The 144,179-nt window shown below is 39.3% G+C and overlaps 4 protein-coding genes across 10 annotated transcripts; 1 reads left to right on the top strand and 3 right to left on the bottom strand.

The window, feature by feature from the left end:
* Nucleotides 1-10,685: 10,685 nt before the first annotated feature.
* LTN1 (listerin E3 ubiquitin protein ligase 1) lies at nt 10,686-65,914 on the bottom strand. 2 transcript variants are annotated; one of them, XM_043448824.1, is made up of 30 exons: nt 65,771-65,914; nt 59,962-60,165; nt 59,258-59,356; nt 57,974-58,204; nt 55,607-55,659; nt 54,674-54,854; nt 50,783-50,956; nt 49,647-49,837; nt 48,509-48,644; nt 46,835-47,644; nt 46,083-46,124; nt 43,336-43,525; nt 42,446-42,685; nt 41,680-41,833; nt 40,716-40,860; nt 39,791-39,977; nt 38,005-38,164; nt 36,902-37,006; nt 33,885-34,027; nt 29,519-29,654; nt 29,170-29,314; nt 28,061-28,274; nt 27,315-27,552; nt 26,579-26,653; nt 22,329-22,515; nt 17,890-18,061; nt 16,591-16,811; nt 15,474-15,668; nt 13,966-14,133; nt 10,686-13,066 (listed from the first exon to the last, which is right to left on the bottom strand). In XM_043448824.1, the coding sequence occupies exons 1-30, from the start codon at nt 65,810-65,812 to the stop codon at nt 13,004-13,006; spliced, it is 5,301 nt and encodes a 1,766-aa protein (XP_043304759.1). In that variant the 5' UTR covers nt 65,813-65,914; the 3' UTR covers nt 10,686-13,003. The 2 variants fall into 2 exon arrangements, with proteins under 2 accessions (XP_043304759.1, XP_043304760.1); XM_043448825.1 differs by lacking the exons at nt 10,686-13,066; nt 13,966-14,133; nt 15,474-15,668; ... (1 more) ...; nt 17,890-18,061; nt 22,329-22,515 and adding an exon at nt 24,615-24,807.
* Nucleotides 65,915-75,646: 9,732 nt separating this feature from the next.
* RWDD2B (RWD domain containing 2B) lies at nt 75,647-88,430 on the bottom strand. Of its 2 annotated transcripts, none has more exons than XM_043448662.1 (6): nt 88,293-88,430; nt 83,824-83,994; nt 80,215-80,441; nt 80,053-80,120; nt 79,573-79,935; nt 75,647-76,886 (listed from the first exon to the last, which is right to left on the bottom strand). In XM_043448662.1, exons 3-6 carry the CDS (start codon nt 80,419-80,421, stop codon nt 76,652-76,654), a joined length of 873 nt encoding a protein of 290 aa, XP_043304597.1. In that variant the 5' UTR covers nt 80,422-80,441; nt 83,824-83,994; nt 88,293-88,430; the 3' UTR covers nt 75,647-76,651. The 2 variants fall into 2 exon arrangements, with proteins under 2 accessions (XP_043304597.1, XP_043304598.1); XM_043448663.1 differs by having other exon boundaries at nt 83,824-83,965.
* A 3,324-nt stretch (nt 88,431-91,754) lies between these two features.
* Nucleotides 91,755-117,328, top strand: USP16 (ubiquitin specific peptidase 16). 5 transcript variants are annotated; one of them, XM_043448657.1, is made up of 19 exons: nt 91,763-91,887; nt 92,675-92,867; nt 94,962-95,063; nt 97,163-97,341; nt 100,263-100,366; nt 101,565-101,668; nt 102,855-103,042; nt 103,601-103,696; nt 104,259-104,389; nt 104,670-104,757; nt 106,114-106,192; nt 107,612-107,703; nt 108,040-108,096; nt 109,044-109,220; nt 111,615-112,278; nt 113,322-113,416; nt 116,126-116,212; nt 116,641-116,797; nt 116,906-117,328. In XM_043448657.1, the coding sequence occupies exons 3-19, from the start codon at nt 95,003-95,005 to the stop codon at nt 117,028-117,030; spliced, it is 2,484 nt and encodes an 827-aa protein (XP_043304592.1). In that variant the 5' UTR covers nt 91,763-91,887; nt 92,675-92,867; nt 94,962-95,002; the 3' UTR covers nt 117,031-117,328. The 5 variants fall into 5 exon arrangements, with proteins under 5 accessions (XP_043304593.1, XP_043304591.1, XP_043304594.1 ...); XM_043448658.1 differs by lacking the exon at nt 92,675-92,867 and having other exon boundaries at nt 91,755-91,887; nt 102,858-103,042; XM_043448656.1 differs by lacking the exon at nt 92,675-92,867 and having other exon boundaries at nt 91,755-91,887.
* Nucleotides 117,329-118,190: 862 nt separating this feature from the next.
* CCT8 (chaperonin containing TCP1 subunit 8) lies at nt 118,191-132,195 on the bottom strand. The gene is given in 16 exon segments (XM_043448661.1): nt 118,191-118,420; nt 121,575-121,694; nt 121,981-122,145; nt 122,226-122,297; nt 123,032-123,147; nt 123,239-123,313; nt 123,316-123,325; nt 123,402-123,468; nt 124,183-124,361; nt 125,222-125,359; nt 126,271-126,332; nt 126,445-126,625; nt 127,095-127,244; nt 128,783-128,862; nt 129,556-129,646; nt 132,023-132,195. Coding segments are annotated over 16 exon segments (1,644 nt in total). The 5' UTR covers nt 132,083-132,195; the 3' UTR covers nt 118,191-118,342.
* Nucleotides 132,196-144,179: the final 11,984 nt, after the last annotated feature.

Below are 144,179 nucleotides of genomic sequence, written 5' to 3'. Positions count from 1 at the left end.
GAATACACAGAACTATACAAAAAAGATCTTAATTACCCAAATAACCATGACGGTGTGATCACTCACCTAGAGTCAGACATCCTGGAATGAGAAGTCAAGTGGGCCTTAGGAAGCATCACTACAAACAAAGCTAGTGGAGATGATGGAATTCCAGCTGAGCCATTTCAAATCCTAAAAGATGATGCTGTGAAAATGCTGCACTCGATACGCCCATAAACTTGGAAAACTCAGCAGTGGCCACAGGACTGGAAAAGGTCCGTTTTCATTTCAATCCCAAAGAAAGGCAATACCAAAGAATGTTCAAACGACAGCATGATTGCACTCATCTCACATGCTAGCAAAGTAATGCTCAAAATTCTCCAAGCCAGGCTTCAACAGTATGTGAACTGTGAACTTCCAGATGTTCAAGCTGAATTTAGAAAAGGCTGAGGAACCAGAGATCAAATTGCCAACATCTGCTGGATCACAGAAACAGTAAGAGAGTTCCAGAAAAACATCTACCTCTGCTTTTTTGGCTACGCTAAAGAGTCTTTGACTGTGTGGATCACAACAAACTGTGGAAAATTCTTAAAGAGATGGGAATACCAGACCACCTGACGTGCCTCCTGAGAAATCTGTATGCAAGTCAAGAAGCAACAGTTAGAACTGGACATGGAACAACAGACTGGTTCCAAATAGGAAAAGGAGTACGTCAAGGCTGGATATTGTCACCCTGTTTATTTAACTTATATGCAGAGTACATCATGAGAAACACTGGGCTGGAAGAAGCACAAGGTGGAATCAAGATTGCCGGGAGAAATATCAATTACCTCAGATACGTACATGACATCACCCTTATGGCAGAAAGTGAAGGAACTAAAGAGCCTTTTGATGAAAGTGAAAGAGGAAAATGACAAAGCTGGCTTAAAACTCATCACTCAAAAAACTAAGATCATTGGTATTGGGTCCCATCACTTTATGGCAAATAGATGGGGAAACAATGGAAACAGTAACAGACTTTATTTTGGGGGGCTCCAAAATCACTGCAGATGGTGACCGCAGCCATGAATTTAAAAGATGCTTGCTCCTTGAAAGAAAAGTTATGACCAACCTAGACAGCATATTAAAAAGCAGAGATATTACTTTGCTGACAAAGGTCCGTCTAGACAAAGCTATGGTTTTTCCAGTAGTCATGTGTGGATGTGAGAGTTGGAGTATAAAGAAAGCTGAGCACCAAAGAGTTGATGCTTTTGAACTGTGGTGTTGGAGAAGACTCTTGAGAGTCCCTTGGACTGCAAGGAGATCCAACCAGTGCATCCTAAAGGAGATCAGTCCTGGGTGTTCATTAGAAGGACTGATGCTGAAGCTGAAGCTCCAATACTTTGGCCACCTCATGCGAAAAACGGACTCATTGGAAAAGACCCTGATGCTGAGAGAGATTGAAGGCAGGAGGAGGGGATGACAGAGGATGAGACAGTTGGACGGTATCACTGACTCAATGGGCATGAGTTTGAGCAAGCTTTGGGAATTGGTGATGGACAGGGAAGCCTGGCATGATGCAGTCTATGAGGTCTCAAACAGTCCGACGTGACTGAGCGACTGAACTGAATGGAACTGAATACCGAAAAGCTAAAGGTGGGAAAAGCTGAGCAGAAAATGGTAGTCCAGAGGTTGATAAGGTAAAGAGAGCTGAACGCAGTCTTATAGGTATGGGGATAAACCAAAACTGGAGTTCAAAAATCAGCTGAAGTGAAAGAATGCTGGATGAAATGTAAATATACCAACCCTCAAAAGGACTGAAGATCAGTTGTGAACTAGTTAATTCTCCCAGTGATCTGTTTTTATGCAAACTGCCTGCTGCTAGGGTCAAAAAGTAAATCCTTTCTGGACTTCCCTGGTGGCACAGAGGATTAGAATCCTTCTGCCAAAGCAGGGGACACGGGTTCAATCCCTGGTCCAGGAAGACTCCACATGCCACAGAGCAACTAAGCCCATATGCCGCCACTGCTGAGCTGGTGCGCCAGAGCCCACGCTCCACAACAAGAGAAGCCACAGAGAAGTCTCTGCACTGCAGCGAAGAGCAGTCCCTGGCTCCAGCTGGAGGAAGCCCTCACAAAGCAGCGGGACTCGGTGCTGAGTGCAAAGTACCCCAAACGGCTGCAGCTTGAGCAGGCATCTTGGACCATGGAGTGGAGTCACACATTGAGGACAGTGGAGCAGCAACACAAGAAACCTGGGTCTATATACATACATAGGAAACCTAGGTCCATCTTCATACATAAGAAACCTGGGTTTATATACATATATAAGAAACCTGGGTCCATATTCATGCATAAGAAACCTAGGTCTATATACATACAAAGGGAACCTAGGTCCATATTCATGCATAAGAAACCTAGGTCTATATACATACATAGGAAACCTAGGTCCATCTTCATACACAAGAAACTTGGGTCTATATACATACATAGCAAACCTAGGTCCATCTTCATACATAAGAAACCTGGGTCTATATACATATATAAGAAACCTGGGTCCATATTAATTCATAAGAAACCTGGGTCCATATTCATGCATGAGATAACTAGGTCTATATACATACAAAGGGAACCTAGGTCCATCTTCATACATAAGAAACCTGGGTCCCCAAACTGCTCATATCTAGACTTCATTTACAAAAGAGAGAAGTTTCTTTCTTGTGGAAACCACATTTACTTTGGATTTTTTGTCACACAGAGCCAAACCTAATCAATACTGAATTCAGAAGAACTTCTAAAACTGAAGAATATTAATATCCTTCTAATACTAGACTAGATCTTGTCTAGTATCTCGAGAATAAGAAAAAAAAAAAAAACAACAGCAACAACAAAATGTTATCCCAATTTAAAAATGAGCAGGCCTTCCCTGGTGGTCCAGTGGTTAAGAATCTGCCTTGAAATGCAGGGGACACGGGTTCGATCCCTGGTCCGGGAAGATTCCACATGCCACAGGGCAACGAGGCCCGTGAGCCACACTACTGAGCCTGCACTCTGTAGAGTCCGCAAGCGGCGACCACCGAGCCCACGGGTCACAACTACTGAAGCCTGCGCCCTAGAGCCCTCGCACTGCAACAGGAGAGTAGTCCCTGCTCTCCACAGCTACAGGGCGCCCGTGTGCAGCACCGCACAGCCAACAACAGAGAGATATTTGAGAAAAGGCTAGACAAGGGTTTAAACAAAACAAAAATGAACAAGATATTTCCCCAAAGAAGATACACAATCAGTCAACAAGGATATGAAAAGATGCTCAACATCATTCGTCATGAGAGAAATTCTGTTCAAAACCACGAGATACTACTACCTACCCACTAGGATGGTTGTAATTTTTAAAAATGCAAAATAACAAGTATGGGAGAGACTGTGAAGAGAGTGGATCCCTCAATGACCTTGCTAAAGGGGAATGTAAAATCTGGCAACTGCTGTGGAAAACAGTTTGGTATTTCCTTAAAAAGTTAAATACAGAATTACCAGCAATTCTACTTCTATGTACGGACTTCCCTGGTAGCTCAGAGGTAAAGAATCTGCCCACAGTGCAGGAGACCTGGGTTTGATCCCTGGGTCAGGAAGATCCCCTGGAGAAGGAAATGACAACCCACTCCAGTATCCTTGCCTGGAAAATCCCATGGACTGAGGAGCCTGGTGGGCTATAGTTCACAGGGTCACTAAGAGTCAGACATGACTGAGCAACGAACACTTTACTTCACTTTACTACTCCTGTGTACATACCCAAAGAACTGAAAACAGGTAATCATAAAAATAATTGAACACGAATGTCCATAGAAGAACTATTCACAAAAATGAAAAAGTAGTAACAACCCAAGTGTCCATCAACAGAAGACTGATAATCAAGTTGTGGTATATACATGCTATGGAATGTTCTTCAGCCATAAAAAAATGAAGTACTGATACATGCTACAACCTCAAAAGCATGCTAAGTCAAAGAAGACAGACATAAAAGGTCACACGTTATATACAATGCCATTTATATGAAATGCCCAGAATAGGTAAATCCACAGAGACGGAAAGCAGGTTGGTAGTCTCCAGGGGCAGCGTGGGAGGTTGGGGAGTAATTGTTTAATGTACTAAATGTTACTAAGCTGTTCATTTAAAATACTTAATATTTTGTTACATGCATTTTGCTTTATTAAAAAAAGAAATAAATTCAGCAAAAGCTATATAACAAATCCATTAAGAATAAAAAAGCCCCTCTCTCCACAGTCCTGATAAAAGACTGACTGTTCTATAGCCAGTAAAAAGTGAATTAGAACCAACTCAGAATCTATTTAATCAACAATAACTTCATCAAGTAACCTTGCCTCTGGAAGCCAATCATTCAGTGAGTCTCACACTTCTGAAGGTCAACCAGTCGACAAACTTTTCACTAAATCTTCTGAAAGCCAGCTGGCCAATGTGTCTTGCCAGAATAACCATGTGTGTAAGGGTGACGTCAACCCACTCCACCTCTGTAACCAACATAACCCGAAAACAATACCCGGATCAAAAACCTTATGTAAAATTAGCAGTTGGATTTACTCAAAATGACAGGCCTAACCAGCATAACTTTCCCTTAAACAATACAGATTTTGTTTCAGATATCAAGTGATAATCTTGATCTCTTCCTTGGACAATCCTCAAGTCAAGGTTTTTTTAATAATACCTCACTGACAGTATTCCCGGGGACCCCTGGACCAAGCAAGACCAGTGGCCTCTTAAGTCCCAAACTCCAATAGTTCTCATGTCTGTTGCCAGATGAGTCTCTCAAAAACAATCTAAGCTTCGACTAGGTTCTTCAAGCTCCGATTGCTGAATTTATTTTATCTAAGAGTTCTAACAAATAACAAATCTTCATATAAGGTTACTGAGTACATTTAGATATGAATTTATGATGATCAGACCCACTGCTTGGTTTCGTTTCACTTTCTTGTTCATCTATTTATATGAATTCTTATCTTATATATTCTTATTTTGTCCCTTACTGTCTTGTGTCTGTTGAACATATAAGGAAGTGCTTCAGAGGGAACAGATGGAGGTGTAAGCTAGGTCTCCAAGTCAACACAAGTTGGCCCTAAAGACTTCATTAGATGGATGAAAACAGGCTGCTAAAATGACTGGGTCAAACTTTGCTTTGGGTCCCCAGTGAGATCCTCTTAAGAGTACTCTGCAAGGCCTGGCAGTTTGTGAAAGAAGTTCATTTTGTTTAGTCCGTATTTCAGGACCAATTGCTGGGGCCCCTGATCGCGTGGCTCCTTCCTATCCTCTGCCTCACTGAATTAACAAACAGTGCCGCTAATTAGCAGACACACCTCACTGTCATTAACAAACACACTTGACTTAAATTGTGCCTTTTCCTCCTTGTCTATGTCAAAGGCATGACTGACGTTCTCCTGGCAGAATTCTCACAATAATCCAAGCCCTTGTGCTTACCTTGATAAAGGGAGATTTTTGCTAAAACTGTCTTAGAATTACAATAACCATTATAGGGAACTTCTGATAAGTCAAAGTTTATACATTTCAAAGGAGTTCTAGAAAAATCAGGGGGAAAAAGGCTAAAGCATTCAACAGTCAACTGCTGAGGCCTCAAAATGAAACAAAGGCTCTTAGGAAGCCTCTTTGAAAGAAATACCAGTTCATTTCCATTATAACCTTCTGAAACCCACCCTGCTTCCACCTTCCTCTCTACCCAGCTGTATCTCTACCATCCACTAAAACCCCTTCTATCCTTCTGCACCTTCTTTTACCTCCAAAACAAGTAATCATTTCCTACAAGTTTTTCTTCACATAGATCATTTACATTATACATATCCCTTCAAAACTAATACACCAGAATACAGATCTAAAGAAACTGATCTTTGAACCTTGATCTAGAATCAAGTTGAGAGCTTTAATCAAGGATTTTCTTAGCCTTAGGAAGACAAGTTTATACAGAATTCAGATTTCGTAAGATTTTTATTGTCCTGGACTACTAAGTTTGTACCAACCAGTTCACTTAATTATCAGCCCCTAAGATGAGGGCAAAAGAGTCAAAACCAGCGAAAACACTGACAACAACAACAACAAAAACACAAAAAGCTAGGAGATGTTTTAAATATTCAGCTCTTCCTAATTCAAGGAATGACCTGGAAGGAGTAAGCAAACAGGAAATGTACGATTAAGGCATTTCAGATGCCTTTCCCTTAGGAAAAGTCTTAATGAAAATCAAAACTATAAACAAACAAACATAAAAAGATGAGTCGAGTAAGCAGCAGATCCCAAAACAAATCCAGAAAAAATTTCAAACAACATTCTAGAGAATCCTCAAAAGCAAACGTAAAGATGGGCTTGCCTATTTTTTTGAAAATGGACTCCAGAAGTACCAATTGAGATGATCTCCAACATGTCACTAAATACTTCAAAAATCTAGAAATCAAAACAAACCTCTGACCTTCAAGATAAAGCAGATGATATACAAAACAAAAATAAGACCAAAAGGTTCTCTGTTCTATTAGAAATGGGCAGCTGTGTACCATAAGCAGAAAGGCCAGGGGAAGAATGCATGTTCTGTAATGACTAAAAAACAGGACCACTAGCCAAAATCTCCCCAGTAACTTACTCCAGGAAACATTAGTTAGTGTTAATCACTCAGTCGTGTCCGACTCTTTGTGACCCCATGGACTGTAGCCCACCAGACTCCTCTGTCCATGGAATTCTTCAGGCAAGAATACTAGAGTGGGTTGCCATTCGCTTCTCCGGGGTCCTGATCTTTTAAATACAGATGAACAATGATATACAGATATGGTAATCTTTACATACCAATAATTCTAGAACCATAGAACATCAGATCCCTCAGAGTACTAAAACCAATCAAATAGTGGAAATGTCCAACAATCTTTAATGATTATTTTGGGACCATTATCAGAATTTAGTACTTTCCTCATGATACAACCATTTAATAGGTAAGGTTTTGCTTCATAAATGAAACTGCCACGTAAAATTTACTGCAGACTTATTTTTCAAAATTCTGAAAAACGCTACATATGACCAAAGTATAGCTGATTTTGACATACAACTACACTAGGCATGATTCAAAAATTAACCAAAGGATAAGCTATGATCCCAGAATTTTGTAGGCAAAAACTCTCAAGACATAGGTAGAGTATTTGGAGGTGAGTTTGAGAGTCTAGGCTGATTCGTCCTAGATTTTCATAAACCTTTCTTTTTCTATGGACATGTAAGGTTAGGCCTGTACTGTCCAATACAATAGCCACTAGCAACATGTGGTAATGATCTCTTGAAATGTGGCCAGTGTGACTGAAAAACAAAATTTCAAATTTTTATTTAATTTTAATTAGTGAAAATTTCAAAAGGGACACCAGATCCAGTTATTGGAAGACCTTCAAGTGCATTTGGGAAAGACTTGGGCACGTGAATTTATTTAACAGTAAATTTTCTGAAATCAAATAAAGTATTTCTGATGAAAATTTCCTATCTAAATTGGAAAGTGCTATAAATTTAAAATACACTGAATTTCAAAAACAATATGAGAAAAGAATATAAGGTACCTAATTATTATTGATTAAATACTGAAATAGTACTTTGGATACCAAGTTAAACAAAATGTGTTACTAAAATTTCACCTATTCTTAAATTTTAGGCTTCAAGAGAACTTAAAATAGCATATGTGGCTCACATTGTATTTTTATTGAATGGTGCCTGATTAGTCCATGTTATAAGACAATGACTGTCAGCGAGGGACAATCTTACCACCTGGAGAACAGTTAGCAATGCCTGGACATTTTTGGTTCTCACAAGGATGGTGCACTGGTATTGAGCAAATATACAGGCCAGGGATGGGGCTAAACATTCTACAATGCCCAGGACAGTCCCCAAAACAAAGAATTTTGCAGCCCAAAATGCTAACAGTAGTGAGGCTGAGAATTTCTGCTCTAGTGGTTTTTCAAGAGCATGACAAAAATAAAAAATTTGTTGCCTCCTATAGCCCTTTGAGCTACCAGCTTACTTTCTTTTCTCTTGCACCAAGAAACTGCAGCCTAGATTAATTAGTTGAAGTATCTTCCTAATTTGTACTTAGGTCACTTTTAAATTTGATTGTATCAACCACAGCTTAACATCATAATGCTGAAAGACTGAAAGCTTACCCTCTAAGATCAGGAACGAAAGAAAGATTATCTGTTCTCACCACTGCTATTCAATACTGGAATTTCTAGTCAGATGTCTAATAAAATGCATCCAGACTGGAAAAGAAATAAAACTATCACTATTGCCAATGGTAAGACGTTATATATAGAAAATTCTAAGTTGTACACACACCACACACACACACACAATTAGAACTAGTAAACAAGTTCAGCAAGGTTGCAGGGTACAAGATCAATGTGCAAAAGTAAATCTGATACTATATGATGTATATCTTCACTTTCTCCTTCTCATTTTACTATCAACTATACACTAGAAATGTATGCCCTCTCATATCAAGAAACTCTCTTAACTTTAGCTGATGAAATAAATTGCCATGGTTATAGGTACACAGTTAAAGAAATCCACGCTCAGAATAGACGTGTTGAACACGCCACTCCTAAGTTCGTATAGACTGTTAATGGGTCTTAAAGAATGAAAAGGAATAATACTCTCCGGCTATACAATAACCACATCAGAGTTTTTTTAGTATCCAATACTTAACTAGGTAGACTCCAGCGGTCAAACTTACGGTCTTCTATAGGGTACATAATATTCCTAAAGACAAAAGAGTAAGTTGATATACTGCAGCCAGTATTTTTGAGATAACACATCAATTTGGAATGTCATGGAAACTGAGGTTTCTTAACCTCCTCAGGTACCTCCATAAAATCTGGACAACAAATATACAAACTAGTTATGCCTTCATGCACCCAAATAAGTTGCTCTCCTTAAAAAGAAAATCACAGTTAAAAAAAAAAAGACATTGTCAAAACTATTGGAACTAGCTGACCGTCATGCTAAATCCTCTGCTTGGCCCAAGAGTCCTTTTGCAGAAACTTGTATAAAACAGGTATAAATCCACTCCAGTATTCTTGTCTGGGAAATCCCATGGACAGGAGAGCCTGACGGGCTACAGTCCATGGGGCTGCAAAGAGTCAGACACGATTAAGCGACTAAAACTTTCTTCTTTCTTCTTATAAAACAGAAAGAAAAATTCATGGAGAGGCTCAAGGATTTCATTCATAAACACACAAAATTTTTGCCTCTAATTTTAAAAACCATAGAAACAGAATAATTGGACTGTAAAACCTCACCAGTTAAAGCCGAGGGTGGACACCTACCAGATTCTTCCATAAGACGCCTCAGCATCCTAAGGGCAAACTGGCCACGAGAGAACGCAGCAGGGGAAGGGGAGTTAAGAGAGTTCTTGGACAGCAGAGGACATGTCTATCTCAGAAAAGTCTCAGAGAAGAACAAGACTAGAAGACTGCTTGCCTACTCTGCAAGATTAATTGTAAAGCTATTTTTTAAAGAAAAAAATATATATATACATAGAATTAACACAGATAAATAGACCACTGGAATAGAATACAGAGACGGGAAACCAATATACATACAAGATTTGGTAATAAAAGTGAGGAGGCACTGTGAAGTCAATGGGTGATGGACAATTTAGAAAATAATATTATGAAAACCAGCTACCCATATGGGGTAGGATTTCTACCTAACAGTCACAACATTCATTGCATTTCAGGTAAATTAGGTATATGGTGAAATTTGTAACTTTTAGAACAAAATATGTAATATATACATATATATTTTTAAACCTCAGGGAAGGAACAAGTTTTTAAAAACTAACACAGAAAAGCCTCAGTCATAAAGGAAAAGAATGATCAATTTGACTAAATTTAACTGAAAAATTCTGTATAATTACAGACAGCCAAAGACCGTGTTAATGTCAAGCCACCTGCCAGAAGAATCCCTGTAAAAGATAAAATATTAGGATCAATAACATGTGTGATCTGCAAGGAAAACAGGCATATAGATGATATATTCACCAAAAAAGGACCAATAAATATATGGAATAAAGCTAAGATTCATGGTAGCCAGGGAAATACAAATGAAAACAAAGAGGTGCTATCTCACAGCTCTGACTGGAACACTTCAAAAGTGAGAAGACTAAGTGTTTTGGTGATGACCTAGGAAAACCAGAATCCTCTTGCACTGCCATTGAGAGCACAAACTTACACACCACGGTGGAGAGCAATCTGTCAACATGTAGGAGTCAGACACAACTTAGACACTAAACAGCAAAGTCACAGAGCACACATCTAAAATCAGAATATCTATTACCTGAAATTCCATTTTGGGGGCGTGTGTTCAGAATACCTAGCATGTTTCATTTGCGTAAGAAAATATTATCAAGAACGTACACTGGCAGCGCTGTTCAAAATGGCAAAAAGTAACAACTGAAATGACCATTAGTGAGGGAAATGACAAGCAAACTGATACAATGATACAAAACAGCAGTAATGTTGAATGAAAAGGGAAACTACAAAGGAACACATATGATAGGATATCACAAAATTCTGAAAAACTATTGTATTATTTATGGACACAAACATGTGGTAAAATATGAAATCTTAAGCAGGAAGGAGTCATTCCAACTTCAGGAGGGTGGGTGAGCTTCAATGAGGGAAGGAGGAGATGGTCTCAGGGAAGAGTACAAAAGAGTAACATTTTATTTCTTTAAAAATCAGAAGCAAATATGGCAAAATAGTTTATGAAGAGTACAAGGGCATTTATATTATTATTACTGTTATGTATATTTGAAATATTTTGCAATTAAAAAGAATTTTAATGGGCACATATAGTATAACAATCAAATAATTATTCACACCACACAAACTCAAGTAATGACATTGCTTTAAGCCACAGAAACTTATATACATACATTACAGCATGTGATAAGAGTTAAAAATAAATTCTAAAATTTGCAATTTACATCAGGGCTTTAAATTAACAATTTTGCTAATGGGCTCTGAATCTCATGCAATTTTAAAACGTCCTTATGCTAGAATTTTAAGGGATGCTCTCGAGTTGTCAAAGCTATATAAACAAAATTTTAATATGTGATATTCTGAATTTCAGTTTTATTTTGGAAAGCTTCTTCTTTAGTGTATAAACAATAACAAGCTTTACATTTGTATTTACAAGTCTCAAAGAAATGTGCCAAGAGTCCTAAGTATGAGGAGTAGGTATCTCACTTAATTATAGTGTTTCACCCGAGAACCTGATGCCCTGAAGAATAATGTGGGAAAATGCTCCATCATTCCCCTTTTCTTTTCTCCTTGGGGTCTGGGTCAGAAGCCAAGACGTACCAATACTGGGAAAGTTATAAACAAAGCCTTACTATAAAACAATTTTAAGGAAAAGTGTGCAATTTTCACAGAGGAGTAACACAATCTTTTGGGTTTACTATGTCAGAGAGAGACATAGAAAAAGAGAGAATATTTTAAGAAAGGAGTTAAGAAGAGGTAGTAGAATTTTGCTATCTGTACTCCTTGAGCCTAAGGCTATAAGGTAATAAATACGACAGAGAAAATTTTAGGAGACAGATAAAACTGGGCAGGACACTGTATCTACAATACAACTCAAGATCTTTAACTCACACGTAATACTTCAGTCTCCACTACAATGCTCTGACCACATTCATACTACTTCAATAATAACCATTTTACCCAGTTGATAGTAAGCAGTAATTTTATTTAACACGAGTTGCTTTTTGCCAATTAAACATTTGCAACAGAGATGATTAGCTGAGTTTTCAAGTAACCCTGCTGTGAGATAGGCTAATTATTTCCCATGTGATGGAAGACTGCAATAAAATTATTCCAAGTTCCAAACTTTCACACTTTTATATTTTGGACACAGTTTTTAAGGGCAATAATGCTGTAGCAAAACACAGGTCTTCACCTACCCCATTTCAGCCTGTTACACTGAATTATACTTAGTATTAAAATGTCTAACTCGCACTTATGAAGGCTAGAAAAAATTAGCTCCCCTCAACTCTCTAATTTAGTGTAATTCTGACCAGTAAGAATAGCAAAATTTGCTTACAAAATTTAAAGCCTCCTACAGTATTTTTATATTTTTTGCTTTTTCCACCACTCTTAAGTTTCACAAATAATTCACTATTTCTTTGCTCTTGACAGAGGAACACCACTCTGCTTCATGAATAAAATAAGGTGACTTCTGTTTCTCTCAAATTCTCACCCTCCGGAGACTCACTGCAACTGAGTAATAAATTCACTGACACGTCTGCAATCCAAATTTCACTAGCACAAGGAAATTCTCTTACAGTAAAAAGGTCAGTGTTCTGAATTTAATTTTCTGAATTTTAAAACCCTTAATAAATGGAGGCACCTTAAAGTTGTTTATACTCTTTTACATAGGCTTTCAGAGCATGCTTTAAATAGCTTAAGATAAGCTATATTAATAGCTTAATGTCATTTTATCATTAAAATAATCTACAAATATCAGAATACTAATTAATTTTGTTGTTGTAACTAATAAATAAGTCTCAAAATATCTGTGGATGTAAATCAATCCTCTCAATTCATTTATCTCACTCGGACAGTTCTAAACATAGATCAACTAACTGAATGAGTTTATCAGTATAATACAGTTGTGCAATGCCTTCACCGATTCCGACTCTGTACGTTAGGGTTTTTCCATATTTATTTTTAAATGTACAAAGAGATTAAACTATTAATATAAATATTTTCCTCTCCAATATGTAATATTTTTATGTAAAAGAAAAGGTTTCCAAACATTTACAAAGCAATCTAAAGATAAGTAAACCTGATTTTAGGATCATTACATGAACCAAAATAATTTTCCAGAGAAGGCCCTATCTGAAAGTAATGCTCAGTGGCCTCCTCACATCAACACTTCAAGATGAATCCAAATCCACTGCCTTTGCTTGAATTACTTCAGGGATCAATTCCAATGAGGGGAAAACAAAAATCTCAGAAAAAGGTCTCGCGACAGAGTGGACAAGTGGATTTGTTGCTAGATGTAAACCATTTGTACTGAAAAAGAAAAGTCTAAGTGTTAAAAACTTTTCACATTGTCATTTTACATATACATCTAAAGTAACAATTTTTTTATATAAAAATTTACTTTATTAATTACACAAAATGGAAATTAAAGCAAACATCTCTTATCAAACTGGCCAAGTTGAAAAGACAATATTATCTTTTTTTAAAATAAAACAAGATGAATACAGCACTCCTTTATTGAACAGTGGTGCTCAGCTTTGCACATTCCATTTAAATAGTGCTAGGTTTTACGTAAATCATCTTCTTTTAATCCTTTCAACAACCTTTAGAAAGGTTTCATTACCTCCATTTTACAGATGAGAAAACTGAAACTCAGGTCAGCAAGCTGGTGCTCTGCTGACTAAAGTAACTAAAATGGCTGAAGTAAGAAAAGGGAGAACGCTGAAATGTCTGTTCTTTACATTCATCCCCGTATCCGCACAGCTCAGCGCTCCTTCCAAATGCGTGCGGCTCTCTGCACTCAGGCTCACGCTCACAAACATGGGGTGTATAAAGAAACCAGCTGTGATGAAACTGAACACGGTGAGACTTTCTTTACGATGCTTAAAAAGAGCAAAAAAGCTCTGATGCCAGATGGCTCTCAGTTCCAATTTGTTCCGTCTCCCTTACAGTATACATCTTACAAAACCATCCGTCTTTTAAGTGCCAGGAGCTATTTTAGAAACTTCCATTTGTTAAAGTGCTTTGATGCCACCAGTCTCAGTAAATTACTAATTTTCTTTTACAGATTTTCAAAAATCATTTTTAATATGTCTCCCATTAACCACAATTAAGAGTTTAACATCCACTGTTTTCCAAGGTTAGATATCATCCATATATAATATTAATGTATGTAAGATATAAATAAGCTAGTTTCTCTTTAGACTTACCAAACAGGCTGAATGGAACTTTTTTTTGCATGTTCTACAGGCTTTTTTGGGAAGAGAATAGTTGAAACCGTGAATGACTGAGAAACAAATCATGCAATCTTCAACACCCTCAAAACGTTTGTCTACATTATTTTTCCATAATGCTAAGCCTTCCATAATACTTCCATTCTGTTAACAAGGGAAAAAAAATAATAAAGTTAATACACACTTTAAATCACCAATATTATCTTTATCCAATTTCACAAATTTTAAAGTTGTATTATAATCTGGAGAGAAGAGTGTCTGCTTGGCTATATTCACAATTCTAAGTTTTATTATACTGGTTTTCAAAATAACCTCCCACGATTTAGGATCCAGGTAAGTTTCTCCATTAAATGTCGACCTGAAAGAAAGGCTTCTGCCCCAATTTTCAATTTTTATAGTCTTTGCTTGTTATTTGATGAAACTTTTTAAATAATTAAGTCGTTTGAATCAGTTCTCCTAACTTTTAACTAAATATGATGAAATTAACTATCTCACCTATTCAAATGTTGATTTGTTCCAGCTCTACATTAGTGAATAGACTCGTTTTAAAATACTTTTCCTCTACTGTAGAATGCCTGAGAAGCATCACCATGTGCAAACAAAACTAGAGAAGACTTAACAATCTGTTTAAAATGCAACAAGGTCTTTGAAAGTACTGGGATTTCTCTCACCACAGGAGAGGTGAAAGGTTAAAGTAAAAGCAGCACAGGAGACATTCAGCTATCCCGAGACTCACAAAAAGGTTCCCTCTCAAACTGCAATACCATGCACTGTTCTATAACATCTACAGCGTCAATGAAGAAGCGTCGATTCTTCTCAAACACCAGGGAAAAACGCTACAGAGCCTTAAAAATTAAAATAAGCTTGGCAGGGTCAAATCATTTAGACAAATTTCTGTTCAGTTGCTCAGTCGTGTCTGACTTTCTGATCCCATGGACTGCAGCACGCCAGGCTTCCCTGTCCATCACCAACTCCTGGAGCTTGCTCAAACTCATGTCCATCGAGTCGGTGATGCCATCCAACCCCCTCATCCTCTGTCATACCCTTTCACCTCCTGCCCTCAATCTTTCCCAGCATCAGGGTCTTTGCCAGTGAGTCAGTTCTTCGCATGAGGTGGCCAAAGTATTGGAGCATCAGCTTCAGCATCAGTCCTTTCAATGAATATTCAGGACTGATTTCCTTTAGGATGGACTGGCTGGATCTCCTTGCAGTCCAAGGGAGTCTCAAGAGTCTTCTCCAACACCACAGTTCAAAAGCATCACTTCTTCAGTGCTCAACCTTTCTTTTTGGTCCAACTCTCACATCCATAATGACTACTGGAAAAACCATAGCTTCGACTATACAGACCTTTGTCGGATTCAACAAAATATAGTATCCATTTCGACTTAAGCAGAAGAGAGAAAGTTTTACTGCCCTTTCACACGGTAAAGCAGCCATCTCTCTCTCATTCAGTAAGCCTAACGTGCAAGTACCCGCACACTTACTTGATGGGTGAGGTAAGTGCTTAGCTGAAGCATCCAGTTTCGCCACTGCTGCACGGCCACTCCAACTCTTTTCCCACTTTCCACCGTTATTGAGCCCAGTGGGTAATTTGAAGGCAGCTGAATTATAAGCTCAATCACTATGTCCTCGATACTGTAAGTGGCCATGACTTCTCGGGTAGTAGCTCGAGCTTTCACCTGCAACACGTGAAAGGTGATTTTTTTTTTGGCCAATTTTCTTTTCTTCCCGTTTATTCAAAAATCATCTTGACAGGCTGACAGATAGCAGCCAGTCCTCATTCAAACAAAACACGGGTAAACATATTCACTTATCTAATGTGAGATATTTAATAAATTGGTTCAAATACCTGACAAATTTCATAGTGATGTTATGACAAAGATGTTTGAAAAAGAAATAGACTATTAGTTGATCCCTTTTCCAGTATGGACTCAATTCATCACAGAAGTGGTCTGTTCTCTGTTTACCTTCATGAAAACTACTCTATACAAATACTGGGCTATTCATTATTTCTTAAGCAATCACAGAAATTATTAATACATTCTCATCTTCAAACTTTTTGCTTTTGCTGTACGGTTTTCTCTATATTAAATGCTTTAACCCACAGCAGCATCCTGCCTACCTCAAAATAAACTACCCCCATCAAGTCTTACCTAGTCCCCTAAGCTGGATGAACTTTTCCCACCCTGATTGCAGAACACTCTTCTTCTTATTGTGCCACTTTCCAGTTTCCAATGCAAAAAACATTATCAGTATCACCTTCATTCCTTTATCAGACTGCATGTTGTTACACGACAGGAATGCGACCCTTCTAAACTGTTTTGCAGGTAACTGGCACACAGCAACTGGGATCTACAGGTATACTGATATATATTTTGAATTAACTAATAAATATTCAAAAACTAGCATAGATAAATGAAATTATAACATCAATCGATGCATTAATTTGAGATCTGATGTCCAAGAATCAGAAAATAAAGTAGACGATTTCTGTAATTTCTGAACCAACAGCTACAATTGTGATCATACTCACTACAACAGATAGGCATAACCAATCCTGAGACAATCTTTTTTAGAAAAAAAATTCAAGATAATACTAACCGTCATGCCGTTAAATAGCTGTGTACTTGTTTGCACAGAAGATATTTCTTGAAAAGAAAGAACACTGCTAACGTACTTGCTGGTAAATCTATCTACGATGTTGAAAACACGCTTCTCACTGCTATTCCACCACAGCCTGACCATGGCTGGCAAGTCTTTTAATGTCATGTGATAGACTGAACAAGCCAAGTGTGGAATATGGTAGGGGAGAGCTGAGGTGTCTGAGGAAAAAACAAATTCTCAGTTAGTGACATGTATCTCTTACGCAGAGCAGACTAATATTAGCACTCCCCTTAGAAAATCATCTTCAACTCCTAAACACTAGTGCTAGAGCTCATAAAACAAACGTTCCAAGGTAACCAGACTCTATATTAGCTTTTTCTCCCACATTCGAAATCAACAATTAGAATAGTAGAGAGAAGACCCTGTTGGATACTGAAAAATCTGCCCCCAAATAGCACTATTTTGCAGGAAAGATCACAAATAAAGTGAAGCACACACACTTCAAAGAGGAGGAAAAATTGAAGATTCTTTTTCTTACGAAAGTGAAAGTGAAGTCACTCGGTCGTGTCCGACTCTTTGCAAGCCCATGGATAGTAGCCCACCAGGCTCTTCCGTCCATGGGATTCTCCAGGCAAGAATACTGGAGTGGGTTGCTATTTCCCTCTCTAGGGGATCGTCCCAACCCAAGGATCGAACCCAGGTCTCCTGGCATTGCAGGCAGACGCTTTACCATCTGAACTACCGGGAAAGCCCCAAATTATGAAAAAAATTTGGCCTCCTTTCCTTTCCCCACAGCTCACTGATGTGTTATGTAGAAGTTCTAGAGTCCCACCATAACACCCACAAGACAAAGTTCCAACTCAGATCTCCAAGACATTTAAAACAATTCCTATTCTCAGGAAATCCTTCTTAATACTGAGGCATAGCTAGATGCATGCATGTCTACCCCTTCAGCTAAAATGTGAGCTCCCGGAGTGAAAAAATAATAAATTTTATTCATCTTCGTTTCCCCAACAGAAGACCATCCACAGAACTACAAAACATTATTGTCTACAGAGTAAAAGGTGACAGTAATCAAGAAACTAAGCTTCAAAAATGAATTAAATTCCCAAGAACTCTAACCATAAGATCTAATTATTTATTCTACATAGAGAAATATGGAAAATCTGGCATTTCAACACTGTCACAGAGGGGACCCACGTTCAGGATTACCCTCCACGCCCTCAGGGTAAAGCGTCACACAACCTGACTTGAGCCTCGTCCCCAGGAAGAAACACACACACACACCATACTGACCTCTAATACCCAACTGGAGCTCTTCCGTAAAGAAAGTTCGAGGGTCCTTACTGGAGAGCTCAACAGCTGTCTCTGCAAAGGCTGGATTTTCTGGCATAAGCCTGAACAGGTGATAAAGCAATTTATTCAAACTTTTTGTTTTTCGAAGGTACATTGAATACAGAGCTCGAAGCTGGTGGAAATGAGAGAATTTTTGTTAGTAAACCCAATTAAATAGGCTATTCAGCAGACTTGAATGAATGAAAAGTATAAACGGATTGGCATTTCCCTGGGGGTGGTCCAGTGGCCGAGACTTTGTCCTCCCTATGCAGGGGGCCAGGTGCGATTCCTGGTCAGGGAAACTAGATCCCACACGCTGAAACTAAGATCCAGCACAGCCAAATAAATAAATAAATATTTTAAAAATATACATATATTACCTATATATATAGTACAATGTGTATGTGTGTGTGTGTGTGTGTCTGTGTGGGGGTGTGTGTGTAGTACAAGAACACAATGAAAAAATGCATTTATCTGAACACTGAGAATGACATGGTAGAGTCCTACAAAATACATCACACAGTGTTACTTTCCAATTGGGTCATCTGATGACACTGTTCCCCCTTCTCATACACTAGCAGAAGTCTTCACTAGCCCTTCGTTATCAGACATATGCCTCTAACATCTTTCTCAAACTGTCTCCTATTGATAAGTTCACCTCCACTTGGAGTCTGAGCTGAGAAAAATCTATTTGCCACTGCCCACAGATGCTTCACTCATTCTCCTCCCAAATCTTCACACCACAATCTCTAATCTTTCAAAATTTCTGCTCAAGACCAATCCCGTTGTTACCGCTGCCCTCACCCTATACCACACGTTCCAGCATCCCTTCATGACAGCACAGTCTGGTAGCTCAAAATGTCCTGGAGTCGTTTTATAAATCAAGAAATTTCACATAATAATATGGATTTTTTTTTCTGATTTCTTTCTTAAAAAGAGGAAAAATCTGGCACCACTGGGTATACTACAGGCATCTAAATGAGACACGTGCTTCAGAAACTTTTTCCTCAATCATGTGGTCTTCATTTTGTTCACATTTACCTTGCAGTTCTTTGGTGTTAGTACCTGTTTTAAAATTACTTGTTTCACTATGCCATATTGCTTCCTCAGAGTACACACACACCATTTTCTGGACACAATGAATGTTCAAATACAAAGATCAAGCCATAGGATTTGGCATTCGGGATTCTTAAAAAATCGACCAAAAGACCTTTACATGAGGAAATGCGGAGGACACTGCCGTTACCCAGTAACCCAACTCAACATCACCCACGCGAGGACACACGGTCCTCCGTGCTCCTGAGGCGGCAGTGAGCACGCAGCACCACTGTGCAGGGAGCCCTCGCTGAAAAATAACCAGAATGTGACACGAGGAGACTGCCAGACAAATCCCAACTGGAGGAGAGTTCACCAAGTAACTGGCTCGGTGAATGAGAAGAAAGAAAGGTAGCGGAATTATAAGCCAAAGAAATATGACAGACAAATACAAACATAATCCTTGCCTGAATCCTCAATAGAAAAGGAAATAAGACTATGATGGACATTACTGGGAAAACTGGGAAATTTTTATTTTTTTAGGGGGCAAATGTTAAATACAAATTAGATAATATTAGTGCATCAAAATTAAATTTGAGTGTAATATCTGTATTACATTTATGATGAAACATGTTCTTATCTTAGGAGTTTATGTGTGTGTACATGTGAGCACGGTTGTGTCTGACTCTTTGTGACCCCATGGACTGTAGCTGGCCAGGCTCCTCTGTCCATGGGGTTTCCCAGGTAAGAATACTGGAACGGGCTGCCATTTCCTACTCCAGTAGATCTTCCTGACCCAGGAATCAAAGCCCAGTCTCTTGTGTCAGCTGTGTTGGCAGGCAGGTACTTCACCACTGCACTATCTGGGAGGGCCAATTCTAGGACATGCATGTTTAAAAGCATCATGACATCCACTGTCTACCATCTCCATAAACCTGAATATTTCTCAAAAAGTTGGAAGGAAAGTAGAATTTTTTAAAAAATTTATTGCATCTATCAATGGGCTTTTGAAAAACACATGTCTACTACCCAGCAGTCTCACTCATAGGTATACAACCCAAGAGAAATGAAAATATATGTACACACAAAAACCGAGGCATAAACATTCACAGCACCTTTATTCACAATAGGCAAAAAGTGGGAACCACCTAAACACTGCATAAGCAAAATGCGTTATAGTCATACAATCAAGTATTTTTTGGACATAAAAAAGGATGCCATACTAACATACGCTAAATTATAAATGAACCTTGAAACCACTGTGCTATAAGAAATAAGCTATAAGAAATAAGCTAAATTATAAATGAACCTTGAAACCACTGTGCTATAAGAAAAAAGGCCATATATGTGAAAAGTCCACAGTAGACAAATCATAAGAGTCAGAAAATAGATCAGTGGTTGCCAGGGGTTTTGAAAGGAAAAGGGACGGCAGGTGGGTAAGGGTGTTTTTTTTGGGGGTGGGGAGGGAGGGGGGCTGGGTGTCGATGTGTGTGGATATTGAAAATGTTCTAAAATTACATGGTAGTGATGGTGTACAATTCTGTAAATACACTAGAAACACCAAACTGTACTCTGTATCTTTTTTTTTTTGGCCACACTGGGATCTGAAGTTCCCCAACCAGGGTTCAAACTGGTGCCCCCTGCAGTGGAGGCATGGAGCCTAAACAGTGGACTGCCAGGGTCCCCAAAGCTGCACACTTTAAATAAGCAAATCTGATGATACGTGAAATACACCTCAGCAAAACTATAACACAAACACACACACACTCTTGTTTCCAATTCAATTCACTAATTCTTTTGAGAAGAATATTAAAAACAACCCAGATTAAGGACCAAAACTTTATTTAAAAAACAGTCTGTTTTAGGATTCTTCTAATAACTGTTATTTACTGAGTTATGATGGTTTACTTGTTGACAGCTCAGTTCAACTTCTAGGCTCAATAAATGCTGATCTAATTCTTTGTGCCCCTCCCCCACCCTGGCTTAATGAAAAAGATGATGTATTCCTAATTTCTGAGTAAAAGAATTATATAATTATTCCTAATTTCTGAGTATAAGATAACAAGAACAAAATTCTTAGACATAAGGCCTCTGCTGCTGCTGCTAAGTCACTTCAGTCGTGTCCGACTCTGTGTGATCCCATAAGGCCTCAATATGCCGCAATTTTAGAGATCAACAGTATTCTAAAAAACAAATGCAGAAGCCCAACAAGTAGTTCTTAAAATACATAACCAGTGAATTAAGACAAGCTCAAATCACAAACCTAAGTGTTAAGACTGAAAAGAAATAAAACCATCTGAACATCTAGATCAGTGTTGCCTCTGTGATCTCATATTCTCCTTAGATAAACAAATGCAAAAATGTATATGTTGATATATTTGTACCAAGAAATAGATTACTGAGCTTCCCTGGTGGTTCCGGGGTAAAGAACCCGCCTGCCGTTGCAGGATACATGGGTTTGATCCCCAGTCTGGGAAGATCTAGAGAAGGAAAGCGTAACCCGCTCCAGTATTCTTGCCTGGAGAATCCCATGAGCTATAGTCCATGGGGTCGCAAAGACTCAGGACTAAGTGACTAAACAACAACATGGGTTATTAGCAGCAATGTAAGTTATAACTTAAGGATTCTGAAAAATCACATTGAAAATGAATGCCATGATTATTTAGTCACACTTTAAATATGTAGCGATTTAAGTCTTGTACTAACCTGACAAAGAAGTTACCTACTTTATTAAACTGACTCAATGTGTGAAACTTTTTTAAAAGCAGGCATCTGTCTAAAAGAATTTTTTTAACTGGAGCAGAGCTTTCCAGCTTCCTTCTTAAACGTGAGACAACAGAGACATCTAGTGGTTGCTAAAATAATTCGGGCAAAATAATTACTATAGGATATTTTCATTATTTAGTGATAACAGCTTGAATTACATATGGTAATATTTCATAGATCTTTCTCTAAACACTGATTTTCAAATAAGGTGCATTTCCAGTGATGTATTCACTGATATTCCCACAAGAGTCAGAAGTTGACCAAAGGGGGGAAAAAAAATAGCAAGATCTGGTTCTTTAGAAACTGTTACTATGAGAGCACAAAAGTAAATGACAGAAACCTGGTTTCCTGCAATAAACAGACTTGGTGGATACATTCAGTTAGGAAAAAACTGATCTAAGCATAAAACTGTGGGAGGGTGACAAAGTAGAGACAGAAATAAATTTAGCAGAATGTCTATAATGAGCCAGATAAGATTAGATTAAGATATGAGGCATTTCCTCATTTTTCTCCAAAAGGAGGGGAAGGAAAGGGCTTAGGATAGTAAGAGAGAAACACATATAGGACAGAACTGTCAAAAGTTGTCTCATTTTATTTACCTGAGATGAAGCAGCTTTGAAGAAAGTAAGTATTAATTTCCAAGTGAGGAGGTACCCCAGAACATAACAGAAGTCTTCACTCAGTGGCTTGATAGTAACTATCTGTCCAACAGGAATATATCCCAAAACATTTTCTAGTAAGTCCTCTTGAGTGCTAAGAAGAGACATCAGTGCAGCAGGTGGCGACCTAAGAATCAATGATTAAATACCACAATTTTCTTCATAATTTGTCTCTTAACAAACTGACAGCATGTATAAATTTGAAGCATTTTAGAAAAATCTTCCTTTTCCTCTATTTTCCAAAAACCATTTTAAAAGTTCCCCTTTATAGGTTCAGTTTTGACCCCTAATGTTGTATAAAGACAATTACAGAATCTGAAAAGCATAAAGTGATATGGAAATATATACATGTATTTTCATATTTATAAATATGTAAGATATGCTGTAAAATTTACTCTAGAAGTTAGTTCAGTTCAGTTGCTCAGTTGTGTCTGACTCTTTGTGACCTAAAGGACTGCAGCACGCCAGGCTTCCCTGCCAATTACCAACTCCTGGAGTTTACTCAAACTCATGTCCATTCAGTCGGTGATGCCATCCAATTATTTCATCCTCTGTCGTCCCCTTCTCCTCCTGCCTTCAATCTTTCCTAGCATCAGGGTCTTTTCAAATGAGTCAGTTCTTTGCATGAGGTGGCCAAAGTACTGGAGTTTCAGCTTCAACATCAGTCCTTCCAGTAAACATTCAGGACTGATTTTCTTTAGGATGGACTGGTTGGATCCCCTTGCAGTTCAAGGGACTTTCAAGAGTCTTCTCCAACACCACAGTTCAAAAGCATTAATTCTTTGGTGCTCAGCCTTCTTTATAGTCCAACTCTCACATCCATACATGACTACTGGAAAAACCATAGCCTTGACTAGATGAACCTTTGTTGGCAAGGTAATGTCTCTGCTTTTTAATATGCTGTCTAGGTTGGTCATAACTTTCCTTCCAAGGAGTGAGCATCTTTTAATTTCATGGCTGCAGTCACCATCTGCAGTGATTTTGGAGCCCAGAAAAATAAAAGCCAACTGTTTCCCCATCTATTTCCCATGAGGTGATGGGACCGGATGCCATGATCTTAGTTTTCTGAATGTTGAGCTTTAAGCCAACTTTTTCACTCTCCTCTTTCACTTTCATCAAGAGGCTTTTTAATTCATCTTCACTTTCTGCCATAAGGGTGGTGTCATCTGCATATCTGAGGTTATTGATATTTCTCCCAGCAATCTTGATTCCAGCTTGTGCTTCATCCAGCCCAGCGTTTCTCATGATGTACTCTGCATAAAAGTTAAATAAGCAGGGTGACAATATACAGCCTTGATGTACTCCTTTTCCTATTTGGAACCAGTCTGTTGTTCCATGTCCAGATCTGTTGCTTCCTGACCTGCATACAGATTTCTCAAGAGGTAGGTCAGGTGGTCTGGTATTCCCATGTCTTTCAGAATTTTCCAGTTTGTTGTGATCCACACAGTCAAAGGCTTTGGCATAGTCAATAAAGCAGAAGTAGATGTTCTTCTGGAACTCTCTTGCTTTTTTGATGATCCAGCAGAAAACATATATTTCAACCTTCTGTTTTATAGATGAAAAAAAATCATACATTCAGAGAGGCTAAATGATTAGTCTGAAGTCCCTTGCTAGCCAGGGGAACAATTAGGGCTAACAAATCCTATCAGGTCCTTTATCAACCAACAAAGGGTTAGAAGATCCTAAGACTGTACTGTCTTTTCAATACAGTTAAAGGAAAGTTAAAGGAAATTTAACATTCATATTAACTCATGGCAATGTAAGGTAATTTTCTTCTTTATGGAAGTAGTGTACTTATTAACACTTTCAGGCGAGCTTGTAAGAGTCTCAGCAAGTGAAATACTTGTGTGTGTTGTTGTTGTTCAGTTGCCAAGTCGTGTCTGACTCTGCGAGCCCATGGACTGCAGCACACCAGGCTTCCCTGTCCCTCGTCATCTCCTGGAGTTTGCCCAAGTTCATGTCCATTGAATCAGTGATGCTGTCTGACCATCTCATCCTGTCACCCTCTTCTCCTCCTGCCTTCAATCTTACCCAGCATCAGGGTCTTTTCCAAAGACTTGTGTGTATCTCCAGTCAAGTTCTCTATGACATTCTGGGTTCAGTCTCTTCTTTTACCTCTGTGATCTTTCTTTCCTTGCGGCTTCCTACTACCGGCCCATAAGTAAAAGTTCTCTTCAAGCTCTGCCCTTAAGTTTTTACCTTCAGCACCACCACCTCATGTAGCAACCCTTCTCCATTCCATACCAACCATCAGCAGATTTTACAAAGAACAACTCTCCACTTTACGCACTAACCTCCATGCACTTTGGAACTTCTGGAATGGCCTCCAGCTCTGCTTGCTACTTGTACAGTTTATGCTTCAGACTTCTGCAGAATCAGCTGATGGTATCCCATCTTCTACCAAACAATGCCCCGATCTCTAGAAAATGTCATTTTGAAGGCCCTCATTACCCTCCAGCTTTAGCTTTCACTGCACGCTCCCTGCCTACTCCACACATACTCATTTATTATCTGGCTGCATTGGGCCTCAGTTGCGGCACGTGGAGACGTCACTGCATCAGCTGGACCGTTCACTGCGGCACAGCGACTCTCTCTAGCCGTGGCACGTGGGCACTGTAGTTTCAACACGTAGGTTTAACTGCTCCCCAGAATGTGGGATCTTAGTTCCCAAACCAGGGATCAAACTCATGTCTCCTGCATTGCAAGGCAGATTCTTAACCACTGGACCACCAGGAGAATCCCTCATTTATTGTTTTTACTCAACAAATGAGGATTATTCATAACTATTTAAGGTCAACAACTGGGTGTTGGGGAAAAAAAGTGAGGAATAAGAGACTAAAAGCTTCACACAGCCTATATTCCAGTGGAAGAAGATTTAGAAAATTTAAAAAACATGTCACAAGGCAACAACTCGATATTCCCCAAGCACATCATGCGGTCACACCCCAGTGCCTCTGCACGTGGTGTCCCTGTAACTTTTCCCTGCCGGCCGAAACGCTCCCCAACCTGAAAGGTCAGTATCAGTGTCCTCCCTTCTTGGCACAGCAGTTGTGTCTCACGAACATCATCCTTTTTCTTAGCACTTGTCACACACTGCCTTCTGCTATAGGGTGGCTGTTTAGTCGCTCAATCATGTCTAACTCTTTTGTGTCCCCATGGACCACAGCCCACCAGGCTCCTCTGTCCATGAAATTTCCCAGACAAGAATACTGGAGCGGGCTGCCGTTTCCTTTTCCAAGGGATCTTCCCAATGTGGAGATCAAACCCACACCTCCTACATTGGCAGGTGGATTCTCTACCGCTGAGCCACCAGAGAAGCCCATTCAGTTTTAGGGTAATACATCTAAATTACTTTATAAGATCCTTAAGAAAACAGTTTACTTAACACTATATTCTCCCCTCACCATTTAATTAACACTTGCACAAAGGGGTGCTCAATACATTTTTGAATGTGTATACTCTTTCCCCAGTTACTATGTGGCCAAAGAAAGCTTTACTAAACAGCAACAAAGGGAAAATGACTTAGAAACAATTAGAAGAGAGAGTAACTATCTCTTCAAGTGAGCTCTAAAATTCATTTATATCTTACAGATAAATGTACAAGATTTGTGGAATGAATGTATACACTAAACTTAGAGCTTTTGCATTGCCTCAGTCTTCTAAAGTCATCATGACGGATTATGAGAATTTAACGAAGCAATCCAACTTATGGTTTGACTTCTCATTTTTCAACACTACAATAGTGTCAAAGCGATGTGTTCAGTAGAAACTATACTACAAATTGTGACCTTCTCCCAGACTGGCTATACGCAGAATGATACTCTCTTACAAAGCTGGGCAGTGGAGGTGAACTGCAGCTCCCAGTCAGCCACGAAATCACAAAGGTTTAACAATCAAACCACTCACAACCATTCTTACCCAGACAACCATTCTGCTTTTCACATTTGGTACAGTACTCAATAAATTACAGGAGATATCTAACATTTTATCATAAAACAGACTTTGTGTTGGATGACTCTGCCCAACCGTAGGCTGATGGAAATGTTCTGAACACACTTCAGTAGGCTAGTCTAAGCTGATGTTCAGCAGGTGACCTGTATCAAATGTATCTTTGACTCAACACTGTTTTCAACTTACAATAAGGACGTAACCCTGTAAACTGAGGAACACATGTATTAAAAGTCACTTACAAGGCTGGTTCTTCTTCTTCATCTCCATATGACTTTAGATTATCTTGATCATATTGTGGTAATTCAGGCATCAATCTGGAAGTCAGAATATTAAGTTACATGAAATGGTTCATTGTTAAAGTCATGCCAATACTTATTTTGTAATGAGTATATCCTTTTACTGAGTTTTCTCTGAAATAATCCACCACGGCCAGGACTATATAAATGTAAACTGTGCATGGAGAACAGTGACCATTCCTGTAAGCTTAGTCGAGCTTACCCTGTTCCAGTTTTTACTTTGACTTTTTTTTTTTTTGGTAGATTCTTTCTTTTTACTTTGACATTTTTTTAATGGCCAAAAATTAAAACTACATTGGAGAAGGAAATGGCAACCCACTCCAGTATTCTTGCCTGGAAAATCCCATGGACTGAGGATCCTGGTAGGCTACAGTCCATGGGGTCGCAAAGAGTCGGACACAACTGAGCGACTTCACTTTATGTAAAAGCGAAAGTCACTCAGTCTTGTACGACTCTTTGCGACCCCACGGACTACACAGTCCATGGAATTCTCCAGGCTAGAATACTGGAGTGCATAGTCTTTCCCTTCTCCAGGGGATCTTCCCAACCCAGGGACTGAACCCAGGTGTCCCGCACTGCAGGCAGATTCTTTACCAACCGAGTTATCAGGGAAGCCCAAAACTATATTTCATTTTTTAAAAAACCTCCACAATACTGATTCAACTGAAAGAATTCTTACTTGTATAGCATATGATAGACAGCAATTTGCACAGGCCGAGCTCTGTAAAGGAGTAATGGGGCTAATGTATTTAACAAAGTCTGGAGGTGTTCTGGCAAGTTTGTTTTCTGACCAGCAAACAATCTTGCAGGGAGTTTCTGACTCAATAGCTGATCCTTTGGGATATAAGTTAATGTTTCACACATGGGCTTCAGCATTGCATTCTGAAATGATGTTTCAGATGTATCTCTGTTTTCTCCTGATGACAAAAAGGAAAAAAAGAGTCATACCCCAAACAAAGTGAGTAATACAACTTGACCGATTCATAGACAACCAAACGTTATTTAAGAAAATGAAAGAAAAACTGGACAAACATTAAAGCAGTCCAAACTAGAAGCTGAATATATATTTATGAACTGAATATATATTTCAGATAATCTCAACTATTTAATGACTTCTATTATCTTATCCTTTAAAAAAAAGAAGAAGTTTGAGTTAAAATAATTTATTCATATTCCTTGAATTAGTATTATTCTAATTTTCCGTGGTCTTTAGGTATCCTGTGATGTTTCAATTCTTGTCTGTAGAGCAGAAGAATATACGATGACTCTGAGATGCTGAACTTTCTCTCTGGCTCTCTTACTATTTTGTGCTGTGTGACCTAAACATCCAAAGTTGATTTTGGGGTGTTTTCTGTTTCTGTTTTGTTTTTTTTTCAAAACAAGTTATTTTCAATGGCTCTCACTATTCCTCCCTTTCTCACTTGCCTGTAGCGGTCACCAAAAGAGGTAAAAGCAGACTGTGGATGCCAGGAGAAAAAAACTCTTTCCATTCACTGATCAGATTTACAGGAAGGCTGCCATTGGTGCCCAGAGTTGTGGAATCAAAAAAAGCGCTGAGTTCACAGGCCAGATCACAGCTGACGCAGGCAAACAGTTGTACCAGTGGAATGGAATACAGCGCCTGATTCTCATTTGTTGTCTGAGGAAACAAAAATTAAATAGGTAAGCAGACCTCCTGTAGAATATTACATGTCAAGGCAATAAAGAGAAGTCCCTTACATTTCTCTAAATTCGAAAATAAGAAACAGTTTGAATGTATAGTCTCAGGAGACATTTATATATTTTATATCAAAATAACTTATTTTCAGAATTAAATGTTAGGAATTAGAATTAACCCATTTATTGTGAACTGTTCTTTTTTATTTCTGCAACCATGAAGGAAAATAATATCAATTACCATATACCAAGTTAAATACATTAAGAGCACATTTATAATCTTCTCAGAAGCCCTACTAATTGGGCATTATTAAGTTATTTTAAAATGAGGAAACTGAGGCTCAACTAGATAAACTTTAATACCCTAAGCCACACAGTAAACAGCAGGCAGAGTAGAGATTAGACCAAGTCAACACTGCCTGACTGGCTGCATGACAGCCCATAGCTATTACACAGCCGGCTGCTTGGGGCCATACAAAGAACTCCAATTCCCTCTCAATTTGTTTAATCTTTACTGCCCTACTCTGGCAACAGTGAAACAGTACACTGTAAGAACAGAAGCAAAAGACCAAAAACCTCCTCATGAAAAGAAAACCTTAAAGGGCTATGCTGCAAGTATGACACTAAAATGAGCTAACGGAGAGACCATTCTAAAAGCAGTTAGCAGAATGGTTACGGAATGACACTGGCAAACATTAAACCTCAATCATCTCACTGACCTGTGAGGCAGCAGTCGGCAAGGGATACATCCATAAACTGTTTAAATGTTTGCAAAGGAGCTAACTACAGTCACTACTTAAAGAAGAGGAGAAAATACTTCTGGCACACAGACATGCATGAAAACCCAACAGCAGTGATGACGCAGAAGGTTGATTTACCTCCAGCCAAGCCAACATGGAACACATGATGAAGTCCCATTCGCTCTCTGCCAAAGGAGATGAGCAGTATTTCAGAAACAGGGAAAGGAAACGGATTATTTCTATATTTACAGCCAGTATCTCTGGACTCACTTCTGACAGATTACTGTGATAAAGACAAAAACAAGACACTGATGAATTATACAGACATTCAGTGAGAAAAATTTAAATCTTTTTAAAAAAATCTTATATATTTATAACAGACTGCCTTAAATGTCTACCATCCCATTACTCTACAAAATAGTGACTATAAGATACATAACCTGAGTCTACATCATACATAGAGGGAAAAATATAAAGTATTACCTACCAACTGAAAAGAAAAATATCTTCGTGATCTCTTTTCCAAGTTATCAGAATTTTTAATAGACCATGTAATAGCTCTCCATCATCTATACTTTTGGTCTGCAGACAAGAATTGAAAATGGCAAGATGTCCAAAACCTCCTATAGCAAAATTAAAACATTTTTTCATTGCAATGCTACTATAAAAAAAGAAAGCCTATGCTGAGATAGGTTAAAAACTTCCTTCAAAAGTGTTCAGGTTAATAACTCTAAAATTCGGACTTGAAAGAAAGAGTCAACAAATGACTTATAAGCTCCATAGGCAGGGACCTGCCACCATACCCAGCACCCAGGACCGAGAAGAAAGTGGGGAGGGGAAGGCAGGGGAAGCACGTGAATGACACTATGCATTAAACTAGCCTATGCTGTTTTTTTCTTTGTTTCCTTACGTATAGGACTTATTCGGCATACCCACCTCTCAAAAAAAACAAACAAATCTCTAGCTAGAGTACAAAGTTAGATAAAGTTGGAAAATAGAACATACTGCTTTATAAGTCATGCATTCACTCAGTAAGCATCTATGTCAAGAAAGCTCTTGTGGGGTTCCCTACTCTTTAGACTCCCTGATTGCTCCTTATTCTTCAATTCTTAAACACTGCCTCCACTCCGAAATTCCCAAGTACGTAGAGTATGCCCCTCCTCACTCCTCTAGGATCACTTGTTTGCTGCCTTTACAGCACTGATGTTTGCTATTATCTCATCAGGAAGTAAGCTCCATGAAAGCAGGAACCTTGCCTGTTTTACTCATCACCGTATATGGCCCCCAAACACAATGCCCAAGATACATTTATTTTGACTGACTAAATAAAGAACGAATAAATGAATGCATACGAGGTACACTGCTAGACAGATACCAGGGAGAAAGCTGAACAAAATCCAGTCCCTGGAGGGACTTACTCAGCAGTACTGGCAGACAAAAACAGATTAGAATAATATGTACAAAAACCAAGAACCCAGAGCAGCAAACTATACTGAGTCAGAAAAGGCTTCCCAAAGTTGGAGTGTGAATGGGGATTTATCAAAAGATCAAAGTCTGCAGGACTAGAAAAGGGACGTTTCAAGGAGTGCTAAGGCACAGAGTTGTAAGAAAGTACAAACCACTACAATATTGTAAAGTAATCAGCCTCCAACTAATAAAAATAAATGAAAAAAAAAGTACAGACTGATCAAAATTCATGACAATTTAGCATGGTCAGGGTCCAGAGTGGAAGCAAAAGAGTTTGAACTGGAGAAATTGGTTGCAATAAGATTATAAACATCTTACAGGCCAAACTAAGTTCTTAAGTTTTTATACTGTAGGCAAAAGAGAACCAACAAAGAAAGCAAAAATAAATTAATTAATAACAATGCAGTCTTCCTTTAAAGGCAGAGGAAGAATTTTTTTTAAATCTTCCTGACAAAATATCAATAGAAGAGGTTTCAAGTTTAATCAGAAACAACTCATATTCTAAGAACCGAAAAGTATTCGTTAGCTAATTCTGCTTCATTGCTTGGGTTAGAAGAGAAAAACCGACTGTCAAATCTTGAACAACACTCCTCTCCCTGTTGGCCTCTGCACAGCTGGGCGCCTTCTGACGTGTATGAACAGCACAGAGCTGTGTGAACACAGTCCTGTCTTCTGCCATCCTTCTGTTACAACCTGTGCTGGAGATGCCACCTGCACTCCCATGAGGTAATCCTCTCTTCCATGTACAATCCGTTCAACTGCATCCCTTTCCTGCCAATGCCATCCCAATCCCACAGTTTAACTATGCAACTGAACTCAACAGTAAAGCTTAATGCCACAAAAATTTATGTCTGATATCATGCTATCAAGGCAATTCTGTTTCACTGTGTTTGCTAATGGCATATTCTTCTTCCACTATCTCAAATTTTCAGTACCTTTCTTAAAAAATACAATCCCGTTGCCACTCATCAGACAACCTAGAGAGAGATGATGCTATGAAGTTCCCAAACCCTTCTATACTCTCTGTATCTACATCTGCATCCATCCAACAGCTCTCCTTACCTAACCTCCACTTATACATGGTTGGTATCTTCTTTTTTCCCTTTATTTTTTGTTTCACACTGGACTACAGTTGATTAACCACACGTGCTTTAGTTATACATGTTACATACGTCTATTCCTTTTCATACCTTTTCCCATTCAGGTTGCTATGTAATACAGAGCAGAGTTCCCTGTGTATACAGTGGGTCCTTGATGGTTACCCATTTTACATACAGTGGGGTGTTTATGTCGGCCCCAAACTCTCTTCCTCCCCACCCTTCCCCCTGGTAACCATAAGTTTGTTCTCTACATCTGTTTCTGTCATGGTGATTTTTTCTAACTGCTCTCGATCCACTCCTACACGCCCTCCTCTCTCGTCTTCTCAGTGGGAACTACCATTCATTATTCCGTCTTCTATTCCTCCTTCTCCCCCTTTGACCCTATATTCATCTCCAGCTTTCACTTCTTTCCACTTCCCCCCTTTTTTTCTCAAATTTTATTGTGGCTGTGCTGGGTCTTCATTGGACACAGGTTTTTCTCCAGTTGCAGCAACTGAAGGCTTCTCTCTAATTGCTCTGCGTGGGCTTCTCAATGGGTTGGCTTTTCTTGTTTCAGAGCATGGGCTCTAGGGCACGCACGCTTCAGGAGTTGCAGTCCCTGGGCTCTAGAGCACAGGCTCAATAGCTGTGGTGCACGCCTTAGTTGCTCCGCAGCCTGTGGGATCTTCCGGGACCAGGGACTGAACCCGTGTCTCCTGCATTGGCAGGTGGATCCTTTACCACTGAGCCACCAGGGAAGCCCTCCACGTCCCTTTCTACCAAACCCTTAAGAACAGACTATCTGGCCCTACTTTTTCACCACTATTCATTCCACATTTCAGTCTCTAATATCATCTGAGCTGCGGCATTTAACAGGTGATAAATATTGCCTAAACTCTTGCTTTTGCTTTTTTTAACCTCCAGTCCTTATTCTCAAGTGTCCCTTTACCCACATACCCCTTAAATCTATGTACTGGTGTTCCCTTGATATTCTTTTCACGCTTCACTCTCCCCAGCAAGCTCATCTTCATTTACAGATTATACTACCACCTACCTGACATGGACTCTGAAAGCAGTATTTCCATCTGGCCAACAGCCTATTTACTGCTTACTGACAATCCCCATTTGAATACTTATTCCATAGCCACCTCAATCGTAATCTCATGTGTCCAAAACTTAACATCAGCTCCCTGTATACTCCTTCACCACCCTCCGTCCAGCCCTCAAGGCTCCTGGCAGGGTTTCCTACAAAGCCTCATGGCACTTCCATCTGCCCAATCCAGAAATATAACCAACCTCTCTCAGTTCCATCTCCACTCTTCCATCTGATTCAAGAGTTCTTACCTCTCATTTTGATTATTCGAATGGCTCTCTATCTGTGGTCTTTTACTCCTAATTTCTCTCTTCTCCCATATCCACCCTTCACACAGTTGTCAAGATAATCTTTCTAATGTGAATATGACAGTCTGACTACTTTCCTACCTAATTTGGGCCAATAACTCCTTACTTCCTACCACTTAAAGTCCAAACTCCTTAACTGACAAAATGAGGCCTTTATGATCTGTGCCCTACCATTCTCAAGATCCATATTCTTGGGCACCCTAATACTCTTTGTCCCCAACTTTCTACCTTAAATCCAGCCAAAATGAAGCTATCTGCATACTTCTATGTTTCTGAATACCTGGAATGCCTCTCCCTAACTATAAAGAAAAGTATCTTTTACCACTGCTAAAATATCTCTTTTCGTGAAAGAGCCACTGACATCTCAAAGCAAAGTGGAAAATTCCTTTTCTGCACTTCCGCACATATGATATCTTTATGCCATATCAGTTATCATATAACTTTCTATCTATCTTCTCTACAAAAGAGACTGCCACATGGGCAGGGCTCAATAAGTGTTGTTAAATTAGCAAGCAAATGAACTAACAAGAGTACAGAATGTCCGAAAAGTTTAAAACATAATAAGGCTGCTTCCTCTTTTGCTTTTGTAAGTTCACTGGTTGGTTGACGAGGGAGAAATGATGCACAGCTAAGAAGAGCTACACGTGGTACAGAAAAGATTAGAGGGTACCTGTGGTTATACACCTTCCCCTAGGCTGCAGCATTTCTGCACTGCAAAATAACAGTCGCTCTCCAACGAATGACACTTATCCTATTGAGTCAACTTGTTATGTAGCAAGAACATTAACTAGGAAAAAAATTAGCTATAATTTATCTCTGTTAGATTTGGATTTAGATGTTAAAAAACACTTCTTTCATCTCAAGCAATAATTAAATTAATGAAATACTTATTACCAAGTAACTAACCATTGATACAGCAAACATCTTCCTTGGCCCAGGCCAAAAGGGCAGGTATACACTGAGCAATGAATTCTTTCTTGTCTTCTTTTGACAAAAATGGACAGAGACCTTGAATAGTATGCATATTACCTTCTGTTAGCGGAAAAAAGCTGTTTAAAGAGGAAAAAAAAAGGTATGAATTATATTTACCCTAAATATTTAGTTATTTCATAAAATTCCTCTTACTCATACAATTTAAAAAGACTAGAATTTCCACTATATAAAATAACTGAATAGAAAAAGAATAAAAGAAACTATGAAAGAGGTTGACATTTGCTGATTCTGTTTGATGAAACTGTGGACAATTATTTTTTTCTGCTTGTCCTTTTCACATGTTTCTGATTTTCAAAAAATAAGCATATATAACTTTCTCCATGGATGATTTTTTTTAATTATACAAAACAGTACATGATTATGATGTCTTTAAGAGACAACTGATTCAATTTAGAGAGGACCAGTTACATATTGCTCACATGAACTGATACTCATTATGTGCATATATACACTTGGGTTTTATGTATCTAAATCTTACATCACCTGCTACTTATATATACTTTCTAGGCTGCTTTACAGCAGGACATACAGGTACAAAGTATTCTATTTTAAAACTACATAGCTAGATAAAAAACAAAACCAAAATATTCCATACAATCATAATTTAAATATTTCTCTATTAGTGAACATATAGGTTTTTTCCATCAAATTTCTGCTCTTATAAATAACACTATAATAACTGTCCTTGAGCAGGTACTATTCTGCATATGTGCAAACACCTCTTTAGGCTAGATTCCTGGAAGTAGAACTGCAAAATCAAAGGATCTGAATGTATTATATTCTGATAATTTTAAGTTGTTCTTCAAAGAAGAATAATCAATTCACATTTTCAGCTCATGTAAGTGGGATCATACAGTACTTGTCTTTTTGTGACTGCTTTGTTTCACTTAGCACAATGTCCTCAAGGTTCATCTACATTTTAGCATGTCAAAATTTCCTTCCTTTTTAAGGCCTTATTTTAATAATACTGCATTACAATGTACGCCACGTTTTGCTTACCCACCCATCTGGTGATGGACACACAGGTTTCGCTCTTACACAGTCAGGCACCTACTGTTTCTCCTGTGGATTCTGGGTTTGGGCTCTGCTTAAGATCTTCCCTGTGCCAAGACTATGCAGTTTCTTATTTTCCCCAAATACTTTTATAGACCCATTCATTACATTTAATTTTCATCTGGACCTTACTTTCATGTATAATGCAAGGGAGTGGGTCTCACTTTTTTTTCCAAATGCAGGTTCAATTTTCCTATCTCACTGATCTGAAAGACCACCTGTATCAAAAACTAAATTTTAATTTATGTGCCCATTGGTTTTTGGACTCCATACTTTGATCCAAGGATACATCTATTCACCAATTTCATACTGCTTAATCACTGTGTTGGTAGGGCAAGTCCTTTTCACTTTTCTCTTTCATAAATTTCCTAGCTATTCCTGAGCACTTTTTCCTTTAAATGTATACCATGTTTAGAAAAGTTTGTGAAGTTTTCCAAAAAATGCTGCTGAAATCTTGACTAACATTACACTGAAATTAGATACAACAATCTTTACAATTTATCTTCCCACTTTCTTTTGTGATCTTTATTTAAGTTTTACAATTGTAATTTTTCATTAAATTTATTTCTAAGTATTTACAGTTTTGTTGTCAATGTGAAAAGAATCTCTTTCTTCCTATGCCATTTTAAAATTGATTATTACTGGTGAATAAGAAAGATACTGACTTTTGTATGTCAAGTATATATCCATCTCACTTGTAATTAGTTCCAGTAGTTCTTTAGCTAATTCCCTATGATGCATGTAAACAGAAGAAAATTTTAAATTATGCTGAATAAAACAAGCTCATATCAAAAGATCATATGCTGTATGACTCCATTTGTGTAACATTCCTAAACTGGTGAAAATTATAGAAAGAGCAGATCACTGGTTGGCAGAGCGGAAGAGAATGGCAGGAGGCAGGTGGCTGTGGCAGGAAAGGCCACCACAGGGATCCTTGGGAACAGCTATTCTGTGTCTTGGGACGTGGTGGTCACATGTGGTCTACAGAACACACACATGGGCACAAGCTTTCTCAAGTCACAAGTCAGCGGGCGGTGTCAACGTCATTTCCTGGTTGTGAAACTGCACGAAAGCTACCCAAAATGGTACCATTTGGAAGAAACTAAGTGAAAGGTACATAGAATTTCCTTGTGTTTCTTATAATTGCATGTAAACCTATAATCCACATTAACTAAACTCAAAACAATAAATTTTAAAAATTTAAGATTTAAAAAATCAAAATTTAGCTTACAATCTTACTGTGCCAGGACATATATACACAAACACACACATACGTATACACATATATATAATTTCCAAATTCTTCTTGATAAATCTGTAAATTCAAAATGCCTCTTGGTAAATTTCAGGTAAGTGTTTAATCTGAATGCTCAGCTTCTCTAATATAATCAACTCTAGCAAATCTCTAGTATGTCCAGCCTCACTATTTTCTTTGCCTTAGGAATATATTTACTGTCTTTTTAGAATTCACTTCAGTGGGATGATCCTTATTTTTAAGAGTAAGTAACTTTCCTTATCACTTCCATTTAGCAAATAAAGGGATAGAAGAAGGCTGTAAGAGAGAGGGGAAAAGATTCTACCCAAGAGATTTCTGGGAAAAAGAGAATAAGCTTATCAAATGCTAATTATTTTAAAGCACATATAAAATTCTTCAACAAAATGTTATAAGGTTAAAAACATCTATTAAAAAAAGATAGGTCCTCAACCTAAAATGACTGGAACTGTTTTATACTCTTTAAGTCTCATATTCTTTCATTTAATTTCCTCATGTCCTAAACCTGTTTTCCTGATTCCTTACACACTGGTTGTTAGTCAAGGGTTGCCAGAGTGACCAATCATAATACATTTCAAAGTAAAAGTATTTTAAATAAAAATACCCTTCTTTTCTCCTATAATGCTGTTTTACTTCATCAGATGAAACACTTCGGGAAAGGATCAACTTAGCAATAATAAGAGACCAAAGGGTGCCGTTTTTCCTGGATCTAAAAAAGAAAAAAAAAAATTCTCTTTTGAAAGTATACTTAATATTTTGAAACTCTTGCTTACCTGGATTCCCGTTACAGAACTAAATAAAACACCTTATCAGAGTATCACTTCACACAGTACTTTTGCACGTAAATAACTGCCGTTACCAAAAGGATTGGCAACTTAGGCTTCTGAAACTCCTTTACTGAGCTCTCATCAAGGCAATCTCAAAGCCCCTTCATCCCAATAGGGCAGAGGACCTTAGGGATTAAGCTGGAGGATCAGAGGCTGCCGCCGCAAAGAGGACAGAAAAGACCCAGAGGAGACCAGGATTGCTGAAGCTGAGGAACCAAGGAGGGTATTAACATTCACTGAGCAAAGTTCTGAGAGTCAATAAGTGGAGTAGGACTGGAGAGGAAGACCTGTTCAGTCTAAGGCCTCTCATACTGCAAAGCATATGAAAAATACTACAGGCAAATGAGAAACTCTTCAGGAGAAAGCAGTTCAACAGGGTAATTTCAACCAGCTAAACATCACACGGCTATAACCTCTACAATGACTGTTTTCATACCTACTTCCTCATCTAGGGGCAAGGGTTTTGTGGTTATGATATTAAGAGATAACTGCAATAAATAACATACAAGGTAAAAGGTTAAATTTTACCTTGGAAATTTAAGGTAAAATTTAAGTGGAAGGATGGGTCACATATGACAAATTAAAACAACTTCTACAGGACTCTCTTTCACTGTCACCTGCCCCTTTAATCATATTCATGGATTTAATAACACAGGCAAAGTACAAATATCTCCCCAGAAGAAGAAATCAAGTACTTAGTACCCACAAAGTATGTGTCATTAATGACAGATTAATTTAGAACAACCGTCTGATTCAAAGATTAGCATGAAGTGAGCTTACATTTTACAGACACAAAACCATAAACTAGCAAGATAGTCATGAAATAAAAACTGAAAAAGGATTCCCACCTGTCAAATAAAAACTGAAAAAGGATTCCCACCTGTCAAATAACAGCTGCAGAAGGCCAGAAGTATTACCAAGTCCACATAAGTTATCATATGTGATATTCATTTTCTGAAGCATTTCACAAAATCCAGTTAGAAAAACAGGTGGATTGTCTAATTCTTCATACCACTGCAATGAATAGAGCAGTTCTGCAACTAACAGAATGGACAGCACATTATCGAGTGCACTTTGTAAACAGCCCTTCCAGTTGTCCTCACTTGTCTCCTGTTCTCTAACACTGCTGTGCCCACTAATTCTAAAATATCTATGAACGATTTCCAGCTCTTTGATATACAATCATAATGAAAACTGAGCATATCTGACACAAAACACCACTCCTCTCCCAAACCTTACTTGGTCCCTTTTCTGGTGAGTTAAGACAGTGACAGGAACCGAAGTTATCAGAGATGCTAGAAGCAGCTTCCTACTATTTTTGCCACAAATGGTAAGATGCTGCATCCAGGATAAACAACTAGGGGACCCAAGACCTGAGAAGTTCAAGTCAACCTGTTAAGAAAAGAAGAGAGCGTGACCCAGTACACAGGGAAGGGCCTCGGGGACAGACCTGTCTGAATTCAAAAGAGCTGCATACACTGTTATCAACCCGGATACGACATTACCTCAGGGGACGGCTGCTAGAATTAAATGACTGAGTTTCACGAAATCTGGCCATATCACAGGTTCTTAATACATAATTAGTCACAACTCTCCAGGTATGGATTTTGGAGTTGAGAGACTTGAAACCTGGTTCAAAATCTAACCCCATCCCTTGAAAGCTCCAGATTAAGAAAAACAACAAAACTTATTACCCCAATTCCCAATGTTGTTTTTGGACAGATTCGCCCAGTGAGTAAAGTAAACAGTAGGCTAAGCTCCTTGATCTTAACTGCAGATGGAGCTGGCTCACCATAAGAGGTGTTCCTGCTTTCTTCCACAGGGCATATATTCTCTTCTGCAAGGAGCCATACTCCACTGAGGCCTTACAACCAAGCCCAACACAGGAATTATTCAAATCCTCCACTTTCATACTATTTTGTACAGGTCACATGGCTACCTGCAATGCTATACCATTTCCTAGAATGGGGGGCATTTTCCAAATCCTTTTGAAATTCAACATCTGAATGACCACTTGCCGGGGGAAAAATTATAGCCCTATACAAAGGGACTGATCTAAAAATTAACTGAAAAAAAATTAATTGAAAGTTCAGAATCCCTGATGAAACACAAGACTTGTTTAACCATTTTCCTTAGGGTTATGTGCTGCAGGGTCTGCTTTTATTGACGACATGGCAGCTAAAGCAACTGTGGTGGTGGTTTACTCCCTCAGTCGTGTGTCCCACTCTTTGCGACCCCATGGGCTGCAGCCTGCCAGGCTCCTCTGTCCATGGGACTTTCCAGGAAAGAGTACTGGAGTGGGCTGCCATTTCCTTCTCTAGGGGATCTTCCCCACCCACAGACTGAACCTGGGTCTCCTGTATTGCAGGCGGATTCTTTACCGACTGAGCCACTAAATTCTGCTCTACTGATAACAAGACTATAGTAAGATTTTTTGGTATGATTCCATCTGATTTGCAATTTAACATTCATCTCTTAAGAGGCCTCAATTTCTAATCACTAAAATAATTTAAAGGAGCTGAAGATTTTTCATTCTTTAAAAACTTAAAAGTATCATCAAAATTATTTCAAAATTTTAATTAACTTTAATTAAATTCAAGATTTTAAATAATTTAATTTTAATTAATTCAAGACATGTATTTATCTGAATGCTCATATATACTTACTTATTTTCTCAAGTTCATTATTTTCTAGGACTGTTTCCTTTTTCAGTGCAACTAATATCATTTTGCTCAATAATGCTGAAGTACACAAATGGCTGGGAAGTTTCTTTGTATCTTGCTCTTTAAAATCTGTTTTGAAACCCTCATAATTCAAACTTAATCTTCCTTCTAAAAGAGGCCTATGCAACCACTGTAAAAAAAAAACAAAAAAAACATTAAATTATATACAAAATCATTCAACAGTCTAAATTATTTACTACCTACACAATTAAGACAGGGAACATTAATGAAGTTAGTAGAATATCTTCAAAATGTTCTTAGAATAATTTCAAAAATGAAGCTATTGCTAGCTTACTAGTAAAAAGCACAGAAGCCTAGAAATTTGGTTTCTACTAGCAGAAATTCAGAGAAGGCAATGGCACCCCACTCCAGAACTCCTGCCTGGCGAGTTCCATGGACGGAGGAGCCTGATGGGCTACAGTCCATGGGGTCGCAAAGAGTTGGACATGACTAAGTGACTTCACTTTCACGCACTGGAGAAGGAAATGGCAACCCACTCCAGTATTCTTGTCTGGAGAATCCCAGGGACGGGAGGCTGTTGGGCTGCCATCTATGGGGTCACACAGAGTCGGACACGACTGACGTGACTTAGCAGCAGCAGCAGCAACAGAAATCATCAACACGTGTATTTGAGGGTAACTTCAGGACACAACTATGTCCTATTCACCGTGTACCATGTCAACTGCTGTGTCAACTGCTGTCTTGTAAATATCAAATATCCAATATATGAGCATTCAAAGGCAGAAAGGGAAAGTAAGATACACATTTCATTTACGTTTTTTATTTCCCAAAATAAAATTAAAATATTTAAGCCTGCATGAAATCCAAACTTTAGAATGATATGAGCACTCTCCAATATCAAACACACCTGTACGGGAAGAGACTGTCTCATTTTTTCCCATTCGCTGTTGTCTGGCATTACACTTCCAATATAAACTCCCAGGAGATTAGCATCTTTACTCTCCAGAAGAGCATTTAGCAAATCATCAACAGCAGACAACAGCACCTGAAGACTGAAAATAAAGCAAGGACCTTAACTGCTAAGTTATGCTACAACCAATCTGAACACCCGGGTATACATTAAATACCCTATGGCAGATAACAGTTTACCTGAGCAAAAAGACAGATGAAAATAAAGGTACGTGACACCTCCACCCTCCTCTTATGACTGACATACACAATTGAACAGGGGATTTCATCCAACATTCATAATTTGAAATTAAGTGCTGTTTCTATTTCGGAATGAAGGAGACCTATTTCAGATCAGGTATTTCTGAAAAACAGCTACTTCACTTCATGAGAAGAGCATGATACTCAGAGAAAGATTTAACCCAACCATGGCAGCTCTGGATGTGTTCTCTTAGTTTTCAATTTTTTATTTATAGATTTAAGTACGCGATGTGAAAAACACCTACAATTTCATGTGAAAAACACCTACAATTTCAATCACTTACAACAGTGGCTACCAGACCCCCCCAAAAAACCAACAATGAAGGACGATCACTGTCTGTGGTGGCCGTGCGAGGTTACAGAGTTACAGCTCACACCAGTGCAAGACCAGGACAGAAACACGTCACATCCGTGACCATAAGTCAGGAGTTCGGCAGGTAAGCAAAAACAAATCATTCTTCAATGACTTGAGTTCAAACGGGTGATCATTAAAACAAAATCCTTTTGGAAAAACCTATTTGGATCTTCTCTTAGAATCCTGTGGGTTTCTTATGTAACAAGTCATTTTTCACAGGCACTCACACTAATCACGAAATCTTATTTAAGGACAATGATCAGTTATTAAAGAGATACTCTGCAATGGAGCATCAAAAAAAGGTTACCTTGTGACATCCAAAGTCGAAGACTGAACTTGGTTCTTCAGCCACAGAGCAGATAAACGTAGGAAGGTGCTCTGTTTATATGTGTCGCCAGTTCGATGAACCAATAAATTCACACCAGAGAGCCAAGTGTTTTTCAGTTTACTGATGATAAAGTCTAAAATCAAGATGTCAACAGTAATCTGTAGTCCCTCTAAACTAACTATCAGCAATACAAATACTTTAAAGCACTCACTGCAGATCTGAGATTTTTAAGGTACCATTAAGAAAACATAAAACTATTATTTGCTTGCCAAAACAAAATAACTATGTCATAAATATGTGATGGTACAAGCTAGTTCATGCCATATAAATGTAAAAATGCTAAGAATCTCAATTTCATTTTAATATATACCAAGATTGAATGTTTCTAACTATTAAGAGAATGAGATATTAATATACCCCTTTATGAATATGGAAACTGAGGCATCAAGAAATTAGCAACTTGCCAGAGATACCAGTGAAGGGGTTAAGACTAACTCATCCATCACAGCAGCTTCTAAACAGTTCCCTCAACATCAAGTCAGAACTTGAGACAAAATGTCTACATTCATCTTGGTTTAGAAACTTGGTTTCTAAAGCTCAAACTGTTTTAAGATTTGTATCCCTTTACTCAAAATGCTTTCAACTGGCAAACACATTATGATTCAATTAATAAAGCCTGGGCACTTACACTATGAAGGTCAGAGCCGGAGAATCCCAACAAAACATTTGAGCAGTAGGCTATTACCTGGCAAATGTGTTTTTTCTTTGCTCTCAGCACATAACTGAAAGAGAGTTAATAATAAATCTTCAGATGATGGCATTAGCAAGCATCCTTTCGCTGAGCTGAAGTAGTTATAGGCCACATCACAGATAAAAGACACTGATGAGTCATTATTTTCAGCTTCTGACAATTTCTTTGCTTTGGATAAAGTTTCATGAAGTTTAACAATAATTCTTTCAACATAAACTTCTCCAATCAAGTAATCTAGAGAAAAAAATTCAGGCAGACAAAATATAAATAATATTAACAGTGAATTTTCTTTCAATCTTTTTCATTTTCAATTGGTATATTTTAATACTTTACTTTGGGTTAATATTCCACCTTGTCTCTCCATGTTTTTTAAAAAACAAGGTGTTTATGTATTAGATAGAAGAAAACTACATCAATAAATCAGTCTGTTCCCTCACACATAAAAGCCCTCATCTCACATAAAAAAAGTTTTAAATTAAGTAAAAAAGACAAAATAAGCATGAACAGTTAAATTCAAATCCCTTTAAAATATAAAACTAAAAGTAATAAATATCTCAAATCATGTTACAAAGGAAAGAGGGGATGACAGAGGACAAGATGGTTGGATGGCATCCCCGATTCAATGGACATGAGTTTGAGCAAACTCCTGGAGATGGTGAAGGACAGGGAAGCCTGGCGTGCTGCAGTCCATGGGGTTGCAAAGAGCCAGGCACAGCTGAGCAACTGAACAACAACAGGGTGTTTACAAAATTAAGATATCTGAATGAACTAAACCCTGCTATTTTCAACTAATACTATGCTAACTGAATAACATGGAATCCCCCCAAAAAGGTGAAAAAAATGACTCCCTTCCTTCTGAAAACACAAGCCATATGTTTACTTACCGTTTTTAACATGTTGGGATAACACCAAGCTTAAAAGAGTCCATCTTTCCGAGAAGTAAGGTTCAGAAGATACTGTGGATTCCAAGTCTTTGTTACAAAGGTGCTCTGCCAAGGTTACCAATTTCTCTCCAAGGATATCTCCTTTGAGCCACAGCGTTACTAAAGCATGATTATCTGAACTAGAGCATGCCTAAAAACCATAAAAATCATAGCAAAGATTAGGATCAACATTAATTAAAAAAAAGTGTACCTGCCCAAAATATTAACCTGCACCTGAGTACCTCCCTTCATCAGCATGGCCCCAACTTAAACCCCCACTTCTCCTCCTCAAATGCTAAGAAAGCTGGTATCTTCCCTACTCCCCACTAAGCCTCGCTTATGTACACTTCCATGTTTTGTTCATGCTATCTTCCCAACCATAAATATTCCCCCTCTCTTTTATTTATCAAAATTACATCCATTACTATATTCAGTATAAATCCCACCTGCTTTGTGAAGTCTCCCATAACAGCCCATACTCATCACTGCTTTTCTCTGAATTTCTAGAGCAAATAATGTTTCATCTGTGTATGTCTTGTTTCCAATGAAACTGTAAGTTCCTTGAGAGCAGAGACTGTCTTAAACTTCTTTGATACCTGCTATCAACACTGTAGATATGTTCAACAAATAATGAATGGATGAACTTCAAAGACAGATTTTAAAATGCTCTACAAATGTTAAATTGTTGTTCATTAATTTTGTTAAAATTAAAGAATAATTAACATATAATAGTGGCAAATTACTTCAATATGAACAATGGGACTTATTATTTGCCCAAATTTTATGAAATAGTTACTGAGGCCAGATATCTGACAGCAACTGGTTTATTTTCACGGGGTGGGGAAGTCAAGGAAAAAAACTGTAAATCCACCCCCAAAAGCATGGTGATCCATGTTCCCAGAGCTTCTTTTGGTTTAAGGGCTGAGAAGAAAGGAATTTGCAACCTGGTTCATTTCAAAGCAATCTGGAAAAAAAAAATCCAAATGCGGATTGGGTAGTGTCTGAATAACTATTTATCTCCTTATTTAAAATACTGTAGGTAACGAGAGCTTTTATTTTAGCCCAAGCTTTATCACTATTCTGGCTTTATGACCTCATACAAAGCTCTTAATCAACCCAGACCTATTTCCTAATTTAAAAAATGAACATTAACTTAGAAAATCTGTAAGGTCCTCTCTGGTTACAAAATTCAGGTTTGTTTTTAAAGAAGCTGGCTTTAGGACTCTGCTCATAAAGTAAGAAGTTGCATAAAAACATAAGAAAAACAAGAATTTAGATGGCTATTAATATTGGCTTTCCTAAGGCAACTTACCAAATAAAAACCAATCTATAGAATCCAGAAAGTAAACTCCTGAATAAAAAGTCTCTCAGGTTATCAAAACATGAAGTCCAACCTCTCAATGTTTTAACACTTTCACAGAAAGAATCTGACCAAAGGATAGGGAAGCTAGTTAGGCATGGAAGTACAGAGGCAAACACTGGCTGTGAAATCCCAAATGCTGCCCAAGTCTTCCAAACAGAGATATCTGAACTATGTGGTACCTTCCTAAGTTGGAAACAGATGTATCAATCTTCTCTTATCAAATTAGTAACTACTTTTGCTCTGATTTTAGACTTATCTAGCAGTTTTATCATAATTTGGCTTTTCATGTAGCCTTCCTATCTGGAGAGAGGTACTGGATAAAGTAATTCAAACGGTGTGCCTGATAAATTATACTTCTCATTGAAAAAGAGTAAATTAATACTCAGTGTTTGTTTTGTAAAAATAAACTGTTGGGGGAAATGGGGAGTTTTTGCTTAATGTGTATAGAGTTTCAATGTTGCAAGGTGAAAAAGTATTGGAGATTGGTTGCACAATAACGTAAATATTAATGCTTAACACTTCTAATATTCACTTAATATTAACACAACACTCCTGACACTGCTAAACTGTACTTAGAAATGGTTAAAGATGATAGAGTTTATGTGTTTTTTTACCATAATTTTAAAATACAGGAAAAAAGAAAAACTTTCGTAAACTAGAGTTATGTATGTAAAATTTTTAAATAATGGAAAAATGCTTTTAAAAAAGGATAACTTTTAGGTAGCTAGTCATAACATTTCTTTGGTTGGAAAAGTGTTACATTATATAATTTACAACTTCATTAGGAAAGAATACTTAAGTCATTTAGAAAATTTTCTAAATTGTTTATGTTCCTTGACTTCTTTATATTATCCTCATCACTAATTTTCTTCCTTAGTCAAATGGCAATTAAATAAAGGTGGGAAGACTTTAGTTTGCCTGTATGGTACTCCAGGGTAAAACAAACTTAATTTATTGATGCGTTCTACTTAAACCTAGAAACACTCAATCCATCTCTAGAGAAGAAAAAATAACTAGGGTAACAAGAGGAAATCTTAGCTTAAAATATAAACTAAGATAAAAGATAAAGCATTTAACTCTTCCTTTGTTACCCACTAGGGAAGAAACATTAGATTTTCAGAAATCTGTTCATTTTTCCCTGATATTCCTAACCAGAAAAATAATTCTAAAGAAAGGTGAACACCTTTCTTTAAGTTAAGTCTTCCCAAATTATGTGAAGAAAGTTACAGTAATAGGGAAGTTCTTTAACAGAGACACCTGATCACATACTAGTATATGAATATGGCTGTCGTTTTTTTTTTCCTTCACCTATAAATACAGAAAAAAGACAGTATCTCTAAGGTACCTTTTCAATGATCTGAAGAACAGAGTTCCATTTCAGCTCCACCTAAAAGAAGAAAGAGAGAAACAATCTGCTAGGACAAACAGTAACTGGTAAAACTTTTTACAAGCAAAAGTGAGCATGGCATCACTACAAAACTAAAATGCTTTTTAGCTAGTCCTAGTTTAAAGAGTCCAACTTTAAAGACTGCAAGAACTTACCGTTTCATTACCAAGTTTTTGTCATCTCAACATATTTACTCTTACTGGACAGCGACCCAGAAGTCTCACATACTTCTTAATCCCAATCAAGAATACACTGTCTGCAAACTGACATTCATGGTCAAGAAACAATCTCAAATAACCCCCATCCAGGTCTCATTCTACTCATCCATCATCAGCGCGCCAGTATATAAACCACTACAGCTGAAAGAGAGCAGGGGCTTCCCAGGTGACTCACGGTGAAGAATCCACCTGCCAACGCAGGAGACAGGGGGTGCAGCCCTGATCTGGGGGGACTCCACGTGCCGTGCGGCAACGGAGCCCGTGGCCCCAGCTACTGACCCTGCGCCTGGAGCCCGGGAGCCACAACCACTGAAGCCGAGGGCCTAGGGCCGGTGCTCCTCAACCAGAGAGCCGCTGGAGAGAAGCCCGCGCGCCGCAAGCAGCGAGCAGCCCCCACTCGCCGCAACTAGAGAAAAGCCCCGCAGCAATGAAGACCCAGCACAACCAAAAATAAATAAATTAATTTTTAAAAAAGGTACAGAACAATAATACCTCAGTAAGATCATCCAGAATCGCTTTTCTTTCCACATTATCATCACAGCAACAGAGCGCACTGTACAGAATGTCCACCAGGAAACCGGCATCCTTCCTTTGATCTTCGGTTAGCCAACCGGTTACTTTCTGGTACAGAAACTGCACTGCCGGATTTTTCTGTACAAGCTTGGCTATTTCAAGAGGCTTGTCTTTGACAGCGCCCTGCTTTTCATCACCGATCAGCACTTTAAACACTTGGCTTGAGGAGAACGAGCTGAGCAGGGTGGAAAGAAACCTGAGATGCTGCTCCGACTTTCGTTCGTTGACGTAATTAATGCTCATCTCTGCCAGTTTACAGACTAAGTCTTCCAAAGGTTTTTTCCTCAGCGGGGATATAAGGTCAGAGCAACTCGGAGAGACAGAAGGTTCAGCCATTAACTCAGAGCCTTCCCTGTTCTCTCCCTCTGAGGAGACACATTTTTCATTCTTCTTATTATTTTCTGGCATCTCATCAGCAAACCTGACCTTACCAACTTTTTTTTTATTTAACTTCAAGGAGCTCTTGGGCTTTTGAAGCACCTGCAATAGATTAGAAACACCCAAAACTGACTTAACATCGGCTTCTGGCTCATTGATTTTCTTAACACAGATCTCTGATAGTCTTTCCCAGAAATTCAGCAGCACTTTCTCCAAGTTGCGGGCTGTTTTATCATCTTTTTCCAAATCGGCTCTGGCTTCCCAGGAACTTAAAGTTTCTGCCAAATGGTTAAATAGCTGCCCATCTTGCAACTTTGGGTCTTTGAGAACTGCATCAATAAAAGGAATCAACTGAAAGAGAAGGCAGAAATATAAAAGTTCACTTTTCAGGAGAAATAAAATCTGAACCTTATTTGTAAAGTATTATCAATTTTCTTATTTAATAACTGAAAAACATGATTTTCACCCCAAACTCTGAAAAGAGTTAAGTTGAACTGGAAAATAATTTTCACATCATTCAAAGAGCCTAATGATTTCACTGCTTCTCCTGTGAATTACTTTTCATGGTATAACTGACCAAGATTATTGGTCATCAACAAGTAATACAGTTTTCTTTGTATCTTCTGAACTTATTCAAGTTTTTTGCTTTTTTCTAAACCAATATGAAAGAAATATAAGACCCAAAGAATTCAGAATGCTTTCTCTTAAATTACAAAGATAAGGAAAATTAAATATCTGAGATCAACTAGAATCTGGGCTTCTATAATCACAGTAATTAGTTTCCTGCCTTAAGGAACCTTATTCCAGAACCCGCTTTTATCACTAGTCCTAAAAGCTAAGCACAGTTATTCACAAAAGGATAGATGTACTACATATTTTAGAAGGAACAGGATGATTATTATATAATTTAAAATAAAACACAAAAGACTGAAAATCACATCTTCTAAATTGTTTTCCATTTCAACTCTCTAAAACAGGGTTTGCACAACCAGAGAATAACTAGCCCTTAGACATTATGGTATAATGATAGTAACTAATAATACAGAAATTTTATTTATCTGGTCAGTAATACACATTACTGTATAAAAAGTTACAAATCATAATGAAATCTTTACAAGGAAGGCTAATTAATAAAAATGACAGAAACACACACAATGAGCTTGATTCTTTACATGTAGTGTGCAAAGGCAGTGATGAGTTTTACAATATAAATACCTGATCATTGACGAGCATCTCTTCTATCTCTTTCTCCCCTAAGTTTTGTTGCATTATAAAACGTAAGCATTCAAAAAAAGCAGATATCACTGCTGAGCACTCTGAAAAGCTGGTTTTGGTTCTTTCTGTTGATAGCCTAAGAAATAATAAATATGTGTGGCTTATTCTTCCATGAAAAAGAAAATAAGCAATTCAAAAACACCAAAATAAAGACATGGAAAACGATTTCTAAAAAATAAAATTATTAAATGAAAAACTAACGCCAACCAACCAAAATACAGCCCTATTAGAATATGAATTTGAAGAACTGAAAAAAAGCATATTTTCAAAAATGGGTCCACAGAAGATAACATTTATTTTCTATTCATGAACCAATCCACCTGCAAATTTCAAAGAGAAGCTTTAAACAAATAAAGATGGTAGTGTTGTGAAAAAAAATTAATCATTAATAAAACTGGGTATCTTTTACTAAGTTCAACAAATACACTGAAATGACATTTTAAGTGTGAGTTTAAAGAGCTATTATATTTAAGTTAATGGAAGACGTCACCAGTTGATTTTCTGCATGTGGGCATTTGTATTTATCAATATACAAAAAAATGGGTCATTGAAAAGGAGCCTATTTCCACCTAAAGGGTCTTACAATACTTTACCTCACTTTCTGCTAGTCTATCACTGAAGACTTGAAAGTATCACAAAAAAGAATTCCAATTATAATTGTCTGAAAACTTTAGAAGTGTTTAATGAACAGCAAAACAATCTGAGGAAATTTAAGTATGACAATGTCATTCTGTCCAGTTATAAAAATAAGAAAAAAATACATTTGGCTTTAAAGGTCAAAAATTCAAATTCCTGGGGTTTCCCTGTTGGCTGAGTAGTAAAGAATCTGCCTGCTAATTCAGGAGACACAAGTCCGATCCCTGATCTGGGAAGATCCCACATGTCGCAGAACAACTAGCTTGCACGCCTCAGCTACTGAGTCTACGTGCTACGACCACTGCAGCAGGCGCTCCCCAGAGCCCACGCTCCGCAAGGAGAGAAGGCGCGGCAGTGAGGCAGCCGTGCGCCGCACCCAGAGAAAAGCCCGAGCAGCCGTGAAGGCCCAGCACGGCCAAACCAGATAAACAAACAACCTTACCCTGCAACTAGGGAGGTGAGGAAATTCTTGAAGAAATCCAGCTTTGGATCTGTAATGGACTGAGGGAGTTTGCTGATGAAGGGCAGAAGATAAGGATATATCACAGTAGCCAGACCCCGACCTCCTTCACGAACCACAGCTGACAGCTTGGGAAACACACTTTTTTTCGCATTTACATGAAGCCAACAGTCCTTATCAAGAAAAAAGAAAAAAAGATTATAATAGTAATTAGAGATCATAAACATACATTTCCCAATCAAGAGAAAAGACATAGAGACTCTCAAAAATAAAATTCAAGTATTTTACCTAAAGGGGGTAAAAAAATCTGTCAGTACAAACTAAAAATTTGAAATTATAAGAAATTTATTACATATGGTAACCAGGTATCCAACATGCTTCCAGGGCAATATGGATCAAAAATAATTATTTAACTTGAAAGATTCCTAAAAAAGCTGCTTTCTAAACAAGTTTAAAAAAAAAAAGCGGCTTTCTAAAAGTGACAGCAGTTATTGTTGTTGTTTAGTCTCTAAGTTGTGTCCAACTCTTGCGACCCCATGGACTGTAGCACAACAGGCTGCTCCGTCCTTCAATATCTCCTAGAGTCTTAAATGTAAGATTCAGATATGTTGACTTCGTTAAGCCATATAAGAATTGATATTGACTAAAGTGAAGGTAAAATAAAAACTCTATTTCATTTTATAGTCAGTTTAAGATTTTACCAAGTTTTGGATTAAAGTATTTGATGTCCAAGAAAGCATTTTTCTAGCAAGTTTTAAAAATTATAACCTGATAGGCTCTCTTGCATGGTATGTAAGGCTTCTAAAACACAATTAAAGGAACTTCCCTGGTGGTCCAGTGGCTAAGACTCCTTGCTCCCAACGCAGAGGCCCCAGGGTCCCATCCCTGGTCAGGGAACTAGATCCCACAAGAGGCAACCAAGAGTTCATGTGCCTCAACTCAAGGTCCCAACTAAAAGACCTCACATGCTGCAACTAAAAATCCTGTGTGCACAACAAAGATCAAAGATCCTGCATGCTGCAACTAAGACCCAGTGCAGCCAAATAACTATGGGAAAAAAAACCACAATTAAGAAGACAAGTATTCCCAGATATACTAAATGCACCTCTCTGACTTACCTCAACAGTTGTAAGTGTATAAAGTACAGCTTCCCAGAGGGCAGGGCATACAATGGGATCACTGTCATCAATGCTAAGAAGAACGGATGGGCTCACTTTGGATGCTTCATCCTTCATCAAGTGTGGAATACGCTGGCACAAAGCAGAAACTAACTCAAAATAGGCTGAGCGGATCTGAAAGAAAAAGTGGAAAGCTGACTTAAAGTCTAGTAAAGATATGATAAAATTTTTTTTATTTATGGCCATGGCAGGTAGGTTATACATACTAACCTTCCATAAATAAAACTAAAAGGGTTAGTAAAAACTTTTTAAGAATCTTAACATTAAAAAAAACCTTAAGGACACCACATGGCTGAAAAGACATTAGGATTTACCAAGCCAAAAGTGAAGGCACAAAGAATTCAACTTTCTACTTCTTTGGCTCAAGCAAATAGAAATCTCCAGTCTCAGAAGCCTTCATTTGGGGATTCAAATTATTCCTACGAATATACCAGTCAGTACAAAGCTGAACACAGTCAAACAAAAAATAAGATACTATGAGCTACTATGAGCAGAAACAAAAGATAAAGCACATTTATAACTCAAAAATAAAGACCAAAAACTCAACTTACAAATAGGCAAAAGAATATGGAATAGTGAGATTGATACGTCGATCTTCCTGCAAAGAACAACTACAGACTCTGTGAACCAGACCCAAAAAGCGATCTGAGTGCTCTGAAGACTGAAATATACACTTTGGAGGCAGTGAGAGCACTTGGAGGAAGCAGTCCACACATACCGAGTTCCCATTTTTTCAGCTCTGCCCTGAAGGCGGCTGCAGTCGCCACCAGAGGCACAGGGGCAGCTATAGCGGCCTGAACCCTTCTGGGGGGACTGAAGGAACTAGGAAAAGGAGCCAGGGTAGCCAAGACTGCAGCAGAGCGGCCGGGACCTGCACAGAGAAGACAGGCCCCATCCTGTGTTTAAACAGGAGTCTGCTGTTTGAGTCTGGCCAAGCTGATTGCCCACGAGCACAAACACATCAATACCCTCTGGAGCAACGTAAAATAATCCTGTCTCCAAAACATAATGTGCCAGGCTATAATCGAAATATTTATGTCCAAGATAAAACCTAACATCACTCAACATACAAAAGCCAAGAAAATGTGATCCCATCTCAAAGCATAAGATAATTAACTGAGGCCAATCCCAAGATGATCCAGATGTTACTATCAGACACGGACTTTAAAGCAGCTATTATAACTATACTCAGTAAGGTAAAGAAAACTATAACAACGGAGGGAAAAACACGAGATAAATGTCATTATACATCTGTCCAAGCCTACCGAACATACAGCATCAATATGAACCCTAATGTAAATTATAGACTCTGGATAATAATGATGTTTCAATGTAGGTTCATCAATTGTGGGGAAAAAAAAAAGGTATCACTCTGGTATAGGGATGTTGATAATGGGGGAAACTATGTATGTGAGGGGCAGGAGGTATATTTGAAATATCTGCACTTTTCCCTCAATTTTGCTGTAACCTAAAACTGCTCTTTAAAAAGTAGAAAATTTCATCAAAGAAACAGAAGATACAAAAATCAAGTAGAAACTCTAGGTATAAAAGATACAATGTATCAAATTTAAAATGAGCAAAAGGGTTAAAGAGACCCCTCAAAAAAAAAAAAAAAAAAGAGAGGGAATTCCCTGGCAGTCCAGTGGTAAGGACTCAGCACTATCACTGCAGGGGCCTGGGTTTGATCTCTGGTTACAGAACTAAGCTTCTGCTTTCCCACTGGCCACACTATACGGCCAAAAAAAAAAAGATATACAATGGTCAATAAGCACATTAAAAGATGTTCAATATCATCAGCCCCGAGGGAAATGCAAATTAAAACCACAATGAAAAGTCTCTACTCCAGAGGTCAGCAAACATTTTCTTTAAAGAGCCAGAAAAGAAACATTTTAAACTGCGCAAACCATATGGTCCCTGTCACTACTTCGCTCTGCCATGGTAGCATAAAGCAGACACAAACATTACAAAAATGATTCACAAGAACAGGTCAGCTGTACCAGATTTTGATTCATGAGCTGTAAGTTGCTGATCCCCGATCCCACATCTGAGACAATGACTTAAAACAACAGACAATATCAGAGTAAGGAAACAGAAATAAAAACCTCATATACTGCTGATCAGAGTGGAAACGGTACAACCACTTTGAAATACTGATACAAGCAACAACAAAGAATCTTCAAAACATTGTGCTGAGCAAAAGAAGCCAGGTACAGGGAAGTCCCTGGTGGTCTAGTGGTTAGGAGTCCAAGTGCTCACTGCCAAGGGCCCAGGTTCAATCCCTGGCCAGGGGAACTAAAATCCAACAAGCTGTGTGGTATGGCCAAAAAAAAAAAAACCAAGCCAAATACAAAGTAATAAATAAATAAGTAAAAAAAAAATTTTTTTCTTAAGTGAGAAAGGTCTTCATAAAGCAAAACCAGTGGTTTTGATTACATCGAAATTAAGATTTTTTTTTTTTAATAAAAGAGGACACATGAAAGGTAACAGAATGGGGGATAATTTCCAATGCCTGAAAGTGACAAAAGGACTAATACTGAAAATATACAAGGAACTCCTATAGAATAAGAAAAAGAATTCTAGTAGAAAAAAAAGAGAAGAAAGATATGAACAAGTAGTCTATAGAGGAAACACAAACATTTCAAAAGCTTATGAAGAGATGGTAAGTCGCCAGTTAACAGAGTAATTAAACTTAAAGACAGCTTCATTTGAGACTGATAAAAAAATAGGAAGTTGAATGATGCCTAGTCCTGGCTACAATATAAGATACATATCAATAGTATTCATCACGTATTGCTGGTTGAGCATAGAGCAATGCAGCCCATCAGGTGAGCACTCTGGTGCTACTTCAGAAAATTAAGTATGCATATACTGTTTGACTCAGCAATTCAAAAACTACGAGGATTTCAGAAAAAGAAATTCTCACAGATCCGGGGATACATGAATGAAGATGCTAACCGCTGCCTTATTTGTGGGAGCAGAGAGTCCGAGGCAACCAGGGTGTCTATCACTGGGGAAGTGAACAGGTATAAAATGGAATGAACGTAAACTTCTGAGTACTACCCATCAGTGAGAAGCCACGGACCAACTGTACACATACAGGAATGTGAAATAGTTCAGTACTTTAAAAAAAAAATTACCAAGTAAAAGGCAATAAACGAGATGAAATATAACACTGAATTGTTCATGTTGAATTAAAAACACATAGGTTGGGACATGCCTAACAAAGAAAATTAGATAAACTTCACTCAGGCATGAATGCTGTGTGGGAGTTCAAAGTTAGTGAACCAACAATATATATTAAATAAGGTGTCTTTAAACAGACAAACATAAAATAAGGTAATGTACTGACCAATTACCGAAATGTTGTGACCAGAGACTCACAGGAACCCTAAGAGCAATGCTTCAGTATGCAGGGTTTGTGCACTTCACAGAATATAATTATCATAAACAATGAGACAACTACACAGGCAAAAGCACACAGATTAATCACATTTAGAATGGTCAGCTGGTGGAGGTGGAGAAGGGAGAAAGACAAAAGGGAAAAAACAAATACATTAAATGAAAAAGCATTAAACACACACACATACAAGTTTTGAAGTGCCATGAACAGAGGAAGACGACGATTCAACTCTGCATCTGAGGTCCAAATAACTAAGTAAAAAAATGGAAATACTGTAACATTCTAGTAAGACAGGCGATTCAGTCCCAGCACAAAAATGTGTTTGCAGAGTTTAAACATAAACAATAAACATTAAGCATAAATAAAAACTAACAAGATCAGGGGAGAAAAAGGAATCAGAGAAATGTCTTAAAACCAAAAGTTTAAGATACCTGAGGTATACTGTGTTTTCCATACTTCCAAAACTTATTCTGTGATAAAAGAGACTTAAATTTCTCCTCCAGAGAGTCAAGCTCATTATCAGGTAACAGGCAAAGCAATTTCTTTAATGCCAATAAGGAACAAGTTACGACTCGATAGAATTTAGCATCTCTCTCTTCCTCTGGAACAGTTCTTGATGTAAAAAGAAAATAAATATACATAAGGATTGAGAATAAGACAAGCTACGTATGCAGAACTTCTTTTTTAAATGTTTTATCACTGAGTATCTACCCAAGTTACTTTATTTCTATACTCATTCTCCCTGTGTCAAGCCCCCACAAAATACGAATATACATACAGTTTTAATCACATATTTTTTTAATAATACCAGGTTAAAGTAGATGCAAAGGAGTGGCCTGAAATAAGTGTATACATATACATCACTCTCAGTAGCAGTTAACTGGATGATTCTGGAGAATAAATAATACTGCATCGAAGACTGCTTTCCCTTACAGACTCTTAATGGCTTCATTAGAACACAAGAGTAAAAGGCAAATGGAACATCTTACTATTCTTTTAATAGAACTATTCACAGTTCTTCAATTATTTTCATCCAGACCTTAAAATGTTTCCTGCTATGACTGTCAAAAAGCAAATGTGGAAAAAAAATCTAAAAACATCTTTTTGTAAAAGAACCAAATGTGTGAGCTCCCAGATAATTCAAATTAAATAGAGGGACAACTTGCAGGTAAAAGCACTTAAAACTGCACCTGGTAAATAACATTGCATTAAGTATCTTCATCTCTACATTCTGAATCCTTTTTCTCTTTTTTAAAGAATCCCTTTTTTCAACATCACATTGAAATTATCCTCTTGTTACCTATGACCAATGAGTGCAACAGAGTTTCACTTAACCTGAGTCACATAGACACAATACAACTTACTGTGGGTCACTGAGGGTATCAGGTGTTTCTTTGATAAGATGATCCTGTAGCACCTACAAGGGGGGATTGAGATCTTACTGAACTGTTTGGTGAAGAGACAAGAGTATAAACTACATCTTACCTAAAAGTTCTTAATCCTCTTCCTCGCAAAAGAAGCAAAACTAAAAGGTCTGAATTTCACCAATTACTAATTTCACCCTTACTAATTCCCAAGGTTGGCAGCTGTTAGGGTAAAGAAGGATAGGGTACTTCTTTCAAACATCTCTAGCTTCCGCCAGGAGGAACTTCTCCCTAAATACTCTTGTCCTCTTGCTTTTACATTCCTCTCTGCAGGCAGTAGTGAAGTGAAAGGACAGCTGATTAGTAGGTCTGGGACAGAATCAGGCTCTGCTTCCCTCGCCCGGCTCTTTGGAGCACCTCCCTGCTCACAGGGAAGAACACACATAGTGTTCTGCTCCATCACAGAGGAGGGTCTAAGGTTCCATTTGAAATGCAGAGTAAGACTGCTTACTTCGGGGTGGAGTACCAGCAAGTCCACAGCTCCAGTATTAATTTTATCAGCAATAACAATAGCCAGGGTTTACTGAGCTTTTCCACCCACCAGGAATCCCATGCATTACCTAAATTAATCCTCACTACAACTCAGTGAAGTACCAGGGAATTCCCACTTTAATAGATGAGGAAATGGAGGCCGAGAAACTTGCTCATGGTCAAACACCCCAGCTAATGGCAGAGAGGGACTGGAACCCAATGGTATGAGCCAGAACCCATGATCTGACAGACACTATGACATTTTAATCTCGTTTGTCTTACTCCTTGCTAATAAATTGATTTTGAACTCAGAAGAGTTCAAACCAGTATCTGTATGACTGTGACACAGCCAACTAAAGGTAAAACAACACAGGAACTAATCCTCGTATTCAATGATCAGTTATTCAATCATAACAAAACCAAGAACAACAACAACAAAAAACTAGGAAGAGCCAAATTAATTGTCTCAAAACCCATTTCCTAAAACTCTTTAAGCGTTCAAACTCATGACACTTCACTCTCATAACATTTACGCTTGATATTTTAAATAAACCAATGATTCCTAATTTACAGTTGGGTCAGAGAACTCCCTTTGAGAGTATGATTAAAGCTAGAAACCCTCACTCTAAAAAATGAACTTTGGTACCCCAGAAAAACAAAGAATGAAGACCAAGAATTTAAATGAGGAACTAGAATGCATATGTGTGCCTGTGTAGAGAGATGCTGGGCAAAGAGATCAGGTATGTAATAAGGGATCATGAAGAATCCTGTAGGCCAAGAGAAGCAATTTGAATTTGTAAGGGTAATGGGAACCACAGAAAGGCTGATGAATTTAAAGGAGGAAGGAAGGAAGGGAAGGAGGGAGGGAGGCAGAGAGAGAGGATGTTTAGGTAGGATTACACACAGGGTGCTATGGAAATATAAGAGTACGACACAGGGGAATGGATGAGGGCATGGTTTTTTTTAAACCTCATCTCTCCTCAATGGACTCACGGCTCACCTATTCTTACTTCTTGCTGTAATACTAACAAGTCTGGAATTTATTTTTTCTAGTTCATGTATTAGGAATGGCAAATGAGGGAAAAAATGAAAAAAGGACAGTATTACACACACAAACTGAGTCATAAGAGCTATGGCCAATATCAGTTTGGTAAAGGTGTTGGCCAAGTGTTGGAGAAATGTATACCTGTTAATGGGAGTATAAATTTGGATGGCCTTTTGAAGGGCAATTTATCCATAACTATAAAAATTTTAAATGTTCTTATCCTTTGACCCAACATATTCAATTACTAGAAGTTCTGGTAACTCCCATACCTACAGCTTATGAAGAGATCTATTCAAAAATGTTCACTGAAGCAGTGTTCATTACCATAAAAAAATGGGGAAAAACCCCAAATGTATACTAATGTGAAAGACGTTAAATAAACTGTAGTACATAAATACAAAGGATTATCAGGATGAAATATATCTATATACATGTATTGATTTGAAAATATGGGAGAAAAAAAGTTTAGATTTAATTTTTAGATGGATTCTTTTTTAGTTTATATATTACAAAGCACATACTTCAATCTTTTAGACATGGTAAGTTAGATAATAAATAAAGAAGGAAAAACCTAAATAATTTAAGAATGGTCCAATTTGAAAAATTAATTATGTTTAAAAAGCCAAAATGGTCAATTTTGTTATACACCATTTAAAAAAGGCAATCTTCCACTGAAACTATTTTCATTTCTCATTCCTTCACAATACTAGATGAAAGAGGTGTCTTTGTAATATGTCTCATATCCCTTAAACACTTTAAAAAATAGACATGGAAAGATCCTTAGGACTTACACTTGTGATTTCATCCTTACAAAATGCTATGGCTTCAGGTTGCTTGCTCGGAGGGAAAGCTGCTTCAAAGGCATCTTTTGCTGCAGAGGCAGCTGGTGTGTAAGTATCACACTGAGCCATCAGCCAATAACCCATTAAACTTTTTAAATAAGGAGCCAAGTGTTTCTTTACTTTAAGGATAAGTTTTTCAAAAGCTTGCTGTGTGGCTTCTCGAACCCGGCGGTCATGATCCTATTGAAAACACAGTAAGGTTTAAAACAGTTCTAACCCATAAAAACAAATAAAGACATTTCTGGGTATGCTATAAAGACCCATTAATAAGAATTCACCTGTGTGCAGAACTAAAGGAAAATCCATAATTATATAGAAAAACTGATTAATTTTTCCTTTTTCCCAATGAGATAAAAAGAACTATATTCAAGATGGAGTCAAGGCTACTCCTGGGATAATGAAGCATTTCATTCTCATTCTTTCAGAGCAAGTATACAAAGAAGTTACATTGTCAAAATTTGTTGCTGTTTAGTCACTAAGTCGCCTCCAACTCTTCTGCACCCTGTGGAGTGTAGCCTGCTACTCTCCTCTGTGCTTGGGATTTCCCAAGCATGAATACTGGAGAAGGTTGCCATTTCCTTCTCCAGGGGATCTTCCAGACCCAGGGATCGAACCTGAGTCTCCTTCATTAGCAGGCGGATTCTTTACTGCTGAGCCACCAGGGAAGCCCTGTCAAAATTTACTATGACTTAAAAGTGTCTAGGGGGGGCCTTCCCTGATAGCTCAGTTGGTAAAGAACCCACCTGCAATGCAGGAAACCCCAGTTCGATTCCGGGGTTGGGAATATCCGCTAGAGAAGGGTTAGGCCACCCACTCCAGTATTCTTGGGCTCCCCTTGTGGTTCAGTTGGTAAAGAATCCACCTGGAATGCAGCAGACCTGGGTTCAATCCCTAGGTTGGGAAGATCCCCTGGAGAAGGAAAAGGGTACCCACTCTAGTATTCTGGCCTGGAGAATTCCACGGACTGTGTAGTCCACAGGGTCTCAAAGAGTTGGACGTGACTTTCATTTTCACTTTTCACAAGTATCTAGGTAATTCTATAGTAACGACCTATTTTCCGAAAACACATACTCCTCTGCACAACCTACATAATCTAATCTGTATAACCACACTGACATAACAATCCATAACCCTCACCAAAAATGAATCATATAAATTTGATAGTCCTCATAACGTCAACAAAAACAAAACATCAACACAGCAGAAACAAACTAGGTAAGTCTGAATACTTACAAGCGAAATTTTGCAGAAAATTCTCGGCCAGTATGGAAGAACTCCTTTTACAACTTCTGTCTCTCTCTCTGTACACATAGTTCCAAATTCCTGCATGGCCTAAAAGTCAATTATTAAAATTGTTAGCAATGAATCAACAGCCATAATATTAACTATTGATTATATTTATGCTTTTTAAAATGGCAGAAATATTTTATGTAACATGAGAATACTTTGTTTCTGTTTGTCCCATATAATACTAATCTTAAGAGTTCCATCACAGATCACTATGGGAGAAACTTTTCCTTTTTTTTCCCCTCTTTTTAAAAAATACAAAACATATACAAGGAAAAAAACCCACTTACAATTATAAGGTCAAAATTACATTATCTAATAGGAAAAAATGTACAGTCAGAATTCCAAAGTGATTCTAAAAAGTGCAGAACAACAAACTAACTTATAATGCAAAAGACAAGTATAAAATGTGTCAGAAAAAAAGTACAATTGTAGAAGTATTTATTAGTGGTAAATTATTTCACTGTTCTTTATATAACATATGCTAATGATGGGAATTCCCTGGTGGTTCAGTGGTTAGGACTCCATGCTTCCAATACAGGGGTCACAGGTTAGATCTCTGGTTGTGCAATTTGGCCAGGAAAAAAAAAAAACCAATGACATTTTAACAAAAAGATTCCCTTGATCATTTTAATGAAAACAAAACTTGCTTTTAATTTTGTTGTGACATCTTTCTTAGAAAGTTTCCGCAGCACCATTCGGAAATCAGAATCCACAAGACTGTCTATTTCTTCAGCTCCTTGAATAGCAGGAACATAGCCTAGGTCACTGTGAAATGTTCCAAAACCAATAAATCCAGGCACCGTTCCCTGTTCTTTGGCAAGGAGTTCTGCAGCTCGGCCACTGTTTGAAGGCTGGTAAGAGAGCAGGGGGAAGAACAGTCAGAGTTCAGGAAGAGTTCAAAATTTAACTAAGTTCTTTAGAATAATTCCCTGACAATTCCCACTAGGAAGCAAACTCATTTGAGGACCTTTTCCCCATAGCCTATGCTTCTATTGTAATGTTCCCCAAAGATGAATACTCTGTCACAAGTACTTAATGATAATGATCCTAGGAGCTATTTCCCGGTTTCCTAAACATCAGAACAACGTTTTTTAAGTTATGACTATAAGCCATTAGGGGCTTCCCAGATGGCTCAGTGGGTAAAGAATCCGCCTGCAATGCAGGAGACATGGGCAGACATGAGTTCGATCCCTGGATTGGGAAGATCCCCTGGAGGAGGGCATAGCAACCCACTCCAGTATTCTTGTCTGGAGAATCCCATGGACAGAGAAGCCTGGTGGGGCTACAGTCCACGGGGTCGCGGAGAATCGGACACACTATACAGTGACTGAGCATGCACACGCACAAATAATTAGAGGCTCCTGACAGCAACTTAACAGCCTGTAGGTCATTTTAAATAAAAGGAACAAAATTTAAAAAATCAGAATACATCACATGTGGTGAGAATAAGTACTGTTTTGTGAAGTTTTTTATTTCAAGCTTTTTTATAAATAGTATGTATACACATATATGTGTGCTATGTAGTGACGCAAACTTAACTCATAAATGGATTATATCTTTTCATTCATTCACTCATTCAAGAAATTACTGAACAACTATCACAGGATAAGTCTAATGACAGCAACTTCTAGACCAAGAGTTCCCTGTGGGCAGACACACTCATTTCCACATACCAAAGCCTAGCCTAATGGGCTAAAATGGTTACAAACTACATTAGTTATGGACATAAAAATAAATACAGTGGTCAGGATATAAGATACATTCTTTAGTTTTGAATCAGTCAGTGGTTTGTTGGAAGCTACATAATACAGTAGCTTCCAGTAGAATTCTTTGTGACAGATAGAGAAAATACCTAAACTGTTGAAAGAAATTAATGTATTCACTGTCATCTAATACGAAAATGCCTCAGCTCAATGTCCAGGATGACATCACAACCTATCTAAACTCATCTGTTTCTTATTTCTCTGTAAGAATGTCGGAAAATACAAATGTGTGATTTAGTTTGCTGTTACCCAGCAAAACTGTGTTTGGGAAACTCATTTATCAAGAAATAATAACCTGGACTACTTTCTGAACTGAAATGAGTGACCAGAAATGAAAACGGACTCATTTTTTTCCCCCCAAAACAGAAGCATTTAAGACTAATTTCAAAAAAGGTTCTCTATTTGAAGACTTCATTAAAATGAATTAACATTATTCAGTTCACCTTTCTCAATACTGACACATGAATAAAGAGCTGCAAAGATGGACTTAAGAATCCACCTGCCAACGCAGGGGACATGCATTCAAGCCCGGGTCCAGGAAAACGCCATGTCCTGCAAGGCGACCAAGCCTGTGCACCACACTGACGCTGCAGGGAGAAGTCCACCCAGGAAAACTGGAAAAGGCCCGTGTATAGCCACGAAGACCCAGCACAGCCAAAGAGAAAATAAAATTAATTAATTTTTTAAAAGATCTACAAAGGAAGTCAGTGAAGTATAATTTTGAAAACCAACCATGATGCCACTAAGACATTGAAATTTTCTCTATAAACTCATGAGTAAAGTTTCATTGTGAAACAGAATAATGAAATAGTATAAAAAGCTAAAGGAGTCAAGGCTGAACTGACCATAAGATCAGAGCTGATAGTGCAGAAGAAAAGGTATCAGATTTTTACTTTCAAAAATAACAAACTATTTTTAACTAATTATATCTTTTTCAAGGTCTGATTTGAATTTAAAATGTAGTTACAGTTTCTCGTTACTTTCTCCATTGTGGATTAGCTACTGGTACCCACAGTTCAAAAATTAAGAACTTGGATTCTATTTCTGGAAGTTAATTTTCTTATACCACACCTACTTCATTCTTTTGTGCCCAGCTTCTAGAGGCATTTGAGGTGGCAACCCTGAGTCTACAGTTTAAAGACCAAATTCAGGACGACTTTCAAGATTTTCACCATCTGGACTCAACCTCTCCAGTCACCTTCCTGCCACTCGTTTCTCCCCTCATCCACTTCCCTCCTCTCCTCTCTTAATTTTGTTCCCACCATGTGTGTTCCAGTCCCAAATTCAAAACAAAGGTCTCTGCATATGTCATGCCTTTTCACAATTTGATCTTTTAACAGCAAACTTTAAAAAAAATTATTTTTTATTGGAATATAGTTGATTTACAATGTTTTGCTATTTTCAGGTATACGGCAAAGGGGATCAGTTATTCAGTTCAGTCGCTCAGTCGTGTCCAACTCTTTGCGACCCCAAGGACTGCAGCACACCAGGCTTTCCTGTCCATCACCAACTCCCAGAGCTTGCTCAAACTCATGTCCATCAAGTCGGTGATGCCATCCATCTCATGCTCTGTCGTCCCCTTCTCCTCCCGCCTTCAATCTTTCCCAGCATCAGGGTCTTTTCCAATGAGTCAGTTATTCGCATCAGGCGCCCAAAGTATTGACAGCTTCAGCATCAGTCCTTCCAATGAATATTCAGGACTGATTTCCTTGAGGATTGACTGGCTTGATCTCCTTGCAGTCTAAGGGTCTCTCAAGAGTCTTCTCCAACGCCACAGTTCAAAAGCATCAATTCTTTGGTGCTCAGCTTTCTTTATGGTCCAACTCTCACAGCCATACATGACTACTAGAAAAACCATAGCTCTGACTCAACTCTTTGCGACCCAATGGACTGTAGCCCTCCAGGCTCCTCCATCCATGGGATTTTCCAGGCAAGCATACCGGAGTGGGTTGCCATTTCCTTCTCCAGGGGATCTTCCCGACTTAGGGATCAAACCCAGGTCATCTGAATTGCAGGCAGACTCTTTAGCTTCTGAGCCACTAGGGAAGGTGGCTTAAAATGAGGTTGCTGCTGATGCTAAGTCGCATCAGTCGTGTCCGACTCTGTGTGACCCCCATAGATGGCAGCCCACCAGGCTCCCCCATCCCTGGAATTCTCCAGGCAAGAACACTGGAGTGGGTTGCCATTTCCTTCTCCAATGCATGAAAGTGAAAAGTGAAAGTGAAGTCGCTCAGTCATGTCTGACTCTTAGCCACCCCATGGACTGCAGCCTACAAAGCTCCTCCATCCATGGGATTTGCCAGGCAAGAGTACTGGAGTGGGTTGCCATTGCCTTCTCCATTAAAATGAGGTAACAGTAACTAAATCATTACTTAGGGTGAAGTCATGATTAAACATAAGTTTTCAAACTACCATAATTATAACTGATTTCAGCAAGAATCATCAAAGGATGCTCAAAACCATTAAGTGAAATTCTGCAAGAGGTTAGTCCTAACCTCAAACTACCATTCCACAGATTATGTGCTGTTAGTCAGTGGAAAGAGAAACCCATACAGTGAACATCAGCTTAATCAAGTGATTAAACATACACCACACATAATGGGACAGGCAGGCACCATGTGTCTCCCTGGTGTGAGAGGCGCTAAGAAAGACACATCACCCAGGAAGGATTTCTGTCAAAAACTGTTTAACCTGAATCCAATTATGAGGAACAATTAGACAAGTCTACGTTAAGCAAGTCAACTGCCAAATTGTTCATGCTATAAAAGAATGCTCCTCCAAAAAAACAAACAAAAAAGGCACTAAGAAACTGTCTAGATGTAGATGGAATGAATGATCCTTCAATGGCTCGCCAATGTTTTTAAAGTTGTTGTATCGAAAACAGAAGTTCTAGAGAACAATACTGAGATGACTACAGAAGTGTGAACATAATATTGTATATCATTAGATAATAGTATTATACTGAAGTTAAATTTTCTGCATGTGATAATTTCTCATGACTATGAAGAAGAAATTTGCTGTTTTTAGAATGTACACGCTGAAGTATTTTGGAATTAAGGGTCATGATTTCTGCCGCTAATTGTCATATGGTTTGGCAAAATACATATATTTACAAAGAGAAAGCAAACGTGACCGGATTACCAACTGGTTTGTGTGTGTGTCTTAAGCTGCTTCAGTCGTGTCTGACTCTTTGCAGCCCTATGGACTGCAGTCCGCCAGGCTCCTCTGTTCATGGGATTACAGGCCAGAAGACTGGAGTGGGTTGCCATGCCCTCCTCCAGAGGATCTTCCCTACCCAGATATTGAACCCAAATCTCTCGTGGCTCCTGCACTGGCAGGCTGGTTCTTTACCACTAGTGCCAACTGGGAAGCCCTACCAATTGTTATTTCTAGGTAAAGAATTTATAAGTTGTTGCTCCAATATTCTTGCAACTTATCCTCATATTTGGAACATTTCAAAACTAAACACTGAGAAAAACTTTTAAATAAAAAATTAAAATTAAATGAGGATGGAAGTAAACTATTTAAAAGAGTACTGACACAGGCTAGTTACTGTTACTATTGTTGACATTATTAACCACAAAAGAAGACTGACAGATCTAAGAAAACCACGGCACTGAAATCACTAAAACTGGATCAGAAAGAAGCATCTTCATGAAATTAGACTGCGCCATTAAAAACCTAAAGTACCATAAAAAATATCTTTATAAAAAATACACCATTATGACATTCTCAGTCTTGTATGTTTAGTCTACCCTGGGGTTTAAACAAGTATTTAGTGAACTTCTGCTATATGCTAATCCTTGGTCTAGGTTCCAAAGATAATAAATAGCAGCAGATAAAAACACCACCTACCTTCATAAAATACTTAGGTCCTATACTAATATTCTAACGAAGCAAGACAGTAAATGAAGCAGGACAACCAACAAATAGTATGTTAGAAGTCGGATATGCAATGGGATAAAATAAAGCAGGAAAAGAGAACAGGGAGCGGTGGCGGGGTGGGGGTGGAGGGGAAGGTTACAACTGAAAATAGGGTGATCATGAGAGACCTCACTGAGATGTCTCGAGCAAAATTTGGAGCCACCTACAAAAGAGCGTTGGGAGCCTGCCATGCAAGGTCAAGGTTCGGGAAGAGATCAGTGTGGCCTGATGGAGTGAGAGACAAGGAAGCTAAAGATGGGGTCGGAGATGTAAAGGGGCCCGAGCAGACCCCATATCGCGTATATATATCATCGTGAGAGCTTTGCCTATACCCTGACGGATGTGGGGAGCGACGTGATCCGAGACTCCGCGCACTCCAGGCTCACCTTAACTATCTCCCACTCCACTCCCTTGTTCACGATGCTACCCCCTGCTACCCTGGTCAGGCAGCCTTCCAGGTGAAGCTGACACTGAACCAATTCTTAACGAAAACGGGGGGGAGTGGGAGGGGGGTGGCTACGAAGTGTGCTCAACTGGGGACAGCTGGGCACGGTAACATCTTTCCCCTCTGCTTAACATCCCCATTCTGCTCAGATATATCCCACCCCGCCCGCAGGGACGCACACAGAACAGAGAGGTCACACTGGACACGCAAACACATGCCACCCCACAGTCGCGCTCCACACAACCTCCGGCCATGCGCCGGGCAGACAGGGCCAGCCGCAGCGATGAGAGGACTCCCGCGCCAGCTGGGTCACCCTGCACTCACCCTCAGGTTCCCCTTGGTCCTCTGCTTGTTCTTCCCGCCCATGGTCGAGGTCTCAGCCGCACCCCCAGCCCGCAGCCCCCGGGTTGACACAGCCGGGCCACAACTTCCGGCCCCTGGCACCGGAAAAGGGCTCACAGGAAAAGCTTCCCCCGACCCGCCCCTTCCGCCACCCACCCCGCCCATCTCCCGCCCTACTTCCGCCCCCACCTCCTGCCGCTTCCCTGACCAACCGCTGTGGGATACGTCACACTTGGAGCCACGCCCATGTGAGTGATGTAATTCCTGCCCAGTAGGAAGCCACGCCTTGGAGACCCAAGGCGCCAAATCCTGTTTTCCTCGCTTTGCTAAGGCAAGATTTGATCCCTCCTTAGCGGTAGGAGAATTTCTAAAATTCCTGCATGTCCCCACCTCCTTTGATTCTAGCCAGTTCTGCATTTAATTTTGCATTCTCTTATCCCCACCAGCTTCCTGCTTATTTAGAACTTGAAAACATGTTTCATACCAGTAGTCCTGTATGCATGTGAGAGTTGGACTGTGAAGATAGCTGAGCGCCGAAGAATTGATAGTTTTGAACTGTGGTTTTGGAGAAGACTCTTGAGAGTCCCTTGGACTGCAAGGAGATCCAACCAGCCAATCCTCAAGGAAATCAGTCCTGAATATTCACTGAAAGGACTAATGTTGAAGCTGAAACGCCAATCCTTTGGCCATCTGATGGGAAGAGCTGACTCATTTGAAAAGACCCTGATGCTGGGAAAGATTGAAGGCGGGAGGAGAAGGGGACGACAGAAGATGAGATGGTTGGATGGCATCACCCACTCAATAGACCTGAGTTTTAGTAAACTCGGGGAGTTGGTGATGGACAGGGAGGCCTGGCTTGCTGCAGTCCATGGGGTCGCAAAGAATCAGACACGACTGAGAGGCTGAACTGAACACTAAAGCTAGCATGTAATAGGTACCATTTATTGAAGGCCTGCTGAGTGCCGTGTGCGTAAGATTTAAGGACATTTGCAAACGTCTCATTTAATCTTTGCAGCGTCATTTGAGATAGGCACGATCCCATCCATGTTTATAAACAGAGCGAGGGTCGGCAGAGTAAGCCTCTTGCCCTGGCTCCTGCTGCCAATGCGCAGTGTAGACAGGAGTCGAACGCAGCTTTTTCTGACTCTGCTCCTAGATGTTAATTACCTGCGCCCTGTCCCAGGCAACGCACGGCTCAGAGCCGCTCGGCTTGCTTGTATTTCCAAGTGGCCTCACATCGTAGTTTCAGAGTTCACTCTGGTGATGTCCACTCTGTAAGGATGTGTTCCTTCCCTTTTTCCCTTATGCTTAAGTAAAGGAAGCTGCTAGAGGAGAGTCTGAGCCCTTGATCCTCCATAACTGCTCACTTATAAGTAAAATGAGGGCTTCTTCCCTCGTGGCCCAGCTGGTAAAGAATCTGCCTGTAATGCGGGAGACCTGGGTTCGATCCTTGGGTTGGGAAGGTCCCCTGGAGAAGGGAATGACTACCCATTCCAGTATTCTGACTTGGAGAATTCCATGGACTATATAGTCCCTGGGGTTGCACAGAGTTGGACACGACTAAGTAACTTTTCACCAGCAATAGGAGATTGGCCTGAGCTAAAAGGGAGGTATTTGCATACAAGGGTAGCCATAGAATGACCATGTTGTGGCTGAAGGAAGATGGGAAGATGTTCAGTTCAGTCGCTCAGTCGTGTCCGACTTTGAGACCCCATGGACTGCAGCACACCAGGCTTCCCTGTCCATCACCAACTCCCAGAGCTTGCTCAAACTCATGTCCATCAAGTCAGTGATGCCATCCAACCATCTCATCCTCTGTCATCCCCTTCTCCTGCCTTCGATCTTTCCCAGCATTGGGGTCTTTTCCAATGAAAATTTTCTATTTTGAAAATGTTAGACCTTTCAAAATGCAATTATCACCATCTCACCTGGATGTTTCTTAGAAATGCAGACTGCCAGGCCCACTTTGGGACTATTAAGTCAGATTTTACATTTTTAACTATGTTCCAGATCTTGTTAAAATTTGAAAAGGACCAGAGTGATTAGCTATGCCCATTTACTAAATTCTACTTATTCTTACTTCAAAATAACTAATGATTGTATTTCTATTTCCTTGGTACCATCCACATTTCATAACAAGGATTCATACCTCTTGATGTAGACCTTCAAACTATTCCAAACCACACAGGTCTCTGATTTTCCTAAAACACCATTTTATGATTGATTTGAGCGTTTGAAAATAGTCTCCATTATGTAACAGTTTCCAGTGCTCATCTTTTTCATCATTACTTAATCTTTTCAAGATAAGAGCCTTTTAAACCAGAGTAAACAGTGCCTACCAAAAGAGGTAATATTATGTCACGGTCAGTCATTTCAACCATATCTGACTCTTTGTGACCCCGTGGACTGTAGTTCCCCAGGCTCCTCAGTCCATGAGATTCTCCAAGCAAGAATACTGGAGTGGATTGCCATTGCCTTCTCCAAATATTATGTCAGTTTCCATCAAAATATCCATAACTAATTTAATCCAAAGAATTAATGAACTTTGGAAATATGATTTAAAATTTTATCTGGAAGAATAAAAGAATTAAAAGGATATTTTTTGTAAATAACAGAAATTTGTCATATCAGATTATAACATCTATTTTGACATTATCAAATAATAAACAAGTTTTAAAGTAAAAGACCTAATTAAAGATAATTGTCTAATCCAAAATACATAAAAATTAAAACAATGTAGATGCAATACCTAGAGGAAAAAGGCTACAAAAACTTAGGGTCATAACTAGAAAGAGGATGGGAAATTATAATAGCTGAAATGTCAATTCTCAAAAGCTAAGTTTGAAACCTGTATACTCCCAGCAGCATTCTCAGTGAGATTTTTGTTTTCAGATATCTTGAAACTATCTCAAAAGCTCATATGAAAGAATAGGGAAAGATACTTTGGAAAGCAGGCATAATAATGGTTTGTCCTAATAAACTTCAAAACTCAAGATAATGCCAATACAATCCTCACTGTGTTGTTAGGACTAAACTGAAATAGAATAGCAAATCTGGAACTCACACTCAGGCTCTGATGAAAGCGGCATGTCCTATGTCTGAAGAATATGGATTATTCAAAAATATCACTGAAACAACTGCTTACCTTTTGAAGAAATAATTTTAGTACATACTTCTTGAAAGTGTTAGTTGCTCAGTCCTGTCTGACTCTTTGCAACCCCATGGACTGTTATGTAGCCTGCCAGTCTCCTCTGTCCATGAGATTCTCCAGGCAAGAATACTGGAGTGGGTTGCTGTTCCCTTCTCCAGGGGATCTTCCCAACCCAGGAATCAAACCCAGGTCTCCTGCATTGTAGGCAGATTCTTCACTTACTTCATGCAGCACTGTAAAATGAACTACTGATGACTGAATGTTAAAACCATAGGGACTTCCCTGGTGACCCAGTGTTTAAGATTCTGAGCTCCCAATGCAGAGGGCCCAGGTTCAATCCCTGGTCAGGGAACTAGATTTCACGTGCTGCAACTAAGACCTGATGGAGCTAAATAAATAGTTTTTTTAAATAAAGCCATAAGATATGGCATAGGGATACATATATTATTAAACTACAAAGAAATATATGGGAATGACAAATTCTTTAGGGTGGAGTTATACTGCCAAAGAATAGGATTAGAATCAGCAAAAGTACACAAGAGGCTTTCAACCACATTTGTATAGTAGAAGGGTAAAGTTTTGCTTGTCAGTAAAGTTCTTTTAAAGTAGTTGGTAAGATTATGACTTCATTTTTTACTTCTTTTTACCTTTTTCTATAAGGTAAATGTTCATAGTAAAATAAATAGTATGGATGTTACATATCTACTTCACAATAAGATTTTTTAAAACAAACAAAAAATTATGAGTTCTATAGACACATTTCCAAATTATCTCGGCGTAGGGAAATATTCCCAGTCAATGTGCCAAAGACAGAATATCATAAAGAAAATGACTGATACATTTAAGTAACATTAATTGGAAAGTTTTTTTTTTTCTATGTCAGAAAAAAACAAATAGACAAACTTGGGGAATATCTGTAACATTAACTAGATGTTAATAGGCTTACCATTAAAAAAATTCTTACAGGGAGCCCCCTAGTGGTCCTGGGTTAAGACTTGGCCTCCCAACACAGAGGCTGTGGGTTCAATCCCTGGTTGGGGAGATGCAATCCCTCCTGCTTCTAGGCCAAAAAAACAAAACATAAAACTGAAGCAATACTGTAGTAAGTTCAATAAAGACTTGAAAAAACAAATGGTCCACATTAAAAAAATAAATCTTAGAAAGAAATAACTAAGGTTAAAATAGTTCTATTTAAAAAATTCTTACAAAAAATATTTTAAGGCTGCCCATTTACATAAAAATTAAGTAAGGCATAAACAGGCAATTCAGAGCAAAAGAAATATAACTGACCAGTACACATATAAAAAGTGATTAACTCACACTAGAAGTCAAATGAGGTGAAGTGCTAAGTCGCTTCTTTCATGTCTGACTCTGCAACCCTATGGGCTGCAGCCAGCCAGGCTCCTCTGTCCATGGGATTCTCCAGGCAAGAACATATATGTACATTGCCTGGGGACATATGTATACCGATGGCTGAATCATGTTGATGTTTGACAGAAAACAACAAAATTCTGTAAGGCAATTATCCTTACCCAGATCAAAAGTCAAATTAAGATAACATAAAACAATATAGATTTTTTTTCCATCTATTAAGTTGGCAATATGATAATAACCAGTGTTGGTAAAAATCTAGGGCAAAGGAAATTTTATAAGTCTTTGCAATTTTCATTTCTCAACCTTTCACAAGTACAATTGGCAAGACAAATCCAGAATTCCAGAGTGAAATTCCATTTCTTGAAATCTAACTTAAAGAGATAATAATGGATGCTCAGAGCAGCTTTGTTTTTGAAACTACACCAAACCAGGGAACTGCTGAAATCAATTACAGTGCACTCAGACAACCGAACATAAGACAGTCTTGAAAATAATTAATTTCATGGAAATGTTTACAACCTATTGTTTTATCAAAGAAGGCAGATAACAAAGCAGCACAGACACTATGACTTGTGTAAAAACAGCAAAGACCACATATACAAAAATAATATGCTAAAAAACGTAAAACAAGGTTATGGGTGAGTTTTATATCCAGTTATTTGTACATTTTATACAATGGTTACCTTTCCAATAAAAACGTACTGCACAGATTTACTTGCATATATTTTGGGGGGTGGGGAGAAAAGAAAACAAGTTTACAAAACTCAAAATGCCAAACACCCCAGGGGAAAAAAATTAAGTCTCTGTACTACATGAGCAAAACTTGTATATTTAATCATCCAAAGCAAATGATTCTTCAGGGACTATTTGAAAATAGATAGTCTGAAAATATTTTAAGAACAAAAGTGATGGTCTATCAAAATTTACTTTTTCCAAGAAACTATATATTTGTATAATTGTATCACTTTACTGTAATAGAGAAGTTAACACATTGTAAATCAATTATATTTTGATAAATTTTTAAAAAAGAACTCCGATAAAACGAACTTTAGGTCAATAAACAAGATTTTTTTTTCCTAAAAAAATTACTGTTTTCTATCATATTTTAGTTTCGGTTACATTTAGCGTTATTTAAAGAATCATTATGGCTGATTCATGTCAATGTATGGCAAAAACCACTACAATATATTAAATAAATAAATAAATTTTTAAAAAAGTATCATTAATTAGAACTTCAAAATATCTCAAGACCACAATATTGTTGAGAACTCGAGTCATTTAAATTTCTCTAAAACTACTTCAATTTGTTTAAAACAATAGAGTATCAGTTTAAAACGAAAGAAAAATATTTTTAATATTAAAAAAATAATTAAGCCTCCATTTCAGTAATTCCTTGGTTAGAATCCAGGGACACCCTGGTCCTCGAAGACACCATTCAGGTCCCTGAAACATCATGCCTCCAATTATTCCAGCTGTTAGCAACACCTGGGCAATCCCAAGAGAATGTGGATCGATGCCATTTTCCCCCCCGAAAGATAAATATTAAAAAGAAAAAAGGTGCATCTCAACACCAGAAGAAGAGTTGGAGGCTGCCCGCCTGAAGGACAGCCCACAGAGTCAGCACCGAGCCAGAAGATCAGACACCAGCGCCCCCTGCCGGGCAGCCCCAATACGCCTTTGCCCCTAGGAGCGAGCGTGCTTCCGGGGCGCATGCGTGAAGTCACCGCAGGGGCCTCCCCGCTGCTCAGGCGGAGGTCAGGTGACCTGGGAGCCTGAGAGCGAGGCGCGTGAATTCTGGCCAGGTGTACTTGGGAGCGTCTCGGAACCCTGGTGTCCGTAGGTAGCCAGTCACCTGCTTTACGCCGCTGAGCCGGAATCTTCCCTCCCCGGGTTCTGCTCCTCCAAGGAGCAGATGTCTGCCTTTGACATTTCATAGAGATGGCAGAGGCAGAGGACTTGAAGGCGAACATCCCTCCTACGACGCGGTGGGGTCAGATTGCCAGATGTTGCTAAAGGGGAAGGCTCCTGGTGCCCCTTGGCAGAATTTTTGTGGACTTAGATCTTCCCTGGTGGCTCAGGCGGTAAAGCATTTACCTGTAATGCCGGTAGAGCCGGGTTCAATCGCTGGGTCGAGAAGATCCCCTGAAGAAGGGGAATAACTCCAGTATTCTTGTCTGGAAAATCCCATGGACCGAGGAGCCTGAAGGGCTGCAGTCCATGGGGTCGCAAAGAGTCGGACACGACTGAGCGATTTCACTTTCTTTTTCAAGTTTGTACTAAGTAGTTGTAATCATTGTTTCAGGGGGACAGGGAACTTTCAAGTAATGTACCTGTCCTTCAGTTCAGTTCAGTCGCTCAGTTTACTCAAACTCATGTCCATTGAGTCGATGATGCCATCCAACCATCTCATCCTCTATCGTTCCCTTCTCCTCCTGCCTTCAATCTTTCTCAGCATCAGGGTGTTTTCCAATGAGTCAGTTCTTCGCATAAGGTGGCCAAAGTATTGGAGTTTCAGCTTCAGCATCAGTCCTTCCATTGAATATTCAGGACTAATTTCCTTTAAAAGGACTGGTTGGATCTCCTTGCAGTCCAACGGACTCTCAAGAGTCTTCTCCAACACCACAGTTCAAAAGCCTCAATTCTTCAACGCTCAGCTTTCTTTATAGTCCAACTCTCACATCCGTACATGACTAATAGAAAAAGCACAGCCTTGACTAGATGGACCTTTGTTGGCAAAGTGGTCTCTGCTTTTTAATATGCTGTCTAGGTTGGTCATAACCTTCCAAGGAGTAAGCATCTTTTAATTTCATGGCTGCAGTCACCATCTGCAGTGATTTTGGAGCCCCCCAAAATAAATTCTGACAGTGTTTCCATTGTTTCTCCATCTATTTGCCATGAAGTGATGGGACTGGATGCCATGATCTTAGTTTTCTGAATGTTGAGCTTTAAGCCAACATTTTCACTCTCCTCTTTCACTTGCATCAAGAGGCTCTTTAGTTCTTCACTTTCTGCCGTAAGGGTGGTGTCATCTGCAGATCCGAGGTTATTGCTATTTCTCCCAGCAATCTTGAGTCCAGCTTGTGCTTCATCCAGCCCAGAGTTTCTCATGATGTACTCTGCATGGAAGTTAAATAAGCAGGGTGACAATATACAGCCTTGATGTACTCCTTTTCCTGATTGGAACCAGTCTGTTGTTCCATGTCCAGTTCTAACTGTTGCTTCCTGACCTGCATACAGATTTCTCAAGAGGCAGGTCAGGTGGTCTGGTATTCCCATCGCTTTCAGAATTTTCCACAGTTTTGGTGATTCACACAGTCGAAGGTTTTGGCATAGTCAATAAAGCAGAAATAGATGTTTTTCTGGAACTCTCTTGCTTTTTCGATGATGCAGTGGATGTTGGCAATTTGATCTCTGGTTCCTCTGCCTTTTCTAAAGCCAGCTTGAACATCTGGAAGGTCATGGTTCCTGTAATCCTGAAGCCTGGTTTGGAGAATTTTGAGCATTACTTTACTAGTGTGTGAGATGAGTGCAATTGTGCAGTAGTTTGAGCATTCTTTGGCATTGCATCAATTCTTCTTATGTTCTATTAACTCTTGGCTGCCTGGTAGCTTTAATGGAATTTCATGAATGATATATTGTTGGGTTTCCCTGATATACAACTTTCTTTAAAAAAAAAACTGTGCTTGTTACTTTTATATAGGTGCCAAAAGTAATCATCAGTTATGCTAGATAGCAGATAAGTTTTTTTGTTTGTTTTTTTAATACACTCTGTCAAATTAATGTGCAGGGGGTAGGGCTGGCTTTGATTAAGTTAATCCAAACTTAATTTGGTTTTATGAGGTTAATTTTAGAATTTTTTTGATTTTGTTTTGATCGACTTGAGAAAACTATTGTTTGTACCAGAATTACTTTTACAAATAAAAATGGTTATGTAGCCAATGTTTCCTGCTAACACTCTTGCTTTCTATAGATTCAATCAATTATGTTAAACATAACTTGATTTGAGACTAAGACTTTCTTTTAAAGATTTATCATTTCTTTATAGATGATTTCAGTTCAAGATGTTTTTCAGATTAATACATTGACAAACTGTCATCATGGGATAGACATCATGCAATCATACTGAATAATTTTACATTTAAGGATGTTTATATATGTAGTACATTGGTTTGGTTGGTTAGTCACCAAGTCGTGTCTGACTCTTTTGTGACCTTATGGACTGTATGTAACCTGCCAGGCTTCTCTGTCCGTGAGACTTCCCGGGCAAGAACACTGGTGTGGGTTGCCATCTCCTTCTCCAGGGGATTCTCCCAACCCAGGGATTACACCTCTGTCTCGGCACTGGCAGGCAAGTTCTTTACCACTGAGCCACCAGGGAAGCCCATGATCATTGGTAAAAGTCTAAAAAATCTATATTTCCTATTACATTTTAGTTTCTTACAGCTTATATGGTGTCTTTTACATTATATAATATAGGCAGACTATCTAACTTGTTTTCTTTATTGATGACTAATACTTTGATTCATTTTCAGAGAAAATTTCTTAATTATGAGGTTGAAAACTCTGTACTTCTCTTGGTCACTGTGTTAATAGTTCAATGTCTAAATTTGACAGCTGTCTGGGAAGAAAGCTTATAAAGCTACATTATTATAGTCTATGTTTTTATATTACACTTGAGATCAATGTATTTATACATACAATGTGTTTTTCATTAAAATAGTGTCCAACTATTTTAGTTGTTTTAGTAGTTTATCCCTGCTGAAAGTAACATGGCATCACCTTGTCCCCTTGTTGGACTGTTGTTGCCATGTTGGTATCATGCTTGGTAGGGTACTGCATCCCAGTCTGGAAGTGGCTGGGGAAGTCAGAAAGTAAGGTACAGCTGGTCCGTCTGGCTGTGTGGTGGCCGCGGAGGAAGGACTGGCATTTCCAGGGCAGCTGACAGGGCACCCGGGAGGTGGGCATCAGGGAGGTGGGCAGCAGGGAGGGAACCTGAGAAGGCACCTAAGACTCGCATCGGTGAATACCATTTGGATTCTTCCCTGTGTGTGTATCTAAGATGTATCCACCTTTCCTTGTAGTTCTACTTTATCCCTTTTGTTTTCTCCCTAGCATTGGATAATATGTAGCATAATGTACTTATTCTCTTAGTGACGGCCGCATAAGTTGCCTCCAACTGTTTTACTAAGATAAACAATGCATGTGCCCCCCACCTCCACCCATTCCTCCATCCGAGTCTCACTCCTCAAGGAATACCCAACACACAGGATCAACCTGAGTAATAGCAGTTAGTAAATATTTAATCATCACTTTTGAAACTGGTTTATGCAGGATCTCAAAAACCAGGTTGTGTGTTTATTTGAGTGGGTCAATTTGCTGAAAGTAGATTTACAGAAAGCCACTTGCAGAATGAAAAAAATTTGTCAAAATCCAATTTGCCAAAAACAAATGCTCTAAATTACCAATTCCATGCACGCTTGAGACCTATTAAAAAATCTTCAAAGCCTTCTGTGAGGTAAGCCAAGAAGCAGGGGCAGAGTGTGAGTGTACAAAAATACAGATGAACTGCAAACTCTGTTTCAGAAAAATCTCACCTGTCTTTGTACCAAATGGCCAGGGTACCTGCAAAACTAATGCTCTGAAAAAAATCTAATTGGCAAATTCACTTCCAGCTGCTAGTAACAGGCACAGAAATACAAATAAAACTGGTTTTATTTCCTAATAAGCTATCTAGAGATAGGCAGGGGCTAGTGTTGGATCAGCAGTTCAACTGCTTGAGGACTGGCATCTCTGTGGCTCTCTTGACCCCTCCTTCCTTCGTGGCTATTGGACTATTGCAGCTCCAGTGATCATTTTGGTGTTTGTGACAGAAGAGACGGAAGAGGTGCCCTAGTTGCATCTATCACTTTAATCAGGGAAGCAAAAGTTTTTCCAGAGATTCCATGGTCAAAGCTGTGTCCCCCAGCCACCCTAGCTGCAAGAGAGTCTGTGACAGTGAGCCTTTAGCCTTTCGAGGTTCTTTAGTGGACACAGATACAGGGGGAAGGGATTGTGGATGGGTGGCAAGATGGACCACCCACGTTATAATATAATTAATTTCTCTTTCAAAACGGGTAGCTTGTAAGTCAAGAAATGTCTACCAATAATTTTAAGATTATAAATTAAAACTCAGTTCTAACCATGACATTTTTAACAGATGCATTTCTGCTACATTGCTTTTCCTCTTTTTCCTCCTTGACATTCTAGAGTGGGACTAAAGTCAAATTAATCTTTCAAGCAAAAGAGAGGAAAAAGTCAAAAGACCAACAGTGGCAAAACGCTTTCAGCCACTCCCCTGCTCACTGTCCTTCCACACCAAACAACATCTGGAAAACATTCCCACATCCATTGGCATTCAAAAACTGATACAGCTGACCAAAGTCCATGTGGTTTCCTCTGGCTCCATTAACACTGAATACTTTTTCTTCAAAAACTGAAAATTTTCTTTGTCTCTCCATGTCCTCACTTGTACCATCAAAAGGAATGTCTTCTCGATGGCGAATTAAAATTCTCTTCCAGTTTAATTTTCTGAGCCTGAAAAGAAATGTTCAGAGTAGAAATTTTGAAGATGTGTATTCTAAAGCCCTGAAAGTAGAAGCTATAAAATAGATTTATCAATGCCTTTTCCTAGAAGTAAAGAAATGTCCTTTTATCTCACATGGATTTTATTTTAATCAAATATGATTCCAGGAATACGTGATCAGTCATGTCTGTTTTGCAATGCTATGAACTGTAAGCCCACCAGGCTCCTTTGTCCAAGAGCTTTTCCAGGCAAGAATACTGGAGTGGGTTGCCATTTCCCCCATATCCCATCCGCAAACTCATTTACTGCCATTATCACTGCCTGGTATCAGCATTTAACAAATGTAGAAATTCCTGAATCTCAACCTCTTGAAGGGGCTTGTCATTTAGAGTATCGGTAGAGAAATAAGATTCCCTGGTGGCTCAGACGGTAAAGAATTTGCTGCAATGCAGGAGACCTGGATTCAGTTCCTGGGTCAGGAAGATCCCTGGGAGAAGGGAATGGCAACCCACTCTAGTATTCTTGCCTGGAGAATTCCAGGGACGCAGGAGCCTGGCAGGCTACAGTCCATGGGGTCGCTAAGAGTTGGACACGACTGAGCGACTGACACTTTTCATTTCTCACTTTCATAGAAATAAGATTAGAAATCTCCTTGTTCCATAGGGTACACACAACTTACGGCATCGCTAAGATGAGAGAAGAATCAGATCCATAGAAATGGAGGGGACAGTAGGCAGTGTTGTGGGCAGGGGCGGGACTTAACATCTATCTACAGAACATCTTCTCTGCGCCGAGGTGAGGGGAGTACGCTGACCAAATGTGAGTGCTGTTTTAGACTAAATCCTGATATGACTTCAGGGACACACAGATTTCCACATCTCTAGTATCACGTGATACATGACACAGTGACAGACTTTTTTTTCTTGGGCTCCAAAATCACTGCAGATGGTGACTGCAGCCATGAAATTAAGAGACGTCTGCTCCTTGGACAAATAGCTATGACAAACCTAGACAGCATATTAAAAAGCAGAGACATTACTTTGCCAACAAAGGTCTGTCAAAGCTATGGTTTTCCCAGGAGTCATGTATGGATGCGAGAGACTATAAAGAAAGCTGAGCACCAAAGAATTGCTGCTTTTGAACTGTGGTGTTCGAGAAGACTCTTGAGAGTCCCTTGGACTGCTAGGAGATCCAACCAGTCCATCCTAAAGGAAATCAGTCATGGATATTCATTGGAAGGACTGATGCTGAAGCTGAAGCTCCAATACTTTGGCCACCTGATGTAAAGCACTGACTCATTGGAAAGGACCCTGATGCTGGGAGAGATTGTGGGCAGGAGGAGACGGGGACGACAGAGGATGAGATGGCTGGCTGACTCATCACCGACATGAGTTTGAGCAAGCTCCGGGAGTTGGTGATGGACAGGGAAGCCTGGTGTGCTGCAGTCCATGGGGTCGCAAAGAGTCAGTCACGACTGAGGGACTGAACTGAACTGAGTATCATGTTGCAGAAGTAATAATTGACAAGGCAGACAGAAGTTGTGAAAGACTTGGACTTCTCTGGTGGTTCAGTGGATAAGAATACACCTGCCAGTGCAGGGTTCGATCGCTGGTCCAGCGAGATTCTACATACTGTGAAGCCACTAAGCCCATGAGCCACAATTCCTGAAGACTGCATGCTTTAGGGCCGTGAGCCACAACTCCTGAAGCCTGCATGCTTTAGGGCCTGCAAACCACAACTCCTGAATCCTGCACAGCTTAGGGCCCGCAAACCACAACTCCTGAAGCCTGCATGCTTTAGGGCCCGCAAACCACAACTCCTGAAGCCTGCATGGCTTAGGGCCCGCAAACCACAACTCCTGAAGCCTGCACAGCTTAGGGCCTGCAAACCACAACTCCTGAAGCCTGCATGCTTTAGGGCCTGCAAACCACAACTCCTGAAGCCTGCACAGCTTAGGGCCTGCAAACCACAACTCCTGAAGCCTGCATGCTTTAGGGCCCGCGAGCCACAACTCCTGAAGCCTGCATGCTTTAGGGCCTGCAAACCACAACTCCTGAAGCCTGCATGCTTTAGGGCCTGCAAACCACAACTCCTGAAGACTGCACAGCTTAGGGCCCGAAAACCACAACTCCTGAAGCCTGCCCAGCTTAGGGCCCACGAACCACAACTCCTGAAGCCTGCATTGCTTAGGGCCGCGAGCCACAACTCCTGAAGCCTGTCCAGCTTAGGGCCCGTGAACCACAACTCCTGAAGCCTGCATGGCTTAGGGCCCGTGAGCCACAACTCCTGAAGCCTGCATCCTTTAGGGCCTACAAACCACAACTCCTGAAGCCTGCACGGCTTAGGGCCCGTGAGCCACAACTCCTGAAGCCTGCATGGCTTAGGGCCCGTGAGCCACAACTCCTGAAGCCTGCATGGCTTAGGGCCCGTGAGCCACAACTCCTGAAGCCTGCATGCTTTAGGGCCCACGAGCCGCAACTCCTGAAGCCCACGCCTGGTGCCCCAGAGCCAGCAAGTCACAACTACTGAGCCCGTGTGTGTAGAACCTGTGCTCTGCGACAAGAGAAGCCACAATGAGAAGCCCACAGAGCACAACTAGAGAGAAGTGTCCACTCGCTGTAAGAGGAGAGAAAGCCCGCACATAGCAACGAAGACCCCAGCGCATCCACAAAACAAAAAAGGGTTGTGATGGCCAACCTTGACCAGAATTCTTCACAGGTGCTCTGTGGGCCTTCCACACAAACAACACCAGGTTTCCCAGGCATGCTAAACCCAGAGAGGGAAAGCTCCTTTGCCCACTCGAGAATATTTTTTCTTTTGTATTTGTTGTAGATGTGATGGCTGTAGATCCAGAGCCTTGTGAGAACGTGGTGGCCCGGCTGGACTGTACTTCCCGGAGCAGGGGACGGGGTGACGTCTTTGCTGATGTAGCCAGAAGCATGTTCTCGAACCCACTCTGTGGCATTCAGTATACAGACATCTCCGAGACAGTTCTTTTGTAGGTATGCGGTCAGATCCGTGTTCAGCTGAGCCTGCTCGGATCTACTTAATAATTCGGACCTGATGGAAAAGATATGGGATTAAATATTAAATGAATTTTCTCAGAACAAACTTGAGAACTGCTTTTGTTCTCAGATTAGTTTTGACCTCTAAAGTTGGCCAGGGTCTGTAACATACCTGACAGTAATTTCAGGCAGAACTGCAGGGTATTTAAAAGGAAGAATACAGGCCAGAGAAAACATCACCTGATTTAAAAAAAGAGAGAGAAAGAAAAACTGCCCTAAGTGCTGTTTTAAGTTGAGACATATTTCAATGCTTCCAGAAGTAAAACTGAATTACCATTGCTTCCTCAGATACGTCCAGGTTCATACTGATTGTAAAGTAAACTTTTGAAGATCGTCCTTCCATGGTCCTCTTTTCAATGCACTCTTTCAGTTCTGCTAAAGCCAGCTGGTCGTTCACGATGAGCTCGTTCTCACCGGGGAACATACTGGCCAGCAGGTCTAACTCAGAGAGTTGGGCCTCTGCCTGTTCAATCTCAGTCATTTCGGGGTACCTGTAAGTTTCTAAGAAGGTAAGGATAAGAGAGACATTTAAAAATACAATCCTGGGAGAACTCAACATGGGTACATATTGAATATGGGTACTTACTGAAAATTTGATTTCTTAATAAAATATGACATTTAATCAGAATACCTTCTGTGTTACTTTCAGATGTAATATACTAAGGATCCAAAGGGGTTTCCCTGGTGGCTCGGTTGGTAAAGAATCTGCCTGCAATGTGGGACACCCAGGTTTGATCCTTGGGTCAGGAAGATCCCCTGGAGAAAGGAATAGCAATCTACCCCAGAATTCTTGCCTGGGAAATCCCATAGATAGAGGAGCCTGGCGGGCTACAGTCCATGAGGTGGCAAAGAGTTGGACACGATTCAGCAACTAAACCACCACCACGGATCCAAACTACAGGACAACCCAATGACAGTGATAAAACTCTAAAAAAACCAGGCATCAAATTCCTTTGTATGCAGATAGTTGATGTGGCATCTCGAGATACCACAATGAGCAATTACATGGAAGTAAACTAACTGTGTAGTCCAAAAGGCATATCAATGATATAATCAGGAGCGAGGCTCTGATTGGTTACCTTGGAAACTCAGAATGAAAAGAATAAGGAAGAAAGTTAGATGTGTGGCCACTTTTTTCTCCTAATATTCATTAGTTTTTAAAAAATAGAAGAATGTGAAAAACAGAAAATAAAGGCTAATTATCCCATAGCTCAAGTAACTCATGTCAACAACAGAAAAAAAGCACAAGATTGTAAAATGCAAATGATGGACAAAGGTTAAAAAGTGAAGACACAGTTTGCTACTGGTGATTGCTTCCCCTAGCTAAGTCCCCCATCCAAGGCAGAGATTTTGGTGTTTCAGAAACATTTTAGGCATTACACATATACATATATGGAAAACACATGGAGATATAATGTGTAAATAAATGTAGACAATGAAATATATAATTAAAATATATTCTCAAGGGGTCATATTTATAAACCTTTTGTGCTTACTGCCTAACTCTCTCCCCACCAAATGTATTTTGGACATCTATTCACTGTCAGCACATAGATCGATCTATCTTATTCTTTCTGGTGGTTGACTATCATAGTGAATCAGATAGATATGTCATAATTCATTGCATTCCTTATCTACTGATGGGCACCTGGGTTTTTTCCACATTTTTGCTATTACGAACACTTCTATAATGGAACTTTATATATACGCATACACACACATAAAGACACACAGTTTGGTGAGCTGTGAATAATATATATACAAGAATAAGTTTGCAGAGGTGGCTGATTGGTATAGCATTAAAAAGTTTGGATACTGTCAAGTTGCCTCCAGAAAGCTGCTACATGGAAGTTTAAAATTTTCACACAGTCCCCTGCTTGAAAAAAATTCTTGGCACAGAGTCTTTATATGTTGTTCTGTGAGCCATTCATTAGTTTTTATTTTTAAGGAGGCAGGCTCACCAGCCTTTTCTTTTACAGCTTCTGGACTTTGAATCTTTGTTGGAAGATTCTTCCCCACTCCAAGGTCATAAAGATTACAAGATGCTAATCAAAATTGGATTTTAAAACATTTCTTAGAATTTGATAACTTGATTTTCATTTGCAAGAAAGTGCGGGGCCATCTAATAAAACATGGAGGCTGAGCACATGTGTTAATTTCTCTCTCTTTTCCCTCCATTAGAGTACAGGAATAGATTGTTAAATATGAAGGGACAGGAAATGACAGATAAAAGCTGTCAACAAAATACAGGAAGGTGGAGAGGGGTCAATGAGTCACAGCTAACTCAGATTTCAGCTTTCTTCCCTTTATTAACTGCTTGGTCAGGTGGGGAAGGGAACTGCAGCGCTGCAGAAGGGCTCAGAACTGTCAATACCAGCTACTTTGGAAAGCTGCTGTGTGTATGCTGTAGAAAACACGAATTTGTTGAAACTCTAGAGTCTAGACTTTAGACTCTCTTTCAGGGTTTCTTAATATTGGCACTACATATCTGATGGCGGAATCACAAGTTATAAGACTGTTGTTCTAAATGTATGTAGAAGAAAAATTTAAGATTATTATATCATTGAATTAAAAGTGACATAAGGTTTCTGTATTTTACTGACACCGGTAAAATATGACATCAGCAGACTATAATGGGTTGCTGCTTCTTCAGTGGCAAGTCTGGGATATTTGAGGCAAAAAAAAAATCCCCAAAGGAGTGATCATCATGTCCTTCCTTGGATCCCGAGGTCCTTCACTGATCTGTCACCCTCTCTCCACCTTTCAGAATATTTTTGTGTTTTATATATATATATATTCTTTTGGGGAAGTATAGGAAAAATATCCTGAAAAGTGGAAGTCCCTCTAACACAATGTTTTTATCAAGTTGGCATTAAAAAAAAAAGGGGGGGAAACTTGTTATAAGGAAAGCTGATCTAAAAATTCTAATCTTATGAAGCTGATCTAAAGAAAAACCAGCACATAAAAATGTGTTTCTAACGATGGTCACTGTCAATAATAAGAAAAAATTCAGAAATGGCTTAACTGTTCAGCAACAGAACAGTAGTTAAGTAAATACATAGGCATACCTTGGAGATACTGCAGGTTTAATTCTAGACCACCACAATAAAGTAAGTATCACATTAATGTGAGTGACACAAATATTTTGATTTCTCAGTGCATATAAAAGTTATGTTTATACTACACTGTAATCTGTTAAGTATGCAATAGAATTATGTAAAAAAAATACATACTTTAATGATAATCTTTTTGTAATAATGACATCAAAGATCACTGGTCACAGATCACTATAACAAATGTAATAATAATGAAAAGTTTGAAATATTGTGAGAATTGCCAAAATGTGACAGACACAAAGTGAGCAAATGCTGTTGGAAAAATACCAAGAGATGTGCTCAAGAGTTGCAACAAACCTTCAATTTGTAAAAAACAAAAAACACAGAATCTTCAAAATGCAATAAAATGAGATTTGCCTGTACATCCTGTACACCCAAACAGTAGAATATTATGAAATAACTTAAAAAATGGATATTGACATTGATGTTCATGATGTATGGTTACCTAAAATAGTAGATTGTAAAAATAAATGAAAATAGTAGATTGTAGAACAATATAAATAATCTTAATCAATAAATACTACTACTATTCCTTCTTATACCATCACATGTACATGAAAAAAAAATCACAAAGAGAATTCACAAAACTATTAATAGTTGGCTAATGTGGGTTGGCAGAAGGATTTTCACCTTTTAATTTGTATGTTTCTATATTGCTTGAAGTTCATGATTAGCATGTAGTACCTCTAAATTCACTAGAAAGGAATAAGAGTTATGCTTCTGAATGGAAAACTGAATCCCACTGATGCAGAGGAAACATGGCTTACCTTCTCAACGAGAATTCACTCTGGGGAATCAAACACCATTATTTCAGTCGGTGGTGTCTTCATGGACTTCCTTTTCATCTTTGGTAAAGGTTGACCGGGCAGCTATTATCTGTAGAGCTTCATCCTTCATTCTCTCCTGGAACTATTTAGTTTGAAGATCAGGACTTATATCTAATAAAATATAGAACAGTGAAGGTAAAAAGGCCAAGTGTTAAGTGACCAGTATTATCACAAGGATTAAAATGAGGGCATGATCAATATAATGGGTCTTCAAAGAAAGATTTGAGGAAGGTGGCAGGATTTGAATTGAGCCTTAAAGGAAGGGTAAGACTTAGACAAGGGAGGAGGAGGCCTAATGTGGCGAGGGAAGAAAGGTGTGCAGGGCAAGAAACCCCACAAAAAACAGCATGGACCTGAAGCTGTCCCTTCTTCACAAGTCCATCTGCCCAGCTGTAATTCAGGGACTCATCCTTTGGAATATTTCTCCTTATGCTACTTACTGTTTGTCCTCTAAACCCATTCTTGGTCCTTCTTTACCCTTCCCTGGAATCCAGACAGCGGACCTCCACAGCCTACAGCACCCAAGTCTTCTGCATTTCTTATGGTTGGCAAGTGCTCTGGCTGGAAGTGGGAGGACGGGAGGAGAAAGAGGCCAGGGTATTTCTTCATTATTCTTTCCCTGCTTTGGTGGGATTCTGACAATCACCTCTGACCAAGCTCCTGCAGGCAGCCCTTCACTTCTTTAGCGCCAGTAGAACTTTCAGCCTAGAGAAGGTCATGGTTCCTTTAAATCTGGCCACACCTTGGGACTCCCCTGTGGTCTAGTGGTTAAGACTCTGTGTTTCCACTGCAGGGGGTGTGCATTTGATCCCTGGTCAGGGAACTAAGATCCCCTCGTACCATGTGGTATGGCCAAAAGATATACATGTACATGTGTGTGGGCTTAGTCGCTCAGTCATGTCTGACTCTTTGTGACCCCATGGACTGTGGCCCACCAGGCTCCTCTGTCCATGGAATTTTCCATGCAAGGATAGTGGAGTGCGTTGCCATTCTCTTCTCCAGGGGATGTATGTATATACACATGCTGGGAGCCAACACACGAGACCCTACCCATGACAAGGTCATGAGGGAGAAAACCTGATGGGCAAGGCGGATCAGGTTTTCAGGGATTCCGAAAAGCTGCCCCCGGCACTCACCTTAAAGATGATATCTGTCTTTCTGATGCTTGCTTCAATAGACTACTCTCTAATTTCTGTGACACAGGCAGAAGGCCTTCCCCGATCTCTTTCCAAATAAGAATCAATTTAGAACTTTAATCAATAAGTTTCCCAGGTGGTGGTATTTTATGAGATTAACCAGAGTGAAAGGAGTGTTTTGATTTAAACTCCTTTGCTGGTATTTTAGTTTTAGTTTGTTTGGCAAATGCATTTATGCCCTTGGTACTAATATGCATGATTGCTTATAATACCCAAATCATAAAATAGCATAAAGAACCTGATCATATAAACGCCCTAGTAGACACAGAGCCCTTTGGGGAGTGAGGAAGTCCTATTAGAAAACATAAGAAAAATTATTCTAAAGGTGGTTATTGGGTTGACATTTGCTTGCTGTGTTTTGCTTGCTGTGTTTTTGCTTTTAATGTGCTAAGGTTATGTTATAGAAACCATTGTTAATATAGTTAAAGATCTAGAGAAATAAGAGCTTAGCCCTAGTATGGTAACAATGAGATGGTTGTTAATTGTCAGCCAGGAGTGCTAGGCAGAAGCTGCCTCACCGAAGCCACAGAGTCTGTGTTGGGTAACCTTCTCAGATAAATGCAATTGACAACTTCTGCAGAAGGATTAATTTTTGTGTTAACAAGGTTATACTTCTACTCTGTACTGTTGCCCTATGAGACTGCTACCTTTCAGTTAAGGTCACCATAGAAAGAGAAAATAGGTTTACATTCACCTGACGTGCATAAAATGTTAATAGGCCCCAAGGCCAGAAGATAATGTACAAGACCCTCAGAAACAAAAAAAGTATGCAGAAAACACCCTGGTTTCGTGAAGGACAAGCTGACGTAATGTTAAACTATCTTCCCCTTAGAAATGTACTAACTTAGGATATAAAAGCTATGGTAAAAAATAAAGGATTGCCAGACTCTGCCAGCTGCACACCCCCGTCTGGTCACTCTCTCTCTCTCTCTCTTTCTCTCTCTCTCCCTTGCAGACTTGGCCCTGTCAAGGCTGGTCTCATGTGTCTTCTCTCTCTCGCCGACGCCGTTCATCCTGAGGGTACCCCCTGGATCCTGCCGAGGCTGGACCCCGGCACACACACACACACACACACACACATATATCTTCAGCATATATATATATATCTTCAGAAATATTTAAAACTCCTGGACTATTAGAATTCCTTATTTTTTCCAGTCCTGTTGGAGTTGGGGAACTAGGAAACAACTCGTCAGACGGTTATGAGAGGAGGTGAGTTTACTTTGGTTTTTATCATAGTGGTTTAAGTATACTCTGTTGCCAGACTGCCAAGCTGCAACTCCCAGCTTCACCAACTCCCAGCTTCACCAACTGTGTGCTTCACTTCCCATCTCCAGAATGGGAATGACAGGGCTGCTGTAAGTTATTAAATGAGGATGTGTGGGAAGTGCTTAAAATGATGCCTGGCAACAGAGTAAATGACATAAGAGCTTGCTATTTTTATATTCAATCAACAAATATTTCTTGTGCACCTATTGTATGTCAAGCACTAAGACTGCAATGATGGACTAAAGTAACCAAAAAAAAAAAAAAAAAATCTGTGCTGTCAGAGATTTAACCTAGTGGGAGCAGACTATGATAACAGAACACATACACACACACACACACACACACACACACACACACCGCCATGCCCTCTTCCTGGGGATCTTCCCGACCCAGGGATTGAACACACGTCTCCAGCCGCTCCTCCCCCACCCCCCACATATATGTCCAGTGAGTAACTGTTATGAAGAAGATAAGATAAGGTGCAAGTTGTTAGGGGTGGTTCAATTATACACAGGCTGTTCAGGGACAGCCTTTTTGCTAAGGTGACTGGGGGGGAATGAGACTTGAAGGCACTGAAGAAGAAAGCCACGTGTTGAAATGGGCAAAAAGTCTTCCAGGCAAAAGGAACAGCATGTCCACAGTCCAGGAAGCAGGATGATACGACATCAGGTGGCTGGAGCAGAGTGAGCCAGGGGCAGGGTTTTAGGACAAAAGGTTGGCGAGGAAATCAGGGGCAGTCATGTTGGAACTCACAGGGAATGACCAGGATTTAGGATTTTTAAAAATATATATTTATTATGTATTCAGCTGTGCCAGTTCTTAGTTGCAGCCCTGGGGATCTTGCCACATCCGACCACCAAGGAAGTCCCAGGATTTGGGGTTTTATCCTGACTGATATGGAAGGCCACTGTAGGAGTCTGACTTATTAAAAGGCTCACACTCACTGCTGGGAAGAAGGATGGAAGCAGAGTTAGCAGGTAGGCACTACAATGATAGAAGGAGAGATGATGGTGGCTTGGATTAGGGTATGGTAGTGGAGATGGTGAGCAGCTGTTCATGTTCTAGACATGTATTAAGAGTAGACCCAACAGGATCATTGATGAATTACATGTGATATGTAAGAATAACTCCGAGGCTTCGAGAAAACTGGAAGAACGGACCTGCCATTTACTTGGATGGGGAAGATGGTGGAAATCTGAAGCTTGGTCTTAGACAGACTAGGTAATGAAATGCCTATCAAGCCACCCAGTAAGTAGAGACGTTCAGCAGGCAGCTAGATGAACAACTACGGCGTTTATAAGAGATCTGGCTGAAGATGTAATTTAGGGAGTATTGAGCATTTCTCCAAAAGCACGTTTGTCAGTCAGGGAGTGAGTTACTTCGGGTACAGGCCTCATTGAGTTTGGAGGTCTGGGTCTCAGCGACGCATGGGTGGACAGCTACCGGAGTGATGTCACAAATAAGTGATTTGTCCAGTTATTTTCGCAGACGAGGTTTCAGTCACAGAAACACCTTGAACAGGATTTTCTCACTCAAGGTTTTAGTGAATATCACCGTAAGAACGCAGAATGACACGAGCTTCCTTTCTTTTTCCCTTGCAGTTTTTTTTCTTTTTATTGACTATTATATTTTTTAAAGGACTTGACTGTTCAAGTCCTAACTTATTCAGAAAGTTTCCCCTGGCCCCTACCCTAACGCAAACCATGTTCAGGACGTGTGTGCTGTGTGTGTGTTTCGGTGGGGGGGCGGGGGGCGTGGGGCGCGGTGGAGAGGAGACGAGGGTGGGCGGGGCCAGGAAACGCGACGCTAGTTCTAACCAATGAGCGGTGAGAAGTTAGTGGGGAGGCGGGGCCACCAGGTCGCCGAGTTACCGAGCGGTGGACGGGGCCGCCGCAGCGTAGGAACTCCCGGTCCGCAGGCGCCACCGGTGGACAGAAGACTCACCTCGAGCCATGGGCCCACTCAGTGCTGTAATCCCGCGTTTCCTGGCTGCACAAACGGCTCGATTCGTATTCGGAGACACCCTCAAGGATCCCAGGGCCAGCAAACCGGAAGCCCACAAACAGCCTTGGTCCGGCCGCCTGAGGAGAGTGAGACTCCGCCCTCCCGGACGGACGCGTGCGCGTTCTCAAGCCCGCGCGCCCCGGAAGTCGGAGCTGAGAAAACCGAGATCCCTGGGCCCGGCTTCGTTTCTGTCAGCCGGATAGTTTTTGTTCTTCCCTATTCGCGTTTCCCAGCTGCTGGCACTGTCAGTGAGAAGCAGGGCCGGCAAGTTACCTGGGTCAGGATATCGTCCATTGAAGTAACGCTCCTCAAATCCGAACTTGGGGCGGAGTCCTTCGGGGATCTTGGTATAACGCAGATGAGATTCGGAAGGTAGCCTTGGAGTCCCACGTTTTGCATTCCTAAGATCTTCCCAGGTAGTAGCGGTCCTGCTGGCCCCTGAACGACGCTGAGTAGGCAGTAGGGACCGGTGAGCGTGGATAGTGGCCGTGGCGATCCTAGGAAGAACCCTGTGCCAACACAGGAATTTATCTGCGCTAATGAAGGACAGTTTTAAGCTGACTCCCCAACACGAGAGTAATTAAAAGATATTTTTCTTAACCAACTAAATATACTCAATGTACCTTTTCCTCTATTGTATATATTCATTATAGAAATCTCATAAGATTTATCGCCTAGATATTGGCTCTTCCCTGATAGCTCAAATGGCAAAGAATTTGCCTGAAATGCGGGAGACTTGAGTTTGATCCCTGGGTTGGGAAGATCCCCTGGAGGAGGGCTTGGCAACCAGCTTCAGTATTCTTGCCTGGAGAATCCACACAGACAGAGATGCTTGGCGGGCTACAGTCCATAAGGTCGCAGAGTCGGAGACGGCTGAGCGACCAAGACCAGTACAGCACAAGCTGGTATTGATATTAGGTACGATCATTGCTAATTTTTTTTTTCTTTTTACAAAAATAAGATGTGTTTAAAGGTCTTCATAGCTGCATCTTCTACATGGTGTTTTGTGAGCATTTTTCAGTGTCATTAAATAATCTTTCTCCAACTTTTATGGAACATTTCAAGCATTACAGCAAAGTTGAGAGAATTTCACAGTGACGCAATTCACAAAGAAAGGAAAAGGAGGAAGTTGATTTTGCTCCCCAAAGGAGTTTTGGAATGTCTGAAGACATTTTGAGTTGTCACAACTGGAAGGGTGTGTGCTTTGGGCATCTAATGGGTAGAATCCAGGGATACTGCTCAACTTACCAGGGTGCACCAGGGTATCGCCCCTACAAAAAATTTGCTGGTCTAAGATGCCGGCAGTGCTAAGGTTAAGAAACTGACCTCAACAATGCCTAACTAGCTTTGTCATAGATCTAATTCATCCATCCCATCTCTTTTAATGCATTTCAAAGTAAACTGCAGACGTTAGTCTACTTCTAAGTACTTAAGCATGCATAACATTAGGATTTCAATTATGTAGTTTTTTTTTAAGTAAAAAGGAAATGTAAATGTATATTTGCTGAGTTTTGACAAATTCATACACCTTGGTAACTCAAATCCTATTAAAATGTAGAACATTACAGCACCCCAGAAAATTCTTTCAGGTTCCTTCCCAGTCAGTCCTCAACCAACCCAACAGGCAACTATTAGTCTTTTTTTTTTCTCTCCACACCATAATTAGTTTTGCCTGTTCCAGAACTTAATAGAGATGGAATTATCCAGTAGGTACTTTTGTGTAAGGCTTCTTTGTGTGTATCCATGTTCTTGTGTGTATCAGTAATTTCTTTTTATTCCTTAGTTGTATCCACTCAGTGACTATACCTCAGTTCTTCCATTCCTCTTTCGATGGAGACATGGGCCGTTTGCAGTTTTTTGGCTATTATGAGTAAGGCTGCTGTGAATAGTCAAGTACCAGCATTTCTCATGACTGAATTTCTTCAGTAAGTATCAAGTATTATGTTCCAAACACTTCTAGGTTCTAGAGATATAGCCACGAGATATAGAACAAGACAAAAGATGCCCCCATCTCAGAGAGCTTAGGTCTGCTTGTTTCTGGGTATTTATGGGGGCAGGGGAGAAGGAAATGGCACCCCACTCCAGTATTCTTGCCTGGAAACCCCACAGACAGAGGAGGCTGGCGGGCTACAGTCCATGGGGTGGCAAAGAATCAATCAAGACTGAGTAATACACACACATAAGGTTGGAGGTGGGGCAGGGGGTAAATACATTAGTAACTATGAAACAAAAATACCAAATGGTGATAAATTCTGGGTAGAGAAGTAAAATAAGGTGATGTGAGTGATAGAGTAGCCATGTTACCTATGTTTTTCAGCCAATTTCTTTATGTGAAAGTGACTTTTAAAGTGTGAACAGAATTAAAAGATCAAAAGTGAATGGCATTCTAGGTGTGGTACAATGGCCCTAAGGCCATTTTAGAATAGAAAGAAGGAAAAAAAACAAGGTCTATCTGCTAAATGTTAAAACTTAAAAAATTATATAAGCAGTATAGAGCAGGAGAGCCCTTTACCCCACTAAATTTAACCATCATTACTCTGGCCAATTCGACAGGTTAGGGTGCCACTTTCTTAACCTACTTTTATCAGATTACTAGTAACGATGACTATTTCTTTTTATCATGTTTTTATTGTGAATTACCTGTTTATATCCTTTGCCTGCTTTTCTATTGGAACCTGCATCTTTCCCCCTAGCGATTATTGTGCCTTCTGCATAAGACTAAACTCCAAGGCGACGAAGCCTGTGTTTATTTCACTTTACAGAGGGCTTGGCACTTAACCTATTTCTAACGCATAAACAGTAAACATTTGTAAATTTTACCCTGTCAGCAAGGTTAGTTCAAGACTATATACTCAACTTTATAAGTCGGCTGGTCAGAATGAGTAAAATGAGTAAATGAGGGGAAATGAATAAAATTTAAATGTCCCCCTTCAAATGTGACGTGTTTGAGTAAGGTAACCATCCAGGAGACTACAAATGTCTGACCACCCCCAGGTACCCATACCCATACTTTAGAACTATTTAAATAACCCAGTAATCACAGTGGGGCCGGTGGTAAATAACCCCCCTGCCAATGCCGGAGACACAAGAGACACGGGTTTGACTCCTTGATTGGGAAGATCCCTTGAGTAGGAAATGGCAGCCATTTCGGTATTCTTGCCTGGAGAATTCCATGGACGAAAGGAACCTGGTGAACTGCAATCCACAGGGACGCAGAGTCCGCAGGACTGAGCACACGTGCACCTAATTACCGGAAGCGGGGGAAAGAAAAAAATTGACAGCCAAGTCAGTGACAAGCCGCGTTCAGACTTCCGGCGCGAGTCCCGCGCAGGCGCCGACTAACAAGCGTCTGGGCCACTGGGCCCCCAGGGCCACAGCCACCTCCCATAATGCCGCGTAACGGAAGTTGTTACTTTCCAGGGGTCACGCTGGCTTCTGCTCCGTCGCTCTCAATTCGTCACCGGGAGGAAGACGGAGCAGGCTGCCCAGGCCGAGGGCCTATTAGGGGATGCAGCTATGGGCGCTGTCGCCGTGGGTGAGTTCCGCTCCCACTGCCTTCGCAGTCACCACTCGCATGACTCCCTGCGCGCCCGGGAGCCCGAATTTTCCTCCCCCGACCTCGTTCTCTCCTCGAAGGCCCCTCTGCCTTTAAGCACGTTACCTAGCCTCGGCCCAGTACCGCGTTCTCATTGGCCTCACGTCCTGTCAGTTCCAGGAACTGACCAATGAGTTGTCGGTGCTGGCGCTCTCCTCGACCCAGTGGACCCCGAGGTTCCCCCCGTGGGTACGGAGCAGTTGGAAGGGAAGGGGAGGTGTGGCGGGCTCCGCGCGGCCGGGGACTCTTCTTACGAGTTGGCGCTGAGTTTGCCGCCGCGTCCGCGTGTTGGTTATTAGGACAGGCAGGAGCTGTCGTCTAGACGATTCTGTGCTCCCAGGGTAGGGCACATTTTCGCGGAACTTGAAAGCCCTGTTTTAGCCCCGCTGACAGAAGTTTTCCAAACGCATGCATGTTTAATGGATCGCAGCCAGGCGTGGGAAATACTAGAAGGGCGGAGAGGGAAGGGAACTGGGTTAATATGAGAGCCGGCAAGACCAGCTATGGAGCGTGGAGCCCTGCAAAGAGTAATTTGGCCCAGAAGGAAACGGTCATCTGAAGACTCGCCTGAAAAATGAGTAGATTTATAGATGTTTTATAGATGATGATACTCACAGTACTCTGTTTTCACAACTCATTAGATGCCCTTTATAGTTGTCAGAAATTTACTGGGAGCTCTTTTTTTCCACATCATTGAAGCAGTCCTCCTCCTGTCCTCTGCCTGCAGCAATTACAGTTCGTCTTTCAAGTTTTCCTTTGGCGTCTGGGCTACTAGCAAGTCCAAAACCAGATTTGCTAGTGCTGTCTTCAGCACTGCTGCAGATTTCTTCATTCTTTACCTTTTTCTTTCTCACCGGAATTTGTGTGCTTCGTTCTTGTATACTTACCTTTGCACCTTATAATCATCCTTAATGCCACAGGTACTATTCTTTTTTTCTGTATCAATACAAGAAGTATTTCTGGATCTGCTCTATGTTAACACTGTTCTAAATGCTGTAGGTGATTCAGAAGTAAGGCCTAAAACCCTTTCTTGCTCTTAGAACTTTAGATTCCAGATAGAGAAATGACATGTCCAGGTGAAAGATTTAAGAAGCATCTCACTTAGGTATCTGATTAGGGTATAAGATGAATAGCACACACTGAACGCTGGGAAGGCAGAGTTGAGTGGTTTATTTAGAGTCAACTGGTTGCCTAAGACTCCATTGAAATGAAAATCTTGGAGGAATTGGGAAGATTTGGCTAGATGGAGAGAACTCCCAGCTAGAGAGTAAAGGCTTAGAGGTGGAAGGCAAGGAGTTTTGGAGTGGAGGGTACAGAAGAGTCCGTGGGATTCTGCCTTGGAACCAAAAGATCTGTGATTTAAGTTCTATTTCTGCCACCCTGTGATCTTTCATCATTTTGAGTTTAATTCTTTAGCACAATGCTCCATTTAAAGGCTTTTGTGAAAATCAAATGAGATAATATTTATGAAAAGGCTTTGAAAATCCGAAGCACTGTATGACTAAACATTAGTGGTTCTTTTCTGAGAAGTAACGAGAGTCAGGGTTACCAGGGTGTTGAGGACAATTTACAAGGGACCATGAGTGCACAGCACAGGAGAGTGGGTTGAAAAACTGTTAAGTGCTTTGAATCAGGAGAGTGATTTGATGAAAATGGCATCATTGGAAGATAATGTCTGTACCAGAATGCAGCACAGATTAGAGGGAGTTGGATTGGAGGGAGGCAAGAACTTGGGTGCTGTTCCCCCTTCCCCAAATCAGAATATACCCTCATTTTGTATATAACCATATAGTTGTGTTCTGTTAATAAATATGTTGGTTTTGTAAACATGAAACTTTGTTAATGTTTTGTCTTTGAAAAGGGTAACAGTTAATGATTTGGCACTCATTTTTCTTACAAACCTTGTGGGCTTACCTTGAATTACCCTCACACATTAAGAACTAAAGGAGGAATATTTTTAAGACTCTAAGCCAGAGCAAGATGACAGCTACCTTTCAGAATTAATTGGGAAGTGTTTTAAAAATATATGTCCCACGTCCTACTTTCCACTTATGCAATCAGAATTTTCATAAGCATCCCAGGTAGAATAATTATTATAGTCATTTAAGTGAAGTCATTTAAGTGATTTTGACACTAAGTTATTCTAATGTATGTAAACTATAACTTTTAAACATCATTATTAGGTAGACCTGTATGTACTTTCAGTATTTTTCATGTTTTCTAATTTTTAATTGTTGACTGAAGAGGTGATTTGATATGAGCTAGATTTGTCATTCTTGCCTAGAAAAATTCCATGGATGAAGGAGCCTGGCAGGCTCCATGGAGTCCATGGAGTCGCAAGGAGTTGGACACGACTGAGCGACTTCACTTCAGATTTGTCATATTATTTCAAACTGATTTTGTCAAGAATATAATAATGTAAATGGTCGAGAATACAGATGTAGTCAGTTTTCAGTTAACATCCATAGGAAGTTCTAGTGTGGAAAGATGCAGAACAGTGTATCACATTATATATTTGGCTTTGAAACTATTTTGCAAATTTTCTAACTCCCTCTAGGAGATTGTTTTCAGAATTATTTTAATTTTCTTTGAGAAATTATAAATCTAATTGCATTGCCTGCAAGAACTAAGAAAGATAGCTTTGAAGAGAGGGAAATTAAAGTTTCAGAGTGCTACCACCATTCCACATTTATGTAGTGAGAAGTTGAGTTCCTAATAGTGTAAAGTGTTAAAACTTCAAGATCTGTGTAAGAAGATACAAATTCTCTCCAGACCTTTACATTTATTGAACACCTGTTAACATTACTAAGAATCAGTTTCCTAAGCTATGAAAAACAGAGGTAATACTCTACTTCGGGGGTTCTTATTGAAAACTGAATGATACATGTGAATGGTCTTTGTAACTTATAAAGTATGATAGATACACAAAATGATGTGGTTTAGTTACGTTACTGTATCCTAGAGAACTGTAAAACTTTTTTTTTTGGTCAAGCTAACTTTATCTTGTTTTCTAGATTGTTATTTTGTGTCAGTAAGTAATCCCTAAAGTGCCAACATGGGAAAGAAACGGACAAAGGGAAAAACTGTTCCAATTGATGATTCTTCTGAATCTTTAGGTATATTTCACCAATTAAATCTTTAAAGTAATGTTTGTATCCCTAAATGAACATCTATTTTAATATGTAAAAATGTGATCAAAGTGTTTTGATTACATTATTCTGTAATTTGCATTTTAACTTAATGTTTGTATAGACATTTTTGTCTATACAAATGTTTGTAATTTAATGTTTGTAATTTGTAATTTAATGTTTGTAATTAAATGTTTGTAATTTAATAGTCTGCACAACATTTTTAATGGCGTGATATTTATTCCATTGATACAAAGACCATGGGTGTGTATTTCATGATTTATTTAGGTAATCCTCCACTTTTATAAATGTAGGTAATCTTCAGCTTTGCAGTGTTATGAATAGAGTAATAGTAAACAAACTGCACATCTGGTTATCTTCTTGGTACAGATCCTAGAATTAGAATCACTGAATTAAGTGGTATAAATATTTTCAAGATTCTTTTGGATCTATTACCATTCAGAGATGTATACCTAATGTAGAGGCCCCCTAGCAGCATAACAGAGTACACATTTCTCTAAACCTTTATTGACACTGGTTGGTATCATTTGTAAAAATCTTTGATTTGCTAGTTGAAAAAGAATATTTTCTTTTTTCAGTTTGTGTTGTTTTTGACAACTTACTGGGCTTTCATAGTTTTTCACATGATCTCATTTGCATTTGTATTCTCTTGGTGCATATTCATTGGACATAAAGCTAATTGTACCACTTGATGAGTTTCTAAACCTCCAGGAGCCCTGAAAGAACTGAAGCCCTTTAGAGTGGCTTGCATAGCCTGTTACTGATCTGGCCCCAGTGGGGTTTTCAGTCTCAGGTCCTGCTGCTCATTATTTCACGTGTGACTGCCATTCTGAGAAGACAGCATGCACTTTTACATTTTATACCTTCATCCCTTTGTTAATGAGATGTGGCCTTTTCTGGGTCAGGAAGATCCCCTGGAAGAGGAAATAGTAACACCCTCCAGTATCCTTGCCTGGAGAATCCCATGGACAGAGGAGCCGAATGGGCTACCATCGATGGGGTTCCAAAGAGTCAGACCCAACTGAGCAACTAGGCACAAGGCCTTTTCAGAGTGTTTACTCCATGAGGTCATAGTTTAAACTTGAGCTTGAAATTAAGAAGACTTAAATCCAAATTCTAGTGTAGCCACTAGTAGTCATGTGACCTTGGGCACTAACTTTGAGGTTTGTCATCTATCATTGGGGGTAGTACAGCCTGCTTTTCGTGGTGGTTGTATAGATTAAATGAGATAATGTGTGTAAACAGCACAGTTTTATGCTCATAGTAAGTGCTTAATCGGTATGAGAAGTTTTTCTGATTATACTAGTATCTCCCAAGGTTGTACAGACACCACCTCTTCTGTGAAACTTCGTTGACTTTAGCCTTCTCTTCTTGCGCTGCTATAGTATGTCTGAAGCACTGCTCCCTAGGTGGTGCAGTGGTAAAGATTTCGCCTGCCAATGCAGGAGACATAGGAGATGGGTGTTCAGTCCCTGGGTCGAGAAGATCCCCTGGAGAAGGAAATGGCAAACTACTCCAGTATTCTTGCCTGGAGAATCCCATGGACAGAGGAGCCTGGCAGACTACAGTTCATGGGGTCGCAAAGAGTTGGACATGACTGAGCGACTAAGCACCCACGCATATGTATAAAGCATGTTTAGAGATTCTTGTGCATTCACTAATTTGCTTCTCCTGCAAGAATGTGAGCTGCTCAAAGAAAGAGCTCTGAGTTGGTCACTTTTTCGGTTGTGTTGTCTATTACAGTGCCAGACATGCAGTAGTTGTATTGTTGACTGAATGAGGGACCTTCTCTGCAGTCTTTTAATATAAAGAGGATAATAGATACAATTAATAAATTAAAGTGAATTTAGGGTGGTGGTGGTTATACCTAGGACTCGAAAGCTTGTTTAAGATCTTTCTTACATAATCATCTCATGATCAGATATCAGACAAAAATTTAAGTTTTTAGGTTATCTAACAATTAGTTTATAGAGTAAATTCATTTTTGAAGTTCAAATCATGTGTACGTTATGAGGTTAACTGAAGAAAGTCATATTCTACCTCATATTTATTATTTGTTTTAATAGAACCTGTGTGCAGACACATTAGAAAAGGATTGGAACAAGGTAATTTGAAAAAAGCTTTAGTGAATGTGGAATGGAATATTTGCCAAGATTGTAAGACGGACAATAAAGTAAAAGATAAACCTGAAGAAGAAACAGAAGAAAATCCTTCAGTTTGGCTGTGTCTTAAATGTGGCCATCAGGTATGCTTAGATTCTGATCGATTTGGGATTGTGTTAAACTCTTTGAACTTATTTTGGAAGATATTACCTAAAAGCTCAGTATGGGTGACCAGAATGTGTGTTGGCGTAGTTCGTGTTCCCTGGGGAACAGGTTCTGAGACAGATTTGTGTGTAGGGGTTTACTGGGGCGTATTCTCGGGTCCTGTGCTAGAAGACCAGAGAGACAAGCAAGCTTAGGCAGAGGCCTGCTCCAGGGCCTCAGCTGAACCCACAGTGGAGTCTGGTCTTCAGAGAGGTCCTGAACTGAGGCACGGGGCTAGGCCTCTGTCCTTGTGCCTAGACCAGTCATCGGATGTTGGTTGCTTCTGGGGAATGGAACTGATGGTAAGGAAGGCAGCTTCCTTCCACAGAGGATAATTCTTGGGATGGACAGACTGAGCTGTGACCTGCCCCCAGGCCACATTTCTGACCTCTGGGGAATGAATACCTGGGGTCTGATGGTATCTGGGTGGCAGAATGGCTCACGGGTATCATCATGGTACTAAAGGTCAGGAGGGCCTCTTAATCAACCTTGGTGGTGGTAAGTTTATCTGTTAGGCAACTACTGAGTGGTGGTAACATCTTCTAAAACTACAGTGTAATAGCACAACCGGGATATTAACATTGATACAATCCAACAGTCTTAATCAGGTCTCCCAGCGATACTTCTCTTAGTTTGTGTGGGGGTGTATGTGTGTTGTGTATGTATTAAGTGCTGTTGGGTTTGGCACCTGTGTAGATTTATATCCACCACCACAGTCAAGGTATTGAAAAGTTCCAACATCACATGGAGCTCTTACATTGCCTTTTAAAAATCATACCCACCTTTGGACTGCCATCCTTCCTCCCAGCCCCTCACAACCTCTAGTCTGTTCCCTGTTTCTAAAATTTTGTCGTTTCAAACATGTTGTGTAAGTGGAATCATGTGATACACAATGTTTTGGGACTGACTTTTTTTACTTACATTTCTGAAAGTTTTCCCAAGTCCTGTGTCTCAATGGTTTCTTCTTTTTTATTGCTAAGTGGTATTCCATGGTAGGGGTGTACTACAGTTTGTTCACCTGTTGAAGAACATCTGGGCTGATCTCATTTTTTGGTGATCATGAGTAAAGCTGCTATGAACATTTGTGTACACATTTTTGTGTAAATTTAGTTTAAGATTTCATTTCTCTGGGGAAAATGTCCAAGAGTGCAATTGCTGGGTAAGTGAATTTTTTAGCTTTTAAGATACTCCCAAGCTTTTCCAGAATTGCTGTTCCATTTTGTATTCCTCCCAGTAGTGTTTGAGTGATCCACTCTCTCCATACTTGCCAGCATTTAGTATTGTCACAGTTTTTATTTTAATCATTTTGACAGGTAATATCTCACTGTGGCCAGACTGTTACAAAATTTTATGTTAGCATTTTTATTTATATGTATTTGAAAAGTTGTCATTTAACCTATTAGATACATATGATGAGCATGAATATATTTTACTACTACAAATTTTCCATAATGCATTTCCTATTATAAATTTTATTTATTTTGTTAGTTTTTTAGTTCCTTGGGGTAAGACAGTATCAGTATTAACTGTTAACTTTCATCCCAGTAGTTAGGTTTTACACCGTTAGCACAGGATTCTCAGTTATTAAGATATCTCATGTTTGTTTCAGATAGCCTCAATTGGTGTTAGAATTTTCAAAATCAATACCAAATTGTAGTTCATTTATTTCAGAACTGAATGTTGAATGGGATAAATTCAATCAGTAGGTTTGATATCACAGTTAAAGGGTTAGAAGCCACTGATGGATATTTCACCCCCAAAGTAATATTTTTTGTAGCTGCAGTAGAGACAGGACCACTTACTGTAGTGTCCTTGGAGAGAGTTGAAGGCCTGGTTCAGATAGATACACAGTGAAGATGTGCTGCTTAGTTGTGGCTAATCAGCTGGAGGTGAACAATCTGGTCATGTTCTTTTGTGAATACACCTATGCAGATGTAGGTGGGAGTCTCCCACTTACTTGTTCAATTAATGCTTATTGACCTCCCTCACTTTTCGAGTCTTTGATAATAGATTAATTCTGTTTTTCATGCCTTCAGTATTTACACTCCTGCAGAAGGTGTGAAAGGGAAGAAAGGATAGCAGCATTAACAGCTTTACTGTAAGGTAGAAAATAAGGCATGCCCTCAGGAATGTACACCATGTTTTGTGGGAGTTTGTCTATGGGAGGAGCAGTGTTTTCTCATCTGGGAAGCTGGGCATAGGCTTCTAAGAGGAAGTGGCCTCTGAGCAAGATCCTGAAGACCAAGTGGGATTTGATCCTTGGCAGTAACGGTAAAGAATTTCAAGACAGATGGAATAATGTGAACAAAACAGTATTGTGGAAGCAAGGTGGTTTTAGCTGGTAGATGCTACTCAAATAGGAGAATATGGGCGCTAATCCTGGAAAGGTGGATCGGGGTCCGAAGGTATCAGGTTTGTTGAGTAGGTTTGCTGAGAGCAATTCATCACTTATGAATTGAGTATATGAACAGAGCTTTATTTTAGGAATATTAAACTGAACAAATAGGTATGTGAAGAAAGGTTGAAGTTAGGAAAATATTTAGGAAGATGTTAAGGAGTCTAAACTAGAACTAGTGAGTGACTGCATTGGCATGGTTTGGTTAGGACTGGAAAGAACAGGCTGGTGCAGAAGAGTACTTCTAGCGTGTGGTTTTCTAAGTAGCTTCTTCCGTGAGTGTCCTCAGGTGCCTCTTCGTATTTAAGTTCTCACAGAATCTGGACTCTGCTAGAGTCTAAAGTTTTAACTTTAAAATTATAAGAATGGCAAGATTTCTTGATCCACTTCCTTATTCATTGTAGATTGTGAATTCTCTCCTGGTGAATTTTTGTGGCTTTGAGTTTTATGATTATGATCCTCTAGGGCTGTGGCAGGAATTCTCAGGAGCAACATGCTTTGAAGCACTACCTGACACCACGGTCTGAGCCTCACTGCCTGGTTCTTAGTTTGGACAACTGGAGTGTTTGGTGAGTTTCTACTCCTGTGCCCATTTGCTGGAAATTATTTGAAATGTTGGGGAATGGAGGTGTTTGAACTGTTTCAAAGAGCAAGAAAGTTTAAATTTTTTTAGTATTTGTTTACATACCATCACTTTGAGGATTCCCCATTGGCTCAGTGGTAAAGAATCCGCCTGCAACCCAGGAGACGCAGGAGACTTGGGTTCGATCCTTGGGTTGGGAAAATCCTCTGGAGGAGGAGTTGGCAACCCATTCCAGCATGCTGGCCTGGAAAATCCCATGGACAGAGGAGCCTGGCAGGCTACAGTCCCCGGGGGCACAGAGAGCGACACAGCTGAGCTACTGAGCTCACACGCACGCATCTCTTTCAGGAGGCTAGAGAATGTGATGTTACGAGAAGCGTTTGCTTAGTATTGTACAAACAATTACAGCATGTAGAAGACAGGAATTTTTACCCTTTGTTTTTCTCTCATGATACTACAAAGCATATGGTAGAGTTGGGACACTAACAAATTCCAGATAAACTGAGATAATAAATTTTGGCAATGAATTTGCATGAAAATGTTAGGCTGGTATTTTTTGTCTTTTAACATCATTAAAATTTTACATCTTTAAAAACCATTTACATAGCAATGTTCACTGAACGTGCCGATGTGCTGCCACTTCAGTCATGTCCGACTCTCTGTGACCCCGTGGACTGTAGCCCACCAGGCTCTTCTGTCCATGGGATTCTCCAGCAAGAATACTGGACTGGGTTGCCTTGCCCTCCTCCAGGAGATCATCCTGATCCAGGGATCAAATGTTTCTCATGTCTCCTGCATTGGCAGGCAGGTTCTTTACCACTAGCGCCACCTGGGAAGCTCATTCACTGAACATCATTTGTCAGTTGTAAAATTTGTTAATTTTGATAATGTAGGTCTGTAATTTAACATATGATTAAAAAAAACTTTCACGTTATAAACAGTCATTTCAGTAACATGTTTGGAGTGTTTTCACAGTATTTATATGTAGCTGTAATTCGGGCTAACTTTAATAGTACAGCAGACTTAATATGTATAGTCTTCTTTAAGAAGACACAGCATTTTTATTTTCAGTTTCTTTACTGGCATAGTTTGAGGCTTACACACTTGGGTCCCCTGAATGAAAATCAGTCTCCTTTTGGTGGTCAGTTTGTCACTCTTCTTCTCTGGGATCTTTTGGGACACAGGTGTTACCTATGTGATGATGAAGTCCAGTATTGTAATTCAAACCGATTGGGTCAGGTGGTTGATTATGTTAGAAAACAGGCTGGTAATACAACTCCAAAATCAGGTAAAATCATTTGTTTCTTAATATATACTGTAATGTTGATATATATTATCAGTGGATATTTAGTTTAACATACTGTATCATTGCACGTAGCTGAATAACATTATTAGTGAATAATTTCAAACTATGAAACTGTCTTTCGTTAAGAATGTAAAACAGTAAGAACGTTGATAATTATAAGGAGTTAGAAGGGAATCTGAGAAACAATATAGTCATATATGATGAAGAGTCTGGGTTAGTGATGAGCAGTAACTCCATACTCCCATACCCTGGCACAGGGCTTAAGGCAGACCTGCCTTATAATGGATTTATCTTTCTATATTGTTTGGATGATGTGAAAGTTGGTGATGGACAGGGAGGCCTGGCATGCGGCAGTCCATGGGGTCACAAAGAGTGGGGCCCAACTGAGCAACTGAACTGAACTGCTGCGTTGTTTGGATGATGTGAAAGTAAGGTGCCTGTAATTCCTTCAAAAGGCCAGATGCTTCTCAGGTTTTTTTCATTCATTATTAGGTTAATAGGGTTGATTTTCATCAACTGCTTTAAAAGCTTCTTTAGATTTTTACAGTCACAGAGGTATCTTTTGTGGATCCAGATTGTTCCTAACTTCAGGGTTAGTTTTTACTGGTTTTTTTTTAAATTAATTAATTAAATTGACTGCACCAGGTCTTAGTTGTGATATACGGCATCTTTAATCTTGGTTGCACTATGCTGGAACTTTTAGTTCTAGCATGTGGGATATAGTTTCCTGACCAGGGATTAAACCCAGGCCCCTGCATTGGGAGTGCAGATGCTTAACCACCCACCGAACCACCACGGAAGTCTCCAGGGTTAGTTTTCACTCGCAGACTTCATTTAAAAATTTACTTCATGTCCATGTTTCTTGCTTGATTGCTTTATACTCTGATTTCACAGGGTAAGATTGCTCATTTGTAAAAAACATTTGTTCAGTAAAAAGGGGATTTATACTGAATACTGTTTGGTTTGCCTATGTCAGTTCTGAATATTTTTGGTTTATTGGTTTTTCTTTCTTGATGGTAATTTATTTGTAATAAAACATTTAAAATCATACAGGTAGTAAATCATGTAGGTAAAATTCACAAATTCTAATCCCAGGTATATCTTTGCATTTGGTATGTGTGTCTTACAAGTTTTGCTAAATCATTTCCTTTTCTTCTTTTTTTTTAAGCAGCAAAAGATAATGGTAATATTGAACTTGAAAATAAAAAGCTAGAAAAGGAGAGTAAAAATGAGCAAGAGAGAGGAAAAAAGGAAAACATGGCGAGAGAAAATCCTTCCATGAATTCGACTTCCCAGATAACCGTGAAAGGACTCAGTAATTTGGGAAATACGTGTTTCTTCAATGCAGTTATGCAGGTGCCAATGTTAATATTTCCCCCCTTTAAAAAGATCTTAGTATTTTCCTCATAACGCTAGGATGTTTTTGCATATTTGCTACTGATGATATTGAGCTTTTCCCTCACACGTAGTTTCTTCCTGTGTTTTCAAAGAAAATTCAAGGGCATGTTTCTTTTGCATGACAGTAAAACACTGTGCTAAGCCCTGGCATGCGAAAGGGTTCAAAGCAGCCATGGCCCGTGCCCTCATAGAACTGTCCTTGGGTGTTAGAAACACAAGGGAGCCAAGTACAGAAGTAAATTCCTAGTTGCACGTGGTGGTGGGGTAGGGTAGCTACTTCATAGCAGGTGGTTGGGAGAAAGACCTTCTGAGGGATGAGTGAACTCAGAACTGAAGTATTTATGAACCAGTTAGAGCGGGGGGAAGAGCACGATGTTACTTCCTGTGTAACAGACACAAGAAAAGTTGCAGTGTTGATGGTGTTTTTCTGTTCTGGAAGACTAGACACTTAAGGTATTTGACTGAATTGGTTTGCCTATAAATAATTTTTCCTTTCCTTTCCATCCTGCATTCCAGAATTTGTCACAAACACCAGTGCTTAGAGAACTACTAAAAGAAGTAAAAATGTCTGGAACAATTGTAAAAATTGAACCACCTGATTTGGCACTAACAGTATGTACTTTAAAATGTTCTTTTTTTCTTTTCCTCTCTGAGTAGCAGCATTTTAAATTATTTTTAAGAACTGGTGCTCGTTTTCACCTCTTTTGTTCGTTTTAAGCTACCAAGGTAAATTTTCAGGCTAATGGATATTTCCGAGGGGCCTTTATGTGCGTTTGCTCCTGAAAGCCCTTCTGCTCTGCTGAGTGCTTGGCTTCCTCCTGGGGAATGCTGCTTATGAAGCTCTGAGCATGCATTACCATTTCTAACATCTTTTAAAGTGACTGAAATGCTGTGTAGCGAAATGAGTTTTACCCTTTCCATTTTTATTATTTACATCTTGATGTAGCTCTTTCAGCTCCTAGGTAGTAAGTTCCTGATAAGATAAAACAGTAGAACTGAATTCTTTATCAAAATAGTTTAGGACTAAAAACTTTCTCCATCTTTTGATGTACATTTTGAACTTTTAATTGGAATAGCTCTATCAGGAACATAGGAATATAGGTTGACGAGTTACATTTTGATAAAATAATTCTAAAATTTGACTGAAGAAAGTAATTTTTATTCCCATATTCAGGAACCCTTAGAAATAAATCTTGAGCCTCCAGGCCCTCTTACGTTAGCCATGAGCCAGTTTCTTAACGAGATGCAAGAGACCAAAAAGGGAATCGTGACACCTAGAGAACTCTTTTCTCAGGTCTGTAAAAAGTGAGTATCTGTTTTGATTCTGCTTTCAGTGCAACAGTAAGAAGCTGGGAAATAATATGAAAAAATTAATAGGATTAGAGTTAATTCAATAGATAATATTAAAGCATGGTTTAAAAAACATGTACTTTGTGTGAAAATTAAATCTGCCAAGAGTGTTGTTGGACTAAACAAAAATTTTGAGAAACTGGAACCCACCAAAATTTGGGATGTGATCCTAAGTGTTTATAAAAAATAGTTTCGTTTTAGTGGACTTAGCATAGTTTTTCTTTTTTCCCTGTAGAGCAGTGCGATTTAAAGGCTATCAGCAACAGGACAGTCAGGAGCTGCTTCGCTATCTATTGGATGGAATGAGAGCGGAAGAACATCAGGTTAGCACGTTTTGCCCAGTGTCTTTTGTAATCTCCTCTTCATTTACTTGTCTGTCATTTGATGTCTTAAGGGTTATTAGAGCAATGAAAACTAGTTGTTGAGGCCATAATATTGACTTTTGTTTTCTTCACCGGCCTTTTCAACAAGTGTATTTTCTTTTTATTTATTTATTTTTTCTTCTCTTTTTCTTGGCTAGTGTATTTAAATTATTAAATTAATGAAGGGCATTAGAAATTATTCTTTTCATGATGCTTTATTTTGCTCGCTGTTTGTATCATTATTGGTCTCTAAGGGTTGATGTTGTAGCCTATGTCAGGAGAGATGCAGGTATGAAGAATATTCCTCCCCAGACGATTCCCAGTTGCAGTGCAGCCTTACTCTTACTCTGTGATTTAACACTGTTTTTAATCTGGGGAGTATTTTTATTTTGTAAGAGTCAAGGAGCGTTTGTTGCATTATAGAATTTTTGTTAATGTAAAGTATGTAATTTTGTAATTACTTTACATACTTTAATTTTGCCAGGACGTAAAGTGAGTTTGGGGAGGGTGTGTGTGGATGTAATTGGTAACAGTAATAACAGAGTGGTAACGACAGTACTCACTTTGCCCTTATTTTTCGCCCTGTTCTCGGTATTCTGTGAATCCCCTTACTCAGTCCTCACGACCCTCTGTGCGGTGCATGCGGCTGGCGTTTTTCTCACTCCCATCGATGATGAAGCTAGGGCATCCAGAAGGTCACTGCCGGGTGCAGGGCCACCAGTACTGGTGGAGCTGGGCTTTGAGCCCTGGACTCTGTCCCTGTAGTTCTCTGCCTCAGGGCCTCCAGGTGGCTCAGGAATCCGCCTGCCAGTGCAGGAGAGGCCAGAGATGCAGGTTTGATCCCTGGGCCTGGAGATCCCCTGGAGGAGGAAATGGCAAGATTTTGCATGGGAATTTTGCACAAGTATTCTGTCATGGGATCCCATGGACAGAGGAGTCTGGCAGTCTATAATCTATGGGCTCACAAAGAGTCGGACACGGCTTAGCAACCGAGCACACACGCACTCTGCTTCTAGTACGTGATATTTCAGTGGTCTTCTCAAAGGCTGTGGGCATGTTCTGAACAACTTTGGTTAGAGTAGGTTAAAATCTTGAAATGATAATACAGTGCCTTTGCTCAGGGGTTAGTTACTGTTTTTTAAAACATATTTCTTTTTAGCTCCTGGAATTAATTTTGAAAATGTGATTTTAAAAATATTAATTTTTATTTGGTAAGTTTGGGGTGCTAATTCTTAATCATTTTCTTTACTTGATTACATACTTTCTAAGGAAAATAACTAAATTTAATAGTACATATATCTATTTTATTCCTTTTAGAGAGTGAGTAAAGGAATTCTTAAAGCATTTGGTAATTCTACTGAAAAAGTGGATGAAGAACTGAAAAATAAAGTTAAAGGTAATGTCTGACTTTTTGAACTAAAACAGTATAGTTGAAGTCCTCTAAACATTAAAACAGGATTGCTGGCACATGTATTTCAAATCCACAGTTATTAGTGTATAATTTCTCTTTATCTCTGTTGACTTAAAAAAATTATTCAGTACTCCAAAGGAAAATACTTTAGAAAAATTTAACTTTGGTGTATTCGTTTTATGTAGTATTATGGTAAAATTTATAAACAGAGAGCTAAGATGACATCCCAATTTTATTTTTCAAAAGCTTAGACTTTATTTTTTTGGCCCCACCACATGGCTCATGGGGTCTTAGTTCTCTGACCAGAGACTGAACCCAGGCCTCAGCAGTGAAAGCCCGGAGTCCAAGTCCTAACCACTGGACCGCCAGAGAATTGCCTCAAAGCTTAGACTTCAAATATTAGTGATTTACACTTGTCTTTTCGAGTTGTCAGCTGGTTTATTAATCACGGAGCTGACTTTATTCTTATCATTGTGTAGCATTTAATGATTTAGGAAAGGTTTGTTGAGTAGAACCGTTTGTGATGATGGATCACTTCAGTATTTCTGCTGTCTGATACAGTAGACGTATGTGGCAGTTGAGCCCTTGAAATGTGACTGGTGCAAAAGGAGCTGAATTTTTATTTTCATTTGATTTTAACCAGTGTATCTAGCCCCAGTGACTAGCAACTACTGAATTGTGAAGCACAGCTTGGAATCTACACAGAGCAACTGCCTCCTCAGTTCCCTTGGTGCTGGCCTGGCCGTTAAAGGAGAGACGCTAGCCTGCTCAGCTGTCTGTCATAAAATGTGTTTCTGTATAAATGGCACCTGTCGTTTAAACAAGGCTTACACATTTCATGCAGTTAGAAAATTGGATGACTAGGTAGTAAAATTACGTCACCTTATGCTAAGCTTACCAAGGTTGTTTCTGGGGACATAGAGAAAAGGAGGATTTTGTCTGAAATACTTTTCCTAAGGGCTTTTTGTTTTTGTTTTGATTTTGAATGGAGTTCACAAAGCAAGTTACTGTCACATTTGCTGCTGGTGTTACAATGCTAGAGCTAGAAGTGAGCTAAATTATCATCCTGCGTAGCCCAGTCTGCTCATTTTACTATTGATAGTTAAAATATTGATGCACAGAAAGTCTCACTGACTTGCACAATTCATTTTGCACTGACTAGACCCTAGAGCAGAATTTTTTTTTTTTTTGCTCGAGATATGATTGTGTTAAATTGTATCCTGCCTAGAATGCTGGAGTGCATGCTGCTGACTGTAGTATAAAAAGTATGGTAATTATGAGTAGAGAAAAACAACTCAATGGGAAATTACAAATAAAATGTCAGGGTTAGATAGGTAAGTAAGTAGTTTCAACTTACTCCATTAATTGTGTACAGGTAATTGATAGCCTTTTTTCCCCTTGTAGAGTATGAAAAGAAAAAATCAGTGCCAAGTTTTGTGGACCGAGTATTTGGTGGTGAGCTGACGAGTACAATCATGTGTGATGAGTGCAGAACTGTAAGTAGAGGCAGTGCAGACCGGACTTAGGCATGTTAATAGAGGACGGCTTATGAGTTGTTCCTTTTGGAAACAGAAACATCTGGTTAGTTTTATAAGATACTTTTTTGAACTAAGTATGCATAGTTTTTTGCTAGAACTATGAACATTCCTTAGGAAGAAGTTAGTGTAATATTTTAATTTCTTATACCTAACCCAAAGTCCTCACCACTGTGTAGTTTTTCATTTTCTTAAGCCTTTATTTTAAAATTTAGCCCTCCTCCCCAAGATTTTACTATATGATGTTTAAAGTGAATCTTTTCCTCCTTTTTTCATCTTCTTTTTTGGTTGGTTAAGGTCTCCTTGGTTCATGAATCTTTCCTTGATTTGTCTCTACCGGTTTTAGATGATCAGGTAAGATTATTGAGTTTATTTTATTGAAGTAGATTTTTTTCTTTCCTGTGCTAAATTTTGTGAGGGAGGGCTTGTTACCGTTTCCAAGTTTGTACTTTACCAGGCTTTGCATGGAGAAAGTTTTCTTAATATGTGTGAGATAGAAGAGTTTTAAAGATTTGAAAAGAGAATGAATAAATATATGTATTCATGTATATGTATATTTTTATGTGTGTGTATATGTATGTATTTTAAAGACAATGTCTTGAATTGTTTATGGATGACTAACTTGGTTAGTTTACATATAGGGAAGTATTTACTTCATTCATGTTAAGTCATTATTATTTTTATTATTTAAGACTAACCACAAATCCCTTAAAGTTTAAGTCCATAAATATTAACAGAGAGTAAGCCATGTAAATTTAGTTCTTATCAAGTAATAGTAGGATAAAAATAACATGATGAGTATTGGATAAATCATTATTCAACTTAATATGAATTGGGGGGGTCCCTTTAAATCAGTGTTACTAAGTGATTAAAGTCTTGCCAAACATACTTTATTTTTTCTTCCCTTTAAAACTGTCACTTGGATGAGAAGAAAAGAATAAAAAAGAATACCTGTAGTGGGACATGTAAATCACTTATCAATAAAAAGTGCATTTAGAAATAGACGTAATTACAGCTTGGTACAGCATGTATCTGTTACAACTCACTATATTCCTTTCTATTACACTCAGATGTTAAATTGCCTTTTTTTACCGTTTTGTTTGTTTGCTTGTTTTCTCAGTATGTGAAGATTGTTTTCTGGTGTCTCAGATGAATTAATTTTGTCCTGGATATGTTTCCAAACAGTTTGAAAAATAAATCTGGTGTAAATGAGGAATAGAAAACTGTTTAGGTAACATGAAATTTCTTTACAAGCAGTAGTAAAGTTTTATTTTTGGTTCATATTCTCTCCATATTTTAAGAGTGGTAAGAAAAGTATAAATGATAAAAATCTGAAAAAGACAATGGAAGATGAAGATAAAGATAGTGAGGAAGAGAAAGATAATGACAGTTACTTAAAGGAGAGAAACGATATTCCTTCAGGAACAAGTAAGCACTTACAGAAAAAAGCAAAGAAACAAGCCAGGAAGCAAGCCAAGGTGGGTAATTAGGAGAAATACCTACTTGTCTAATTTTAGCTTTTAGACTGTTGAGTTTGAAGTCTGGATGACACTGGAGGGCATGTCTGTTATTTTATGTACAGCACTTTAATTTGACGGGCTTCCCTGGTGGCTCAGACGGTAAAGAATCTGCCTGCGGTTCGGGAGACCTGGGTTGGGAAGATCCCCTGGAGGAGGGCAGGGCAACCCACTCCAGTATTCTGGCCTGGAGAATTCCATGGACAGAGGAGCCTGGCGGGCTGCAATCCATGGGATCACAAACAGTCGGACACGACGTGACTTTCACTTTTACTCGATTTGGCAGTTACAGAATTAGCTCATGTAATATTCTCTGCAGCAAAATTTCTTTGAGAATATGTGAAGAAAATGTGCTTAAAAAAAAAAAACTACATTACTTGTCACGACTTAAAAAATATTTTATTTTCAAGAATTTTTTCAGTTTCTAATACACTAACATTTAAAAATATATAAAGGTGTACAATAAAAGTCTCCCTCCTTGTATGATATAATACTACTCTCATTAGTTTCTTATATGTGCTGGAGATTTTTTGGGAAAATATAATCAAGTACAAATAAGTGGTCTTGTGTTTCCCTGCTTTTAAAAATTATGCACACTGTTCCGGTCCTTATTTTCTTCTACTTAATTAGATGCTTGCATATCTCTACATTTCTTCATGTTGCAGGACACAAAGATTCTTTTTTTTTAACAGTAATATAAAGAAACTCTACTTGATGTTCTGTGGTGACCTAAATAGGAAGGAAATCCAGGAAAGAGAGGACATATGTACAGCTGATTTACTTTGCTCTACAATTAAAACTAACCAACATCATAAAGCTACTATACTCCAATAAATTTCTTTTTAAAAAGTCATTTAGAATTCTGTTTTAGTAGTAAACGTTGTTCAGTTGCTCAGTTGTGTCCAAATCTTTGTGACCCTGTGGACTGCAGCAGGCCAGGCATCCCTGTCCTTCACTACCTCCTGGAGTTTACTCAAACTCATGTCCATTGAATCAGTGATGCCATCCAGCCATCTCATCCTCTGTCATCCCCTTATCCTCCCGCCTTCAATTTTTCCCTGCATCAGGGTCTTTTCCAGTGAACTGGCTGTTCGCATCAGGTGGCCAAAGTATTGGCGCTTTAGCGTCAGCATCAGTCCTTCCAACGAATATTCAGGGTTGATTTCCTTTAGGATTGACTGGTTTGATCTTGCAGTCCAAGGGACATTCAAGAGTCTTCTCCAACACCACAGTTCAAAAGCATCAATTCTTCAGCACTCAGCCTTCTACAAAATATAGTTTAAAAGATGTACTATAGTTCATCTAACCATTTCTTGATTGATTTAGATGTACAAACACCTATACTTCTTTGCTGTAATGGCCAGTGCTGCTGAATAACCCTATACATGTCATCTGTAGGGTATATTTTGAGAAGAGGGATTGTATTTGTAGTTTTGCTAAAATAATTGCCCTCCACAAAAGCTGTACCAACTTATGTTCCCACCAGCAACATATGAAAATGAAGTCAAGCATGTTTTTATGTTTAAGAGCCATTTATGTTTCCATTCCTTTGAAGTATTCACTCATCTCCTTTCTTCACTTTTCTTTCATGTGTAACTAATTTTAACTGAAGAGTCTCAGAAAATGTTTTGTGTCCAGGACCCTGTATGTGGCCCTTCAGCTTTCTGGTATTACAAACTAGCCTCATGGGACTGTCCTTTCAGTGACAGCTCAAATGCTAACCCTTTGAGTCTTCAGCCATTCCAGTAACAGGAATCTGAGTGAAAGCCTCCCTGAGCCAACGCCACACCCCCACGCTGGGACATAGGCAGCAAATAGCAAAGGTGGTTTAAGTGGGTAGTGATTTAAACGTCCTCTGTACATTTGGTTTCCTTGCTTCTTCTCTAATTTGGGGTCGTTTGTTTCCTGGAATTTTATCCTCCATCCCTCTGCCTGTCCTTGAGTTTTCGGTTTGCTTTTTTCTCTCTTAAGTGAAGCCTTGATCATGTAATTATAACTCACATGGATACATCCCTTCCTGATGTATGTGTCGTCACTCGCCCCCCGCCTTCACACACAGCTGCTTGGGTTCAGCAGCCTCGCTGCTCTGTCTAGATCTAGACTGCTCTGTTTAAATCGTGCCCATTTTTATTTGCCCCTGTGTGACAGTTTTTTGAATATTGGTAATGATTTACCCCTCCTTTCAAAGAACTTTTCTTTATAATTATTTAATCTCTGACAGTAAAGGAACTTTTCTGGGAGTGAACTCTTCCTTACTATTTATTTTTGATTGATAAATAAGAAAACCTAATGTGGTATATGTATGCTTTTTCTCTCCCTCTCTCTCTTTTTTAATGTTTTGTATTTTTTACACAGAACCAACGAAGACAACAGAAAATTCAAGGGAAAGTTCTTCATTTAAATGATGTCTATGCCATTGACCATCCTGAAGATAATGAATGTGAAGTTGAAATGTCACTTCAGGGAGAAGCAGATATTAAATCCAACCATATCTCTCAAGAGGAAGTTGCACCTAAAGAATATTGTGTTAATCAGAAAGATTTGAATGGCCATGAAAAAATGATAGAAAGTATAACTGACAATCAAAAATCCACAGAGGAAGCAGATATGAAAAATGTCAGTGTGGATAATGATCTGGAGGTTTTAGCATCATCCGCCACTGAATGTCCTAGGAATTTAAACGGTGCCTACCTGAAGGATGGGAGCAATGAAGAAGTGGACATTTCCAGTGGTTTTGAGAACCTTAATTTGAATGCTGCTCTGCAACCTGATGAAATAAATATAGAGATTCTGAATGATGACCCTACTCCCGAGACAAAGGTATATGAGGTTGTAAATGAAGATCCAGAGACTGCTTTCTGTACACTCGCAAATAGGGAGGCTTTCAACACCGACGAGTGTTCAGTCCAACATTGTTTGTATCAGTTCACTCGAAACGAGAAACTTCGAGATGCTAATAAACTGCTTTGTGAAGTGTGCACGCGGAGACAGTTGAGTGGACCAAAGGCAAATATGAAAGGTATTTAGATGCTTTCACAGAAAGTAATGTTCAGGGGAACAGTTTGCACTGCATCTAGTAGACTGTTACTGTTTTAATTGTGTCAGGATTTGGATGGAGTCACCAAGTTCTTTTCTGTGTAAACATTTTAATAGAAGCGTGGGCAAGCAGACTTCCTTGGCGTCCCAGCAGTTCGCTGTCTGCTAGCACTGCCTGTGAGGAAGTCGTCCCACTCAGGTGTTGTCACCGCAGGCTCCTCACGGACAGGGGCTGTTTCCTTGTGTCCTCAGTTTGCCCTGGCTCGTGATGCCCCCATCCCCCCCGCACCCAGAAACACACACCGGAACTCTGCAGTGTGGCGACACCCCAGTGCAGGGTCCTGGGAGCACAGTGCTTGCTCAGTCTTCTTCAGATACAGACGGAGATATTCATAATGCCTCTCCTACCCCGAGCCCCCACCTTTGTATTTTTATTTTTATAGATTGGGTAAGTAGGATAGGGAGGGACCACAGATCCCCAAGGATTTTCACTTGAATTGTTGAGCACTTGACAAGTCTTTTTCTCTATGTTATTTTTATTGGTTTATTTATTCACAATTGATTTTATAGCATTTTTGTTTGCTTTAGTGCTGGTGTCGGTGGACTGTGCTTCGTATTTTAAACTTGGCCCGCCTCTTGTTTTTTTTTGTGATCTCTGAGCTAAAAATATTATAGATGAACATTTGAAAATGATTTTATGGTAGAAAACATTAACTTTGAACCCCAATTATTACCTCTCCAAAAATAATTCTATTCTTCTCAGTAGACTGCAATTGTACTCAATTATTTTATAATAGGTTGAATTCTGTCAGTAAAAAATTGTGGAAATTTTCTCTTGTGTATTAATACATAAAAAGTATCCTTGATCTTTGCCTCTTGGTTCAAAAACCTAAAATATTATTTGGTTCTTTTCAGAAAGCTCACAAATCTTTGACTTAGGTGTGTTGAAATGATTTTATAGCAGGTGTGAATGCTGAAGACGTCTAAAACGATGTTCACACTGCTAACATTTGGGTCTTTCTGTAGGTGAAAGGAAGCATGTTTATACCAATGCTAAGAAGCAGATGCTAATTTCTCTTGCTCCTCCAGTTCTCACTCTTCATTTCAAGAGATTTCAGCAGGTACCCCTTGTTTTCTTAGCAAAAATTTGTTTCAGATATGTAACACCTGCTTTACTTGTTATTGTGTCTACATGTTAAGTGTGTGTGTGGTTTTTTGTTATTTCTTAGTTCTGACTTCAAAGATACAGGAAAGTAAAACAGTGCTTATGTGTGCATGCTCAGTTGCTCAGTCTTGTCTGACTTTTTGTGACCCTATAGACTGTAGCCCATCAGGGTCCTCTGTCCATGGGCTTATTCTGGCAAGAATACTGGAGTGGGTTGCCATTTCCTCCTCCAGGGGATCTTCCCATCCTAGGGATTGAAACTGAGTCTCCTACATTAGCAGATGGATTGTTTACCACTGAGCCACCTGTGAAGCCAAAACAGTATACATAGGGGTAACACAAAAGGGTTTGATGAAGGTAATGTCAAGTTGGAAGAGAAATTTAGGCACAGTCCCTCCTCAGTTTTACATGTTGCTCTTTTTAGATATCGGTTCAGTTGCTCAGTTGTGTCCCAACTCTTTGCGACCCTGTGGACTGCAGCATGCCAGGCCTCTGCCCATCACCAACTCCTGGAGTTTACTCAAACTCATGTCCATCGAGTCAGTGATGCCATCCAACCATCTCATCCTCTGTCGTCCCCTTCTCCTCCCGCCTTCAATCTTTCCCAGCATCAGGGTCTTTGCAAATGAGTCAGCTCTCTGCATCAGATGGACAAAGTGTTGGAGTTTCAGCTTCAGCATCAGTCCCTCCAATGAATATTGAAGACTGATCTCCTTTAGGATGGACTGGTTGATCTTGCAGTCTAAGAGACTCTGAAGAGTCGTCTCCAACACCCCGGTTCAAAAGCATCAATTCTTTGGCACTCAGCTTTCTTTATGGTCCAACTCTCACATCCATACATGACCACTGGAAAAACCATAGCCTTGGCTAGACCTATGCTGTCTAGGTTGGTTATAGCTTTTCTTCCAAGGAGCAAGCATCTTTTAATTTCATCACTGCAGTCACCATCTGCAATGATTTTGGAGCCCAGAAAAATAAAGTCAGCCACTGTTTCCACTGTTTCCCCATCTATTTGCCATGAAGTGATAGGACCGGATGCCATGATCTTCATTTTCTGAATGTTGAACTTTAAGCCAACTTTTTCACTCTCTTTCACTTTCATCAAGAGGCTCTTTAGTTCTTCTTCACTTTCTGCCATAAGGATGGTGTCATCTGCGTATCTGGGGTTATTGATATTTCTCCCAGCAATCTTGATTCCAGCTTGTGCTTCATCCAGCCTAGCATTTCGCATGACATACTCTGCATATATGTTAAATAAGCAGGATGACAGTATAGTCTTGATGTACTCCTTTCCCAGTTTTGAACCATTGTTCCATGTCCAGTTCCTTCTTGACCTGCATACAGATTTTTCAGGAGAGGTAAGGTGGTCTGGCATTCCCATCTCTTGAAGAATTTCCCACAGTTTGTTGTCATCCACACAAAGGCTTTGGCATAGTCAATAAAGCAGAAGTAGATGTTTTTCTGGAACTCCCTTGCGTTTTCAATGATACAGTGGATGTTGGCAATTTGATCTCAGGTTCCTCTCCTGGGGTTTTTTCTAAATCCTGCTTGAACATCTGGAAGTTCTTGGTTCATGTACTGTTGAAGCCTTGTTTGGATAATTTTGAGCATTACTTTGCTAGTGTGAGATGAGTGCAATTGTGCGATAGTTTGAGAATTCTTTGGCATTGCCTTTCTTTGGGATTGGAATGGAAACTGACCTTTTCCAGTCCTTTGGCCACTGCTGGCATATTGAGTGCAGCACTTTCACAGCATCATCTTTTAGGATTTGAAATAGTTCAACTAGAATTCCATCACCTCCACTAGCTTTGTTCCTAGTGATGCTTTCTAAGACCCACTTGACTTTGCATTCCAGGATGTCTGGCTCTAGGTGAGTGATCACACCATCGTGGTTATCTGGGTTGTGAAGATCTTTTTTGTATCATTCTTTTGTGTTTTTGCCACCTCTACCTAGTATCTTCCGCTTCTGTTAGGTTCATACTGTTTGTGTTCTTTATTATATTAGCATCTTACTCTAACCTTAATTTCAGGTTTTAACGAGAAAAGACCACTTTACTAGTTATATCTCATACTTGGGAAATTTAGCAATGTGTGTGTGGTATCTTTTTTTCACTGACCCTTAATAATATGGCATTGGTACCTTGGATTTCCATCTTTTTGGTGACTCCATCTTTTCTGAAAGACTTTTAACCACGAGCAGTACCAGTTGTAAATTCAGTTCTAGATTCGCAAAGTATTTTCAGAGCATTTTCTCTCCTGTGCTTGGTGTGAGCTTGACTATCTGGGTGCATCTTTATGAACAGTTTGCCAGGCTTGGTTAGAGTGAGGCTGAGAGTGTGCTTCACAGAATTCTGCTATTGCTGAGTTTTAAGCACTCAGAATCTCGTTTAATTGGGATTTTCTGGATGCTTAAAGCAGAAACATTGACAATGTTCTTAAAGGAACAGCTTTCTCAATCTGGACTGTGTGTGGGTCTGGACTGTTTGGTTTGTGCACCCCCTACAATCAACTGGAAGTTGGCAGTGAGGGGACTAGAGTCTTCTGAGACAACTGAACTGGGGCTGGATGTTATTGTTCTTCTGGGCATTGTGGTGGGTCGACAGTTTTCTTACCATGTAGTGTTTTTCCGCGAAAAGAACTTAAATCTACTGTCCTTCTTTTTCAGGCTGGTTTTAACCTACGCAAAGTTAACAAACACATAAAATTTCCAGAAATCTTAGATTTGGCTCCTTTTTGTACCCTTAAGTGTAAGGTAGGTGAAACTTGCCTTTTTGGGGAAATCTTTTAGAGGGAATCAGCTTATTACCAAATACTCCAACAGCAACATAAGTTTGAAGTTGATTAAAAGCTGCTGAGTACACCGAGTCTTTGATCTTTGTACCTTTGTAATTTCAAGATCTGTGATCTTCAACATTAGGTTGTTACTTCAATGTATTTTTAAACCCCCATTTGTCCAGGAAACTGATTGTAGCAGGTGGTCTCTGGTTTATGGTTCTTCCAGCAGGACAAAGAGTGGCAGCTTTCTAATAAAAACTTAAGTGTGATGCCACTCAGTAGGCTGAGAAAAGGGAGAAAATTCCAGTCCTCATGATTTCTGCATTCTCCAAGGTTAGAGACCTTTAACATAAGTTTACAGTTACCTTGCCTAGAAATAACTTTGAATTCTGTTCACCTTTAAAGAATGTTGCTGAAGAACATACACGGGTACTGTATTCCTTATATGGAGTCGTTGAACACAGTGGTACCATGAGGTCAGGGCATTATACCGCCTACGCCAAGACAAGAACTGCAAACACTTATCTCTCTAATCTTGTTCTCCATGGTGATATTCCACAAGGTAAAAGATTTTACAGAATTCTAGTATTCAGATATTTATGGGGAAACCAAAAAAGGTTGAACTTGACTTTTTACATTTCCATTTAATTTTACATTTCCTTTTTGACAGATTTTGAAATGGAGTCAACCAAAGGGCAGTGGTTTCACATCAGCGACACGCACGTTCAAGCTGTGCCTACAGCTAAAGTATTGAGTTCACAGGCTTACCTCCTATTTTATGAGAGAATACTGTAACAGTTTCAAAGTGCTTTCTCTGGAAACATTGATGGCTTTTATAATGGCTATAATAATAAAAAAGTAAAGACTATAACTGTAAATCATGTTTACTTAAAATTAAATACATGCCAGAAGAAATCATGTTTACTAAAATACTGAAGGGAAAATACCTAAAAATTTACAGTGGTTTTGTACTGTCACAGTGGTTTTCGTCACTGCTTCCAATTTCTGGAAAGGATTCTGAATTACTTAAGTGCTCAATAATATGTCTGGGTGGTGGTTTGCAACACATCAATAAAGTTAATTACCCCCAAAATTTGCTTTATTACTTAGAAGATTTTATCAGTAGTTGTACTGACTACTAGAAAACATTAAAAAGAGTTTCAGACTCTGGCTAACAAAACTTCAAGTGTGTTAGTTAAAAGTATTAATTTTATAACCATAGGGTATTTGATTTGGCAGTAACATACATGTAGTTCTTCTGATGCCAAGCAGTGAGCATATGCTGGGGTGTTGGTTGAACTCAAGCCAGTGTTTCCAAGGCACATACAATCCTAAGAGCCTTAAGAATACCAAAACTGTCCAAACTTCCTGTAAGGTTCTCTATTAGAATTTCTTTTGATGAGTTTATATAAGGCCCAGCCAGCCATACTGCATCTAAATTCCTTTGAAATGCCAAAAACAAATAAGAAAGTTTAAAAGTGTTATTCAGTGACCTCATATAACCAACACATAGTAGCACATGTTCTGTAAAATAAGTTTACTTTTTACAGTGTTCTTTGCTTTTTTCAAACCTCCACGTATAAAAATTGACTTGCTTAATTTATACGTCAAGAGGCATATTTTCAGTTGCGTCCAGGGATTGACAGACTTCCTATAGAGCACTTCCTATAATTAGTAAATGTCTCAGAGCCCTTGCAGGCCACTTCATTTCTGTCATAACTCCAACTCTGCCTTTCCCTTGTAGAAAGCGGCCATAGACAGAATGTAAATACTTGATCACAGCTGTGTTTCAATAAAACTTATGTACAAAGACAAACAGCAGGCCAGATTTATACTGCAAACAGACCCCCTAATAACTTGGGTGACTTTCCTTAAGTGTCACAGTTTTTCATTAACAAGGTTGACACAAAACAGGTCATCCAGATCCAAGAACAGTGGTCCTCAGACAAAGAGGCTTCGACAGTAACATGTTTATTGTATCATCCATTCAAGGATACAAGATACAAACACAAACCACTTCTTAATTTAAGGAGAATATGAAAACATCAGGCAATTCCTATAGTACTACTACAAATACAACCTTCACCTACAGTAAAAATGAAGCCATTCAGTCATTTTGGTCATCATCCCAGTCTTTCTTTCCACTTGGAGGCTTGGGCCCACCTGCTGGTTTTGCCATGATGATCTGCAAAACAAAATTCACAAGAGTACACTTACAAACTCAAGCTTTAGAATGAATAGAAAGAATATTTTTCTGAGCCTGCTTTGTTATTAAGCAATCATCACCAATGAGCAATCTGTTATTACATCACATATGGAACACTAGCGTAATCTTGGTTATCATCCAGCAGGTGAGTTTCCATTTTTGTGGACATTAACAGCAACAAAATGCACATTCATTAGCGGGAGGCCTTCTAAGACATGCATTTCAACAACCCAATGTGCAGAATGTGAGAAACATCTGCATGCATCACTGTCATCAATCAGTTTGGCACCTGATTTGCTATTTATATATGAGATTCATCTTGCAAACCATCTTTATCCCAATTTCCTTGTGGTTTAGGAGCTTTAGGTCCACCTGCCAGTTTTGCCATTATAATCTAAAGTCGTTGATAGGTAAAATATATATATTAAAGTTCAACAATGATATTTCCTAGTACCTGAGAGCCTAGAAAAAAGTTATTCAGTGACCTCATATAATCAACTTTTACTTTATTTCCTAGTAAATGAGAGCCCTTCAAGTCCAAGAATTGTGTTCATAAACAAAAGTCCTAGCACCTAGTTGCCTGGAAACTTACATGCCAGAAACCTCATTTATCTAGAATCACTTACCCACTATTTTACAAGTATAGATCTAGCATTTTTTAAAGGATTTATGTTTGAACAGAAAAAGGTGATGGTTGCAGCTTTGGGCTCAAATAAATTTGGGAGAAGTTAAACATAGTTGGCTTTCCACAGAGCAGAACTCTTAATCCCTGATTAGTACATACATATATATATATATAAAACATCAAGGAATTTGGCATGAGTCTCAATGCAACGAAAAGTCATAAAATATCTTCACTACCACCTTCAATAGCGTCCCCATCCCTTTTTAGAAGCTGCTTTCATAAAGAACTTGAAAGTCCTGCAATAACATTTTACCAACTGGGGATAAATTCAGATTGAATTAAAAGTAGTAAGTATAATTTTAGAACCTAAGTATACTTCAATTAAGATAACAGACTGATGGGCCTCTTTCCAGAGTTTCTGATTCCCTGGATCTGGGAATTTGTATCTTTAACAAGTTGTTAGATGACAAGGATGCTATGGATTAGGGCACAATTTGAGAACTAGTAAACACCTGAACAAACACTAATCCAGCCCTACTACACTGTCCAATGCTGAAAACTTTTCAAGTCCTTTTCTAAAATCCATACTATGCAAAATTAGGTACAACTATACTGAAGAGTACAAGCTCATTACAGTTGGATGGGTTCCTCAGATAGGTATGTACAGAGTGCTAATGGCAAAAACAATGAACATCCTCCCTTAGGGTAAAACATAACACAGCCTTCCTAGGTTAAACCCAAAAATCAGAAGTACCTGTGTGAGAAAGGCACTTGTGTTATTAACACTACTGTCTTGCTTGGCTAACTGACATGCAAAATATTCCTTACAAACTTTGACTGTGAAAATTTGCTGCTTATCCCATGCTTCAGTCTATTTAGCTTCTCCTGTCTCCTTCTACTTTTTCTTGGGGCCCCTATTATCTTTGCTTACAAACTCCAAAACCATTTTTTTCTAAAAACAGTATGATGCACTGACATAAAAATGCACGATTACTAAATCCAGTCCATGGATATCCAGTTCCATTTCTGGTCATCTCACCTAGGAAAAGAGTTCTTTACCAAAGTGAAATCTGTTTTGCTATAATTACAACCAACTGGTCCTTGCTTAGATCAATCTCCTTTCCATTTCTATGTAAAACTTTCCTTTCATTTCTACCTAAAATTTGATTGTCCCAAGATTAATTCGGCATGGTTTTCATTTAATGGTTTTCATAAATGGATTTACACTGTGCCTCTAGCAATTAAAATTTTCTACTCAATATTTAAAAATTATTCATTGGTTAATAATCACTCCTAGAATTCTGTAAGAAAATAGATTTCATTAAGTACTAGAAAACACCTTTTTGAAAAATTGTGATTTCTGATTTATCTCAATTCGAAATAGTCTTCATCACTTTTCCTCTTTGCCTAATCCCTCAAAAATATTAGCAGAAATACTATGATAATTTTAACACCTGAGGACCTTAAAACCCCCAAGACAACATTTGTCACAGAAGAACGCTCTTAACCACCAGGCCCTGTCACCTCCACATTTCCTTGATGGTGGTCCAGACATTTCCCCTCAGATGCCTTCCAAGAACCTGAGTGGATGCCTGAAACAGCACAGTAAGAACCCTATATATATAACAACACTCTGCTTTTATCACCCGTACAAGTCTATCAACAACACTCTGCTTTTATCACCCGTACAAGTCTATCAATCAGGTACAGTAAGAGTGTATTCAAGTTGGCAGCATCACTACTCCTGTACTTTGGGACTGTGTGCTAAGTCAGTTCAGTCATGTCTGACTCTTTGCGACCCCATGGACTGTAGTCTACTAGACTCTTCTGTCCATGGTATTCTCCAGACAAGAATACTGGGGTGGGTTGCCATCTCCTTCTCCAACTCTGGGGCCAGGAAGTAAAATTTGTTGATCTGATCACTGAAATGGCTAAGAGAGAGTGTACAGAGCGTGGATATGCTGGATGAAGGAATAGTTCATGTCCTGAAGCAGGAGAGCATGAGATTTCATCACGCTACTGATAACGGTGTACAATTTGAAATATATGAATTACATTTTTCTAGAATTTTCCATACAGTGTCTGGCATAACAGATGACTTGTGGGTAAAATGAAACCACAGAAAGCAAAACTGCAAACAAGTTAGAGAATACTGTAGTCTGCAATGTCTGCTTCAGGCTTTTATGACCCTTCCATATTCCATAAGGAACTTCCTCTTAAAAAGGGTTTTAAGGGAAAAAAAAGTCTTGAAAACTATGAATCTAAATGAGATTTATTTTACCCATTTCACTTCCCAAGTGGCAAAGGAGTCTCTCATTAGAAAGATACTTTTAAAATACTTTCAATAAAATGTAAAACTATAATAGAGAAACAAAACTTTTTTGGGTGGCTGGGGGGGAGTACTTTACTTTGAATAGGAAGAGAACTGTGTTTCAGGTCCATGAAAATATACTTTGAACTACATAAAAACTAGTATTTTTAAAGATCAGTATTTAATTTCTCACTCACCTGATCCACTCTGAGAACAGTGACGGCAGCATTAGTAGCCAGTTTTATAGCCCAGTATTTTCCCAGGTAAGTATCTAGAACACCAGCTTCCAACATGTCCTTTACAGCAGGAACTTCAGCCTGTCAACACAGAACTGTTTTTATGCTTTCATTCTAAAGGTTTATGTGAAAATATTTACACTCAATAATATAAAGTGCTACTTATATAAAAACTAGAATAAGTAGCTAGGCAAAAGTACTACCCTATATACACTATAAAGCAGAAGGATAACTAAATTATCAGACAAACTGAAAAAGCTGTTAAGAAAATCCTGTGCTCACAAATCAGAACATTCTCTTATCTTCCTTTTAATGTTATGTTGTACATTCACAAAATAAAGTTCACTTTTTTTTTTCTCCCAAATACCTCAATATCTAATCCAACGTTTTTATTTCCTTCTTGATGTACTGCATAGAGTTTAGAGATTACTTCATTGGCCTTAACTCCAGAGTTTTCTGCCAGTGCCCGGGGAATAGCTTCAAATGCCTCCGCAAACTTCTTAATGGCATACTGTTCAAGTCCAGGACACGTCTAAAACAAAAATGTGCTAGTTACTCAATTTTATTCAAACAACAACAAGAAAGTCAGTTTATACACAGAAAACCATATACCTCTCCATATGATGTGATCTGTTTGGCTAATTCAATTTCTGTTGCTCCACCTCCAGGTACAAGACGTTTATCCTATAACGTTTAAATGTTTAACGTTTAAATGTTGTTTAAAAAAACAAGTCACCAAGAAGCAATTTCCAGTTTTCTAAATCTTTTCAGATTCCAGTACTCCACCAAACTTAAGAGCTTTAAATCTGATTCAATTACAAATTTTATAAAATTCCAATTCCAATTAAAAAATGGAATGATTTGGACAAGCTATCTTACCTCACTGTAGGGTCTCGTATATGAAAAAGAATCAAAGTGAAGAATGGGAACAACACTGTAATTATCTACATTTTCACAGATTCAGCACTAACAATTTACTGAAAAGGAAACTGAAATGTAATAGAAGAAAAACCACCATAAACTCTTCACGACAGTTAAAAAAGGAAGCCTTGATTTGCTGTTTCTTTTCATATTTCATTTAAGAAAATCCATCAGCAATAAACACTTAAATGGAGTCTTACAGAAAAAGGTGCTGTGCTTTACACAAGCCACTCATGTTTTTCATTTTGAAGTTCTCAAGACGTTTAGGAGTCTGCCAATTGTGTTTCTGAGGACTTAAAATTACTAAGTTACATAGCAGCATATATCAGAAGTTTGTTCTTTTTTTGTTAATTAGAATCCTACAATATTTATTCAGTTACAAGTTGATGAACATTTGGATCATTTCCAGTTTAGCACTATCATGAATAAAGATGTCATAAGAAGACAAAAAAAAAAAAAAAAAAAAATACTAAGTTACGATGAATGCTCATACTGACCCTTGTGAGAACTTTGAAAGTATTAACACCATCATCTACTGCCCTCTCTATATCATCCATCAGGTTGTCTGTAGAGCCTCGAAGGACTATGGTAGAAATGGCACCATCTTCCTTTTCTGTCAATAAATTAAATATATATTAGGAGATTAGTAAAAGAAAATGAGCTCCCTACACATCACATACGTACATTTTACCATGACTACTCACCATGCTTAAACACAACCACTTGTGTATCTCCAACCTCTGACAGGTAAACACTGTCACAATGTCCCATTTCTTCAAGACAGGAGGATTCTGTGAGAAAATGATTCTTGTAATAAAGTAATTTGAATAGGTTCGACTATCTTTTAATAGTGCCCAAAATACATACCAATCTAGGAAGAGCTGTAGCACCAACTGTTTTGCATAATCTTCTGAGATCCCACTTTGAGTTCAGCCTTTAAAAAACAAAACAAACACCTTAATAGGAGACACACTAGTAAAACACAAGATATTAAACAGGAAACTGTTCACAGGGCCTCAAGTCACCCTCTTTCTTCCCTGAAGGTTCAAGCTCAGAATAGGTCTGGACTGCACTGTGCAATCCAGCCACTTATGTTTATGAAATTACTGTAGAACTGACAAAGTTCCCAAGTCTCCTTAGGATGTCAAGGGTTTGTAGTTGTAAAACACAAAGGAAGCCCTGGCACATAGAAAACTTTTGCTATACTTTGGGCAACTGAATGTTCTGTGAGAAAGAGAACAGTGATTTCCTCTGCACATTATACTAAGAACCGTGGGAACGGTTAAGTTATCCAGTGTAATTCATAAACAAAGTTATGTTCCTACCCCCACACTCTAGCTAACAGTGTGTACCAGATTTGTGTCTGGTCTCTTAAGCTCTTCCTCTTGCCTGGAACACTCTTCCTTCTCCCTCTTCAATAACACCTGTTAACTGGTCCTTCAGCTCTCAGTCTAAAGGTATATTTGCTCAGAAATGTTTCCTGTTTCCCTAGACCAAGTGAAGTCCACGTGCTACATTATCTAATACCTCATACTTCCCCCTTTTAACACTCTTAACAGTCTTTATGGTGTGCTGAATTTATTTGTTCACTGTTTCACCATCCAAAGTCATTTACAATCTGGAGTAACAGAATGCAGTCCTCTCTTACCTCACCAACATGATATTGTATTTGTTTGCATAGTGAAGAGCCATGTCTGCCACTCTGCCACCCGTTACTACGACATTTGCACCAGTATCAGCAATAGCTTTGACTTGCGCATCCATGAGATTTTCTTCTCCCTTACTAAAATTCATCAATTCTTCAGCACTCTTTATCAACACTGTTCCCTAGCAAAATAAGCAAAGATTTTCTTTAAAACCATTTCATCACTTCGGTGTTCAAAGTCACAGAATAACATTAAAGAAACAATTTAAACATGCACATATTATGAAACAATACAAAATCTGTATGAAACTAACAGAAATGCAGCTTGCTCCTAGACAAACAACCTCTCCCTCCGCCACACTCAGCACTAACATATTTGCTCTCTGACAGGCACTTTTCATGGAAAAATTAGAGAAATTCTAAACTATGAGATGTCAGGCAGGAGTCCTGACGTCTGTCTTCTGATGTCAATTAGTGTACCAAAACAACACTGTGGTTCTCAAACTTTTTCTAAAATGTGGACTAAATGACCAGGCCCATCCCACCCCAAATCTGTATAACTTTAAAAATTCCAGCGATGAAATCAACAGTGATGTATAAACTTCAGACTTCTTAGTATGTATTTTCAAATACAAACTTCAAATTGTAACTGTTACTAACTTCAAATTATGTTAACTTATTTTTGTTTCAGGATGCTACAGAATTTCAATGTTATTTAAAAAACTGCAATGAACAGCACGCAAATACATTTTTTCACTGAACATTTAACCCGCTGAATGTGTTAAGTTCTACTAGAAGTCAAGAACTGTTTGTTTAGACTGTAAACAATACTGTGTCACCATCTCAAGTTTCACTTATTTAGTACGTGAATTAGATATTCAATATAAATCTAACTAAAAAATAGACACAAGCCTGCAGTTTTCAGTAATTATGCCATATTCACTGGATTAAGAGCAAACTCCACCTCAAAATGTTAGAATCATTAAGACTATCTGAAAAGGAAGCCCAAATTTTCACCTTCAAGATTCTGAAATCTACATACCTTAGTTTCTGTTATCATGCCATCAAAAGGACAAGAGTACACTGCTATTTTTGCATCTTTGACAGATGTTACATCACCTTCAGTTTCCTTCTTAAAAACCATGCCATGCAATACTGAAGAGGAATGCACACCAGAGCCCTGAGGAGTTGGATACCAAAATCATCAATGATTTCATGACATCAGGGATAATTGCCTGCTTCTGCATGTACCAAAAATATTCATTACTAAATAATGTACTACAGCAAAGCAGTGACTCTTGGGGATGATACAGTGGTAGACATTAAAACACACCAGTCTGTTCATTGCAGGGATCACTGTGGCAATGAGCTACAGTTACAGACCTAGATCCTGCAGCATACTTGGGGAAAAATCAAAGGACAACTGCTCTAAACCATTCATTCACTCAGCACCAATGTACCAGGCTGGACTGTTAGTGACAGGGACAGAACAGGGATCAAAGCCAAGTTTCTGATTTCACACGCACACCAGGTAATAACAGGGAAGGGGAGGCAGTGTATGGATAGTCAGAATACACAGCACGTATATTAACACATACAGCTAATGCATGTACTTATGTAAGTTAAACTTGACCACATTAACAATCACATGTCAATGTGTAAAACCAATAGTTATATGTTTTACTGTATCAATCACAATTTTTACCAAATATATCCCTTTAGATATTAACATTAAAAGTATGAATTTTATTATACAGCAACAGAAAAACTTGAACCACCTGCAAAATTGCCTTCTAAGCTCATTTTATAAGTCAGCATATATGAAGAGTGCCAATAATTAGTACTTTGTTTATGCACTAAACCTTTCAACTGTTACGGAAAAATGATGACTTAAGAATATGTCAATATCCTTTTAAATTCGAACTAGTAGTATTACAATCTAGCAAGATCAAAATCTTACAATGAAGGCAGGAAAGTCGCAAGTGTCTAAAACTTACGGGGTAAAATTTAGATTAACAAATTTTTTTTTGGCTAAGGGGGAAAAAAAAAAAAAGACCTATCTAGATAACACTGATGCATTTCTGAACTTACCAGAATCTTACAAACTCTGATGTTATCAACATTGAAATGGCCAGAGTCAGGAAAAATGGATACTGTTAAGAAACCAAGACATATCAAAAGATATATTGGGAAAACAGAGAAAATATCTTAGCCACATGAAGACATTTTAATTTTGGATTTTTTCATTTACTGATACATACTCACCACATGCCTGAGCTATAAGCTTGGCCAGAAACACTTCATTACCATATTGTTTACTCATTACGGAGGTATGAAGTAGAGATGACACTTCTTCAACATCCCGTAGATTTTTTGCAGAACAACATACCAAGTCAGGAAGAATCTCATGAGCTTTTTTGCAGGCTATTTCATAGCCTTCTATGACCTTAAATGTAAAGAGCAAAAATACTTCCTCAAAGGACGTAATTTTGACATGTCTTAAAGTATCTCATTTTGATAACCCAATGGATATGGTATTTTCAATAGAAAAAGACAAAGCACACTCCCAGAGTAACATTCACGGCAAAGCCTACTATTTAAGAGTGTAGGCTTTGGTGACAGCCCACATTTGAAACCCAACTGCCATTACTAGCTACTCGAGCAAGGTTTTTCTAACTTAAGGCTCCTTTTCCTTATCTGAAACAAATTGGGATTACTTTTAATAGGCCCCACTCAGAGGCGTTTTGTAAGGACCGAATGAGACATTGCATGGGAAGTACATGTACCACAAAGCCTGACACAGAGAAAAGTGCTCAGTATTGGCTATAACTGTAGTACTGACTTAAGTTTGAAACAGTAGGTATACATACATAAGCAAATTTGAAACAGGGGTAGGTTTTAAAATGGTCACTCACCTCTGAAACCGACAGGCCAAGTCTGAGAAGCTCTTCAGCTAATTCCAGGAGAGCTCCAGCAAAAACCAGAACAAAGTTTGTGCCATCTCCAACCTCTTGCTCTTGCATGTGAGAGGCCATCACAATCATTTTTGCAGCAGGATGTTGCACCTGGTAGAAGACGTTCGAATTTAAATAGCAAGTTAAAACATCTGACCCTTAAAGCAATACGAAAATTTTCCTTTCCATTTCTTCTTAAATTAACAGACTCCAATCTCTTATGGGTCAGGTAACTCTTCTGATCCCACCTGTAGTGTGGTCACAAGAAGACAATCCAGGTCCCCTTACACCCATCAGCACGAATGCACCACCATAAATGACAGTAACTTCACAGGGCACTTTCTTTCAATGGTCAGTCACTCAGTATGTACACTGTATACATAAGGTTCCTAACACTATTACAAGTTCACTAAATTAAAAAACAAAGTAATTCCAACCTAAGGCACTTTTAAAAAAAGGCTTCAGAAGTGCTAAAGTAGATGTCATTTAGCTTGGTGGTAAGTTTCAATATTTATGTATATCCTCATTGAAAGGGGTTATCAATTATGGTCTAAAAAAAGAAAAATATAAAATATTCTTAAAGTGTATCATAATTTTAAGTGGTCCTTCCCTAGAATTTAAGATGCTTTTTAAAGGAATAAGTAAGGAGTGACAACTGACAGCACTGAGAAAACTAAATAGCTGACACTGGTTTATTATGAAGACAACAGCCCCATCATACTTAAATAACTTCTGAGAACATCACGGAGTACAATGTTAACCTTCACAATGACAAGTCCCTCCACAGCTATCTCGTGGATCTGTTTTGTTCAATATTACTACTTTAACACTGTATCATTATTTGGGCTTCCCTTGTGGCTCAGATGGTAAAGAATCTGCCTGCCATGTGGGAGACCCAGGTTCGATCCCTGGGTTAGGGCACGGTAACCCACTCCAGTATTCCTGTCTGAAGAATCCCATGGTGGGCTATAGTCCATGGGGTCACAAAGAGTCGGACACAACTGACAAGTGACACTCTCATATCATTATTTAAGAAGCTGGAGTAACGTTAACTTATCTACGGAGTTCTGACTGAAGAATTAATCCTGGTGCTTTAAGAAAAATTCCCTGAGACCGAACATATCCTTCAATTAGCAGCTGGCTGAGGAGTGGTTCTCCATGTGTGATCAGGCGCCAGACTGTCCTCATAAACCTGGTGGCAGTTATCTATTCTACAGACTCTATACCATCAAAACTGTAGGTGAACAAAACAAAATTCCACCAACTGATTTAATTTCACAAACACAATTAAAACAAACCCATCTTAAAGTATCAGCTGTTTCTACATTATGGAATAATTCACTTTAGCATCACGCTCTAAAGAAGACAACATTCAATTTGATGGTATCAGCAAATATGTATGTATATTTTATAACAACTAATCTCTCCATAAATTACAGAAAATTTTAACAGGAGCAAAGATCTTAAACATAGAGGATTCTCTATAATTAGGAATATCTATAGAATGACTTTTCAAGTTGGGAATTAAAAAAAAAAAAAAAACTCCTTATTATCCAATGTGAATGAAATAAAGGTTATTCGATGTTAGAATACACTGAATTTTTCACATCACCAAAACATTTCTTGGGTTTTTAAAAGAAATAACTTACTTCTAGCTCTCTTAAAATAGTCGCTGCATCATTTGTCACAAACAACTTCTCCAGGTGGTTGATAACCATTTTGTTCATTCCTCAAAAATAGTTAGAAAAAGAAATCCATCATCACTCAAACCGTTCTCCAGACACCAAAGAAAATCCAGTCAAGAAACACAAATTAAAAAAAAAAAAAAGAAACACAAATTTGCTATCCATTCCTTGAAATAACGTTGTAAGAACTCAAAACATACTACCTATTCTTAAAGCCACAGCCCAATGGCTTCCCCTGCCTGCACACCTGTATTCTTTCTTTCCTGCCAATTTCATATTTTTTGTTCAATTTAAATTATATTGACATGTACAAAGACTAAAATTATTTACTTGAAAATATATTTGTTTTGCTTATTTCATAAATTTGTATCAATTAATTCAGTTGATGGTGGGAAGCAAGAGACAATTTTTCTCTCTTAAATTATGTCATTTTACGTAAGAGAACCATTCCACAGCTGTAACAATGAACACTAGGTACTACCTCAAAGGTGAAAGCACCTAACTTTTCTATCCTCTCAGTAGGACAAAAAGTAACATTTCGATTCCAACTTTTCTAAAAAGATCTGAACTGCTGATTAAAGATTAGAAAAACTGTACAGGAGTTATTTTCAACGCCACACTGTATTATGGCTAAAACTCTCAATTTACATATACTATCCTCAAACAAGTTTCAAGGAACTATTACACAAAATTCTATCATAGTCCTGTATTTTTTAAAACATGAATTTAGAAATTACCATTTGGTCCGTATGCTGTGCGAGTTGTCTGGGCCAGCTCCTTGCAAGCCTGTATGTTCCTGTACACAGCCTCTTCTAACCCTGAAAAATGCTGGAGAAGAAAACTTCTGATTAGGCAGGACAGTGAATCTCAATAATTTCTTCATCTGTAAAACGGGAGTAGTAGAACAGTACCTGTCTCAAAAGACTGCTGATACTATCAAGCAAGACTGATGTATGTAAAGCATGGTGTTCAGTGTTCCTATGATACCACAGATACCACTGTAATCTATGATCCATAGATTTGTCCACTAATTGAATGAATAAAGCATGACATTTTTAGTGACCATGGGTACCTACTTACACATCAAAACATAAAGCCTATAATTTTTTAAAAGTGTGCTGACAAGTACAGAGAAGAGCGCTAAGACTGATTAGAGAAAGCATATGAACCACTGCAGATTATTTAAAAATACCTTTCCAGAGTCTACCAATTCTTTCTAAAAGCTGACATGTGGTATGAATGTGATAAAACCTGAGCATTGTAGAGTCAACAGGTCTATATTCAGAGGGAATTAACATATTTACCTTATACATTTTTAGAACTAAAGCATACAGATTTTGAATTCTCATTTGAACTGAAACAAACTGCTCATTTGTACACATTAATTCCAATGTGTATACACTGAAAACTGAACTGCTCACAGTACTCAAATTTTCAAGTTTTACAATGAACTTCTTTTAGCCATGGGATTTACTTGGCAGTCTCAGATAAATTTCAAGAGCCTACTGTTCATGTGAACATTTTTTAAGAGCTGCTTTGCCTGACAGAGTAGGCAACTGCCACAAGTGGTTATTTAAAATTTAAGTAATTAATTAAAAACTCAAGTCTCACAATTGCACTAATTGCATTAATTGAAAACACAATCCCTCAAAAGACACAGTTCAACTGCCCAGTAGCTACATGTGACTAGTGGATACCACACTGGATAATGCTGATTTAGAACATTTCCATCATAGCAGACAGACAAAACTGCCTTATACTCCTTTTCCCTCACTCCCATTCTCTGAGGAACAGTCACCTCTGACCATAAATCAGACCCTACCCAACGGTTCAAAGACTTCCCCTCACTCTTAGGATAAAATGTAAATCCCCTGTGAGGGCTACAAGGTCCTACACCCTCTAATCCTTGCCAACAACTCTTCTAATTTTATCTCTTACCACTGTTTTAAGATGTCAAACTCACTTCATCCTCAGAATTTGGTCCCTTAGCCTGAAACATTTCTGCCTTTAATCTTGGCCACTAAGCACAGAGCTGAGAGTTCTTTCCTTAACATTTCATTTATTGTTCTACCCCAAACTTTCCTTTTTAATTTTTTTTTGGGGTGCACTTTCAATTTCCTTTATCATTATTTGAAATTATCCTTTTTGCTTATTTGGTCACTTATTATTTCTGCCTCAGAAGAATAAAAAAATATTGACACTTCCCAGGCTTTTTAAAAAAGTGAGTTCATGTCATTTTCAGCAAAGCTCTTTCACCAATTCTTACAGTAAACCTCCTTACCTAATAGAGTCACGTTATCCCCAAAGTGCATCCTTGCCAACAAGAAACCTAGTTCCCTCAAACTGTTACCACAAATGGAACCACGCTATCTACATTCCTTTAAGCACAGAAAGTCTGGGAGACAATAGGGAACACAACTAATTGAACATAAAAGACACATTTAACAGTAGTGCGTCTAAGACTTTTTTTTTTTTTTAAAAAACCATGCTGTTAAAATTACTTTCAAGATCTCGCCGAAAAACAAAGGCTTTACTTAGGTCAGGGTGTCACTTTACCCTGTGGGTTACAACTCTTTCCGTCCAATCTCCCCAATTGAAAGATGAGGAAAGCAAGACCCAGAGGGTTAAGTTTTACCTCAAGCTGGCTAAGATCAGACCAGAACCCATTGGGATTGTAACTAAGGTTTATCCTACCATAATACACTATTTCTGCGAACTAAATAGAGAGCCCATCGTTTCTCATTTGCAAGAGTTGCCTCGTCCCTCTCCTCCCCGGACCACCCGCTCCTGGAGCCGTTTCGCAGTACTCAAAAGCACCTTCACCTACGTTATTTCACCTACTTCGCGCCCCCCAAAGGAAATCCTCCTCACTCTCGTTTTACTGATGGAGGAAAAATGCAAAGAGCGGCCTTCACACCCTGTGCGGCTACAAAGTACAGAACTCGCTGCCTGCGGCCTCGTTGCCCACTCGCCGTTTCTGGCCGCTTGCCCCCTCTCCTGGGCCCATAAAAAAAAAAAAAAAAAACCACGAAATGCCCACGGCCCTCCGCGGCCGAGCCCTCCCGAGAACACCTCCCTTTCTGGAATCTTCTTTCCCTCCGACCGCTATGTCGGGTGGGCACGCCGGGCCCGTTCGTAGGCTTCTTTTCTTGGCTGCGGCCGCCGCGGCTCTCCCACCTCATCCCCCCTTCCTCGTTTTCTTACCTTCGCTCCCTCCTTGAGCATCTGGGCAAAGCCCGGGGCCTTGGGGACGTGAAGCGCCATGACCAGTCTGCAGAGAGCCGTTCACGCGCCCTCTCAGAAGATCCCGGAGGAAGCGAGAGGCGCGCACAGCCTCCTGGGAACGTAGCGTGCGGCAGCCTCACGCTCCTCCTTTCTCTTCAGCCGGGCCCGCCCCTTCCCCCGGCGGCCTGGTCTGAACCCTCGCGAGAAGGAGCAGTTCGCGTCGCCAGAACTGAGTTGACGATTCTCGATCTGCTCGATCGATGGGGCGGCTCGATCGGGCTGGGCTTTCTGTCTTCCGGCCGACGCACGCGTAGGCTGCCTGGCGGATGTGGCTCGCTCCCGGATATTCAGTTCGCTTAGACGCATAGGCTCTGTGGTGGGGACTTTTGAATTTTGTCAGTTTTGTCCTTGAGTTTTGCCACGCCTTCCAAGAGTAGCTTCCTTGAAAATCTTCCAGAGCTCCCCACGATATCAGCCAGGTGGGCACCCCTTTTTTTCCGAGGCCGAACACCTGCCTTCATCCTCCAAATCTGTGGTTGAACTTGGGCTCAGAATTGGGCGCTGTAGCATCTCTGGGGACTTGAAGGTGATAAATGCAAATCTGAAAGGAAAACTACGTACTGAGTGCTCATATGTGCCAGGCCCCGTTATTTGCTCTATGTGCGGTATCTTAGCTAGTGGTCAATCTTTTATTAATTACTTACTTTTGCAATTTACAAAAAAGATAGTTTGTGCAAGATAACAGCGCTAGTAGTCTTAAAACTAGGATTTCTACCCAGATTAGATTGCAAAATGCACGTTGTTAAGCAACTGTACTCCTCTTTCCTCCTTTTTTTCCTTCTGTTTTTTGGCCGCCCCACAGGGCATGTGGGATCTTAGTTCCCCGACCAGGAGTGAAACCCCGCCCCCCTGCAGTGGAAGCATGATGTCTTAACCACTGGAACACCTGGGAAATCCCTTTCCTGCTTTTTCTTGGAAATATAAACCCCTTTTACTTTTCCACAATCCTTTAAAACCTGACCTCTGTCATCCCACATCAGCCCATGACTGATTTCAAAGGACTGAATGATGGCAGAGTACTTTAAAGAGTAATTTCACACAGTGGAAGTAATCCACTCTCCTAGTAGAAAATATAGACAACTGAGTAGAACGTTTGGCTTGTCTTTTGTTCCTTGATTAGACACTTGCAAATGATTTATTTTCCTTAAACCGGGACAGATTTAGTGTGTCTTAAAGGATAATCGTATGTGTTCCGTGTACTATAACTTTTTCTAATTAGCACTTAAATGCATAATTATTAAAAAAAAATTTTTTTGCCAGCCATCTCAAACAAACGGTATGTGAACCACCTTTTGGGAAACATTCAGCGATCCATAAAGGGTGGTCCAAGGGCAACAGGAGATTTCCTTATGGTTTAGCTAAGAAATAAATGAAAACTAATTCATCTAACTCAGAGCATTGCTTATAAACATAACCAGCAACAACAAAACTGAAAGGGATTAAAGATGACACGATAAAATTTTAATAAAAATAATTAAGGTATCAAGTCTTGGTAGAGACCATGGTAGATAATTTGAGGATAAAACTATTGATGAATCAAATTTCCATGGAAAGTTTTAGTTAAAAAATTGATCTGGGGACTACCCTGTCAGTCCAGTGATTAAGACTCCACTTTGACAGCAGGGGGCAGTGGGTTTGATTCCTCTTAGGGAACTAAGAACCTGCATTCCTCAACAGCACTGCCAAAAATAATAATAAAAGCAACCATAATAATAACAAAGTTTGAAAATTGATATTAATTTTAGTAAATTAAAAAGGAAATGGGAAGGATTAAATCAATTAAAATGTTCTGTATGGTAATTGATCAAGAATTAAATTCATTTAATTGCTAAGAAGAATGCTTTTTAGATAAAAATTCATTTTGTATTACTTGGATTAAATGGTGTATTCATAATTGTGGAATAAAAACTCAAGGGCAGAATTTCCACTGGATCCAAATAGTTAGCCAAATATTCCTCGCCCAGACTGGAAAGTAATCACAAACCCCCAGTATGGCTCTGGGCCTGGCTCTGGTCCCTGCTTATGGCACCTCTATTTTTGCCCTCTTGGCCTTCTGTCTTCTGGCCACAGAAGCCTGAATAGTTCATCCTGTCTGCTTTACCTCCTCTGCTTCAAGGAGGAGCCTTGAAGGTCTCAGCCTCTGCTCTGCTCAACCTAGAATGCTCATCTGCTCCCTTTTGACTTAGTTCTACTTCAGTAAACAAACACTTACATTAGAAAGCCTTTGATGACTCCCAAGATATTCCCTGTGAGTCATTCTCACAGCTTCCGTGCTTCTCCTTCACAGCACTTATCCTAGTTATGACAAAATTTGTTGCAATCTTTCCCAACTGGTAGGTAGGCACTGTATCGCCAGCATGTATCGCTGGACATTACATGAAGCAGAGACTTAACAGATGGCTAAATGGGTGTCTGAATGTTACCGAAAGGTGTGGGGTCCAGCTACTCACTGTTCAAAAGGCCAATAAACAGGCCAGGTTGGTGGAAGGGAAACTTTGCTTTATTTCAGATGCTGACAGCTGGGCATGAGGGCGGACGTCTGTCCCGAGGCCGACTCAGCCCTCTGGCAGCCGGTGGGGCGAGAGCTTTTATAGACAGAAGAGGGCTACGTGTGGAAACATCACAGGCAGCTCTGACCATCATCTTCAAGTTGGTCATCAGTGGTCTGACCAGTGTCCGCTTGGTTGTTTTAGGTACAATTAGTATTCAGTTCTAGGGCAGGTTTGTTTCCATTGTGTTGAGGCCAGTTCTCAGAGTTGTGGTAGCCCAGGGCTTGGCTATAGTCTGGTCATCGTAATTAACTGCTCCACCTGGGAGGGGTTTCAGAACCTGTAAGACAGCTCACAAGAGACGGCTCAGAATTTTCTCTGCAGCGCTAGAGAAAGAACTAAAGGTCCTTGACTATGCTTAATGAGTGTATTATTAGTATTTGTTCTCCTTTGATTGTTTTCCTGTTTCCACATGTTCTCATTTCTCTGATTAAACTTGTGGTTTGACTAAAGTTTTCCACAAACAAAAGGCAGGCTGAGGACATGAGGGGCGGGGAGGGGAAGGCCCATCACGTCCTGCTCCGTTTTATGAAGGGAAGACCAAAGAATTGGGAGATGAGGTTTCTAGTCATCTCTTTACATGCTGTGAAACAAGAAAACAACACAAAGCAATCAAGAGGGTTTGCTCAGGAGCTTGTGAAGGCCAGGGAGACAGTCAGCATTCTCTGTGCTCACAGGAACATTTTTGTCATTACTTCAGCTGATAAATCAGATGAGATTTGCCATTGTCCTTATTGGATCACCGACTGTCTGCTTAGCTGTGGGACCACCTTTCTGTCATTTGGGGAATTTATTCTGTGGATCCGGTAGCAGGAAGAACTGTTTAAACATCTGGTCTGTTAAAGAACAAATGAAGATATTCTTTAAGCCTCAAGTCACCATGAGCCACTTTTTATGGGGACATGCTGAATGGTAAATTTGTCACCAACTTGGTTTGCATCTAGAGGCTGCTTTTTCATGTGGGGTAAACCTGGAGAGGTCACTCCCTTTGTTTTGGGAGTAGTGGTCTATGAGTTAGGCTCTCTGAGGTTGCAAGGAAACAAAATGCTGGTTATTAAGAATCACAAAAAAGTAAGAAATGGCACAAATATCTTAGAGCGAGATGACTTTTCATGTGTACAGAGTTACCAATTTCATATCTTAGTTTATCTCTGTTTCTATGCCTTCTACCAAGCTGGCATTTTATTCTCTTTACCTCTTTCAGCTGATTTGTCTTCTTTCTACATCTTAGCTTTGGCTGGCATCCTTTTCTCTATGTCTTTTAGTTTTCCCACCCCCCTCAGATGGATTTCTGTGTGTTTCATTCTTAAACATCCAAGAAAAAGGGTCTGGTTCGTTCAATATATTGCTATCTAACAACTCTCCCCCCACCCCAGTTTCGACTGAATTCTCATCAAGGATACTACAAGTTTCTATGGCTGCCTAGGCTGAAGCAAGACTTCCTGGTGCCCTTAATGGTGACCAGCAGGCCAGAATCATCTGTGACTTTAGTATAAAGAATGCTTTGCAGCTGTTTTGTGTGAAAATGAGCTTTGCATGTGCCTTACATTCAGATTTTCATCAGTAGTCCAGTCAATCTGTCCAAGGCTAGGCTGTAGTTAGCATCTCCCTTAAAGCCTTTCTGGATCCACGCAAAGTAAAAAGAAATGTATATTTAATTGTAGGCTTCCCAGGTGGTGCTAGTGGTAAAGAATCCACCTGCCAATCCAGAAGAGTCAAGAGACAAGGGTACAATCCCTGGGTTGGGAAGATCCCCTGAAGGAGGAAACGGTAACCCACTGCAGTATTCATACCTGGAAATTTCGATGGACAGAGGAACCTGGCAGGTTTGCAGTCCATGGGATCGCAGAGTTGGACACACAGCACAACACACAGTTAATCGCTTCTTGGTTATTACCATTCTGAAAGTGGAGATTGTGGACGGGATGAAAGTAATCATTTCCCTCTCAACTGTAAATGTTGGCTTAGTTGTCCCATGACTATTTATGGCTATAATTGAACTGGTTTGATTACAGGGATGAGAAAGGCGAAATGGAGTGAAACAATATATTTAAATTCTATTTGTGAGGCCTTAGGTCTCTAGAGATTGATGAAATCTCTTAGATGACTTGAGAGAGAAGTTCCCCTTCAGCTGTTATGAATGGATTGTTGATAAACTAAAAATATGTTTACCAGTCCCTCTCTTAGTAAAATTAGAAGTTACTGCCTTAGTTCTGCTAGATTGGCACACTGGTGTGGTTCTGAGACCAGAGAGCAGAAATTGTATGTCCAGGTCTCCTTGAAGTTATATACGGATGTGAGAAGAAGGCTGAGCACTGGAGAATTGATGCTTTTGAACCATGGTGTTGGAGAAGACTCTTGCGAGTCCCTTGGACTGCAAGGAGATCCAACCAGTCCACCCTAAAGGAGATCAGTCCTGGGTGTTCATTGGAAGGACTGATGCTGAAGCTGAAACTCCAGTATTTTGGCCACCTCATGCGAAGAGCTGACTCACTGGAAAAGACCCTGATGCTGGGAAAGATTGAGGGCAGGAGAAGGGGACGACAGAGGATGAGATGGCTGGATGGCATCACCGACTCAATGGACATGAGTTGGAGCAAGCTCTGGGAGATGGTGAAGGACAGGGAGGGCTCAGTGACTGAACAGCCACAACTTGAGGTTATGGTTCGGGATATATATAAGTCTCCCCCAGTCAGAGACCTGTGTGAGGGTTGGAAGGTGGTGGGGAGACAGCCTTCTTTCATGCTGCTTTGTTCTTCCAGCAAGCAGAGTCATGAGACGATGCTGTTTTGGCATTACTGGCCCACTAGTTGCTCTGCGTGCAGGGGCAGCTGAGGTGATGGCGAAGGCTAAAAAGCCTGGCTTCCTGCTCCTGCGTCACAGCTGCAGTGGTGTGTTCTTGATCTCAGGCTGTCCGGTGGTGAGTCCTGATTCCCACCTTTCTGACCTACAGGAAATATAGGCTCCCAAGGTGGGTCAGTTCTGTGACACCTAGGATTTATTCCTGGAGACCCACCTGAGAACTTACTGCTGCATTCGTCCGTGGTGGACTTCTGAAGCATTTGATTCCTTGTATGAAAACCTTTTCTGTTTCTGATACCTAGAGTGGTTTCTGTTTCCTACATGGAATGCAGATGGAAGCAATTGCTGGGTTTGTGATAGTGGGTGGGCTGAGGGCTGATAGGTTAGGAGTCCTCAACTGAGACAGTTCTCATTTTCCAATAGGCTACCTTGATTTGTGTTCTTGGAAATGAGGGTTCCAAGAAAGCAAGCAAAAATGGGCAAGTGCCTTGTCAAATCTGCCACTATCACACTGGCCAAAGTAAGTCCATGCCCAGGGTCAGTGTAGGAGGGCAGCCTCAAAGGACAAAAGGAAGCATGAAAATTGAGGACAAGCGTGCAGTCAATGTACCAAAGGAACCAATTTACTGTGTAGGATTCACTGGACAGCAACATTGCTTAAATTAAAATTTTCTCTTAGTGCACTACTGATATTTTTTCCCCTTGAGCTGCAGTGAATGGCTGATAACATCTACATTGAAAAGATTCAGGCTGAAAATTAGTGTGGTACTTCTTTGCACTGTAGAAGTTTGGTGTCTTACTTTTCCATTTATTTATATTTTGAAATAGATGCAGAACTTTTAAGAAGGCACAATATTGGTACTTCCTGAAGATATTGAGATGTTTGCCTTGGTTAGTTCCTCAACTTTCTCAGCTTTTACTGTATAGCTTTTACAGACTATCTGCACCCTGGATTCTAGTTTGGGAATATAACTTTTAACCATCTTTTATCAAGTTCTTATCAAAAGCCTAGTTGCAAAAAATTAACATTTGAGGGAAATTCCATTTAGGTAATAAGTTTTGCCCTGGGATCAAGCCAGAGCATCAACATTCTAGTTCTTTGGAGAACTGAGTTTGATAAAATGCATTACATTATCTTATATGGGTTGGCCAAAAAGTTGGTTAGGTTTTTTTCCATAATGTTATCACAGAGTAGCAAAGGAGTAAAGAATAGTGAAGGAAGAGTCAGTTATAACAGGCTCTTAACTTTATTCTTGGCCTGTTTGTGTGGATGTCAAGCATTTCATTACACAATATCCGTTTTGTATGCCTGCGTGTTTAGTCATGTCTGACTGTTTTTGGCCCTATGGACTGTAGGCTTCTCTGTCCATGGGATTTTCCAGGCAAGAATACTAGAGTGGATTGCCATTTCCTCCTCTAGGGGATCTTTGCAATCCAGGGATTGAACCCGTGCCTCCTGCAGCTCCTGCATTGGCAGGTGGATTCTTTACCACTGAGTCACCTGGGAAGCCCTTTTAATATGACCTGTGGGGAAAATTAATCATTCAACCATTCTTTTTATCTTATGACCCCAATGAGTCTTACAACTTCTTCATTTCTCTTAAATTACTAGAAACTTTGAGCCAGTGTGTGGCACAGCTCTGCCAACTCTACGGTGTGACGTTTCTGTTGACTATTCAATAGTTGGTTTTATTGTTTTCTTGCTGCTTCTTTCTTATTTTGCCCAGATCATCTCAACTTAAAAAAAAAATCTTTATCAATGTTGTTTATTTTTATAAGTCACATCAAATCCTTTATGGTATGAGCTGAGTATTTTTTTAAAGTGCTAGTTTATGGGTTTACAGATAGGTTAGGGATGATTAAAGGAGTTAGAGGCTTTATTGCAGAATGACCTTTTCCCTTTCCTTCTTTCTTCGTTTCTTTCTTTTCTTACTAATTTAAAGAGAGAAATTGACATTTTTGCTAGAAACACAACCATGCTATAAGTAACACAAAACCAAAGTATAAAACAAGCTTGAGACCTTCTTACATTACCATACATTAATTCCATTGAAAACAATGCGGGACTGGCACTTCCTTGGTGGTCCAGTGGTTAAAACTCTCTGCTTCCACTTCAGGAGGTGCAGGTTCCATCCCTGTTCAGGTAATTAAGGTCCCATGTGTCATGGGGTGCGGCCAAAAAAAAAAAAAATTAGTAAAGGGAATCAAGGATGATTGTAGAATTTTTTTCTTAAGATACACACATTCATTAATTCATGTAAAACAGTTCCCAATTTTGTTTAGTTATTTAGCACATGAGCTAGTACTTATTTCTGTGGCTGGATTAGCAAGGTTGCTTGATATTTCAAATGCTTATCAGCCATCATCATTCTCACTGGTCCTATTCTTAATGTTTTGGCTATTTTTGTTACAATGATTTCTACTGGGATTTTCATTAGGATCAGTCATTAGTCTCAGGGGAATAAAATTAAGAAGGATCTATGTGTCTATTTATGAAATGGTTGGGTAGAGCAACTACATTTTCTCATTGCTATCTGACAGAGCTGTTTTCTCTTCCTTAACAGACATTCACTCTTCTGAATCTATTCCAAGCTGCACTGCCGAGGTGAAAGTTAAATCGCTTCAGGAATCTTGATGAAGAAGGAGGAGACAGGCTACCAAAAATCCCTTCCAAAATATATGTATATTTTTGGTCCCCCTACAACATCATCCAGGGGTCTTTGACAACTTAAGAAAACAGTTTAACAACAGTTAGAAATTAACTTCCTGAGATGAATAAGGAAGCATATTTAGAAAGGCTAGAAACCAATATGTATTAGAAAATGCAAGGCAAGGTTTAGAACATGTAAAAACACGCAATCACTCATCTCAAGGTGATTCTCATACTTCACAAAAAATTACAAAGGAAAAGGAAAAAAAAAATAGTAAGAAAAATACGTGCCTCCAAGCCTATGCACGTTCTCCTTACTTGAAATCTGGAATGACTCTTAGGCCTTTGCCTGGGGCCTTTGGACTGAGAATTGTGAAATAATGCAGCTCATTCCTAGAAGCTTTATCGTGTGGTTTCTCAGACAGATCAGATGCCAGCGGGGGTGAGCAAGCACAAACCAAGAACAGTCAGACAGATAAAAGCCAGACAGACGAGGACCCGACATACTTAAAGGAGACTCGAAGAACCAGAGAAACATAACTGGGGCTATTTAGTGAAGTCATTACATGTATCAGTGTTTTAAAGTGGACATTGGCTATAAATAAAGAAAATAATGATTCTTGCATTTCTTTAAGTGGTCATTGATTATATGAAATACATTTAAATTCTGCCAAAAACAATGGCAAATTTTGAAACATATTTTGATTTTGGTTCTTGATGGGGGAACTTCACTTGTCTGGAAAATTCATTTGTAAAAACAACCTCATTTCTCTCATATTATATATAACCAAAAGGCCGTTATATTTAACAGTGTGTGTGTGTGTGTGTGTGTGTGTGTGTGTACGCGTGCGCGCGCTCGGTAGCTCGGTTGTGCCTGACCCTTTGTGGACCCCCTGGACTCTAGCCCACCAGGCTCCTCCATCCATTAATTAAATGGAAATAACATGGTCAGGCTTCCCTGGTGGCTCAGTGTTAAAGAATTCGCCTGCCAATGCAGGAGATGCAGGAGACACAGGTTAGATCCCTGGGTCAGGAAGATGCCCTGGAGGAGGAAATGGCAACCCACTCCAGTATTCTTGCCTGGGAAGTCCCATGGACAGAGGAGCATGGCAGGCTACAGTCCATGGGGTCGCAAAGAGTTAGACATGACTTACCTACTGAATAGCAACAACAAATGGCATGGTTAGTGTATTTTTTGAAGCTATGTTGTGACAACTTTGATGCAAGATTGTAACTCTTTATCACTCTATGTGAAAGACAACTCCGGTAGTTAAATTCTTTTAATGCAAGGCAACTAGACAGTGCAGATAACTGAACCTTCAGCAGTTACATGGGATATGGTGGCAGATATTACACCGTGCCCTCCTCCAACCTCTTCCCATAAGACCAACAACTGTGGTCCTGTATTTCATCAAAAATAGGGTAGGGAAAATGTAGAAGAGCAGCAGAGAGAAATGAACCTTGGAAATCTCTGAGCCAGCTACTGCCATTGGCAACCTCCGAGCACTCCGGGGCAGGTCAGTCGCCTATTTGTCGAGGTGCTGATTGAAACTCTGGGACACTGGTTCTTTCCCTTAATACAAAGCCAATTTTGAGCCAAGCCATTTAAGACCTTTTGAAAATGGACTTGAAAATAGCATGTGATATCCAGAGGAAAAAATAAACCATGATTTAGTAAATGAAATGATCCTCGGAGTAAGGATTGCTTTATATGGTGCTGTCCCAGAAACGGAATGCACAGATGATCAAGTGTGGCCAGGAAAAAAAAAATCCTTGATGCACCCATGTGAGTTCCAACCTAAATGAACTTCTCCATGTTCCCACCTCAGTGTTTGCTGCCCACCTGCTTTGGGAAGTAGGTGGAAGGAGTCTCAACAGGTGTGGGAAACAGGAAATCCATTTACCCAGAGATGCACTGGGAGAAACAATATGTCATTTCATAGTGATCATGGTGCTTTGCCATAGGCAGATGGCAAAAATCAAGAATGGTGGACAGGGCTGGCCTAAGATTTTATTTCAGTTTAGTTGATGATAATGATGATAAGGAAGATATCACAGTAAAACATGCCCCACAGTGATGAGAATTTGGCTTTATGGTGATTGGCAATTGAGCCCTGTCCCCTGGTTGGGCCTTGTTCTTTCTGCAATAATCTTGACCCTGAATTTTATAAGAAGGAACATTTTGGACCTCCCAATATTACATGCCTGGGTTTAAGGGTGATGTTGTCACCTCTTGTTGAGTGTTTACTCTGGGCCATGTCTTCCTGGTACTGAGCCCTTCACATCTGTTATCTCATTTAATCATCATAGCCAGCCTAATGGAAAGCCTCTAATGCCTTCACATTAAATAAAAACGAAGGTCTATTACAGGGCCTCGAAGGCTCAGCATGATCTAGACCCTATCTGCTGCTTGTTCTGCTCTGCTTTTAAATGTATCATTTATTTATTCATTCATTCAAATTTTTGGCCTCCCATGCAGCGTGGGGGATCCTAGTTCCCTAACCAGGGATCAAACACACACCCCCTACATTGGCAGTGCAGTGTCTTAACCACCAGCCCACCAGGGAAGTCCGTGTCCTGCTTGCTTTTCACTCACTCTGCCTCAGTCACACAGGGCTCTGTTCTGTTCTTGGGACATGTAAGCTCACTCCCACCTTTCCCCCAGCTGTTCCCTCTGCCTGGACGGCTTATTTAGACCGCAGCATGGATGGCGCCTCTTGGCGTCCAGGTCCCGGATTAAATCTCACCTCCCAGGAAAGGTTTCTTTGACAACTCCATCTGAAGCATCTACTCAATACCTCTTTCACATCACACTGTTTTATTTTCGTCATGACAACTAATATTCCCTGAAAATGTTTGTGTTAATTCATTAAAACTGTCTGCAACAATGTAATATGAGAATTGTTGCTGATCAGTTGCTCAGTTGTGTCTGACTCTTTGCGACCCCATGGACTGCAGCACACCAGGCCTCCCTGTCCATCACCAACTCCTGGAGCTTGCTCAAACTCATGTCCATCGAGTTGGTGATACCATCCGACCATCTCATCCTCTGTTGTCCTCTTCTCCCACCCTCAATCTTTCCCAGCAACAGGGTCTTTTCCAATGAGTCAGTTCTTTGCATCACGTGGCCAAAGTACTGGAGCTTCAGTTTCAGCTTCATGTAATGTAATCTTCCTGAGGATTTGGACCAAACATGTTCTTTATTATTATATTTCCAGATCTTAGAACAGTGTTGAGCACATGGTAGGTAGGTATTCAATCAATGAATGAACTCCAAATTTTGGATCAGGAAGCCGAAGCGCAGAGAGGTTGAATTATCTGTTTTATGCCACACAGCTCCTAAAGTCTTGGCAGTATTTATTCAGGTTAAATTCCAAAGCCAGTTTTTTAAAACCACCCTGCTTTAAGACACTAATTAAGAGATTTCTTTACAGAAAACCTGGACTCATGCAGAGGTAAGAGCTGAAGACTAAACTGAGATGCCCAGGAGAGGGATTCCGGTTGTGTTTAATCTACTAACTAAGTTAATTTCTTAGCTTATTGAACCACTCTATTGAACCATTTTATTGAACCACTATGCATTAAATAGTGCCCATATTTCTCAAAAAGTGCTGAATTTCAAGACTATGCACTCAAGAGAGAGCAAAGTGGGAAAAATATTTCAATTTTATTCTAATAGTTTTGATCAAGATAGATGCTTTTATTCTTTTCAGCAGTTTAGCTATGAAAAGTGAAGTTTAAATAGACACACAATTCAGGCTGTTCTAAATACGCTTGATTAAGAAAGTTAAGCATAAGCATACATATCAAATAAATACTATCACTTTTTGTTATGCTCTCCTGCAAGTGTTTATTTTAAAATATGTAATCCATTTTTCACAAAAAGCACACAAATTTGCAGACTTTCATTATACTTTCATCATGTTTTGAATTATGTGTAAGGGATAAATACAATTTCTGGGTTCTTGTAAACTCTTCTCATAAGCTCTTCTTAAGTTATTTCACATCCTACAAAGTTTAATTTAAGCACGTTAGTTTTATTTGATAGGCTAAAAGGAATGAAATTGGTTTTAAG

Source organism: Cervus canadensis, chromosome 27 (assembly GCF_019320065.1).
Source record: "Cervus canadensis isolate Bull #8, Minnesota chromosome 27, ASM1932006v1, whole genome shotgun sequence".
NCBI lineage: Eukaryota > Metazoa > Chordata > Mammalia > Artiodactyla > Cervidae > Cervus > Cervus canadensis.
This window is presented reverse-complemented; position numbering and strand designations above follow the sequence as displayed.

Bases quoted from the DNA above. Each gene is read 5' to 3' on its own strand.
- LTN1 (XM_043448824.1), bottom strand. From the start codon at position 65,812: ATGGGCGGGAAGAACAAGCAGAGGACCAAGGGGAACCTGAGG. The intron at 22,516-26,578 runs GTAAGTGACTTT...ATTGATTCTTAG, and splicing joins GAAGAAGAAGAACCAGCCTT to GTCGCCACCTGCTGCACTGA. The intron at 14,134-15,473 runs GTAAGTGTGCGG...CCTTGTTAACAG, and splicing joins GCACTTACCTCACCCATCAA to AATGGAAGTATTATGGAAGG.
- USP16 (XM_043448656.1), top strand. From the start codon at position 95,003: ATGGGAAAGAAACGGACAAAGGGAAAAACTGTTCCAATTGATGATTCT. The intron at 95,064-97,162 runs GTATATTTCACC...TTGTTTTAATAG, and splicing joins TGATTCTTCTGAATCTTTAG to AACCTGTGTGCAGACACATT. The intron at 107,704-108,039 runs GTAAGTAGAGGC...TGGTTGGTTAAG, and splicing joins TGTGTGATGAGTGCAGAACT to GTCTCCTTGGTTCATGAATC.
- RWDD2B (XM_043448662.1), bottom strand. From the start codon at position 80,421: ATGACTGAGATTGAACAGGCAGAGGCCCAACTCTCTGAGTTAGACCTG. The intron at 80,121-80,214 runs GTAATTCAGTTT...TTTTTAAATCAG, and splicing joins ACGTATCTGAGGAAGCAATG to GTGATGTTTTCTCTGGCCTG. The intron at 79,936-80,052 runs GTATGTTACAGA...CTTTTCCATCAG, and splicing joins CTGCCTGAAATTACTGTCAG to GTCCGAATTATTAAGTAGAT.